General features: G+C 45.4%; 3 protein-coding genes across 4 annotated transcripts; 2 read left to right on the top strand and 1 right to left on the bottom strand.

The window, feature by feature from the left end:
- The first annotated feature begins 7059 nt into the window (after nucleotides 1-7059).
- LOC118775315 (serine/threonine-protein phosphatase 2A 55 kDa regulatory subunit B beta isoform-like) lies at nucleotides 7060-71178 on the top strand. Of its 2 annotated transcripts, none has more exons than XM_036525178.1 (9): nucleotides 7060-7265; nucleotides 57110-57207; nucleotides 58070-58235; nucleotides 58648-58760; nucleotides 64946-65123; nucleotides 66601-66765; nucleotides 69036-69205; nucleotides 69956-70047; nucleotides 70458-71178. In XM_036525178.1, exons 1-9 carry the CDS (start codon nucleotides 7187-7189, stop codon nucleotides 70735-70737), a joined length of 1341 nt encoding a protein of 446 aa, XP_036381071.1. In that variant the 5' UTR covers nucleotides 7060-7186; the 3' UTR covers nucleotides 70738-71178. The 2 variants fall into 2 exon arrangements, with proteins under 2 accessions (XP_036381071.1, XP_036381072.1); XM_036525179.1 differs by lacking the exon at nucleotides 7060-7265 and adding an exon at nucleotides 31237-31941.
- Nucleotides 71179-76301: 5123 nt separating this feature from the next.
- On the top strand, nucleotides 76302-77675 carry LOC118773994 (G-protein coupled receptor 151-like). Its single transcript, XM_036523078.1, has one exon. It carries the CDS (start codon nucleotides 76370-76372, stop codon nucleotides 77582-77584), a length of 1215 nt encoding a protein of 404 aa, XP_036378971.1. The 5' UTR covers nucleotides 76302-76369; the 3' UTR covers nucleotides 77585-77675.
- Nucleotides 77676-78964: 1289 nt separating this feature from the next.
- tcerg1b (transcription elongation regulator 1b (CA150)) lies at nucleotides 78965-100888 on the bottom strand. The gene is made up of 20 exons (XM_036525436.1): nucleotides 100842-100888; nucleotides 98834-99059; nucleotides 97945-98097; nucleotides 97066-97333; nucleotides 95798-96034; nucleotides 93142-93342; nucleotides 92213-92316; nucleotides 91622-91710; nucleotides 90907-91067; nucleotides 90743-90818; nucleotides 89627-89762; nucleotides 87841-87930; nucleotides 86918-87036; nucleotides 86447-86597; nucleotides 84403-84567; nucleotides 83523-83705; nucleotides 82205-82384; nucleotides 81133-81216; nucleotides 80336-80436; nucleotides 78965-79499 (listed from the first exon to the last, which is right to left on the bottom strand). Exons 1-20 carry the CDS (start codon nucleotides 100886-100888, stop codon nucleotides 79298-79300), a joined length of 2973 nt encoding a protein of 990 aa, XP_036381329.1. The 3' UTR covers nucleotides 78965-79297.
- Nucleotides 100889-109388: the final 8500 nt, after the last annotated feature.

The following is a 109388-nucleotide window of genomic DNA, read 5'->3' as shown; positions in this document are numbered from 1 at the left end:
GCTAATATAATTTTACGAATATATAGTTATACAACTGTTAACGCTACTGAAAAGAAGTTAACAATGATGACATGGAGTATGTTTACATGTAGTTTGAGGTTTTTGTAATGGAATTGTCCGGTAGCTCTTAAGTTTGATCTCATAACACAACGTAATATATCAGTCTTAAGTTTACTTTTCACCTTGAGTTGTGGTTGGGTGTGTAATTACAGTAACTGGTCATTGAAAGATGTGACATGTTTTCATTCTGTTTATTTTTGTCAAAAGGTAATCAACTTGAATTCGAGCTGACATTCTTGGTTAAATATATTTACGGATAATTAAAAATGCTTCCACCATCTCATAACAAATGATAAATAGAGACTGACTTTTTCAAGTGTTTTAACTGTCAGTTTTGATATAAGCAACACCAATAATAGTAGTCATGGTGACAATAAAAAATAAATAAATAAATAAAAATAATAATAGTTGTCTTTTCATATGTAAAAGTAAAATATAAACTGCGACAATTACTATGACTTATGCTACTAATTATAATAATATCATCATCCTTATTGTTATTAGACTAGTGGCCGAATGTGTGAAGAATCTAAAATAAGGGCACAAGTAAAGTTTGAGTCTTAAATTTGTTTCTGTTTAACAAATGATACATTTTCATGTATTTGTATGACCATGTTAATAGTATACTGCATGAGTGCACAGTTCATGCCATCATTGTTACATAGATACAAGTAATATTATTATTTATTTAGATTTTTTTTCATTTTGTAAATATTTTTCCAATGTCCATTAAAGAGTAAGGTTGATATTTTGGTATTTGCTTTTTAGAAGCAAAAATGAAAATGAAAAAAAAAAAAGAAAACTTAAATACTTAAATGCAGTTTCCATTTTTCATTGCAGAAATAGGTTTTGTTGGCAGGAGCCGTGGAAGAAGCTGGTGAAAGATCTGTGAGCTCTCGGCTTAGAGAACTGAATTCCAAGGGTTGTGGGTTTTGAGCTCAACCCGTGGATCTCAGTTCTCCAGCCTGGTGGCTGCCCTCTCAGAACCTTTCGCCGCCGGTCCGATCTCGGGTTGGACCCACAGTGGTGTGACATGGTCAATGAGGGCCTTGGTCCTCAAATCCTGCCTATAAAGCTGATGTTACACCCAACTGGGAGATGTTCATTGGGAATCGTGTGAAGTGCGGCTCTGCAAATGGGTCAACTGTGACATGTTTTGAAGGAGGGACATCTGTTTTGCTAATGAAAATTGAAATTGTTCCTAAAATAATGACATCTGTGATGTTGTTAGTAGAATCTTAATGGGGAAATACATCATTCTCATATTTTTACTTAAGATACATTGTGATCACCCCTGTCTTCCATTCACTATGGGAGATCAGATTGGTAATTTCTAATATCACAGCAAACGTGTTTGTGTGGTTAAGGTGCCAGTTGAAAAGCTCCATAGAGTTTTCTTGATGTAAAGAAACAATATGCACACACACATGCACGCATGATAAGGATGAGAGAAAGGCTCCTGACATTTGCCTTGAGTCAATAATATTCCAAATGTATTCCAAATGTACGTGAGTCCAAAGACCATCTTAAGGAAGCTATTTTCCTCTCTTTTGTTGTCAGAGTCCACAAGCCAAGGTACAATAATGGAATTCATCCACTTAATACTTTTAATTTGATGGTCTTTGTTGTTAAAAAAAATAACAGTACATACCCGTGCACACACAGGTATATTCACACAAATGCTCACACATGCACATACACACGCGCACATATGTACTGAAAGGAAGAGCGGTCAAACTCGTTAAGTAGTCTTAGCGACGAAGGTTTACAAAAATGAAATTGGCCATTGTGCATTTCGTTTTTAGTTTATATGACCAGCATTAGTGAAAAGTTGTTGACTTCATGTTCTGAATTGTTTACTTGTTTGCTCTGTTTCAAGTCTCACACACTAAATGTTTCTCCTACAACATAATTATTTGTAAAGCAGTTGTCAATAAAAGCAATATTGTCAATAAATATTGCTGCGTGTTTATTCTGTTATGATCATTTCTAGGTTACCATGGAGAAACCAAACCTAACTAAGCTGTATTTATGTAGAACGGTGGTGAGGAATAAAAATTCTGAAATCAATGTATGTTCATTTACTTCATAAAAGGGAAGGGATCAGATTTACTTACATGTTCGCATGCTATCACTTTACAGGTATTTTACCAGGCCTACATATGAAAGAATGACCAATTTATTGACACTTGATCCTAAACCGGTCAATACATCAAAAAGGCATAAATGAAACAACCTTAACATTGTAAATTAAGGTAGCTGAATGGTTTTGTGGAGTCACTATGCTAAAGTCATTGAAATGCTAGATTCCAGTTGACAAATAAATGGCTTCCAGAGAACTCCCGGGGTAAAGTGGCTTTCTTTTTCTTTTAATTTTTCCACACAATGCTAAGTATCAAAAGTCAAACGGTTTCCATGGGGACCTGAATTGCAAAAATCACTGAAAGGAAAGATATCAGAAGGATTTTGGTTCACCTGAACAAGAATTAAAAGGCTATGGTCGGATAACTGACAGCACAGCTAACCACCCAAGGTAAACAGCATTCTGTCGATTCTGCTCAGGATGAAAGCAGTTTTTCCCTCATTCACATGTCCTTGAGATCTGGCATGCTGCTGGTACAGTCTGCTCCGGAGGGGGAAAAAAGCAGAACCGCTTAGGCCATTGCTCACAAAGGCAGCCCTGTGTGCCGCTGTTTCTTCACCATTCCTGTCTTTTTTACTCCACAGACCTGACCATACATTGACTCACTGCTCCTGTGTTTTCTGTCACAACAAACTCTTGCGCTTTATGAGGGCTCTGCAGGGCTGCAGCTCTTGCATAAGAGCAAAGTGAAGTCACTCCATCTCAGGGTGTGATTGCATGTGCGCATGTGTGTGCATGTGTATGTGTGTGCGTGTGTGTGTGTGTGTGTGAGAGAGAGAGAGAGAGAGAGAGAGTCCGTGCGTGTGTGTGAATAGCGGCAGGAAGTCAGGGCTTTGATATGCAGATACGCTGGGGGAAAAAAAAAAACAGACACCACCTGTTCCCAACATCAGGGGTGACTGCCACTGATTCCTCTTGCGTTGAATAGCTCAAATATCCGAGGATAAAGAACAAGGTCTGCTTCAAAATCCCATGCTGCATGACTGCAGGGCCAGAGTGTACAGGAATCATTAGTTTCACCAGTCTTCAGATGAGAACAGTCAATAAAGGGAATAGACAATATCACAGTGATGATTATCATAGAGAGATATCAAGCATTCTTTACTTCGTAGGCCACCGTGGTCACCACACCTGCTCTGTGCTTTGTGTCACAGAGAGCCAAAATTAAATGAGTCAGACAGAGGGTTTGTGTTTCAATTACGTTTCCACTGCCTAATGTCACTAAAGTTGGCCTACACTGATAAAAAAAAAACCTTGAAGTCAGAGCACACGTTATATCTGTTTCTATTCAAAACGAATTTTATTTCATGCTAGATTTCGTGGTCGGTGGTAAGGGATCTCTGCCCAGTTTACTTTATTGAATGCAATGCCAAGTATAACCACAGGGTAGAGCTGTAACCACATGTTTAAAGACAGCATACAAATAAAACGTCTTTTCACTTAGTGATCAGACGTACTTTATCGTGAGGGGAACTTTTACCGAACGTCATGATATCCTAATGATGAATATTGAAACGTCGCATTACATTTGCTCCTAACAGAGTTGCTTGCTTATTTTATACACTTTTTTTTCTAGATTTTGTTGTAAGAGTCTCCACTCACAAATGAAAACTGAGATTGAACTCCCTCCACATAATAAATTCACTGTTTCATATTCATTTTTTATTGATTTACATTTGAACATTTTTCTTGTAATGGATCTGAAGACTAAGATAACTATTGTGGACATTGCAGAATCCTGCACCGGTCTTGGGCTGGAGAGCGTTACCTTTATTTTCTACAACCCTTAATTAATAAGTCGGGCCAGTGCACAGCCCAGCCTGAGTATTTTTAAAGGTTGTAGAGTCTACATCTATAACGTCATCATTAGTTGACCATTTCCCTTTCTTTTTCAGATGTGTCTCAGTAAACTGCAGGCTCATCTCTGTGGCCGGGGGCCTTAGTGTCCATGGTGCTCTAATATTGGATTGTGCAAGTCTTTGTGCTTTAGTATCACTTAGATAACACAAAGCCAGACCTTCTACCTGTAAACTACATACCTGTTGACCTGAAAAGAGTCTTTCTTCTGGTTAGAATCAGTAAGCATTCTGCAGTTTGCTTTAAAGAGGCCTACTCATTACAGAAAGTGAGAAAAATGTACATAGTACTATTGTATGGTTGCACAAGTGTACTTGCTAAACAACTGAATATTTGATATACTTGATATACTTGATTCATGTTGTCCTTCCTTAATATGTGGTTAAGACAATTTTATCCATATATATTTAAATATATCCATCATTGTTGACTTTCTTCTATATGATCATTTTGACATTTTGACTTTTTTCTTGTACAGTGAAACTGCAGTATGAACAGCAGACATTAGGTCCTGGTGGGCAGTCACTCATGTGCTGATCCGCCATTACTTTCCTTTAGATATGCAACAAGAAAAAACGTGTTTGAAAAACAAAGAGCTTCATTCTTCTGTGGAAATGAAAGGCATAAAAATACTTCAGAATGTCATAGCCACATTTTCCCCAAAGGCAAGAGCTTTTTTAGATTGATGACAGAGAAACCGGGTTTTCTGTTCTTCAAGAGAAGTAGGAAATTCATTTAAGCATTTGCATTTTATGAATCCACAGTTGTGGCCTTTTTACTTAAATAAAAAAGAAATGTTATGCTGTGGGTAGGAGTTTGGCACAAAGTGGGTTGGGGGGGGGGGGGGGGGGGGGGCTGATGTGGTTTTTAATACTTCAATCAAATGTCGTATGGACTGCAATTTTGTTATGATCTGTCCCGCCAACCTTGTGGCCCAGTTTAAGTGACCCCCCTGGAAATTTAATTTGAATTATTCTGGGATTATGGCAGGTCCCTATGCCATCCTTAATCTTGATCATTCAATATACACTTATTCCATTCCCTCATGACCCAGATTTTTGTTTTCTTTCATACAAATACATGAAAATCCTTCCAATGTCTTTAGCCAACAATCTGTTCAAATAATTTTCCAAGAATTCAATTCACAATTGATCTTCCAATACTCCAAGAGACAGTCACGAGTGCACCATATGTCCTGTGTCCTGTGAAAAGAAAAAAAAAATACTCACTGTTTCTTACAGATGATGTATATTCCAAGCTGGAAGGAAGAGGGGCAAGAAGCTGGCCTCTTTAGCAATCCAAACCAGATAGCTATCTATGAGTATCAAATACCTCAAGATTACATTACAAGGCACCTTGGATGGTTCGATGAGGAAATGATATGCAAGGAAAATTTGGTCAGATGAAGCAAGTGCTTATGAAACCACCTTGTAAGGAGCATTAGCTGAGTGTGTGTAGGAACATCCAGCTAAAGGGTTACATAAGGTTCATTTTCAAATGCATAATTTTTCCCTTTTGACTTTAAAACAATTCAAAGCTAACATGATAATAGTTAGGTTGTTAACAATGATTGATGTTTTTATTGTTTTTCAAAGAAGATCTTTCAAAGAAGAACTTTGGATAAACTTTAATAGCAAATAAATTATTCATGGTTTGATTTCTCAAAGAATTGGTCTCGTATAAATACCACAGTTGCTTTGGGGGCAATTTATAGAATACATACCCCCATGGCACCTTTACCAGCAGTCAAATCAGCCTTCAAATCGGTTCATGGAACCTATATATCGAAATACAATTTCTGTCATGACAGATACAAATTACACAATCTGTGTGTAACATCGTCAGCTATTCTGGCCTCAGACAGACACAATCTGGCTCAAGATGTTGCACACATAGTCACTGATAACAGAGGAGTCATTTCAAGGGGTTGTGTCAAAACACACTGGTGGCATGAATAACAATTAAAATTAGGATTAAGTTTAAATTAGAGTTAAATTTAGTCTCGCTGAAGTAAGGGTTTAAAGACTTTGTGCAGCACACAAAGAGAAAATAGAAATTTGTTGGTTTGCCACTCTAATCGGAGGACTGACAAGCAAGAATGTACAGTATCAATCAAACTTGCATTCATGTCTTGAATGACCGGATACAGATTCAGGTGTCTGCCTTGCACATGCGACACTGCCAGGTTTTGGCTCTGACTGTGCTGATGTCTGTCTTAAGAAAACAATCAGCTCTGCTGAAGTAAGGCTTGTGTGTCAAAGGTTTTGATGCTACTCCTCTACTACTGAAGGTGGTGTCCTGCGTTACAGTTGTGTAATGGCTTATTTCTCTGCACCATACTAACTATAAATAAAACTAAAGTACAGCTGCAATAATAATGGAGTTTTTAATATCACTGGTATTAAAAAAATACATAATGATAATTATCATAATTATTTTTGTCATTAGTAGTAGTAGCAGTTACAGCGGCAACGGAAGTAAATAGCGGTAGAAGTAATAGTTACAACAGCACTAGTACGTATAGCCTGTATTACATTGTATAGTCGGGATGGTCACACAGACCAGTGACATACCGCTGTGAGCTGTAAGAACAGAAAATCGTGAAGGGAGAACTAGAGTGAGAGGGGGAGAGAGAGAGAGAGAGAGAGAGAGAGAGAGAGAGAGAGGAGGAGGAGGAGGGGAGAGAGAGAGAAGGTCCATTGACACTGGGACTTAAAACTTCACGGCTGTAACAGTGACAGCGATCGATGCTTGCCACGACAGTGCCACTGCAAGCAATATCAAAAGCCACCCCTCCCCTCTCCTCCTTCCGCCAGCCCTCCAACCCTATCTGTCTCCTGGAAAAAGCCCGTCCTCGCACCCTGCCGGCGACACGGAGAGGGGGGAGAGGAAGCGTGGTGAACGGGAGAGCAGCCGCGCGCAGATACCGCTCCTCTCCCCGATCTGCGATTGCCGTTAAAAAAAGACTTTGTATTCGGATCCGCTGAATTGAAGTGATGCCACCGTCAGCTCTTTGACAGCCGGGGACTCCACTCTTCGTTAGCTCTGGTGTGCAGTCGGAAGGCAGCACGGATGTGGACCACACAGTAATGCGCCGGGGCTAACAAAAAATTGAAGCAGAAAAAGATGAAATGCTTTTCCCGGTACCTGCCTTACCTCTTCCGACCGCCGAGCACCATCCTCTCCTCCAGCTGCCACACAGAAGGTAGGAAAGCGAGATGATTCTGTTAAATGTGTGTGTGTGTGTGTGTGTGTGTGCGTGTGCGTGTGTGTGTGTGGCTACACGCACTGGTTAATGACTGGTGTCCAAACGCAGACTCGTCGAGTACATCTTCCACGTCCCGGCGCTCTTCTGGTTACTGGAATCATTAGGTTGATATATGAGCCAGTATTTTGTCAGCGGTGTGTTGTGAATTGTATGGAATTGCCTAACCGTAGTTGTTGCATTATTGATGTTTAATTATCCGACGGTGCTAATTGTAACAATTCTTAATCCACGAAGTAAACAGTCGCAGGTCTCCACAACAAAACGAAAAAAAAAACCATTCTAAGTCTTGGTAGCTTGAACCCTGTTGGTGAATGACAGCGAATTTGTTCTGTCTCAAACGACATCCTCATAACACACATATCCCGACATTTCTCCCCGTGATTGCAAGGGTGTTATAATGTTTGTTCAAATTAAGGTTTTTCCTCTTACAACCCTGTACAATTACAACTGAAAATAGGAGTCATTTAGTAAATTAACTCCACTTCAGGTAATTGTATCAGCGCATTACAATGACTGAAGGTTAGGAAAAGTGTCGTCTGTTTGTACTGATACTCCAACACTGCTTAAAAGTTCATTAACACACTCGGAGAGTATTTTACCACTTTAGTAGGTAAACAAACAAAACATAAATGTCTCAATATGTAAATGTGAGAGGCAAAATGGAAGATCTGTGCTAAATTTCATCTTACTGAGATTTTGTTTCAGATATTCAGTCCATCTTTGCCATAGCCTAAGGACAGGCCCGGTCATTCCTGTCGGAGAGTGAGACTAAGGCAATTGATTAAACCCGTAACCTGCTGTTGCCTTAGCGTGGCTCGGAGGAGCAGGCTGACCTGAGAACAGTGGCTCACACACAACCTCTATCTTCAGGCCCGACCATTCAATGCCAAGCCTTCTCAGGAGTGGGATGTTGCTGGTATGAAGTGGAGGCTAGTGGCTCATTACATTACATTATCGTCATTTAGCAGACAATCGTATCCAGAGCGACTTACATAGGTGACTGTTTTTACATGTTATCCATTTATACAGCTGTATATGTACTGAGTTAAGCATTTTGCCCAATTTACAATGGCAGTGCCCCTTCAGGAAATTGAACCAGCAACCCTTCGGTAATGAGCCCTGCTCCTTACCACTGTGCTACACTGCCACCCAGCTTCACAATCAGAAGACTCATAAATGGAAGGGCAGTGAGCACTGCTGCTGCATCCTTGAAACGCCAGCGTGTTGGAACAACAGTTTCACGTAACCAGACTGTACTTTGCCTTACGAGTTGAACAGTATATTGTTACCAAAGCTCTGCCTGGCTGTCTGACTCCACCATGAGTGAGCAACCGAACGGTTGCTGGTTCAATTCCCTGCTGGGGCCACTGCTGTTGTACCCTTGGGCAAGGTACTTAACTCAGAATTGCCTCTGTAAATATCCATCTGTATAAACGCATAACATGTTAAAAACGGTCACCTATGTAAGTCGCTCCGGATAAGACTGCCTGCTAAATAACAATAATGTAATGTAAAAAGTTATCACACGCCGGAGCTTGTGAAGACCAGGTGGTGAAAATAATACAAAATAAAGACTGCCGCTGTGCACGTGTTAAAGCTGCATTTCAGTGGGGCAGAGATGCACGACGCTCACCGTGCAGTTAATTTTAGAGTGATTACGTGATCCATCATCATTTCCGTTGCAAGCAGGCTCCACGTTTACTAGTGTGCATTCCACGCTTCTTCGTAGAGAAGACTCAAAGAACAGGTAATGCCGCATGACTGAAATCCACCAACCTTAACATTTACCCAGAGCTTCATCACTGCGTTACTCCTCCACAGTGGAGCTGCGTTGGGAGAGCTCTTTCCAGGGGACACAGTGTTCCTCTGCTTTGACAGGCAGATGGAGAGAGGAGAGCATTCCTGACACACAGAATTCACCAGCTCTCTACATTCTGTGGTTATTACTCTCTGGGAAGCCTTTTTTTTAATGGCCTATCCCCATCAAGATCCTTTACCTTTCTGGCTTTTTTTATGAGAGGGCCACTGTAATAAATTCAATAACTTTTCACCAGGGACCCAAAAGGGCAATATTTTTTTTTAAAATCATATGAAATGCATGCCTTTCTGCCTGGATAAATGGTAATCGATGGAAACACATAAAGCAGCCACACTTTTGGAGATCACTGTTGAACCACTGGCCCCTGAAGCTTTTAGACCAGCAGGCATGATAAAGGCTGGAGAAACCAACAGCAAAAATGAACGCATGACTGCATCTCACTATTCAGGCTGAAGAGGGAGCATGGCTGGACAGCAAGAATCAGCTGTGGCTTGCTTGTTAGAGGAATACCCAACAGGGCAGGTGCTGGGCCACTGGTTGCCTGTGCGACACGAACTCACTGGGGTGGTAACATAGTTAAAGTGTCGGTGGGTGGTTGAGGGGGAGGGGGTGCGTCATTGGAATCAAATGAACTGTGATGCGGATGCAGCTGACCTGAATTCATATTTGACTGTGAGCTCAGGCTTGCCAACTCAATGGCCTGAACAGCTTCGAGAAGGTTGGGGGAGGGGGGAGGGGGGTCGGTGTGGAAATTGCATTACATTACATTGTTGTCATTTAGCAGACACTCTTATCCAGAGTGATTTTCAACTTTATCCATTTACGCAGCTGGATATTTGCTGAGGCAGTTGTGGGTTAAATACCTTTCCCAAGGGTACAACGGCAGTGCCCCAGCAGGTAATCGAACCAGCAACATTTCGGAAACAAGCCTTTCATTATAAGCCAGCAGCCTTTCAGTTAAAAGTCCTGTTCCTTACCGCCATGCTACCGGAAACATGGAGGATGTGTGGCGGATCACAGCTAAGGTAGAGCAGTGGTGGCCTTGTTTGGCGGCTCAGGATCGGCCATCGGTGACGCATGCCTGGCATGCACTGCCGGCACCACAGGCCCAGCTTGCCGGCCCCTCCCGAGGGGGAACACCATGCCCACATCTCCAGCAGCGGGCTGGAAAATCGATTTTGCGCCCTGGCCCCGGAGAGCGGGACAGCTGAGTCTCTTGGCTGGTTTCGGCACTGTCGGGAAGCTCCCTGATCCGCTTGACGCGCTCTGTTCCTCTGACTTCTTTCTGTCAACTCTCTGAAAAAAAGAGAAAAATGCCCCCCCCCCTCCTTCCAACTCCCACAATGCCCTTCTCCGTGGCACACCCAGTTACAAATCAAGGACAGTTCCTGAGAGAGAAGGTCCTTCAGGATCACTCCATGACACCCACGAGGTAATGGACTCAGATATCTCAGAAGGGCCTTGAATCAATACATACTGAATTTCCACAGAGACAGGGTATCACGGGCGAGACGGGGGGGTAGAGTTTCCTTCTCCTGTGTCAAATGGTGGCTAAAATTGCCCTCGCCAAGCTTGGTGATCAATGTGAGAGACAGAGAGAGAGAGCTATTTCAAGCCGTGACTGTGACTGATTCCTGAGCCTTTTGAAGGCCTCTAATTCGATGTGACGCTTGAGCGACCCCATCTGCATGCCTATCGTCTCTGTTTCCCCGGCGATGAATTTGATGTGTCACCTGAACTCTGATCCATTACGGCTTAAGAGGTGGTGATTGCTTCTTCGCTATTGTGTGTTTTTGTCAGTTTGGAGCTGGGTGGGGGGTGCTGGGGGTGCTGGGGGTGCTGGGAGCGGGTGGGAGGGTGGGGGTAGTAGGTGGAGTGGGTGACTATCGTAAACTCAAATAGGAGGAATCCATTTCCAGGCTTTGGCTTGGTGGCTGGATTTCAGGACGTCCCTGAAACCCTGTGTGGATGAGTAGACTCATAACCTCGCCAATATTGTGGGAGAGCGTGTCACACAGCCCCTCCGTTAGGATTCCACTGTTGCTATAGGAGCGAGCAGGATGATGGGAACTGCGGACATGCCTGGGATTCCGCCGGGTCAGAGCAGCTGTGACTGGAGTAGCAATGAGCGTGGTGTAGCGGTGAAGGATCTGGGCAGGCTGCCGATGCTTAACGGGCTGCTGCTGCTATTTTACCCTTGGGCAAAGCACTTGACCAGACTGCGTTCGGGAAAGTGTCAGGATTAGGGCCACACACACTTCTCACGCACCTGTACACTTTGTGATGGCAGTGCAGGCCCAAGAGAAGATCCCTAAAGTCGGGAAGTTCACCTTTGCTGCCTTGGATTGGGAGATCTGCCTCATCCCACTTTTTGGGTTAGTGGGTTCGGTTTTTCAGAAGGCTAGTCACACTAGCTGTATAAATGGAAATGTTAAAATGTATACTGTGCAAGGTGCCTGGGATTAGGACGTCGGTAGATAAGCATGAAGCTTATGATGTCTTCTGTGGCTGCAGGGGGGGGGTGGAGACATGTTTATAGGCTGGGGTTAATCACAGTCAGGGTTGGGGTTATTAAAGTTCAGGACAAGCGGATAGGCCCGCCCATCATGTAACACCTGCCCCAAGGTCAGTCACGCTTAGAGGAGTGGCAGGCAGAGAACAGAAGAAGGTGAATCTAAGCAGTGGGTTCATGAGGAGACAGAAGTGAGAAAATAGACTGGAAAGAAAACGAGAAAGAATCAGACACTTGGAATTTTAAGCCAACTTTATTTTATCAGTTAATATAAAACAACAGAAGACAGAAGCTACATGCAAACTGACATATGTAAACAGCAAAAATGTAATAACAAAATAAAAACACAAAATAATTCAATGAAAAATAAATGGGGGAAAACCCCAAAATGAAATAATTAACTTTTCCATCCCTAAGGATTCAGTTTCATAAATTCAGTCTTAAATTTTTAATCTTAAAGCTCCTTCTCCATCCATCTTGCAGACACAGTTTCCAAAGCCCTAAACAGTTATGAAAGTGCAAGAGAGTGGGGGGGGGGGGGGGGGGGGGGTGAGAGAAATAGAGAGCAAGGGGAGGAGAGAGAGAGTGAGAGAGAGATAAAGTAGAAAGCAGAAGAAGAAAAAGAGAGGCAGGGAAGGGAAAGGAAGGGTAAACAAGCAGGAGAATCAGAATAAGAGAGATGAAGGTGCTGGTAGCAGAGACAGACCAGCAGGGATATGAGAGATGAGAGGGAGTCAGAGCTGGGGGAAATAACCATGAATGAGACTTTGATCGAATGCCTTACACAGTCTGGGCTGTGCCTGTGCTTCCACGTCGGCTCGCCGGGCCTTCCCTTTTTCCGCGGGATCTCGGCTCGCGTCTCAGCGTGTGGCTGTGTTTGCCTGATACGCGCTCTCTGCCTCGGCATCCTTCGCCATCTTCGCGTTTGACACCTCATCCCCTCCTAATGCGTCTTGCCGCGGGCTTCGCACTTGTTTTTTGCCCGTCAACAACGGAAGTCATAATGGAGTGTAACAGTGAACGCATTCCCTCCCTCCCCCCTGCGATTCTGTGAGAGGCTGATCCTGCCGCATTAATAAACAGCAACGAGCGTGTTATTTGTTTCCTTCCACTCTTCGAAAGCACGTGTCTCTCTTAGGACTTTTTCGTCAGCGTAATGCAGTTACTTCTGATATATCATCCCCACATGAGCTGAAAGAGAGGGCTGTTCCAAAGGCATCACGCTCCATTAAGAACTGCGTGTCTTACGTGTTTATCCATATGAGTGTCTGTCTCCTCGTCATAGTAGACGGCAGAAGGGTATCTCTCATTTCAGAAAGGCCATTACTCTAGCCTTCTCATGAATGTGTGGAAAGTATCTGCAGCAAGACAGGGTCAGAATTGTACTTTTTTTTTGTCCAGCAGAGTTTTGGGAGAGCAACGCTAATCTGAAGAAGTTGTGTGGAGTGGCCGTAGGAAACCCCATTGCATAAGAATGCAGAGATATGAAAATACGTCTGTGAAATAGCCACTTCCTCTCGCTGCCAGCGAGGAGATCTGGTCCTCAGGGATGACCCAGTGTCGACTGCTCCCTTGTGGCAAGACGGCCCCCCCCTCTCTCCTGCTTGTTCACATGGGACAGCTGCAGGAGCTGTTTTGCCATCACCCAGATGGGATTCTCCCGGCTGTGGGAGAATAACCTCCCTGGACAGAGAATGCTGAGCTAATTCTCCCTGACCTGAGACGTGACTCCCTGTGGGACGGGAGGAGAGGGGAAGGCCAGTCGCCTGGAGGTCACAGCACCCCCCCCCCCCCCCCCATACTTGCCCACCTAATTATCTCAAAGCCTCATCTCTATTACCATCCCTCAGCTGGGATCCTGCTGTCCAATACTGCAGCTTTCCATGCAGCATGGACCCGCCCACAAGCTTGTGCCCACCCCCCGTTTCTAAGTGTCCTTCTTGAGGTCTGTATATGTGGCTGAGCCACTGGCAGCACACTGTGGGGGTTTTAGAAAACATGACACCCCCTCCATATCCCCCACCCACCTTCCCACATCCCCGAGTCCCAGGCCAATCACTTTGCAGCAAGCCTTGTTACAGGTTTCTATTTCCCACTCGGTGTTTTGCATTACGTTACATTACATTACATTGTTGTCATTTAGTAGATGCTCTTATCCAGAGCGACTTACATAAGTTAAAATTTTATCCAGTTTTATCCATTTATACAGCAGGATATTAAATGAGGCAATTCTGGGTGAAGTGCCTTGACCAATCGTACAGCAGCAGTGCCCCAGTGGGGAATCACCCCAACAACCTTGGACAACCGAGGAAAGACTTTACTTTCCTCTATTATCACAGTGATATCCTCTTTTTTCATGGCTAACAGGCTGTGCTTTGAGCCTGTGTCTTTGTGCCTGCTTTTGCAATAAAAGCACACAGGGACACACGCATGCCTTGCTCTGTATTCTGCCCCTCCATGCACTAGCGGACATTATCAGATGCTGCGACTGCTATCATCAACTGGATGTAATCCCCGTGAGCGAAGGACCACCGTCTGTTATCTGCAAAACAGGCACGGTCCAAGTGTCCATGCTGTCAGAGATACAGATGGATTTCCCTGCAACCTGCAAGGACAGGAACACTGGCTTTACTCCAATCCCACCCCCAAGCCTTACTATGGGAGGTGGTGTTAAGATGATGTGTTTGTGTTTTTGTGGGCAGCAGTGTGGTGTAGTGGTAAGGAGTAGAGCTTGTAGCGCAAAGGTTGCTGGTTTGATTCCCCCCTAGGGCACTGCTGTTGTACCCTTGAGAAAGCTACTTAACCCACAGTTAAACCCACAGCCTCATTAAACATCCAGCTGTGTAAATGGATGAAATTGTAAGGTGCTCTGTTTAAGAGCATCTGCTAAATGACAATAATGTAATATAATGTGTGTGTGTGTGTGGGAGGGGCGGGGCGGTTATTGTGGTACACAATCATCTACAGATTTGGTTGTGTGCAGGACAAGGGGAAGGGGGAGGGGGATAGGTGGTGGCATTTGCATCTGAAGTGGCAGCCAGAAGAGGACACAAGTGTGGCAAGTGGGTGAGCCTCTCACCCGTTTGGACAAAGAGAGAGACTTTTCAAGGGGAGTGAGTCAGAGGAAATCGAACTCTCTCCTCCAACCGAACTGCTGCCTCCAACAGGTATTTTTAGCCCAAACAGCCTTTGACAGAATCGGGGGGCAAAGATGCTGCACTGTCGACAGCCTTTGCCTGAATGAATGGCTTCTTTTTTTTTTCTTCTACTTCGCTGCTTGTTAACAGACGCTGAGCGCTTGCTAAATGCGTGATTAGCGCTGAATATTTTAACACTCTAAAAGAGCCTTTGGTTTTTTGTTCATCTGAACCGGCGTTTGGAAAGAGGCCTGGGAAGCGGGAAGCTTCCTCCTCCCTCGCTGAGGCCCTGAGCTTCCGTAGTGCTTTGCCTCACAGCTCTGCTGCCACCTCATTACCTTGTGTCTGCGTAATTGCTACTTTACTCTCGATTTCTGGGGGAGGTTTCCATCGATTGCGATTTAACAATGCAAAGTTAGCACATTTTCCCCCTTTATCTTAAACTGTAAGATGAAATGCAAGAGAGATTAATGGAGTCTTCTTATTAACACTGTAACAACAGATGCCAGATGTGTGTGTGTGTGTGTGTATGTATTTGTGGTGGTATGTATAATATATATATCTATCTGTACCTAAACCTATAGCTGTAACTATATCTACAGTCCATCCATAAATATAAATATATAGGCTCCAGGGCATAGAAGGAAAAGGCAGAGGGACCCGGATGATTGGCTGCACACAGTCTGAATGTGAATACTGCTGTCAATTTTGCCCATTCTGCAACCCCGGTGATGTGGGATGGGTCATACATGCGGAGTAGCCCTGTGTTCTCAGAGCTATTTTAGCCTGCACTGCTCGGAAACAATGTCTGCAGCTGCAGGAGTCCGGAGGAGGCTCGAGAGTCCTCCTCCCCCGAGAGTATAGAGCGATGAATGAGAGAGAGAGAGAGAGAGAGAGAGAGAGAGAGAGAGAGGGAGTATGTGTGTAAATTGCTGTATTCTGCTACATTCTGTACTGATACAATTGTAATATGTAATACGGCCCATGTGCCATATACATTTTGGTGAATAGGCACGTATGCTTTCCTGTTACATTCTACATCCACGCATTTGCAATCTAAGCAATTCCGTGCGCATGTTTATATGTGTGTATGTGATGCGTGCATGTGTTGTATGGAGAGGGATACATTAACCACGGGGACAAAGAGATTGAAATTGAGCGTCACTTGAAAGTCACCGTCAGACAGAGACCTGTTTTTGCCCCACACTGAAAGAGCTCCCCGCAGAAGCAAAGATTAACTACTTCAGCACCACGGACAGAGACCGAAGCGGGCCTGAAGCAGCACCAGAGGCAGCACAGAGCAATAAGGCTGTGTCACTGTCTCATTGGTCCAAATTCTGGCCCAGCTGATCCAAAAGGTGATGTAAGTGTCTACCCAAAGCATTAGCTCCATGATGTTAAACATAGGTATGCACATCAGTGTGCAGTTGTTAAATATAACAAGCAAAATGCCTGCTTTGTGTAGGACAGTCTGGCAGAGGAACATCTTCCCGGGCAGTTCCTGTGCCCACACTGTGCAGCTTCTCTGGTTCTGCATTTCTGGGAATTTCATGACAGGCTGACTGGCTGTCTCCTGTGGTTCAGACCCTGCATGAATCTGCCTGAAAGCTATGTCTGAGTGTGACGTCGTCCGCTTTGTACTGCGAGAGCTCTGGGCTCCGACAATTGGGCTGCACTCTGAGCATGCAACATCTGGACAGGCAGTACTGGCACCCGAGGGCTCTGATACGATCCCCACCTGTGCTCGGTCCATTATATTGTTTTTTTGCTCAGAGGACTGGTTTCAATGGCTTTCACACATCATCTGTTTATGCAGCAGAATATTTTAACAGAAGCCATGCAGGGAAAGTACACAGCTGGAGGGTGCAACATTCAGGGTTTGAACCTGCCGTCTGCTGGTCATGAGGGACCCACCACTGCCTCCACCACTACTTGCAACTTTAATCCTTGCCTGGAGCATCTGCCTGTTACCTCCTCCCTGCATCACAGGGAAAGAGGAGTGTCCGGCCAGAGACACAGCCCAAGGTGTCACGTTGTGTGTAAATTCACCCTCGTTCTGGGGATGCTGTGTTCGGCTTGCTGTTGTGTCCGTTTGTCGGTCTGTACATCTGTGTCCCCTGTCTGTTTGCATCAAAGCGGTTCAGCAACAAGGTAACACCACCTAAGTTTGAGGGTGCATCACAGGGTCTGCCACTTGTCATCGCGCTTGTTATGTCTGGGGAAAAAAAGACCCAGGACTCAGCCGTGGCTGCGGCTCTGAGTGTGGCTGATTGGGCTCTCTCTGAAGCATGACTCACCAGGACACCGGCTTGTGTAACACACTGTAACAGAGGTGCGAGAGGAGGGGGGAGGGGAGGAGGAGGGGAGGGGGGGGGTAACGTTCTGACTCAGCCAGGTGCCGGGGGGGGGGGGGGGGTTCTCGGATAAAGAAACAGTCGCACAGGGGCAGTGAGAAAGAGGTTAAGTCGGGCCAAATAGGTTTGAAGGCATAAAACAGGAGCGCTTCAATGGCTCACGAAGGATGAATTATGCATCACACCCAGTACTCTGCTTCTACGCTTTACGCTACATTAGTTTTTTTTTCCACCCCTCTGTCAGAGTGCTGTGAGTGTAGGATGGACCGGCTTCAGTCCTGGCATTGTGGCTCTGGAAGTGGGGGATTTCCACCGGTTTCACATGTGCGGTTTCCAGCACACTGGATTGCTGGCTGTTTGTGTCACTGTGGCTGTAAAAATCGTGGTTAAAAGCAGATTTCACGGTGGTCCTTGTAATTGAACCCCCCATTCTCATAATCCCCTGTGTGGCTTTCTCCAGTGCTAAAAAGAGCGGGATCTTTTTTTTTTTTTCAATTGTCAGATGGGTTTTTCTTTTTTTTTTTGATCTTGTGGGATTAGGGATAAGGGGTTTTCAAAGCATGGTTGAATGGGAATCTGTAGAATGAGTGTGATTTGTGCATCGGGGACACAGATAGGACAGATAGAGTGCGCTCTAGAGAGGAATATAGGTTCCGCCCCAGGCACTTTGAAAATATTTTTAAAAAAAAACAGCAGAATGTAATTCTCTTCGTGCCATTCATTGTTGACTTGAGGATTTGTTTATTGCTCAATGGGAGCTGAGGCTGCTTGAAGAGGTGAATACAGAAATAGGAATTGATTCCCTCTTAAAGAGTCTGGACTAGGACATGCTGGTAAAATAGATTGGAAATAAATGGAAACCGGACTCATTACAATTACAGGATTTCAGCTGTCCTATCCATTGTATTTTGCTATTATTGCTAATTAATTAAAGCCAAGGAAAAACTCCCATGTGAGTTTAACTGGGATGTCAGTTGAAACGGTGCATCTAGAATAAGGATGAAGCTTGTGAAATGCAGTATGAGTCAGGGTGGATAAAAAAAGGATGTTTATGTTTGTCAGAAGCATATCTCCTGCCACAGTTGCCAGCAGAATATTCTGGAACATGGATGGGCCCACTCTCTTTGGACTGGCCTTGTGCAGCAAACACCGCCCCCAGAAACCAAACACACACACACACACACACACCTCTGTATGCTCCCGAACATTGCACAGAGGGTCACGCTTTTGTCACGGCGCTGTTTTATCTGGACTCTATTAACTCGCCTAAGGTGAAAACCGGAACATCAACCAGGTTTTCGTGGCGCAGCCTCTTTCAAAAACATATTAGACGCCGACCCTGTCGCTGTTCAGACCTTTTCCTGGGAGATTAAAGCTGCGATAACTGTAATCAGAGTCCATTGTTCATAACCTTATAGTCTCCCTTGGACAGAGGCAGAGAAGACGCAGCTGCGCTAACTTGGGAAATACGCCGCCCTTTGACCGTCTCTCTCCGACATTCTTAATAAGCTTCATTGTGCTCCACCAAGTGCCTGCCCGGTAGCTGCTGACTGCCATCACAGCAATAATTAGGAAACATGTTTCGGTACTGGCTGCTCAAACGACGCAGCTGTGGGAGAGATGAGCTTGAAAGCTCACTGCATTTTGTTTCGTTACGCGCCTCAGAATATGCCTTGCTGGAATATGTGGTCAATAGAATGCTGAGGACCAATGGAGCATCTTGAGTAATAAGCGCACAAAACCTCTTTCTGCTTGGAGCTAAAGAATCATGTGCATTTTTCGGGGGGAGAGAAATGCATTTAATCCTTAGACGTATCCCCAGTACATTATAATTGGTTATCGATTCCTTCGGCCAAAATGATATCATCTGGTAATGTCTAATGCTGGTTTTCTGCACACCAGAGAATGCATATGGGTTGTTTTATTTCTACATGTGTTCATATGTATACATTTTGTGCGAATTGATTTGATTCTATTCATTTGTGTCTGGTAACGTTTGATTGATCGCTGTACTTTTTGGTCATTTTAATCTGTTTTTGTTATAGCTTGCCTGACTGCTACTATAGGCCAGGAAGACAGATTTTAAGAGATTTCTTTCCTGGTTAAATAAAGGTTGAATAAATTAGACCGCTGTCTCCTAAACAATTGTGGATTGAAACGTCCTTGTGCTGACAGATTAGATTTAGATCCTTTTCGAGGAGCCGATAAAATGAGGGCCCAGCACAACTGACGCGACCGGTACAACCAAAACCTACCCGGGGCTGCCTTCATTCCACTCCGCCTGAGGTGCGCGATTTTTGCTTTTTCCACCGCGCACGGACGTAAGCTCGCTCTTGCTGTCTGCGCCAACCGCACCGCCCCGGCCCCTGGCCCGGGAGACAGCGAGGGAGCGGCACCACCCTGCAGTGCCTAATCGATCCCCAGCGCCCGATCGATACCCGCCTGGCCGCGGGACGTGTTCGCGCTTAAGTGGGATTTACACAAGGCATCGCACTACACACCGGAACCGGCTGGGATAGATGGTTATCTGAACACTGAAGATCACGTGAAGACTGAATATTAGTACCAAAACAAGGTAATAAAACGACACAGAACTATACTATGATAAAAAGAGACTTAACATGCAAAAGTCTAACAGTCCCAACGCTGATTGAACTGGACCGCTGTGTCCCCTGGGGGTATCTCAGAGACAGCTGGCCGGGAACGTGAAATGTGAAATGAACCGGTCTGTGTACCGATTAGAAACTAGTTCAAGCACAAGGCGCAGGCAGAACCAGAGCACTGTGCTTGCAGCTTTCAAAATCGAGCCATTTCCCAAGACGCCTCAAAGGCTGCCCCGCTACAGCTACGAAACTAATTATAGTAATTGTGTGTACACTGCACACAAATGTCATTCTTTTGCTCTGCATATGCTGCGAGTCAGAGCAAGCCTTGTGGCGGCGCGAGACAAAACCATCAGCTGGGGTTTGTTTCCCCGCTGTTGTCCAAGAAACCGCTTCTGATATTTTGCCAAGTGACTGGAGTGCTCTAATTTGATCTCCTGTTATGGCAGTGCCGGCGCGAAGACAACACAAACTGCCCCGCTGTAACATGTCTAACAATCTGTTAATAGTCTAGCCGGCTCCCCCGGAACCAAACAGCTACCGTAAAACAATTTAGTCTTCCAGGCTTCATTTAATTTGGTCCGCCTTAAACATGAAAGATAATGTCTTGCAATTTACTGTTGTCTCGTGGTAGGATTTCATTTAAAGGGCTAAACATTAAATGTGCGTTCAATTTGCATATGAACAGAAAATAAATTTTCATAGCAATTTCCATTTAGAGTGTATCTGGAAGCCCTGACGAGAATGCTAATCCATAGGGGAATCAAAAAAAAAGTGCTTAGCAAAAGCCTGGGGCAATTTGATACAACAATGGGCAGATTTTTTTGAAAATGTGTTTAAATACAGTGTTATGGCATTCAAAGAATGCCAGTAACACTGTATCCATTTTGCTCCTGCAGTCCTATGACACAGTAGGCCTTTCAGCAGAGAGGACAGCTAAGACAGATTTACACTCATAATAAATAGATGTGTGTGTGTTTGTGTGTGTGTGTGTGTGTGTGTGATGTTCTCATGTTTGCATTTGTGCGTGGCTGAGTGTGAGAGAGTATATGTGCTTTGCATGTAAAGTTCTGCCTGCCTTGATCTGAAAGCCAAACTGCTGTGTCAGCTTAGTTTTATATTGACTGCAGCACATGTGCATGCACACACACACACACACACACACGCACACACACACACGCACACACACACACACACACACACACACGCACACACACACACGCACACACACACACACACACACACACACACACACACACACACACACACACACACACACTCATATATTTCTATCTTTCTATCTTGTAATAAGGATTTACAAGTCTCAATATTAAGTATTTATATTCTAAATGTAATTGTTATTCTAAATGTATTGTTTGAATTACATAACAAAATAACAAAATATTACATTAAATATAAACTGCTATGTCATAATCATACTGGCATAATAAATAAAGAACCTTGAGTTGTTGAACATCTATTAACAGGTTTTTTACGGGTCAGTTTGTACCTTGAGAATTGGAGAATAAACAGTTGTAATTCCAAGGTTTGTCCAGGTGATGGTGCTGAAAGATTGGAAATAATAATTTCGTTTAAGGGATATTATACACCACAGACTTCATTGGAAGGGTAATGCGGAACAATCTGCACGAAAAAAAAGCTGGAAGACGTGAATTGTGCTCCGAGTTGGGACAGATACCTTCAAGGCAAACCCATGATTTGATTTACAGCAATTCAATTAAAATGCTTCAGCATGATTCACCTTGGCAAACACTTGAGTGATCACTTATCGATCGTTGGCTGGTGTATTTCAAGGTGTGAGAGGGGTATATTTTGTACTGGTGCGATAGTCCAGCTGCCATGTCACACAGGTAGCTCACTCCCGTCATCAATATATCATCTGCTAGGGGTTATAGGTTAAGCACGGGACCACCGCGTCCGTTCTGCTTGTGTCCTCCAAGGAAACAAAACAAACAAGATGTTCCTCACCAGACATCTCCTGCCATGAACCGTCCTGCTTTTTCCTCCTCTCGGAGTTATATGAAAAACAACAGGTTGTCGCCGGGCGGTCGTCTCACGCGAACGCGTGCTCACCGAGCGGCGGACCGGCCATATGGTGCCGCCGGTCTCATTACAGAGCCAGGCCTGCCGCCGGCGCTGCCTGGCTCATTCAGTGGTGCTGCGCTCCGCCCGGGTGTGCAAATCTCTCATGACATCCTACCCGACGAAGTTTCTTTATTCTTTTTTCCAAAATCCTTATTCTGAAATTTACTGAAGTACCCATAAGCTTGCAGTTTTCATTAAACCTTTAAGATGTATACACTTTGTTCAATCTCAGCAGATATCTTGGACTGAATAAAAGAGAATTGTACTTGAAAAGGTCCTTCCATTCATGCCCATTCACTGAATCAGGATATATCTGAGTTGATGTGTTCACAGATAGCATAACCTGGTTCTGCAGCTAAGCATCTGTAGATTTAATTATATGGAGGAGACAATCGATATACGAGATGGGATGTTAGGGACAGCATGCTGGCGGACAATCACAGAATTTTGAAAGCTGAAGTAATTAGTCATGTACTATATCTATAGCTATTTTTATTTTATAGGATTTCTTTCATTTAAAAATGTTTATGTCACATGAAATAAACAATTGATAGGAACCAATCATGTTGCTTTATTTATTCAGTTAAAATAAGATCGCATTGTTTCATTGAATCTAAGTTGTACTGAGAGGTCAGGACCGGACCGAACAAAAGCGCTGATCTCAGGAAGCGCTTAGCCCGCATATCCATTCAGAGAGATGACCGCGCACCATTGTGCGCGAGCTGACACCTCAGCTTTGGCAGGGAGGCCAGCTTGTGAACAAACTCACTTATCTACAAAAGCGCTGGAAAGTTATCAAATGGTCTTTACTGAGGTCTGACACAGTACAATTTTATTTTTTACGCTAACGAGGCAAGATATTTTTTTCACAAAGTCAAATTGTACCTTAATGATGCTACCGTTTTCAGGATGTGTGCGCATTTGTTACACAAGACCTATAGAGGGCAGACTTTAGTAAGAAGACGGATCATCAAAAATACTCCTCCAGACAAACGGGCGGGTCAGGCACTTGTAACATATTGGTGAAAATACATGAAGCAGAATGACAGGGGGCTGTCTACGCTTAAAGCAGTCATTTAGTTTCGTTTATAACACCATAGAATAATTAAAACTGTGTATAAGCACATTCTCTCACCTGGAACATGCGTCAAGAAGCAGCATTTGTAGGTCCGGTAGGCCTATATATTTCACAGACAAAACTTTCCCAGAATTTAGGTACCGGTAATGGTCCGCAATTAACCCACACAGCAGTATTTATTTTTGAATTCGATGCTTTCAAATTGTGTAGGCAGCCTCACAGACTATGTAAGATGGTGAAATTCATGCAAAGCCATGCAATCCATGCAGGCTGCCGACAAGCGAGACACCCTGTACGGCTCTGCCGCTAGGAACATTAATTCCACGTTACACTGAGCAATTTTTACGCGCGACCATATCATTTGCAAGCATATATGCCCTGGCTTGCTCGCCGTAACACCCTGTGCGATGTATCTGTAATGCACTTTAAGCGTTGGTGCAACTCATCGCACAGAGAAGACATCAATCATTTTCCATGCGACTTATTTATATGTAAATCACTTCCGTCTGAACGATATTGAGCAGCCAGCTCCTCACCCATTCTGTTTTACCCTACCGTTTGCTCTCACCGTTTCTGTGAAATACAACCAACAAAATCAAAGCAAATGATAGTACTCTATGTTTACGTCTTATATTTGATACGATGTTGTCGATACGCAGTTTTGGAACATCCTCACTAACATGTTCAGAAATGCACATGAGACACATGGGATTTAGTTACATGCGATTTCATGCGATTGGACATTGCTTGTACTCTTCATGATCTGAACTGTATTTGCACGCGATCCTATCACTGGCAATCAGTTCTGGCAATTTTTATTCGAGCCCGTCTATCTTCCTGCACTGTAGCGTGGATGGAAGCCAGAGAACTCTCCAAGGTGCTGAAACCAAAAGTGCTGATACCAACGAACTCCCGCCCTTACGCCCCAGAGCCCAGTAAGTCCTTAAAATATACGGCCTTTCGAGCACAAAGTGGGCACTTAAAGTTCTGCCTGCTCATTGTTCGAGAGGCGTTGCAAAATTGTCACCAAAGGCTTTGCGTTTATTCATAGCCAATGGACCGAAACCAAGTCAAATTTTCCCACACTTGTTTATATAGTGCAGAAACACAGGTCCATGGAAACTTACAATAAAAATGCAGGCAATTTGACAATCATCAGGTAACCACGAATAAATTTCTGAGTCAGTATGAAAAAAAAAATGCAGTTTGAAGTATCTATTCTAGTGTGTGGATTCAGTGTCTCTTCTCAAATTCTGAATTGCTAAAAGTAGCTGTTTCTGCACACCTCTGAGATGAAGTGCCCTCCTGGAAGGGCATGGATACCACTGGCAGCACCTCTGCCGGGCCAGGAGAGTCTGAGGGCGCTGAATCATTTGAACTGGGCTTGCTCGGTGTCATCTCACATCCCCTCTCCTTCACCAGCTGGGGTAGCATCATGGCCTCAGTGTGAACCGCCGTCACATCCTGTCACCATGGGAACAAAGAGAGGAAAGCCAGAAGGGGTACATAGCCCCCCCCCCCCCCCCCCCCCCAAAAAAAAAACCCTGATCACAAACAGCTAAAGTACTTTTAGGCAAGGTGAATTCTGGCTTGACTGTTCTGCAAATCATGTACAGTTAAATTTCTTCCCCATTGCAAAAAGAGCAGTCATGTTTGACATGAACATGCATGGAGTCAAAAAAGAAGTGGTCAAAGTATGGGTTAAAGGAAATGGCCTTGTGACTTTGACTATGATGCAAGCAAGAACCAGAACATTTGTTGCACATCGTATTTTATGTGTTAATGAGCCTCACTTTAGACTGTATCTCACCTCCTTATTTGTGATGCAGTAGGCTGCAACTATTCACAGTAAAAGGTACCAATCTGAATGGAGCCACTGCAGTTATAAACCTGAGAGGAAATGGCAGATCCTGTTTGGGCTGAGTGTGACACACATGCATTGTGCCTTTAAACGAATGAGCTGTACCTCCTTAATGTAACATTTGTCAATGAGCCAAAGTTATTGATGAAAACTGTCTCCAAAGTCACATGGAAAATTCAGTGATGGCACAGATTAAAAAAGAGGTGTATGAGATCATCTCTCCTTTTCTTTGTCTCTCTCTCTCTCTCTTTCTCTCTCTCTCAAGCCTCTTCCCGTGTGTTGTCACATGCTAAAGTTGTTTTAACATATAATGCAAAATTTTGTTTTTTTTTACAATGCAAAGTGATTAATTAGAAATCATAATTTGATTATTTTTTTGATATTAATTTTGTGCTTGATCAAGTCAAAGTTACCATGTGGACAATCATAAAGAACAAAAGGAATAGTGTGAGTCTGACAGTGACAGTAATGTGAAGGTGGAATTAGAATCGTTTTCTGATCAATTCTAGAATTGTACAATTCAGAGTTTGCATTTGAATGTAGAAGCTACAAGGTCATACATACAAAACAACCTATGCTCCATGGTTGAAGGAGAGCTGGTGAGAAATGTTAGCTTTTTCTATGTGATCTTGTATTTGTTATTCTAGGTTGCATCTGTGTATACCTTTTGTGAGGTACCTGTGAAACAGTTATAGATGATAGGCTCCACATTTGATGGAAACTGTTACATGGTAAAATGAAAACAATTTCACCCTGGATTGAGGTCTGGGATGAATTACTGACACAAGGACAAAATGGATGGTAACTATTCACTGAAGACCAACCATTGAAAAAGAGGTATTTCATGTAGGTGGCCATGTGCTTAAAGAATAAAAAATGAAACGCATGCTTCAAATGTTCTGACTCAGATAAGTCTTCATCAGTGCTATGTGCTATGTCTATGCCAGCAATGCAATACCTTACACAGAAAAGGTTACATGATGATATTCATTCATTTGAAAAGCAACACATATTGTGGTATTCAAAGTGTAGATTAATTAGACCAATAAACAATCAGCCTGTTAATATTCAGTATAAAGATTCAATATTCTCAGATCCTAATGTTAGTGACATGTTAACTGGTGATATTACTTGATTTGTCATTCTCTAGTTAATGTGCACACTGAAAAAAAAAAAACGTAGCCCTAAACATGAAAAGATTCTTCACAATGATTCTGAGATACTACAAAACAGTAATATGTACTGTTTGAAACTGTATATTGGATTATACTGACATCCAAAGTGATAAATGTTTGTCATGTAAAATAATCACATCACAAGTGCTATCTATCTGGAATGTGATACATAACAGTGAATCCAAAGACCTGTGGCCATGATTGATAAGGTGACCCTCAGCCTCTGAGCAGTCCTTTGTCATCAGTGGTGCTTTAGTTTATTTGAAAGATTATGTGTGACCCCCTTCACTGCCATGCTTTGTACAGCGTCAGCATCACTCATTCTCCATTGGCTGTGAATTGTTCATTCTGAGAGGCGCAAACCAGAATCTGTTTACAGGCTGTCTATACACCGCACTTGGGGGGTCATTTTTGATGTTATTCTGTGTGTCTTTTTGAGTTACACTGCTTCGAGAGAGAGATCGAGAGAGAGACAGAGAGGGGGGGGGGGAGAAATTTGCTGTGGTCATCATGATTTAAGAAGCACTATGAGATTAGCTTCCTCCAGGCTGGCTTTAATCCGTCTAGCTTTAGCCACACATTTATCTTGTTAGCTGTCTCTCTCCCTCTCGCTCTGTCTCTCTCCGTCCTTCTCTCCCTGTCTCCCAGTCTGTCTCTCTCTCTATCTCTTTCTCATTCTCACAATAAACTATTTGTCTTTCTCTGCCCCACCACTAGCCTCTGTCTGTCTGTCTGTCTATCTATTTATCTATCTACCCTCTCTGTATGGCCTTCTCTCTTTCACATCCATTCTCTTAACCTCCCCTGCACTTGCGGTTGTTGCAGAAGTTCTTTATCTAATTTCATCTCACCTCCCCTCTCTATATTACATGACTGTATTTCTCTCATCCCTCTAAAATGCGACTGTTCTGTCGCAGCAGTGGCAGCTGCTGCGTCCTTGCTTGCCGCGCTAGTGTGGCAGTCCGAGAGCCTGCTCGTTTACATGCGGGTCAGGTCCGAGGACGTGGGTCTCTGTGACAAGCCTGCTGGTGCCGGCGCCGCGGGGGCACACATCAGGGGCTGTTAACTCACGTCAGAGAGGCCCATGCCTTCTCACCTGCAGCTCCTGGAAGCCTGGGTAATTGAAACAGCCCGATAATGTTTTTTTTTTTTTTTCCTGTCCCTGAGGTGAACGTTCCTCCTTATTTCCTACATGCGGCAGGCTGCCTGATTGACTGCCCCCGTAAATCCTATTTGCCATCAATGTATTTAGGCCACTTATTGCTACTGTTTGTTTGGCACGACATCGGAGGACTCTCTGCGCCTTCTTTAAACAGCCTTTCCTGGAAGCCCCCCGCCCCCCCCCCCCCCCCCCCCCCCCCCCCCGGAAAGGCCGCACGAGCCTCTTACTGTGGGTACTCGGAGCTCATTCGAGCTTGAAATTCTCTGTTAACAAACTAAAATGGTTCAAATATATCACTTTCTGCTGTCCCTCTTGGTGATTTGCTACTTCCTGCTATTGGCCTTTTCTCCTCATCCATTTGATGTTATGTCTGCTAGGACATCATCTCCCTCTATCCCAGAGATGCGCTGTGTGACAGTTTCTTTGTTAAGAGAGCTGGATTAGGTAAAAACTGCTTGACTCATTGTCCCTATGAACACTGAAAAATTGATGAGTCACTGCCCCTCTATAAATATGAACCAGCAGAAGAGGATTTCTTTTCTTATGTCAGTGTTGTATAAACACATCCATTTCCTTGCTGACAGGAAACTAAGGCACAGACCTCCTGGACCTCCTGTTCCTAGGGGCTTGCTGACTTGCTGTGTGTTTCTATGCGCTATGACTCAGAGGAGAAAAATCAATGCTGAGAATTAATGGGAAGGTGGGGGGTCTGGGCGGAGGGGTGAGGGGTGATGCGGGGCAGTCTGAAATAATCTGTATCTTCGGTGTTTCGAAAGCATGTGGTGGAACAGAAGAAATTTGGAGAGGTTCTGTTTGCTGCACATGAGGGAACATCATCCCATCCCATCCCATTTGGTTCTGGTTCTTGTACATAAGGGAACAGCCTCCCATTCCTCTTTGTGACACATACTCATAATGAACCTGCTGTGTTTTACATTCCCTTTGTTGAAATAGATAGGCGGAGCTACACCATGAACATGTAACTCATCCCTGACCCAGAACAATGCCAAACTCTACCGATTAGGACATGTTTTTAATATCAGATACCTACACTGCATTATGTGTGTTTATAGTATGCGTGTCTTAGGTAACTAAGGAACGACACTTACCAGAAGGTTGTGGGTTTGATTCCCAGGTTAGTCACTGCTGTTGCACCCTTGAGAAAGGTACTTAAGTTGAATTGCAATAGTAAATCTCCAGTTGCTTAAATGGGCAGTACTTAAAAAATCACTCTGGATAAGGGTGTCCACCAACTAAATACTGTCCATGATTTTAATTGTAATCATACTAAAATATTATCAACACTGCCTTCACATGTGCCAAAATTCTGGAGAATGTTTGGTCTCTGCTGTATTTTCCTATTTGAAGTGCTGCAGCCCTGACGATTTGTGGCAAGACTTCCTCAGGTCATGCAATGTATAGCAGTTCGATGTTCCTGAATCATCACTGTGGTGCGGTTGTGCGCATGTTTTGGGGTGGAGCCTTATCTCCAGCCACTAGTCAGCAGCTGTCCAGTAAGTGTGGGGACAAGAACACACGCCGAAGCACTCTCCATGTCAAGCCCATGAAAACCACTCTGATCCTCAGCCACTGTTAACCATCCGCCCTCGGCATAGTGGACCCGAGTGCCTGCAAACATCTCTCTCCGAATGGGAGTTTGGGCAGAGCCTGTAGACTGGCTGCTGTTCTGCTATGGCTTTGGGAGGATGGGTTTTAGTTACAGCCACCCCATTGTTCTCCTTGTAGTCTTGTTTCAACCTGCTGTAATTATTGTGTAAAACTGTCAAAACCTGGACTCTCTCTCTCTCTGTCTCCCTTATTCTCCCTTTGCCTTTCTGGATCTCTGCCGCTCAGGTGCAAATATGTGTGATACACTTTATAAGGGCATCCACAGACAGGAACCTTTAACACTAACATCACTACAGTAGGCGCTGCTGAAGAGTGCATAGACTCAAAGCCGTCCATTACTAGCGAGAATCTGGCTTCCCTCTCCTCCTTTTGTTTGATGTCTTAAATTGCACTGCAGCACGATATTTCCTTCCCCTCTGCAGAGCTTTCAGAGAAGTGGCTGTTACCCTGCCAGCACTGGAGATGGTTTTACACAGGGGCGGAGGGAAGAAAGCCATGACGTGCCACAGAGCACCTTTATCCAGGGCTGGTGTGAAAGATGAGAACTGATATGGGGGGGGTTGTGTGAAAGACGGCAGCGATGTCAGCTCCCTGGAAGGCTTCTTTCCCTGCACAATCTATTCTGTGATCAGAGCATGATGTGGTTAATTATTCAACTGACACTGTGGATGAATGCTAAAAACGCTAACTCACCACCAAACATTTGTTCTATGTACTAACAGCACTGTACATCAGACTAACTACTTATACCAGTTTATATTCGGGGCTCATTCAGTAGGTCAGCTGGAAAACAATATGTATGCCATATCATTGATGGAAGGGAATGCACAGTGTACTTATTGCTTTGCATTATAAACAAGGTATTATATTTTATTATTTTGGCCTTGTACTAATCATGTATATGTATACATAATACTGTCAGTGTTTGGGGTGGTAGGGGGAGGGCCATGCAAGTGAAAGTTGTGGTTGGCAGGACCGGGCCAGTATATACAAATACAGCTTTATATTCATTCTAGGGGCTGTAAAATTAGCCTATTAAAGCAATCCTTCTGAACAAATACCCATGTACTAGCAGTGCGCTCTGCTAATAGGGCATTTCCTCAGTTCAGTGGTTGTGTTTAAAATCAATGCCTTTTTAATCCCCCATTTCTGTGGTTCGCACTAATGGGAATTATCACAGGACTTCAACGCTACTGACAGCCCCTTTGTTGTAGACTTTAAATAATAATCACCGCTCAAGAACGGGAGAAAAGCCCTTGAAAATCAGCCAATGAAATCATCTCATGTGCATTGACTTCCGTTGCACTTTGTTTGGTGGGAAAAAAAAAGGATTGCAAATTTGTCTCAACACCAGGTAAAGGCACGCGGGGATTTTGTCCATGCAGCCACATCGTAAACCAGATTACCGGAGATACAGATAATGTCTCCCAATTTATTCTAACTGCAGAGAAAGAGCAGCCGACTGTTTAATAGCGTGTTGAAAAGGAGCGATGTTTCAACATGTACCGCGCTTAAGGACTGATAGCGCAACAACATTGGAGTGATACGCCTCGTGACATTTTACAGTGGAATTCTTAATTTGCGCTGAAATGGGCTCGCAGATAAGGCTGTCGATGCAGGCCTGCTTAAGAAACACACACGGCGCCTCTCCTTTCGCTTTTATTTGCACTTTGAATCGGAAAGTAGGCCTCCGCAGACAATAGAACTAGGTAGATTAAAAGAGTAAATATGCAGAAAGCTTGGAATAGTAACGAGGGTACGAGCGAGTCCCTGCGGAGACATACATTAAAACACGGCATGTAAATCAATGCTTACCAGCATAATTGGGCAACGGCGAGACTCCAAATCAGATTTATCCGGCCGTATGCCGTCGCTCTGTGGCGCTGAATGACAAACATATAAAGGATCACGGGAATTATGTATAAGAAGCGATTGGACTGCGCCTCTCTATTGATTATGGAATGTGTAATATGTTTTCGTGGCTTAACTGCTAAGCACATTAGGCACACTATAGCAGGCAACGACGGGAAGAGAGAGAATGAAGAAAAACACCGGCATTATTCGAGCTAGAATCAATCCATCAGAATTCGAGCTGAGTCAGAATTCCGAGTGACTCTTTCTTCCTTGTGCATTGCGGCAGTGTGCAGCGAACGTTTGCTTAAGTGTGATGTGCGACTATGCTTCTACCTTTGGCAACACAATGGGTCCAACACCAAACCTACACACAGCAACAAGAATGCATGTAGTAGTGTTATCATGACACGTATGTTGTGTGTGGTCCGAGTCCATTAGTGTATGAAGTGTATGCATAATATTGCTCCGGGGCCGGTGTCATTTTTTTTTTTTTACAGCGCGAAGCGTCAATGTGGCACCGGCTTCAGGGCAGCACTGCCCCTGCCCCCGGCATGTGCTACAGCAGTGATGCTGACGCAGTCCGACACCGGCAATCTGCGTAGGAGGAGTCTGCCCTAATGCACCGCGCGATAGCTGCACGAGCGCTTTCATGCAGCACTCGACAGACCCGTACAGCGACACCGGGGGCGAGCCGGGCAAGCGAAACGACAGGAGGAAACCGAACCCGAGATGCCATCTGACTGACGCATAATCTCGAGCGCCTCATAGCCCTGCACACTGAAAATCATTTACAAACTCAAATCGCCGGAAAGGGACACTTATCTTGCTCTACCTGCAAATACGCGTCAATTTCGTTTAATTTTTTTATTTTATCCTCTTTACACGTGTGCTGCCGGTTTCAAAAACAGCTTTGTCGGAATCGTCGCTAACAGTTTTCTAACGTTGTAGAGCGTGGTGTCATTTCCCTTTAAATACACAGTTTATCTTTATAATCTTTAATTTAACTGATGTATTAGAGCGACCGATCGGCCGAGCTCTAGTCCTGTTCCACTCGTAGCTGCTGTCTGTGCTTACGTGGGTGCCCCCCGGAGCGGACGGCCAGGAATTGCCTCATTTCTGTATTTATAATATTTGTTGTCTCCTTGGAGACGGCCCGATCATGACGAGCAACCGGCTGTGCGCTCGAGCCCTATGCTGAGACGGTGGTTCAGGACCATGGGCACGTGTTTATCTGCAAAGTAACGAAATCATAAATGGATGAAGACATTGACACCCGCAAAATCAACAACAGCTTCCTTCGCGACCACAACTATGCAACCGAAGGTAAGTAGCTCTTGACTATTTGTTTGATTTATAGTAAAGGTGGTGATGACGTTTTGAACCGATAGCTGAATTGGCATGGTTGATCTGGCTGCCAAAAATAACATGGATTGCGAGAGCGAGAAAACGGAATCATTAGCCTTGGGGTTGAAATCTAAGTATGTGGCACTTCGATGACAATCAACCACACAAACCCCCTATCCCCTAACCCCCTAAATGCCTAACATGAAGGACGGCCGAAACGAGCAGAATGACTAGACATAATTTCCAAACTTTCACTGAGTGAGTAGCCTTCTCCCAGCAACGGAAAAAGGAGCGTCTTATTAATGAAACAGCTCATTCATTGATACTGGATGGGTACATCGTGGATGGTGCGGTCGGATGTAATGTTTTATACATGCGCTTGTTAATCACGATTTACAAACGGTCCTCCTAATAGTCCGCGTCATTTATTTGCAATAAACGTTTATTATCACTAATTCAGTACATTAATGTCGAGAGAAAGGCTGTGATTCTGCTGAGAATATTGCATCCATTTGTATTTGTCGATGCCTCTGCAGCGAGTTTCAAACTGATGCGCAGTATGCTATTTGCTACGCACCGCCGTCCCTTGCCAGATTCTGATAGATTTTTCCAAGCTGTCAGCCCTGCCTAAGGTGAGCGACAAGCCGGTGCACCAGCGGGGACGACGGGACAGCGCTAAAGTGTAGTCAGATGTAACAGCAGGGGCGTCTTATCTCCGTTCTGGTCTTGACACCTTTGTCCAGGTCCCCCACTGTTCGATGAAAAGTAGCTTTGGTTTGTAACGGAATACAGAGTTGTAGCTTTGGGTAAATCTTCTCCTGCAACGCAGTTGCACACTTTAACAAATTGCAAGACCGAAATCTAAATCTTTCAGACTCAGTTTTGAAATTATCTGAAATACAAAACATTTAAATTAAAAAAATGTAAAATTACGTTTAGTAGTAGGTAGTTGGTAAGGTGCCACTGTATGAGCAGGTACACACCTCTCATCTGCATCACTGTGGTGTTGATGTGACGCGAGGTGCGATTACCGGGAGCTGAAACCTTGGGGAGTCGCATTAGCTTTAGTAAAGCTAATTCATCAGTAAGATTAAGGATTATCAAGATAAGGGAAGGTGCGCCATCCATCTAGCTGGGTAAGGTGAGGGAATTTCAGATGCAGCTGAAGCGGCCTCTTAGGGAGGTGAGGAAGGGAATACGAGCTCACGCCAGAGAACCTGGCAGCAGAGCAGACAGAGTTAGTGCAGGTAAAACCATACAGTAACGTTCAGCAATGTGAGGTGGCTGTGTAGCATTGTGGTAAGGAGCAGGGTTGCTGGTTTGATTCCCCGCTAAAGCACTGCTGCTGTACCCTTGGGCAAGGTGCTTAACCCAAAATTGCCTCTGTAAATATCCATTGGTATAAAAGGAGAACATGTTAAAATTGTAGCCTATGTAAGCCACTCTGGGTAAGAGTGTCTGTTAAATGGCAAAAATGTAATGTAATGTGTTCCTAGACGGTGTAGAGATGGCATTGGTCCTCTGTAATGCCACCCCTCCCTTTCTTTGTTGTTTAAGTTACAGCTGTGCCTGTTCCTCCAAAATGATTCCTCTCTCTCTGCGCTCCCCTGTGGCCGCGCTGTTGAAACAGTGCCTTAGCATGGCTCATGTCCCCAGAGTAGCTGCTGGCCAGGTTATGCATTTGGGTCTGGGCCAGGGGCTCAAGCTGTTTGATAGAGAGCTGGGTGGGGAGACAGGCTCTCGTTCTCTCTCAGCACAGCTCTGGAACATGGATTCAATCGCCATCGTCCTTAACTTTGACTTACATAAAAATGCATTTGTGTTTTTTTTTTTTTACCCACAGTCACAGATTGGCAAATACAGCGATCACCAAAATTGAGGAAGAAAATTGTGTTTGTAGTAAGAAATTCACACCTGTGTTTATTTTCTGGTGAAAGTTAAGGACAGATTATGGAATCTGGCTGTCTGTTGCAGTACAGCACTCATCATAGCATTACAGTAGCACAACGCTCAGTACAACACGGCCATAGCACAGCACAATATCAGTTCTAAACTGTCATAGTGCAGCACTCTATCAATATAGCACCATAATAGCACAACAATGTCTAAGCACAGCACTGCCAAAGCACAGCAGTTTCCTCACAGTACTGCTATAGCACAGCACACTATCAGAACTGCACTGTCATAGCACAGCACTGTCTCAATACAGAGCTATCATAATACAGCACTGTGTCAGTGCAGCACTACTGTAACACAGCACTGTCTCAATACAGAGCCATCATAACACAGCTGTGTCTCAGTACAGCACTGCCGTAACACTCCACTGTCTCAATACAGAGCTATCATAACACAGCTGTGTCTCAGTACAGCACTACTGTAACACAACACTGTCTCAATACAGAGCTATCATAATACAGCACTGTGTCAGCACAGCACTACCGTAACACAGCACTGTCTCAATACAGAGCTGTCATAGTACAGCACTGTGTCAGTACAGCACTACCGTAACACAGCACTGTCTCAATACAGAGCTATCATAATACAGCACTGTGTCAGTGCAGCACTACCGTAACACAGCACTGTCTCAATACAGAGCTATCATAATACAGCACTGTGTCAGTACAGCACTACCGTAACACAGCACTGTTTCAATACAGAGCTATCATAATACAGCACTGTGTCAGTACAGCACTACCGTAACACAGCACTGTCATAATACAGCACTTTCATAGCACAGCGTTGTGTCAGCACAGCTCTGCCTGGAACAGAGGGGAACTCTGCGGCACACGGGGGGTTACAGAAGGCAGAACTGTCTCTCACTTCCTCCTCTATCCCAGAGGTCTCTGCACAGATAAACAAAAAGCCTCTTGTGAAGGTTTGTCGGATCCCAGATTATGCCTGCTTCAGCCCGGGTGTTCTATGAAGAGAAGCTTCAGTGAATGCTTTGAATACTGCCCCTCAGACTCCAAGCTTCCCCACTCTGGGCTTGAAATCTTTATGTAACTTGGGCTCTGTGAATTTGGTCACCGAAATGATGCCTTCATCTTCATGATACTTGCTCCCCATGGTAGTTGTTAGCTCATAGACTTGAGCTCCGGTGCAAACAGACACGAGAGTCATGGAGGACTGTTGTGTGGCAAGGCAGAGATGAAGAGGGATGACGCTTTTGCTCAGAATTGGACCGAATACTCTGAATTCATTTCCTCATTAAACTTCTTCATAGTTACACATCTGCCTGGTTTTAGCCCTCATTTTAGCCCCATTCTACCTGATCTTCAATTAAACTGAGCAAACCTTATTGAAGCAATAGTTTTCTCAGATGCCTTGAAACCGTGTTTATTCAGTGCAATGTTTTGTCCCTTTCTCAGACACACAGAGGACATAATAGGCACAAATGACAAGATGCGCTTATTACAGCGAGGACCCTTTGAGTAGGGTAAACACAGTCGCTAATGGCCAGCACCATTAAATGTGTGTTTGTGTGTGTCTTTCTGTGGGACGCACACAATCATTACTTCAGATGAAAGATTTAATAGCATCTTATTGTTCAGTTTGGAGCAAAGAAACTGATGAATGCAAGAGCCAAAGCAGCAATTTTCCCCTTAAGATTTGATTTTTTTTAAGTGTGCAATTGACAGATGCACATCCAGATGATCTCATTCGCAGGGTGCATGCAACGAAAGAATAAGGTGTTAAATAAACTGTTTCTCCCTTGTTAGGAACGTCTAGTCTGTAACAGCTTCTATTTTCATTGGACAGACATTGAAGATTGAAATGAGAGGTGTGATCCCACAAAGACAGACTGCAGTACACTGGCATATACCCCCTCTCTCCGTCTCAAGCCCCAGCCCCAACACACACACACACACACACACACACACACACACACGCACACACACACACACGCACACACACACAATGTCATAACCACTCCCCCCTCCCTCCCCTCCACACTCCCACAGCTGTGAATTTATTAACCACACCAATAATACCATTTCACCACAGAACCAGTGCAGTGTCTGTTTAAACAGTCTTGTTTCACCCACTGACCCAGTAACAGACTTCCCCCCTCCCCTATAGTGCTGTTAACTCCCAGCCCCCCCCTCCATTCCTGCCCACCTTTTCCCTGCAGACGACGTGGGCTGAATAATTCAGACGGCCTTTTTACGCTCATCAGTGCCAAATGCAGCACCCCTTTACTCTGTGAGTTGTCAGATCTCTGTCCAGGTATGCATGAGTGGAGCACAGAAGCAGACATACACGCAGGACCTGGCTTCCTGCTTTTAAGCGTGCATTAGCGAGAGCTTCAGAACAAAGCCTCTCCACTGGCCTCAGAGCAGAGGTGGCTCATGGGTAACGACACAGCAGGGGAGCCCTTGCACCTGTTTTCACTGATTCTTTTCTCTCCTGTGAAGTCTGCCATCTTCCATGTAAATTTGGAGAAATTCTGAATGTGGAACGCCCCGGAACATTTTCACAGGAGTAATGCTGCAGATCTTTACAATGATTTCCACCCTGAAATATCTATCAGCTGACAAGGCATAACTTAGAGGGAAGGCAAGTAAAGGGTTTTAGAATTAGATGATGCTACAAAAGCAGTTATTAATATATGATAATTAAAACTGCTCTTCGCAACGTCCCTCTGCAGAACAATGGGTTAATCACTGGTAATGGCATTTTAGGCACGTTGAAACGTATATAGACATGATACAACTCAAATTTAGGACGTGATTTCAAAACTTCAAAGCTCACTGTCACAAACTGGTTGTTTCTGTTTCTCCACACAGAGGCCCTTGGGTCTGTAGGACAGAAATAGATAGGATGAACTTGTCCTCTGTGAGGCTGTGTTGCAGGTCTTTGGCGATCCAGGGGACCCAAGCCTCTCCGCTGCAATGCAGTGCAAGGAAAGCAGAAATGAAGTAATGATTGTCTCTATTCCCATAATGGGCAGATGCCCCCAAACAATCACATTAATATGTTATGAGCCTCATACATTTATTAAAAGGTATTAATGCACTTTTCTTTTAGCTGGTTGATGTTGAACTTTCCATGAAAGACATATAAGATTTTATCTTTGAAGGGTGTACTGGAAGGCAAACACCCGGTACTAGCAGTAAACCATGAACCTGGTATAGCAGCAGAAGCATAATGCAGTATAGTGTTATTATTACTGGGAAAATCAAAGTAATTAAAGCTATTGAAATTGTAATATACTGATAAAAAAGGAAAATGAAAGAGGAAAATGAAATGGGAAGCACTAAGACCACGTTAATCATAATCCATTGCAGTGCACAAGTGTAATTACATGAGAATGAGAGAGGTGAAGGCAGGGTGAGTTCAAGCACAACATGATGGAATGAAGATCAGCTCTAGGTTCGTTGCATTGCATTATTGTCATTTAGCAGACGCTCTCATCCAGAGTGACTTACATACAGTAGGTTACAGTTTTATCCATGTATACAGCTGGATATTTACTGAGGCAAGTGTAGGTTAAGTACCTTACCCAAGGGTACAACAGCAGTGTCCAAGCGGGGAATCGAAGCAGCAACCTTTTGGTTACCAGCCCTGCTCCTTACCACTACACCACCCTGCTGATCTCATTTCCACCTTTTCCTTTCCAGTGCTCTGAGAGGGCCACACCCCATTGATGTGAACAGGCATTAGTTCCAGCAGATGCACCATAGACACAATAGGCTTTCTCAGGGGCATTGTCCCACCCCCTGTGCATCTGTGGGCTCTTCATGGCCACCATGCACAAGGCACAATGCATGATGGGAACTGTCATGGCTTCGGGCTGAGATAGGGGTGTGCCACTGCTCTAATGTTAAAGACATGGAGACTTACTGTAAATGACTCAGTTTATTAACAAATGTCAGCTTCTGATGAGTGTTTATGGACAGCTGTGAAATACAGTTATAGACTCAGGAGGAAGTTACAGATAACTTAGAGATAACTTTAAAGATAACTTCTCACTTGTAAGTCACTTTGGATAAAAGCGTCTGCCAAATGACCTAAATGTAACTTTGAGTCATCATGTTGGGAAACAGCTCTGCATGGTTCTACTTGTGATTGGTTGACCATGATGAGAGAGGCAAATTTGGAAATCCTGACTGAGAATTTGGCTAAGATATGGGTGTTAAGCACCACTTACCCTTTACCGACTTCCACTAGATTTTAATGACATTCGATCAGTCAGGACCTCATTGGAGCGCTAGGCTTGGATTCAGAGTCTGCATGATGATAAACCATGACACTGTTCTTTCCCTCAGGTTCACACACAGGCTTTTGGAGGGAAAGTGCTCAAATTTTGAAAACCGCGTAGCAATGGTCAGTCTTGCGGGAAAGAGCATTTCTGACATTAGAACCAAAAGGGCATGGGCACAAGCCCTCCTAGACCCTCCCAGTGCTCTCAATGGGACGGCATATTGACTCGTGCGTGCCCTATGAAAAGTTGAAAAAGGAGGACATGAGTGTAGGTACTCAGTTGCTTGCATGCTGTGATAGACCAGGCTCATTACCTCTCCAACACCTCAAGGTTCTGCTGCTAAAGTCTCTGTTAAAGTGTGAAGGCATCTCAACTATGCCTCTCAGATTACTCTTTCACCTTCCCCTGATTAAATCCCCTGGATTGGCTTACCTGCTTAATGCATAACTATCTGATTGTATCCTACTGTTTCCTACACATGGACTGAACTGTATGTATTTCTCTATACTCCAAGTTAATTGGAGTGGCAGTGCATCATAGTGGTAAATAGCAGTGCTTGTAACCAAAAGGTTGCTGGTCCAATTCCTCACTGGGGCATTGCTGCTGGGCCAGGTACTTAACCCAGAATTGCCTCAGTGAATAAGCTGTATAAACGGTTAACATGTAAAAGTTGTAACCTATCTAAGTCACTTTGGATAAGACCGACTGCTAAATAACATTTACATTCATACATTTGGCAGACTCTTTTGTCCAAAGCGACTTACAAGTGAGGCAGAGTACAATATAAGCAAAAAACCATAAGGAGTCAAATGCTGATAATGTAATGTTAATATCCCAATTGCCATGGAAACTGTTCAGTTTGATAGCGTTTGTCTCTGAAAATTGTTTGAGAAGAGTCACGTTTGGAAAAGCATGACTGAAAAGTTCTTGACTCTGAAAATTGTTTGGTTAGATGGCAAGCAGGTTAGAATGAGAAGTCCACTTGGCCTTGTAGATGGTCATGTAAATTGTTGTTTGTGCTGACTGTGAGTGCTGGCCAAAGTGCAGGTGGAGGAGAAAAAGTCAGAGAGAAAGAGAAGCACTAACCCAAATTACCCTGGAGGAACTGACAGAGCAGCGTTATTTATGGGTTTCTGAGAGACCCGGGCAAACACTCTGCTGAAAAATGATATGAGAGTATTGGGGCTCTTTAGTGGTTACTCACAAAACAACACCTGATGGAACAGCTACCAAGGTCACCCTGGAAGGAATAAATTAATGCAATACAATCACTGACCCACACTGAACTCATTTTAAGTTCACCTCATTGAAAGTTTAATATACTTTGACCTGAAGTGGATTGACCTTTGACTTTCCTTAAGACCAGCGCAGATCAGAGGATGGAATACTATTCGTGGGGCATATTTCATCAGCACATTTATGATCTTATTCAATGTTTGCTACATAGATAAATAGTTTCTTTTTGTAATTGTCAAAAGAAGAGCATTGTCAGTAATTGGAAATTATGTAAAGAGCAAAGAGCAGATAGTAGCAAAGAGCTTGTGCTGGATAATGTAATGTAACTATATTGAGCACAAGCTCTTTGCTTAGGGCTTGTCCTCTACACTTGCGCATCCAGATGATCTTTGAGCTGCCCTGGACATGGGGATCTGGCACAAGTAAAAATAGTAGCGAATGAGAATGACCTGGGGCCTCTGGCGTCACTGGGACAGACAGAGCTCAGGCCAGAGATAATAATCAAAATGTACCTGAACCTTTACAGGGGATCGAGAGTGAAAGTCCATCTGCGTGTAACTGCCGAGTTTGATGCCATAAGTGGGTCTTTCCCATTTAGTCGAAGTGCCTTGTCCTGGATGCAAGGGATTATTAATTTATGGGCTTCGACAACAACATCCGGGGAACATAAGTCCATATCTCTCAGAAGAAAACAAAGCAACTACAAAAAAGATTCTGAACAATTCAGGCTGTTTTCCTAAACTGAAACTAACCTTCATTCCACAAGTCTAATTAAAAAAGGCCCATTTCTCACAATGATGATAAAAACATGGTCAGATCGCTCTTATGGCCTATGGTTACATCCCCTCAAACTGGTCAAAAAAATCAATATTTCATAATGCCATTTCCTGTGTGTCCATTCATATTTCAAACACCTCATCCAAAACAATTAGTATTTTGATCATTAGTGTTTTGTCCTCGGAGTGTCTGCAATTCTAAATAAAGCACATTAATATGCTGTGCTGTGTCAGTGCTGGACCAGTGACAATCTAGCAGACGACCCAATGAATAACCTCTCCCATAAGCATGCTGACAGGGCCCATGCAGTCCCTCTACCTCTCTGTGCCTGGATCAATGGTCAGTGAGATGTGTTTCAGGGCAGCTCCACCTCCAATTGGGGGGGTGGGGGGGGGGGGGTGTTGATCCTAAAACATTGAGCGATGGGCCCCCCTCCCCCCCTTCCTGGGACGCGTTCGGATGGCTCCTTCAGGAGAGGAAATGAGGTCGACTCCTCTGGGACGTGTCAGAAATTCAAAGGAGAGACAGATACAGAAATTGTTTTGTTGGGGGGGGGGGGGGGGGGGGGGGCAGTGAATGAGTGGATAAATAAAGCTCTTGCATAGTTGGCATCGACCAGGGAATTGGCCAACCTGAAATAGTGGGTTGTTTTCTCAAAGCTTCTGCTGAGGCTGTCATAAATCAAAGAAGTCTAAGAAGTCTTTTTTTTTTGTTTCTCGGAGAACCTTTTCAGTTGAGTGTTCCCTGATAGAAATAGCACATCTCCTCTTTTAAAAATAGCTTAGAATTCACGCCTACACTGCATATCACAAGAATAAAACAATACGCCCAGAGTTTTTCATGCTGGCCTGAAGTGAAGGAAGAGTTGGAGTGTGAAAATTCACAGCTGGGATGGGGGTTTCTGTGTGTTCACTCGTACCTTCACCGCATACACTTATGTGTCAACGTTTTCTGAGCGTCTCTGTTACCTTCCTGTCCCAGTGGAGATTCTTAGTGTTTGAGAGTCTCTGCTTTTGTGTAAATGTGGAAATAATTGGTGTGTGTGTGTGGAATGGGGTCAGTTTGTCAGTATTCATGACAATGCTTGTGAGCATCTGTTTGTGTGTGCTTGTGGGTATGTGTGTTTGTGTGTGCAGGTCTGTGAAGATGGTGGGTTTTCACGTCAATCCGTGTGCCTGTATATGTCTGTTCATAACACAGTGCTACTGTAATCTGATTTGCTCTCACATGGCACCCATCAGCTATCTGTTTTACTCTGTTGATTGGCCCTCTGATTTTCATCTTGCCTGTTTTCAAAACCCAACCTGTTTTCAATAGAGGTGAGCATGGCATGTATCACAGTCACCATCTAGTCAGTGGCATACCTTAAATCATGACATGTTATGACAGTGGCTGTCTCAGTGAGATGACCAACAGGAAGAGCTTGCAAAACCATAATGACACAAAGAATCTACATGGAGTCACAGAGCCCCAGTGGGGTGTTGTGTTGCATATTCGAGTCAAACACTGGCCACAGCCAGATACACAGCAGAGAGGCCAGCAGTTCCCTGTTCTTCCTAGACCCTCTTCCTGCTTCTTTTGGTCCCCCTTCTCCACTGCATTCAGACTAGCTTAACACATTATGACACCATGCCCTGGTAGTATCCCATGAGCACTTGCTTCCTTCATCGTGTGCCAGGGGTGTGTCTGTGAGGCAATTGTCCGGGGTGGAACTTCCACAGAAAGAGATGCACATCTGCTTTCCCTGGACCTGCATGTAATTGATGAATATTATTTTGGCAGCTGCTCCGTGTCATTAAAAATCAACAATTGCCTCCTTTTGTGTGAACAACGGCCAGGGCAAAGACGGCGGAGCTTTTGCGATGGTGTCTCTTGTGCCTTGCAGCAAACGGTTTCCTTGCTTTCTGGGCGGGAGGGTGGGAGAGTTGCTGGCAGGCAGGAAGTTGTGAAGGGGGAGGTGATACCGCCTTTTGTTCTATGTACCTGTAATGGGCACGGCTGGATAAGGGATGGGTGTGGCCTGTTTGCTGATGCTCTGATGATGCTGAGAACTGAACAATGGCCAGGATGTGCCTGGTCCCCATACAGTCCCCTCCACAGGAAGGAAACCACTTTGGGCCTGTAGCTCCTTGTCCTTATGATAGGGTCACGGTTGAAGTGTGACAGAAGTTGCAGTTCAAATGTAGGTTAAGACACCCAAGTTTTACCCATGGCAATATGTTGCCTGAATTGTCTTTCCTAAAGCCCTGCTGTAACTTATAGAAACTGTGTTACACACGTTGGAAATTTGGAGATGAAAATCATACATATGAGGTTTAAAACAGGAAGTTCAGATGAAGTGCAGGGATTGCCTAGCCTCTCACAAAGTTCACTGCATTAAGTGAAATCGGACAGTTGTGTTTATTCCTTAGGCTGGTATTAGCAGAGGAGGGGAAGGCAGGGTCTTCCATCTCTCCGTTTCTGCACAGTCCTCCTTATCTGTTTCAGGGCCATTTAGGAGCACCTGTCAGATGAACTGCTTAGAGAGGATTATTTCTAATCTCCATTGATGTCAAGCAAAGCTCTACAGAATCACTTAGATTTATTCTATTTGTAAGTGCGGATTGCATAAATTGTAAAAAAGAATTCAGCTTGGGGGTTAATCAGCATTAGGAAAGCCAAATATGTATGCAGAACAGAGAGGTGTGGACACATAGAAGAGCAGCACAATATGGCGGCAGTGTCATTCGTTGAGGTAATCTGTGTGGGGGATGCTGGTCTGACTCCAGAGGAGCCATATGGTCCTAAGACAGGACAAACCAGGCTGATCCATGCCTAAACAGGCCATGCCACAGACCTGTGCATATGCACAGAGGGCCACACAAGCGGACCCCAGAGCCCCGAATCCCAAACACGACCCCGCGAATGTTCTGTTCCTGCAGCTTTAATTCCCAGGTTGCTTAGAGCACGCACGTCCCAAAATCACAACTCAGCTTTCCACCAGAAGGGGGTACTCCCCCACCCCTCCACTGCCCTACACAGTGTTTTTACTGTGCTTGTGTAAGGTGGAAATTGGATTTGTGAGAAGATAGCCCTCAGTCCTGAATAAAACTGTGTCATTAGATTTCTACTGATAAGTGAACTGGCATTAAAAGTAAAAAAAAGCTGAGGCGTGCGTTCTCCTGTAAAAATAAATATCTGGGTCTTCATAAACATATATTTTATTTATGGTTACATAGAGGAAGAAAGTAACAAATACATTTTAGCTGTCACCCCATCCTCTAATATTCTCCTCTACCAGCAGGTGCATTTAAGTAACTAATCAATCAACCAATTACAACCAGGACATAACAATCAATATGTATGTTGATGCATTCATGGTACCATCAACTCTTATATAAGGCTTGACCTTTTCCCAGTCAATATTCAGTTTTTTTCATTTACAGTATAATAGCCAAGACTCATTAGCACCCTCTGTGAGTGTTATAAAACTGTCTGGGAGAGAAAATCATTACGGGCAGCTGTAACTGTGGCTCACAGATGTAACAAGCCCATTACAGAAAATGACATCACCTATTTTCAGGAAGCAATTTAATCTGCCATGCAGGAGACCTGGCTGAACAGGTTCTGTTAGATGTTGAACATAATGCGAATGATGTGATGAATGGGTTCATTCAGGTCATGTTCTGGGGGTGCCTGGCACATCCACCTGCTAAAGTAATCCTGTGATTCAGATTGCTGCAAAATTATCTCCCTATTAAAGATGGTTTTTTACCTACAGTTGTGGAGCACAGAGCCCATAGGGAGGCCTGTGTCATCGGCACAGGGGAAAAAAACGAACAAGAACCGCACTGGTTCTCATCACAGTGCGCTTCAGAGTGCTAGTGCCTGACCTGTCACCAAGTGGATATCTAATGTCAGAGCAGGGCCACCTCTGTCCTGCTCCGAGTGTCACTCAGTGTTGCGATGGCCACCTCCTTCCTGTCGAGTTGAGCGAGGGCGACCGTTTAGCATGGGGGCGGGCGTCTGAGTTGATTACCTCACACTCGTTTTGGCGGGAGCTGGCAGATAGGCCCCTCAGATGACTGGTGAACTCTGACCTGGAATTACACTAACAACAGCCCCGGGAGGCCAGTGGGGCTGCTGAGGAGGTGACGGCTATGCACACGGGTTCATTAAATGCATACTGCTGATGCTGCTGTTTCTGCACACATGCCCCTCTGTATAGTTTCACACACACAGCAAGCATACACACACACACACACACACACACACACACACACACACGCACACGCACACACACTCCTCTGTATGCTCTCTCTCTATCACACACACACACGCGCGCACACACACACACACACACACACACGCACACATCCTCTCTTTCGCCTCACATTTCCAGAGTCAGCACTGCAGGGCTGCCCAAATCACATGATGGCCGTTTCCCCTCTGGGCTCTGTTTACTATCAGACCAAATGCATGGAGACACTAATAGGTGGGATCTTCCCCTGAATACTGCACTGGGCTCCAGGGCTGTGTGTGCTCAGCTGGGAGAGCCTGAGTGTCATGGATTTCAATCCAGGGGATATGAGGGTATTATTGTCTATAAATAACAACACTAATCACCCCTCCATCCGATTCACTGCAAGTGAGTGCATACAGACACGTATTCCACATGCAAGGGGACTGAGAGAGAGAGAGAGAGAGAGAGAGAGAGAGAGAGAGAGAGAGAGAGAGAGAGAGAGAGAGAGAGAATCATTACAGGTAGCCTCACAGACGTAACCAGTCCATTACAGAAAGTGACATCACCCATTTTCAGGGAGCAATTTAATGTGCCAAGCAGGAGACCTGGCTGAACAGGTTCTGTTTCTGTTAGATGTTGAACACATTGCTGTGATGAATTTCATGTGATGAAGTTCATTTGGGTCACATGCTGGGGGTGCCTGGCACATGCACCTGCTGAAGTAATCCTGTGACCCAGATTGCTGCAAAATGATCATCCTATAAAAATGCCCCCCCCCCCAAAACAGACAGATGTGTGAGTATTTCTGGCTTTGTGCGTAAACCCCGCAAGCTGTCTCGGTGGGAGGAGGTGAGGGGGAGATTTCAGAACCATGGACAGCGCCGAACGGGGCCGATCAGACATGGCTTTGGGAGTAGGGAGCAAAAATCCTCGAAAAGGGATCACTCCAACAAAATGCCAGAAACAGATGACTTTAAAACCATAGGAATGTCATCTTTTTAAAAGTGCGGGCTGAAACGGTTTGCCTGCAGTTGCTTCATCTGTGGAATTTTCCATTCGGTAAAGCGAATTGTGGAACATTTCGAAATTGATGGATTGTATTGTTTTGCTACTCCTCACAGGTGCTTTGGTTGTTCTCCTCTTGAACATTTAAGGAATTTAAGGATGGCAACAGGAAATTCAGCTGAGCTATGCCCATTATTCTGTCCATAGTCTAGAGTGTACTTAACTGGGCAGCTGTGTAGCATAGTGGTTAAGAATCAGGACTCATAACCAAAAGGCTGATGGTTCGATTCCCTGCTGGGGTACTGCTGCTGTACCCTTGGACAAGGTACTTAACCCACAATTGCCTCAGTAAATATCCAGCTGTATAAACGAGTAACATTGTGATAAAGTGTAATCGATATAAGTCGCCCTGGATAAGAGTGTCTGCTAAAAAAAATGCCAATACTTAACTCTGTGTCAAGGCAGGTCTTGAACACTCTGAGGGTCTCTGCTTCCACTACGAATCCTGATTAGGCTTTTCTATGCCTTCTATACCTCATGTGCGTGTATAACATCTGTAGCAAAGTGCTTCCTAGTGTCACTGTGAAGTCATACCTTGGTCTTGTTTCTTAATGAAGGCAGGGAACCCTTGGCACTGGTCTCTCTGCGCTTGCAGTAGGCCTCTTCCAGAGAGACAGACCTAAACCCCATACGGAGGCTCTGAATCAGCAGTATTGATAAGCCTGCAGTGCTGCATTGCGTGGGTGAGGTCCTCTAGCAGACACTCATTTTGCTACATTTTTCTTGTCACGCTGAAACCTGACACTGGTACACTGTAATAGCATGGTGCTCACAAAAACCAACAAGGTCTACCTCGGTAGCTATCATGATAATAATAACGCTGGTAGCACTCTCTAAACCCCTATGTTCACAGAGCATCAGCCTGCAGAAAGTATTCATCAAACACCAGCACCTTTCCAGCACCTAAGAATATCAACCAAAAGAATGAATGACCCAGGCAATGGCTGGAAAATTCACCCTCAAAGTGCTGTAGCGCCACTGAAAGAAAAAACATTCCCCACAATGCTCTGTAATCATTTGTTTGAGTTGTTACAGAATGCAGTCACTGTCTTGAAGCGCTGTGCCCATTGCTCGGAGTGCAGACCACTGCGTGTTTATGGAATTGACATGTGATTAATAATGCATTGGAGCACCACCATTGGCCTGTAGCGTTTACACTTACTCAGCTATTCTGTCCAGCCAGGCCCTCTCAGCCCTAGTTGCACCCTCCTACTTATTTGCAGAAACTAATTTGCTGGTCCCAGCAGTAGTTTATTTAGTCCCAGAACTAATAACACAATGATAGGCGTAGCCATTTAAAATTGCTTCCCCCCTCCCAGGACTTGCAGGGGGTATGGGACAGTAGATTATAAAAACAGGCAGGAGTGTGTATGTGTGTGTGTGTGTGTGTGTGTGTGTGTGTGTGTGTGTGTAATGGTTTAAATGGCACTTATTAGTTTTTTGCCCCTAAGGAATCTCAATTCCCGTTCCATACAGTTTATGCTGGTGTATCACTGAAGTTAGAATAGTGTCACTGTTTTTTTCCAGTTCTGTCTGATGGTGAGGATATCACATGTTTAAAGCCCCCAGCTACATGGTATCATGCGATGAAGGTCAGTCCGTAATGAGTTGGCCAGAAAAAAGCAGTGACGGATCTGCCAACATCATCCTGTAAAATCTCACAATCTGTTTCTTCCCTCTCTCTCCCTCCTGCCCTCCCACTCTACCCCCCTCTCTCTCTATCTCTTAATCTCTGTTTCTCTACTGATTGATTTTTTTTCTGAAGACCTCGCCCCTCCCTATAGTAATCAATCACTTAAGTTTTAATTTACCTCAGCCTTGACCCACGTCCTCCAACACACACCGTTTCCTGCGCAGAGCAGAACACCAAGCAGAGAGGATGCTGGGAGTTTAACGAGAGCTCCACGAGCACCCTGAAATCTAAATTCTATAGAGTCCTCACTGCTGAAGGTTACTGTGCAGACACCAGAGTCTGGCTGCCATCCGGATGTCACACCAATGGCAGATGCTCCCAGCTGACTCATAATTTATTTAGGGATGTTGTAAATGACAGGGAGGTTGTGACTCCACTGTTCTGCAGTGCAGTTGGTTATTTACATTATTCATTTGCTTGGCAGATACCTGTATCCAGGGCAACACACATATCTTACATTTTTTTTTACAGATTATGTATTCATACAGCAGCGTGTTCGCTGACACAGTTAAAATCAGGTGTCTTGCTCAAGTGCCCTGTGTAAGACTCAGATCTTCACCCATTGTCTCACAATCTGGAGTGTGAATTCCTACGGACACACCAAAGTTTGAAGTCTGTAGCTCCAGATCAGATGCAGTTAATGATATATGTTTTTTCTGGAATTTCTTTTACATGTTGAACCTCTTCAGCATAAGCAGTATCATTTTTTATTCATTCACATTGTGTCTTAGTGCTGTTTTCAAAGGTATGAATTTGCTTGGGTTATCCTCAGACCCAGAAATGAACAGACTTTTAGAGTGCCTCTGTGCTATCAAAGCAACAGATAACAAAGTTGAATTGTACATGCACTGACTATTGTGCGTTGTCTGATTAAGTCTGAGTCGATAATTCAGCATCTTAATTAGATACTAGAGGAAATGTCAACATCCATTCGATTCCCTCAGGATGCAGCTTCCCCTAGAAGCCAGGCTACAACCCAAAACCTCGCTGTGTTCAACAGCAGATTACATCAGTGCAAGGTTATGACAGTAAATTACATAAAAACATCAATATCAGCCATGACCTTCCAGAGACAGCCACGTGTAGACACACAGGCAGAACAGACTGTTTCCTATGTGCTGTATCCTCTATTTGAACTGAGCTGTTCTGTTCTGTAACAGTTAGGTCACCTGAATACGAGGTCGCAAGTTCAGATCATACACATGTACAGTATGAGATTTTTTTTTGGCTGTATGGAGTAAGTGCTGTTAAGCGCTATGTTAACAAGTTAGAATGTCAGCCAGCCAGAGCCAGGGGCACCCTTCCTGCACTGAATGCTAATGCCATTGCAGCCTCGGAGGCCGAAGTGCCCTGATGCATTGGCACACTGGGCAGCTGGTGCCTGCTGGCATGCGATCATCCACACTGCTGAAGGGGTGTGGTGAGGCTGGTGCGGTTGGGATCCTCCGTGGCAAATTCAGGGAGACGCCCGTGTCTGGGCCGCTCTGCCTGTGGCAGACAGCTCTGTCTCTCTGCCTCTGTGTTTTAATGTGTGTGCGGCAGCAGTGAGACCTGGAAGAATGCGGATATTCTCAGCATTACAATACTTTATGGTCATTTAGCAGATGCGCTTATCCAGAGTGACTTACATAGGTTACAACTTTTCAATCCAGTTATACAGCTGGATATTTTCTGGATATTTGCTGAGGAAATTGTGGGGTTAAGTGCCTTGCCCAAGGGTACAACAGCAGTACCCCAGCAGGGAATCGAGCTGGCAACCCTTTTTGGTTATGTGCCCTTCTCCTTACTACTATGCCACACTGTTTCCCCTAGCAATAGAAACCAGCAGTGCTGTTTTGGGTGTGAGGTGCTCAGCTGGTGCTTGAATGATGATGAGGCAGCAGTGGAGAAATGCTCTTTGTGCTTGTCTGCACTGAGCAGGCATCTGGCTCCTCATACTGCTGACCTGATGGAGCTGCAAGGAGCCAGGCACTGTAACCACAGCATAGCCAACCTCTTTTCACCTGCATTACCTGCGAGGGTTTCACCTTTGTGCTTTCCCCAAGAAGCTCCTGCTTGTATATATGCACAGCACTTATCAAGAGGGTGGTGAAGTGCTTAAACAATAATATGCTAACAACTAGTAGATTATAAGTTTGAATGCTGAGATGGGCTTTGCTGTTTTTAAGCAATGTACTTAGTCTGAATTGTTACCAGGAAATGTATTTTAGTTTCCAGCTGCATACACTCAAAAAAAAAATTAAGCTTTGTAAGTCACCCTGGATTTGCCTAGTTGCTCGCTGAGCAGATGGCATTGTGTAAGTGAACTTTTTTACCCTCTCGAACTCATTGATTGGTCTGAGGGACGCCGTCGCATTGCAGTGCAGTCTGGATGTGCGTGGTGTGTCTATATATAGCCCCGTGAGAGAATTATGGGATGCTGTTGATGCTGGTGGCAGAATGCAGGATCAGCCGTGCTGTTTAAGCCTATTACTGCAGCAGGTCAGCACAGCACGGAAGGGAAATATCTCTGCCATTTCACTGAACTAAATTGAAATGTCACTGGGACCACACGTCTGACACCACAGGGTCACACGGTTCAAATCCCATATTTGTTACCCTCTCAGACTTTACACAGAGAGCAGGTTTGAGTGTAAAACAAAAGAACTGAACAGACACTTCATTTCACTGAACTAAACTGAAGGGTCATCCAGGCCATGCTCCGGACACCATAGGATCAATGGTTCCAATCCCAGATTTGTTACCTCCCAGATTTTCCTCAGAAAGCGGGTTTGTGTGTAACTAAAGAACAGAACAGGCACTTCATTTCACTGAACTAAACTGAAGTGTCACCCAAGCCACGTGCCTAACACCATAGGGTCACTGGGTCCAATCCCAGATTTGGCACCTCACAGATTTTCTTCAGAAAGCGGTTTTGTGTATACCCAAATAACTGAACAGTCACTTCATTTCACTGAACTAAACCAATGTGTCAACCAGGCCATGCTTCTAACACCACAGTGTAAAGGGGTCCAATCACAGATTTGGCACTTTCCAGATTTTCTTTAGAAAGCAGGTTTGTGTATAAATAAAGAACTGAGCATTCACTTTGTAGTGGCTGAAACTACTTTCCTGGCCTTTTTGCCATCCATTGGGGTAAAGGTTGATGATGCAATTCACTGCCAAGGGAGACCCTCATTCAGTGAAAATATGATTAGTGGACCCCTGATGCAGCTCTGTACCACTAATAATTTACATTACATTATATGCGTTTAGTGGATGCTCTGATCCAGAGCAACTTTCAGCACAAGAGAAGCGACTTCCAGCACAAGAAATTAAAAGACTGTTCATACATGTGGTATATCCACATGCTTCTTTAAAGGGAGGTAGAGTTAAATTTCCTGTAAATATACACAATAGAATCAAACCATGAATATACAATTTAATCATTCTTCTACTTGAGCTGATCCTTCATAGTGTAAAAGTATACTAATACAATTCCATCCACAGCTAAACAAGCTTTGCCTTAGAGTACGATTAAATCACAATCATAATCCTGGAATTCACTGCAAGCTATTTTTCAAAGGCTTGTTCTTATCTTGTTTAAAAAGATTGACAGGAATTGTTCAGCAGTTCCAACAGTGGCGTTTATTTAGTTGCATGTATCTAGCATGGCGTGGTGGGTCATGACCTGGTAACACCTGATTATCCAGGAGGCAACGTATTGACCAACATCGTTAACCAAAAGTACAGTACAGCAATCTCTGCACCATTCACACTGAGCAATGCAGTAAACCATTACTTACTGCCAGTTACCCAGAATTAAACTTATGCAACAGAACAACTGTTTTTTTTTCTATTTTGTATTCTTTCACACGTTACACAACCAGTCTGTTTACAACACTGTGACAGCAGGACTGAGAGAGGGAGGGAGATGTTTCAGCTTTAGCTTGAGCTGCGGGGAGCCTGGCTGCTTATTGACCTACATGTGTTCGCATCACGCTGCTCTTAACCCTTTCCTCTCTGCTCCAGCCTGCCACCTGCTCACCTGCATCTTACAGGCTGGTGTGCTTTTAATCAATCTTTTCCACCATTGTCGGGGGGTGGGGGAAAAAAAACAGTTCTCCATTGTGTGGTACTGTTGCTCACAATTCCAAATGGAGGAATTAGACAGCGGGGAAAAGTCTCAGTCTCTGTATTGTGTGGAAATAAAAGCGCAGCAGTTTGTCCTGCAAGGACCATCTGGACAAAAATCAAACCGAAGCAGCGCCTTTCTCACTGTAAGCATGTGTGTGTCAGGCTCACCTCATTAGCCGCAAAGCTTCGGTCCTGGTTTGCTCAGCGCTGAAGCCCCCTGTATCCCACAATCCCTTTATTCTAATTTCCTCTTTCTCATCTGATGCTGACATTGCGCGTTGGGGATGCAATCTCCTGTGCAATCATCTGACGGAGGGACGCTGGATGGGCCTGGTGTTCCCATCTAGGCTGCTCAATATGAGGGTGTGCACGGGGATGGGGGGGCAGGGGGCTGGGAGGGGGGGTGTGATTACCCAGCATGCTATCCCTGAGAGATCAGCCGTCTCCACATTACAGCACCAGATGGATTTCTGCTATCGGGGGCCCTACGCTTTATAATGCCAACGGCTGACCTTTGACGCCATCATCGTCTCATGCCTGGCTGGCTCTGAGATTTATAGACTCCTGCAGGTATTGGTTGAGGGGGTGTCAGGTAATGCAGACATGTAGGCTAAGCCAAACCTGCCTGCAATAAGGTGACAATGAACCTCCAGGGTGCTGTTCTCAACCCTTCTGTAAGCAACAGTATCATTCTGCCATCAGAAATGCTGGGATTTCCTAGGGATCGAGGAGCATTCAGTATCTCCCACGGAAACCATCCAAGCCACATGCTTTGCTTCGTTTTATTTTCGTATTTCATAACAGTTCTAGTCATCGGCCAGGCCAAATGATTCTGTCATCCACTGTGGACACTGTGCTCAGCTTTAGCCTGTTTCAGCCTTGAACGCTTTCATCATTTACTTACCCACAGCACATCACGATCCATTGTGCAGTGCTATCCACTGATGCTGCTGAATATTTTCTGAGGTATTTCAGGCTGAAAATGCCTCACTCAATGACACAAGCATGGTGGTCCACCCAGGATTTGAACTAGAAATGCTTTTGGCAGTTTCCTCATCACTGTACCATCACATGCTGTGGTGCCGTGAATCAATTTAACCAGGCTAGAGGTTGGTTTGAGCATACGGGACATGGATGCATTCTAGCACAATGTCACTACGCTGGAAAGTGCTCTAGAGCTCAGAAGGCCGACATTACTGAGAAGACTGTACCCAATTGTCTTTGCTCTCTGGAATATCTTCACTCAAAATATTTAGCTGTTATCCTTATTCTCTTTGTTGGTGACGTGTTCCCTGCTGGTAATAAGGAGGGAGGCCGTAAAGCAGGAATTGCAAATGGATACTCCCGGGGCCTAATTAGGTCAGCCTGTTTCTCGCGTCAGGAAGAAAAAAATCATTTAAAATTCAGTTTCAATGAAGAATTTGAATGCGAATTTAGATGTATATATTCCCTCATCGTCCCGTACGTGGTGGTGGCCTCCTCTCTGTAATTGTTCGACATCGACGCTGTCTGATCAGTGCGTTCTGCGTGGCTTCGCGCCTCTCAGAGAGGTCAGAGAGTTCAGACGAGGAGCCTACGTCAAGAACACAACACAGCCGTAACCAGGGGAAACAAACGCAATTACAGCATTACCCTCCTGCCTGACCAAATGAGCCGCAAAGGGTCCCTTTATGCAGATACTTGAGGGTTGACAGTGTAGCATAGTGGTAAGGAGCAGGGTGTGTGAAAGTGAAAGGTTGCTGGTTTGATTCCCCTCTGGGGCACTGCTGCTGTACCCTTGGGCAAGGTACTTAACCCACAGCTGCCGCAGTCAATATGCAGCTGTAAAAGTAAAAATCGTAAACTGTGTTAGCAGTTTGGAGCATCTGCTAAATGACAATAATGTAACGTGATGTAATGTAACGTAATATAGAAATTGTTAACATGCCTAAGGGAAAAGCGGACAAAGCCACCGGAGCACAGCATATGATGTGATTCCCTTTGTGCCGGTGCTCCTCGGAACACGCAGTTCTCTTCTGACGCAGATTACCCGCCAGAATCAAACGCATGGACGCCTCGCGTCCACTCGGAGGGCCCAGGCTTGTCAAGGCCTCCGCTGGGCTCCGGGAGAGAGGAAACGCTGGAAACGGACTGCCCCGGTGGGACAGCTGCACGCAGCCACCTTGCGATAGGATGAAAGAGTGGCCAACAGAACGGGGGTGTGGGGGACACACAATAGACTCCATTCACCGCGGGGAAGAGAGCGTTCACCCCCAGCCGTACCATTGTCAGTGTAGCACCGTGCCGAACTGTTTGTTCCCGTAGCAGGACAAACAAATCGCCATTCTTGTTTTCCTTTTTTTTTTCCCCCCTGCACAAAGAAGGAAAACGCTTAGCGTGCCACGTGCTCCGTTGCGGGCGGTCTGGCGCTCTGGTCGCAAATTTGTATTTGTGCAGACCCAGTCAGTGGTAAGGAGACCCGTAGAGAGCCCCAGTGTAGAGTGCGGTGCCAGACTTCCTGCTTATGTGGGGGCTAAGTGCGCTGGATCGGGCTTGTCTGCCTCATTAAGCCAGTGGCATTAACAGCAATGGAAAACAGAAAATCTGTTACATAACACAGAGGAAGGAGGAAAACAGGCAAAGGCTGTTTGTGCATTGAGGTGTTTACAATGAGTGTTTGTGTGAGTTCATGGCTACGCGGTGTCGCATTGTAAGGCGCAGAGCTGTTGAATAAGTGCTCATGCAGACAGCTGTCCATGCGACAGGAGTGAAATGCACCCTGAATGCGGGCAGAGCCGTACACTTCCTGTACAGACCGCGAGAACACATTCTTCTCCGCGCTCGGCTCCTCTCGTGGAAGGAGGGGTCGTCATGGAAACCCTTCTCTTAAACGCTCCCTAACAGCCAGCGCTAAGCCCACGGAGGTGTGTGTGGGTAAGGAAAAAAAAAAAACACAGCAACAACACCACAGCCTTCATTGCCCTCCCTCCTCTTTTTCTCTCCCTTTCTCTCTCTCTCTCTCAATCCTTCGCTCCTATTCTCTGACGTACTCTGCAGCGAACAAAAAAAAAGGGATTACTTAAGAACCCCTTCTCGTTTTATTTGTTTGTTTGTGTGCCTGTTTCCCTGCGTTTGGTGCTGAGCCGTGTGTCTCGTTCGGTCATGGGCAGCCTTTGGAGTTAGTGTGTTCGATGTGCCTGCGTTTACGTCAAGGGGAACATCTTATCCTATCTGAGGTTCTGACAACACGCACCTGCCAGCGAGAGGCAGACATGCAGCCAATGCAAGATAGTTTTCCCTGAATCTCGGAAAGATTGCACAGCTGCTGCCGATTTCCTGAAATCACCGAGACAGATGCATCTCATTGAGGAAGACAAAGAAAAAGGTGTGAAAGGTAGGTATCGATCAGCGGCGGCTTTCGAGAGTCCTGCTTTGCAGTAGACAGCCAATTTGGGAGTGGGAGTCCTGCAGGTTTGCTGATGAACCGGAATCACGGAATCACACAGCTCCAACAGAACTGTCCTGTTGAGCTAAACACACACGATTGTCCTTAATAGCATCAATTTAGTTTCTTCTCGAGCTTCATGTGTGTTATATGGTGCTGTTGTTTGGCTTGGTGTATTATAAAGATTACGTGTGATAGCTTAAGTGTGCCGGGTTATTTTCACAGTGGTGTGTGTGTGTATGTTTGTGTGTGTGAGAGAGAGAGAGAAAGAGAGAGATGGACACATAAAGATTTTGTTGAGACTTTGCATTCAGTGTTGGTGAGAATATCTTAAAGATTGCTTGGATTTAGGTCATACAAATTGGGGACAATCCCTTTTTTATTTCAAAGGACAAAACAGCTTAACACAGCGTGGGAATATGCAATGCATGCCATCAATTGCATACAAGTTAATTTGCGGTTGGCTTTTCAGAGCAAATTGTAGCATGAGAATGAACCCGAAGCTTTAAGAGGATAAAGGAGCGCGCTTCGCTCTGAAGCCTTATCACTCCAAAAAGAAAAGAAAAGAGCAAATCCCTAGAAAAGCCCCTCGAAGACAGCAGTCATGACACTGATACCTCAGCCTGCGTGCCCGCGAATTCCGCCGAATGGCAGATGCCTGCGTTCGTCCATGCAGTATCGCATTAATTAAATGTCTGGGATTGCCCTACTTTCTGCTGTATGGATGGGGTGGGATTACAGACTTCTCGAGAAAGAACACTTCCGGCAGTTTTGGTAATTAAGACTGCTTTAACCCCATTCTACAGATGTGGGTCAGTAGTGCTATGTGGAGGGTGGCATTAGTAATGTTGCCTACACCAGCAGCACCCCGTGAAGATGTAAATTTATAGCGACCTGCGAATCTACCATCAAGATCTGAAACACAAGTGTTATCCTTGATGAATCTGTGACTCGCAATTTGTACCTTTCTTGTTGCAAAGCGGAAAAAGGTGATGGTTTGGCAGAAAAAAAGTGATGTGACCAAGGCCTTCAGATTTTTGTCAGTGGAAAACAGAAGTGTGATTCGGGGGGAATTAAATCTTCATGCGAAAAACGACAGGATATGATTGAGACGTGAAACGTCTGGGGGACCTTTGTTCCAGAGCTGAGGGGCCAGCACGTTCGTCCTGCCTCTCTCTCTCTCTCTCTCTCTCTCTCTCTGTCTGCTGTTTTCTCCCAAGGTTTATCATGCCATGCAATTATGCTGTCAAAAAAAGTCTCTCAGGCAGAAATTAGAGTCAGGAGGGATTTGCATATCAATCACACGGTGACAAAGCCAGGGGGTCGGCGTGGAGGCGCCCCACCATTGAGGCAGCCGCGGGTCATTGTGAGGGACGGCGGTGCGGTCCCCGTCTCCGGGCTCGGCCTTCCGGCAGACAGAGGACGATGTCAGTAATTGCCCAAACGCGCAGACGTGGTCTCGCTGACAGGCTGGCTCCTGTATTGTGAGAAGGCCGCTCTCGAAGGCTCACAGACCCACTTCAATTTCAATTAAATTGCTTGAAACCGTCCTTTTTTCCTTGTCTCGCGCCATCTCTTTAAAAGCTCTGGGGCATTCAGTTTGATCCGGCTTTCAGAGTCACTGCCGTCGTCCTTTGTTCACTGCCTTTTTTCTCCTTTTACTCCACTTTCACCTGGTTATCAAAGTGCCAGAAAGCCTGCCCTCAAACATAATCAGAGTGATTATCATCATTTCAAGAATCATGATGGTAGAAAGTTTCTACTGTAGCTCCCTTTGTTGGGCACACCGTCAAGATTTTCATTGAATCACTTGCCCACGTTTTAAATTGGATTGCATTTACATAGCAGCTTTTGAAGGACCTCAAACGCCCTTCTACAGTAAAGGGAAGCGGCTCACCTTAACTACTACCAATGTGAGAGGTCCACCTGGGTAAAGCACAGCAGCCATGTTAGCGCCAGACTGCTAATCAGAGATCAGCTGAGGCAGAAAGGGGAGGGTTTTTTTGAGCCAGTTAAACTGGGGGATTATTAGATTGTCTGATTCATACAGCCTGATTGGGATTCAGGCCAGGACATCCACTGCTCTTTGCAGCAAGTGCCAGAGAGTCTTAGCATCCAGAGAGTAATAATGACAGTGAGTCAGGCCCTTGGTTTTAAGGCCTCTCCTACGGTACAGTGTCCCTAGTGTTTGTCCTGAGGGAAGACTGTCCCCTGCTGGCCCACTGACATCATTTCCAGGAGGAATGTACTTTTCCCAGGGGGTGTTCAATCAAAGTATAACCAAACCCAGCTTTTCTTAGCTTCAGCCATCAGACAGGTGGGTGGTAAAGGTGGTAAGGGTGCTGGCAAAACTGTGTTCTCATTGGTTAAGAAACCTAAGAAACCATCGGTATGTGTTTTCTTTTCCAGCTGACATCATATCCACTGTTGAGTTCAACCACACAGGGGAGCTGTTGGCCACAGGGGACAAGGGCGGGCGAGTGGTGGTGTTCCAGAGAGAGCAGGAGGTAAGGCAAACAGTGGCCATTTACCCATCACTCTATGCCAAAGGGGCGATGCTGTGACAGGCATGCTGTGATATGTGTACCACCTTTCATTTTCAACAGCCGCATGCCTTTGCACATGCCACAGGCACACTTACGTAGAAGAACAGTATCAAAGGAGTCACAAATGAGTCATCCACAAAGAGGCAGAGAAGAGGCAGGGATTCACACTCACACTGTCATGCAGACACAGAGAAAGGAATCCTTTGAATTTTCCTCCAGGAAAACAGCATGAGAGAACAGGGCAGGATCTGAGCGGCTTGTTTGGTTGAGGCCGCAGCCAGACAGTCAGATCCCTCGTTCTTAACCGTGCCCCCTTCCGCCCGCTTTGAACAGGATCTGCGGGGCCTGTTAATTCAGAAGCAGGCTCTCCGGGACATGCTGCCTCCCTCCCCCTCACAGCTTACTGCCGCCTCCTTGCAGAGAGAAAAGGGGGAAAACCGCAGCCATTAGCGCCTGTTCCTCCTGTTTTGCCATGTTATTTTTCCCGCCTATTAATTGAGATGGTTCCAGGGGTGTTGCTGTCATTCTCGTTTTCACGGTCTGGTGTATCTCATGTAAGGCGTAGTGAGCCCTGTGCATGATCACCAACACTTGGTAGAGTAAGAACCAATAACGTTAAGCTGCTGTGATGTCAAATTTGAAGTGTTTCAACCAATTGTACGTAATTGAAAACCTCCCCCATTCTTTGGAAGGTACATACTGAAGAGGACATACAGTATGTACATGGTAGAACGTGTCGATGCCAGACTGCTGCAGTTATAAAATAATGAAAAAAGGAGACATTTATAATGGGAATGAGTCCTTGCTTTTTTAACTTGTACAGAGCAAGAACCAGCCACACCGGAGGGGAGAGTACAACGTTTACAGCACCTTTCAAAGCCATGAGCCAGAGTTCGACTACCTGAAAAGCCTGGAGATCGAGGAGAAGATCAACAAGATCCGCTGGCTGCCGCAACAGAATGCCGCCTACTACCTGCTCTCCACCAACGGTGATTCATATTATATTTCATTGTCAAGGCACTCCCCAGATACCCAAATCTACAGAGCCCATAACTGCTGACTATCTATCCATACAGCTATTTCTTTTTATCACTTGACCAATTAGCAAGAAAAAATTATATATTTGTGGAGTGTTCACATGTGTAGGAATTAATGTAAGGTTTTAACATACATATTTACAGTTGAGTAAGGTGTAGTCATTTTCTGGTCAAAGTGATATACCAAGAACTAATTTGGAAACATTATTAACTCTTGTTGCTTACTAATTTTTTATTAAAAGTTATAGAAAAGATGTCATGTAGGTCTACTAAATCAATAAGTAGTATAGTGTTTATAAAGGTCGAACTCTGTAATTAAATGAAGTTACAGGCTTTGACGCTCAGCATGTATGTCTCTCTGCAGATAAAACTGTCAAGCTATGGAAGATCAGTGAGAGGGACAAGAGACCTGAGGGCTACAACCTCAAGGATGATGATGGCAGAATCCGAGACCCAACCACCATTACTGCACTGCGGGTGAGTGCACAGCAGTGTCCCTGTAGCTTCGCTTGGGCCTGTTCTGTTAGTTGTTAAGGAGTAGAACTTGTAACCTAAAGGTTGCTGGTTCAGTTCCCCACTGGAGCACTGCTGCTGTACCCTTGGGCAAGGTACTTAACCCACAGTTGCCTCAGTAAATAGCCAGCTGTATAAATGGATAACATTGTAAAAAAAACTGTAACTGATGTAAGTCATTCTAGATAAGAGCGTCTGCTAAATGCCAATAATGTAATAATGTGATGTTCTGTGTGGAGTCAGATCTGTGGTGGGTGGAGTCAGATCTGTAGTGGGCTGAGTCAGATCAGTCCTGGGTGGAGTGTCCAATATGTACTGGGGGGAGTCAGATCTGTACTGGATGGAATCGAGTCTGTCCCAAGAAGAGTTGGATCTGTTCTGGGTGGAGTCAGACCTTCGGTGGTGTCTTCGGCAGGTGACTCAGTGTGACAGCAGTGAGCCGTTACGTTGGCAGATGCTGTTATTCAGGGTAACTGATGTAGATTACACTTGACATATTTTCACAGTTGGATATAATTTACGATAATGATAATTTGATCATAATTTAGTATAATAACTGTTTATGCCTGAAGTGGTTTACATTGACTGCCTTGCTCAAGGGTATAATGGCAGTGCCCCACCTGGGAATGAAAGTGGAAACCTTTTGGTTACGAGCACTGCTGCTTAACCACAGTGCTGCACTAAATCACTAAAACTCCGCACAGTCCGTTGCAGGTCCACACAGTGGATCTAACATTCCATCCACACAGCCACCTCTAGGCTTCCACCTTAGAGGTGGCTATGTGGATGGAATGTTAGTCTCTGGATTAGTGTATGGATGTGGTCTCTGAAGGGTGGTGGAGGGTGATGGGGGGGTGGAGGTTAGACTGATAAAGACAGGCATCTCTGTGGGAGGCCCATCTGTTCCAGATAAGAGGGAGGATCAGGGCCGGCGTGGGGTCACATCAACATCCAGCCACCAGTGACAGCCCCCCCCACCCCCGCCCTTGCTGGGGTCACTGTCCCAGTAACCTTCCTTCCATTTGAGATGCTGGAGCTGTCCGCGTCCTGCAATTCATCAGGGGTTAGCAGACGCAGCCTGTGCTGAAACTCCTGTAACCCCCTGCCTGACAGCCGCATGGTGCTCACCATCACTGACGCAGGCCTGACCTTGAGCTCACAGGTAGCCAACAGAAGGACAGACTCCAACCTAAACGGACATTGGATATGTGGGAAGACACAGGTCATCTACAGAGGGTCTACAGAGGTAGTTCCTGAAGCAGAGTATTCCCTTCAAACACAGAGATTTGCTTAGTGGACCCCCTTATGGAGTGCTGTGTGGCCATTATTTATAGATAATATCTGTTTACATGGCTGGATGTTTATTGTCACAATTTATATTAAATACCTCATTCAAGGATTCAAACCTCCCAGAAACCTCCTACCTGGGATTAAAACCAGGAACATCCTGGTCATAAACTAAGATCCCAAACCACTTAGCCTCACTGGTACATATAGTGATACTCCTAAATCTTCTGCATCAGTAGGTCACTTTTTGAAATACAGATTTACAGTGGAGGGAGGGAAAGTTCAGATGCTCCTTGTAAAAGGTCAAGTTTGTATGTGTTTGTATGAGGAAAAGGTTTTTGTAGAGTTTTTTTGCCTGACAAACATCAGAAGCGGTGAGACTAGCTATTCCCTTTCACATCAATAATATATGAATTAACCGGGAATCATGTGAACGGGCTTCTCAACAGATCTCATTCACTTCCTTAGGCTAAAAGCCCCTATCCCTCATTAAAACCCATTGTATTAACTAATTCATTATTTAAGAGAATGACAAAAGGCACTGGATTTCTGTATTACAACCCCAGGAGCAGCAAGCTTCCATTCAGACTTTTCCCACTTTATTTGTGTTCGTGTACGTAATCTTCCCCTTGTAAACTGCAGTTTAACACAATGCTCGGTTTATATATCAGTGGGCATAATACCATAAGGAGAGGCGGAGAAGTGACACAGCCCTGATGCAGGCATTTTCGGATAGACTAGACAGTGTTTGTTGTTGTGATGTACCTGGATCCTGTGCTGAAATGAGACGTGCCGTAATCTCGTTCGTGTTGAGATGTCAGTCTCCTGCAAGCACGCGGGGCCAGACTTCACCTCGTGTCTGTTGCCAACAGAGCGGCAGCCACAGTGACAAGCGTGTCCTTTCCAGGCCTAAGTCATTCACAAGCCTGCTATTGCATATTGTAATACTGTTACGCCTGTCGACATGTACAAGGTATTTGATTACCTGCCTGAAAAGGGCTGCCATCACTCCCGAGTCACCTTTCATTGTGGCGAACAGGCAACTCCTGTCTCCTGTCCCGCCGGGACCGTGCCAGAGGCTGACCTGGCAACCCCAGATCTCTGATTTGGGGGCTCGGAGCAGTGTCTCAGGAGAGGCAGCGGACAGTGACAGATGAGTTTGGGCTTCAGTGGGCGGGGCCTCGGGCGGCCGGAGTTTGCCTAGATCAGCCAATCGGCTGCCTCCTCTGCCTGGTGCAGTGTGATCTCGTTAACGTGATGACGGAGGACTCGGCGTTCTATTAGATACTAAATTCATATATAATAATTGCATTTGCCGCATTAAGCGGCGTGGGTGACAGATGGTTCGTTTTCTCTGCCAGACAGATAACCGATGACTGTCAGCCGGGCGGGGAATGTGAGTGATAGAGCTGTATGCTGAGGAGATGGCCATCCCTCCGTCTCTGTCTTTCTCTCTCTATCTCTCAGCATGTCTGTCCATGTCTTACCTCTCTCTGTCTTTCTGTCTCACACACACACACACACACACACACACACACACACGCACACACAGAGGCTGTTAATGTGACGTGTGTTTGTTGACATACCTGTCTATCCCTGCATGTCTGTCCATCTCTAGCTCTCTCACTCTGTGACACACACACACACACAGGCTGTTAAAGTGGTGCATGTTCATCACAGTGCAGGCCGGCCCACTCCTTCTCCTCCTCCTTATTTTTCCCTTTCAAAGCTTTTCCTCCTCTACCTTCAGTTCCCCAGCTCCCAGAGAACGAGGCACAGGATCATTAAAGATTAAAGCTGTAAGAGCATCACGGCTGGAGGGGAACAGAGGTCCTATGCAGGGTGTGAAATCTGTGTGAGGAGGGAACTGTGAGAGACAGGGCTCTCCCAGGGCAGGCTGATTGGGTCTCTATGACCCCCGACTGGGTCTCTTTGTTCACCAGGGATTTTTATACAGCTGAGTTATCAGAATGCATTATTTTGGAAGGGAAAGAAGGATGAGGGTGGTGGTAAAGTAGAGTTTACACCTCGATACAAAGAATAGGAGCTTGGACAGGGTACAGTTGTAAAGCAGTGTGATGAGAAATGAGGATTATTGCGAAGTTAGTGCTGTAAAGAAAAACATGTCACATGGTCTAATTAGCTTGCCTCTCAGACACTGCCCTCATAGTCTTTTTGTGTTGTCTTGTGCTGATGTGTGTTGTCCCAGCCAATGACTGCGTTAACACACCCATAATGGAGGGATGGTCCTTCGCTCAGGAACTAATGGGAGCTGATTTTTGTCTGCTGCAGTATGGAATATGTTTGAGTCAGCAGACTACCCTGTATCCATGACAACTTGCATTAACACAGGTAGATATGTAATGAATCAATTCAGGTACCATGCTGGATGGTTCGGCCCCATTTATACACCTGGGACCTGAGTCTGCAGACTACTGGTTGCTTCCCTTTTGCAGCAAACCCTGCTGCCACTGACAGCCGTAGAAAGACTGACACAAGGCCCATGCAGAGAACAGCAAGCACTTGTGTTAACAGCCTTTTCCCCACATTGGCCAGACAGGCTTCTTCATGACTCCAGTATAAAGTGTTAGCACATGGGGCCGGTGAGCAGGTGTCTTATTTCACGCTGTCGTTTGAACTTGACAACAGCCCTCCCTTTTGCACCAAGCAGACATTTCACACCAGACCTTCGCCCGCGAGACAATTTCACACTCCCCACTTCACCTGAGTGCCGGAGAAGAGAGCCGTCAGCAATCCCAGCACATTTACCCCCTCTTCCCTAGCCCTGATTAACATCACAATATCACAGCAATCAGATCTTAATCAGTGCCATTTAAGTGATTACGCCGCTTAATTAAAGCGATTTGCTCTGATGAGATGAATGAGCAGGCATTGTGCGGGCCTCAGTCTGATGGAATCAAGGGGCGTAAACACGTTTATGTGAAAACGGGGCTTTGTGTGTAAGAACCCAAAAAATGTCAAGGTGTTGATTGAATCCAGTGGATCATATTGGTGAATGGGATGAAAAACGGTTGTCAGAATGAAATGGAAAAGAGGTTTTCAGAAGGTTCAGTGTCAGGTTGTCAGTTTGTGTAAGGCCTCTTCATCAAAATAAAAAAGAAAGGAGGTGTGATAAGAATGTGCCCTGATGATCAATGCATTTTGATCTTTTGGGTGTCTTGTAATTTAGATAATTACCCAGCAGTTTTTTTTTTCAAAGCATGGTATTCCTCTTAACCTGTAGTGACCTCAGGAGCAGTGATGTGTTTTCAGTGCAGGGGCACTGGCTACTCCAAGTGTAGGATCATAGGGCGGGAGCTAAGCCTGTAACCCAAAAGTTGCAGGTTAAATTTCGGGAAGGGGCAGTTGCTCTTCGCTGCCTTCAAGCAGGAAATTTACCTGAACTGCTTCAGATAAATAAATAAATAAATATCATCAAGTAAACGAATAATGCTTCATACAGGCAGCAAAGCCACTCTGTCTGTCAGGCCCAAGTTCAAAGGAATCAGGATTCCCTTTATTCTGTATGGCTTGGCGTTACCAGTTATCGTTTCACTGTAGAGCACTGAGGCTGTCACATGCATCAGAGGGCTTCTGTTCCCTTTAGTGTCTCTATTACCCCATTAAACTGGAGCACTCATTGCATTACAGTAGAAGAGAGGAACAGAGGGGGAAGAATACACTCTTTAGTTAATGGAAAAATGACACGGTAGGCAAAGGTGTATCCGGAAAAAAAAAATCCAATCAATCCCCATGAAAGGAAAGATCTTTTCTTTCATTTTTCCTCCATCTAACACCTAATTTGAAAGGTCCCCAGTGCACCGGCATCCCCATGTGTGGAGTGATAATGGCCTAATCATGTGAGCTGGGCCATCCTGCCGGCCTTAAAGGCGTGTCGTTTCATTAGCCCTAATCAGGAGGCACGGTCGGGGAGAGCCCTGCTGTTACACCGAGGATGCAAACAGGCGAGGCTGTACCCGGCAGGATGTTGGGAGGTCCTGGGGGTACGTGTGCACTGCAAGGCCTGAGAATTTGTCCCCGTCACAACCTACTGCTCACTGCGGGCTTCTGTTCCCATTGTTGGAATGCATTTTACTTTTGTGCGATGTGTACAAGGTCTGCAATGTCACGAGAGCTCTCTGTCTCTCTTTCTGCCTCTTTCTCCGTCCTTCCTCCACCCCTCTCTGTCTTTTTCCTTTTTTCTCTGTCCCTCTCCCCCTTCATCGCTCTCTCTGCCCCCAAACACACCCTCCCTCCGTGTCTCTTTCTGTCTCTCTCTCTCACTTACCTCCCATCTCTCACCTTCCCTTCAATTCTTTCCATTTCTCTCTTCTGTGTCTCCCTCCTTCCTTTCTTCTCTCCCCCCTTCTCTCTTTCCCTCTCTCTTTCTCTCCTGTTCTATCACTGTATCTCTCCTTCCTGTCCTCTGTCTCTCTTTCCCTCTCTTGTTCTCTCTCCATTCCCCCTCTCTTTCCCTTTTCCCTCTCTCTCCCTCCTTGTCTCCTCTTCTGTCACTCTCTTTCTCCTTTCTCTCCTCTCTCTGTCCCTGTCCTTCTCTTTATATCCCTCTGTTCCCCTCTCTGTCCATCTTTCCCTGTCTTCTTCTCCTCCCATTCACCCTCTTTCCCTCTCTGTCTCCCTCCTTGCCTCCTGTTCTGTCACCCTCTCTCCTTTCTTTCCTCTCTCTCTGTCCCCTTTCCCCTCTCTTGTTCTCTCTCCATGCCCTCTCTTTGCCTTTCCCCTCTCTCTCCCTCCTTGCCTCCTGTTCTGTCACTCTTTCTCCTGTCTTTCCTCTCTCTCTGTCCCCTTTCCCCTCTCTTTCTCTCTTCCTCTTCCTCTCCCTTCCCCAACCTCTCTCTCAGGTCCCAGTGCTGCGGCCGATGGACCTCATGGTGGAAGCCGCTCCCCGCCGGATCTTCTCCAACGGCCACACCTACCACATAAACTCCATCTCCGTCAACAGTGACTACGAGACCTACATGTCCACCGATGACCTGAGAATAAACCTCTGGAACCTGGAGATCACCAACCGAAGCTTCAGTATCTTTCATGGGCTCATGAGATAATGCGATAGCATTTAACGCAATCTGTCATTCTACTAATGATATCACCAATAGCAATATAACAACAGCAACACCAAATACTAACAACGACATTAACAATAACAGCAATGATAGTATTAAATTGCAATTATGCGTCATCTTTCAAAAATCTCGTACCAGTTTACAATGAGGTGAAAAACTCACCTCTGCCAGCAAATATGCTCCGTGTATGCAAATCAGATAACAGATGTTAGTGTATCAGCAGCTGAAGGCATCATTTTATTTGCCGTTTAAAAAGAACAGTCCTGAGGCAGCCACGCAGTAAAATGCCTAACATCCGCGGCTAGTGCTGTTTCAGTGTAATTGTGAATATTTAAAAGTGAGGGGAGCTCATTTACAGCGTCATTGCATTGGGGGCTAGACGGCAGGATGGGCTGTCGTCTAGACATAAAGACATTTGTGAGATTTAGATTAGAAATTTTACGTTTTTTTCTTTACAAAATACGGCAATAAACTCTTTTGGACCGTAATCATTGTTTGACGTAGAAATGCAGTGAGGCAGAATATTTTTAGGCATAAGATTTAATGACTCTGCGTCTGTCAGGCCCAATGCTCCTGCTGTTAGACAGGGCTATAAACACTCCTTCTCGGCCCCTCTTCGCGTTCAGAAACGGCTTTGCGATTATTGAGGGGGGGGGGGGGGGGGGGGGGGTTAAAGAAACGCAGGTTCCCCTCTCCATAGACCGCGATTGATTTCCACTTTGAAGATTTCTGCGCATCATGGAGGATCTGTTGATCGATGGCGGGATGGATCGCTGAGGTTTTTTAGTGCCACGGGAGTACAGTGTTTGGAACATCTTATTCACTTAGCCTTCCCTACGCATCAGTCAGCAGGTGACAGGCACGGCTTTGGTTTGTGTAATCTTTACCTCGCATGACACGGCCATACATTTCTCGCCGTTTCCCGCCTCTGGCGTGGCGAGCTGTTAATTATGGCTGTTACGTGATGGATTTCTTGGAAGGAGTCCTCAGAAGACGTTTTCTCCATTTTTTTGCACGACTCCACTGCCGGCGGTGCGTGTTTTGAATATGTTGCACCTGCTTTGCTTCAGTCTAGATAACACAAGTGTACCTGACCTCTGCAACCTGGACCACACCAGTTTAACCATATATATTTGTACATTATCTCTCTCAACAGCTTTTGTATCACAACACCATAAACGGATACTTACATTAATGCATACCTTTTTATTCCTTTTCCTGTTATATCTGTTGTGATTTTACATTGCTTTTCTGAAGCACTGTAAGAAAATTTGGGTCTTGAACGCTGAATATATAGTAGGCTACATTACTGTAGGTACACCGTCTGTTCGATCATGTGTCTCAGAGGGCCAGAACTGAATAGCCGTGCATTCATTTCTACAAATACATTTTACACAGTGCATTTTGTTCCTGAGCTCCGACCCCACCTCCAGACATTGTGGACATTAAGCCTGCAAACATGGAGGAGCTGACGGAGGTGATCACGGCCGCCGAGTTCCACCCGAACCACTGCAATACCTTTGTCTACAGCAGCAGCAAGGGCTCCATCCGCCTGTGTGACATGAGAGCCTCGGCGCTCTGTGACAACCACTCCAAATGTGAGTACCGCGCCGCGCGGCTCTGCCTTCCCTCTCCTGCGTGACGGAATTCTCCCCTCTCTCAACAGGGTGACATCATTTCTCCATTTAACAGAGGCGTTTCTCTTTCTTTTGTGCCATCATGCAAGATTTGTTTTCTGTGATGAAGTGTGTTTTACTGAAAACTGGCAACGGGAGAGCATTAATCGTCATTAATATCATCGTGATGCAAAATGCAAAGGAAAAATGTCAAACGGCTGTATTAGGCAGTGAGCTAAACGAACAAATAAATAATTCGTTAGGCCTAATTAACAAGAATATTGACCATTTTAATACAGCATTCAGGTGCGGTCAGCTGCCTCGTTTTCTTTGCTGTGCGACCTGATATTTCTGCAGTCAGGGCTGCGGGTTTAGGTGCCACTGGCATAAAAAAGATAAAAAAATTTTTTAAAAAATCCTCCTGAATCGCGAGACAGTTAAAAAAATGAATAAATAAAGCAGCATATTTTAACGCGTTGCTCCAGGTGCGCGGAGAGGGGAGAAAATGAGAAGCGGATGAACCTGCGGCTGCTTTTATGGCTCGCGCATAAAACCGCTGGCATATTTACGTTTCTTTAATTAAGAGAGAGCAACAGAAATAGACCGGCGCGCACACAATCCCCCATGTGGGCAGACTGATAAGCATACATTAATATTGCAATATTTCCGAGCCATCAAAGGGTTTTTATCTCTGGTTCTCTCTTTCATCGTAAATATCACCAGACTGAATACATTGACTGAAGAACGGGGGAACATGGACGTGATGAAAGAAGGGGGCCAAGCCTGATAACAAATATATTCCTTTGTTTGACTGTACTGTTCACTGGGGCTCCTCGACAGTTTGCTTAAACAGAGGTGTTTGCTCACCACCTTATTTACAGAATTATTCCATGGAAACTGCATTTGCGTATCAGATGAATAATACACGTATTTAAGAGCGAGAGGCACCTGCGCTTGCTAAACGATTAAAGCATGGCTGAGCAGTGAAGGCGTTTGAGCGATGATTTTAATAACCGCCGTATGTCCGCAGCAGCGCAATGTGCCGTGTTGTGTGCAAAGAGTATTTTATTACAATTAGCAGGCTTAAGCCGCTGTTCTTAAGGGAAGCGTGCACACAGCTGGCACTCCTGTTTGTTTGCCTGTGAGAAACATATGGCTCATTGTGTTTGTTTGTTTTTTTTCTGAGTATTGAGGAATGTAAATCTGTCAGCTAGCACTGGCAAACATTTTCAGCTGCTTTAGGCACTTTTTTTAAAATGAAAGAAAGAATACCGTGCAATGGATTTTAAGAAACAAAATGTTTTATTTAAATGGTTATTACACATTTTGGCGTATAAAGAAGCATCACTTCACTGATGAAGGTAGCATGCTAAAATGTTTGTACCTTAAGCCTCATCGTCACGAATAAGAAGGTGCTGCGTGTATATCTGTCGTGAATGCATTTGGTGAAATTCATTAGATGTGATAAGTTTGAAATTTCATCATCGAGGGAGACAGGGTCATAGGTCCTGTGTGGCGGGGGAACTTCCCTGCCCATCCTTTACTCTTTCCCTCTCTCTTTCTCTCTCCCTCATTTTCGGTTTCTCCCTCTCTTCCATCCAATGCTCTGAGTGGTGGAATTCCACACTCTCCGTGGAACACCCAACCCCCACCCCTTTCCACTCATCACCAATAAGCCCACTTTGTCATTGTATTCAATTGCCATTCTTTTTTTTTTCCAGCTGATTTCCCATTGCACCTTACATATTACAACCTTACGAGCCGGGCCTCCCCATCGGACTGTTAGACGGATGGGCTCCGGCAGCAGAAGATATTGTTTCTGGTGTTCGGTGCCCTTTCTGTAAGCCTCCCCTTATTTCCCTGGTGGGCCGTCCCGCTTCATGTGGGGTTCGGAGTGTGGCCACTTCAGCGCTTTCTCAGAGGACACGATGTATTTACTTGGATATAGAAACAATATTTACAGCTGAAGCTGACCCAGTGCTGCTGTTTGCTCTGCGAGTATCCACGTCATTATTTCCGCAAAAGGCTCCCTGATGGAGTTGCAGCTGGTGCTCTCTGGGTTACTGAGTCTGGGCACCAGCGCGGCCAAGGTGACAGGTTGTGGTTGGCTCTGTTTGGCTCACCCCATGCGAGGATGAACAGAGTGTGTCAGTCTGACGGTGAATAGGCTCTGCGGTGTCAGCAGGCCCCTCACCGCGTCACACAGCTTTTTAAACAGGCCCTTGCTCCCCCCTCCCTCCCCTCTGTTGCAGTCTTCGAGGAGCCCGAGGACCCCAACAACCGCTCCTTCTTCTCGGAGATCATCTCCTCCATCTCGGACGTGAAGTTCAGCCACAGCGGGCGCTACCTGATGACACGGGACTACCTCACGGTGAAGGTGTGGGACCTCAACATGGAGAGCAAGCCCCTGGAGACCTACCTGGTACTGACCTCCCCGGACGCCTGACTGTGGCCCACACGTTGACGCCCCATTCTGCTGCAAATGCACAGTTGTGGCTCTGGTGTCACTATTACAAACACACCACCGCAAACCCCAGAGTGAAAGCCAAGTTTTTTTTTATATATATGAACCAGATAGGCAGCTCAATGTGCATCACACTAGTCTGTTTCTGCCATTGTTGAAACTCTAAGTGGTCTGATTTGCTGGCTCATTATGAACATTTTTGAAGGAATATGGTCAAAATCAAAATATCCATAGTCAGTGTAGGAACGCAAAGAATGCTTCAAACTTACGTTACCAACAAGAAACTCTGAAAGAGGATGGAAGGAATGGGTGAGCTGAATAAATATCTGGCTATAGAGTATCTGTCATAGAATAGAGTATCTGTGGTGAATGTAAACAACAGCTCTCTTGTAGTGGAGTAAGTGAAAACTCACTCATGTGAATCTCAGAAATGCTTGGTTTACAGGCAAAGTACTGTTAGTTATAAGCTAGTTGGAACACTTGCAAAATAGGTCTGTTTTGAAAATACAATAATATCAAAATAAGGTCAAGTTACACTAAACACTTTCTTTGACATTATCCCACACAAACTGAACAAGCACTATTCCAAAGCAAACCGTCCCAAACAGTGAATGGCTTACCTTCACTGGTCTCCCAAGCTTACCGTGTGTATTCATGTTTCCTTCATACAGCACTCATTTGTACCATATCTACACCTCTGTTCTGCAGGTACATGACTACTTGAGAAGCAAGCTGTGCTCTCTCTATGAAAACGACTGCATCTTTGACAAGTTTGAATGTGTGTGGAACGGATCTGACAGGTAAAGGAGCACCTTAACGGCTGCAGACACCTAATAACAACATGTTCTGTGTGTCTCACAAGAAGAAGTTTGCATTGATTTGAAAAGGTTATCATCATTTGTCATCATTAGCAGTTATTGTCAATGTCATTGCTCTGTTTTCTGCCTGGATTAAATTACATTACAGTTGCTTAGCAGATGCTGTTATCTACAGCAACTCATGCATCTTACAACTTTTACATGTTATCTATTTATAGAGCTGGATGTTTACTGAGGCAATTAATGCCCCAGGGTACAACAGCAGTGCAACACAGGGAATTCAAACCAGCAAAGCTTTAAGATACATGCTCTGTTATTTACCTCTGAATCATACTATTGCCCGTGTTAATTTTTTTTTTGCTTTTGTTGTTGTCCTTCACCATCGGCGCCAGCGTGATCATGACGGGCTCCTACAACAACTTCTTCCGGATGTTCGACCGCAACACCAAGCGGGACGTGACCCTGGAGGCGTCGCGGGAGAACAGCAAGCCGCGGGCGGTGCTGAAGCCACGCAAGGTGTGCGTTGGTGGCAAGCGGCGCAAGGACGAGATCAGCGTGGACAGCCTGGACTTCAGCAAGAAGATCCTGCACACCGCCTGGCACCCCAACGAGAACATCATCGCCGTGGCGGCCACCAACAACCTCTACATATTCCAGGACAAGGTCAACTAGGCAGTGCGCCTCCAGCTCAGAGGCCCGGGAGGGAGGTGGGCGTGGTCCGGGGTGGCCGTGGCCCATCAGGGAGGTGGACAACCAACTCCCCCCCCCCACCTAAGGTTGTGACTGTGGATCTGCTGGATACATAGGGAAGTGCAGGGAGAGATTGTCTTTATTTTTTTACGTTCCTGAAGGCGGGACAGTTCTGGCAGCAGGGCGGAGTGCGAAGAGGCTGACAAAAGGGGACTCTGGGTGACAAAGGTGACAGCGACAGAAGATGCTGGCTCCGCCCAGGATGATGTCATGGGCCAGATGCATTCCATGCAAAGCCCCGTCCCCTTCATTTCCGTGACTCATGTTATTTATTTAGGTATTAATTTTAATACATGATAGCCCATTCTTCATTTATGCACCTGTTGAGGGTTGGGATATGTTACAGGATAAATTATGACTCAAATGTAGCAGTTTTTTTGTTTGTTTTTCCTTTGCTTTTTTTTTTTAAGAAACATGAAAAAATAAAACAATAAAAACCAACCAAAATATTAATAGCAGTATTTTTTATGCTTGGTGAATTTTTTTAAATGCTGTTAAAACCTAAGAACTCACCCTTCACTCAGTTTTCCTTTTCTCCACATCAAAGCAGGTGTGTCCTCACTTCCTGTCAAACTTCCTGTCGAACAATGATTCGGTTTCCTGTACCTAAATCTCTTGTTTAATTTAGAGTCCTACGCAAAAGAACTGGACACTCATGCATCAGTTCTTACAGCACTGGGTGAGGAAGATCTCAGGATGGGCAGAGACTTGATCTGCAAGCCAAGTGACTTTTGGCCCCTTTCCCAAATGGAGATGCATTAACTGGCTGCACACAGGACAGAGGAAAGGCTGAATGACACTGAATGGCTAAAGGTCTTGTATTTCACTATTTTTTTTCTTTCACAATATAAAAATAAGATGCAGTGGTGCCTTGTTTTGGTATTCAGATCACATGACAGTTGCGAAAAGCTCCAATAATGTTTGGCCCTGCTGTGGATGTTACCAGGCAAAGATGTCAACTGTGTGTGGGACATTCTAACAGCTGGGACATTTGGTAGGGGAGGGGGGGGGGTGTTTTCTGGGGATTGCTCTGTATATTTCTGGAGAGGGTGGTGTTGGGGTCATGGCTGCAGTTCACAGATTAGGAATGTCTTTGTGAATATATTGTGGGAGAGTAAATCTCTTTTAAAGGACAATTGAAATGTATGTGTATTGGGGGGCTGCTTTTTCATGAAGAAAAGCAAAAAAAAAAAAAAAAAAAAAATATGGTTCAAGTGATTACCCGATTAAAAATACTTGAATACTTGTGTCCCATGTATATTCATTCTGTAGCTTTAAATTGTTCTTCCAGGTAATTGTAGCAGTTTAATTACAGCATGCAAATACCTGTTTAATAAAAGACTCATTTTTTGTTTATTTCAGAACAGACTTGAGAAGTATGCATGCATCATATGCACTGCGTACAGTGGTTATTCTCTCCCAGTTACTTACATTACCCATAATCACACATTGCTATCCTGTTATGTCTTTCGTATTATATTTGTGTTGCTTTTTGTTTTGATCCAATGTCTGACCTCAACTACTGCTGGCTCCATCCACCTGTTCTATCACACTCTAGTGACAGTAATAGCTTAACAGCACAGTGACAGACACTAATTCAGAAAAGTCAACCAATAAGATAGAGAACAGCCATAGGACTTGAATCCTGAGCTGGCATAGCCCCTGAGACGGTGTGGTCTCAGTCTTGCGGAGCACACTTTTTCCTTCTATTCATGTTTCTTTGGGGGGGGGTTTCCTTTCAAGAGTAGTAAAGAAATGTATCAAATAACATCTCTAGCGGAAGTGTGGTTTATACCTCACCATCCTCAGTACTATCACTCTGTTTTTGTTTTATTTTACTGTTTTTTTTTCTTCTGTGTGGTCGCTGTATCATCACATTCCTATTCCATGTCTTCTCTCCATGTTGTATCTGTTAAAATTTGTGCCTCTGTGTAGAGTGCTATAGAAATAAATTTGTTTTGATTTGTATGCCCCCTGCCAATGGTGGGAAAAGACAAGTGTGCTGTATATCTGTGAGCCCCTGAAGAAAAGTCCTTTTCTGTATCCTGGAGTAACTGTCAACACCTTTCCTCAATAGCCATCAGTTCAGTCATAATTTCATACACTGAGGACTTTTGGAGGTAGACCAATATTGAAATAGATTGAACTTGGTTCGTAACATGTGACTGGTGACAATGATTGGAACACGTGGAACAAATGGGGGCATGTGATTGGTGGATGCCCTGGTGACAAGATCAAGAGACTGAAGGTGATGCATTGTGATGTAATCTAAACAGACATAAAGGTTCTGTGACATCAGGGAATGTCTGAAACAATTAAAGGTAGGTAACTTCCTTTGCTAAACCTAAGTTGCAAATGTATTTGTTTAGTATTCATTTGATCAGTTTGTCACTCCAAGTTTGTTGCTAACACTGTTTGACTGTCTGTAAAAACTGTAAAATATATCAGTGAATATTATTGTTGGTTTCAATGCCTTTCAAAAACTGGCTGCAGGCACAAGGTCAAGCCCCCGTTATTTTCATCACACAAAACTGGCAGCTGGCAGAGGAACCATGGATCCATTCTACATTTTATCCAAAACATTTAATGTGGTGCTGTTCTTGGTTGGTCTGTGTTGTCACAAGCAATGAAACATTGAGACCTATGCTGTAAAACCCTGTTTGGTGCCACTTGGATTGGCCCAGATCCACACCCTTGCCATGTCAACACATTATAATCATGAGGCTGGCTTTTCTGGGGCCCTATGTTATATTACATTACATTGTTGTCATTTAGTAGATGCTCTCATTCAGAGCAACTTATATAGGTTACAGTTTTATCCTTTTGTACAGGTGGATATTTACTGAGGCAATTCTGGGTTACGTACCTTGCCCAAGGGTATAGCAGTAGTGCCCCAGCAGGGAATTGAACCAGCAACATTCCGGTTACAAGCCCTAGCTCCTTATCACAATGCTACATTGCCATTAGAGTGCATTCAAAAGGACCCCACCCCCTGCAGTACCGCCCAAATACATTTGCACACATTTACTGAATAAATATACAGTTAAGAACTTTCTTATAGTTTAGATCTTAATGAATAGAATGTGAAACAGAACAGAAATGAAACGATTGCACTACAACTACAAATGACGCTACTCTGTTGGCCTACATGATTTTAGGCACTGGACCGATAAGGTTCATCTGCTCACTCTCTCTCTTTCTTTGAAGTAGTTTGCACACTGGCTTTCATGTTTCAGTTTCCAATAATTTAATATAACTCACCGAAATAGTTGCCAAATAGTTCATCATAGTTAAGGACGGGTTACTAATTTGTGCTTGGAGAGCTGATCCTGGGTTGTGATTGACAGAAAGTAAGAGCGCACGAGTAATTCAGGAGGGAGATTTTTTTTTCATTTGCTGTTGTAGGATGTTCGTGCCGCGAAAGGTCAATAAAAATATTTTTAAAAATTGATTTTAAAAATGCAGGCCCCCTGGCGGCCACGGGGGGGTCCATGTAACCGGAGAATCGACATGTAGAAGGAGCAGGTGTTGTGGAAATCTGAATGCACGCCGTGCAGGTAGCCTATCCTGAGGGATGGATCAGATTACCAGATCTCCCGGCCTTCTCATAACGTTAACACGCTTTCACCGAAAATAGGCAGGGAGCATGCCAAATGACTGGCTGAGATGGTTTTTTAACAAGATGTGCTGCAGCATTCGCTTAGGACTTTCTCGCCGTAAACAAGCTGAGTTGGACATGGCAGCACAACGTCATGAAAATATATGCGTTGAAATAAGTCTAAATAAGATAGCCAGAGGCAGTGGTCTTCACCTGCTCTATATCGCACCAAATAACAACAGGGCTGCTTTTTAAAGAAAAAGATCAAATTAACAATAGCTGGTGAGGGAAGATAGATAATATCATGTGAAAATACTTAATGCTGTAACCAAGAGAACAGAACCGTTGTCATAAAAAATCTAAGTATTCTTTAATTGCGAGATAGTCGTTTGAATGTCATTTTACCCAAACAAAAGACATTGGCAGGATACTTAAAATACTCAACAATATTAAATACTAATTCTATCCTAAGCTATTTTTGGTTTACGATGACACGTAGAATCTTGTAAACATACGATTCTCCACAAGATCGGCTCGAGCTAAGTTACGTCACTGCATCTCCATTACATTCAGTGAAGTTCACGGTCGTCCTTAAAGCGTGAAGTCACAGCGCAACTCTCTGGCACAGGTCTGCTATTGCCCTTGTTGATTGTTGAAGTTGCACTCGATCCAGTGGCAGTCGGTGCTGGCTCATTCTAAAGCAGCCCTGTGTGCAGATGCAACGCCCTTTCAGAGAATACACGCTTTTTAGATCAATTAGAAAGATACGTTATCTATCAGTTAACCGGCTGCTCCTATTGCAACGATTATCAGGAATATCGGCGGATCCGAGAGAAGACGAGCAGGACCTCGCTTTTGAAGGTGCCTGTTTTGAACCTTTTTGCAAGGTGACGACCATTTCAATAAAGGTTATTTGCATAATTATAAATCGTATCCGAAGCAAAAGTACACAATAGTACTGGTAAGGGTAATGGTACCACTCGCTGCTGTCCGTGCTATGGGGGCAAACCCTCTGACAAATTACAGGGAATTCCGAACAGTTATTCGAGTCAAGTATTCATCCTCCCATGCACGTTTACTCAATTGGTAGGCCTAATTCGCTCATGCAGGGCTACTTACTGACCACGACGCACAACGATAGAATTATTAAACGCAGTTTAGGATGTTATTAAAACACATTTTCAGGAATAAAACATTAAAACAAGACATTACAACTGCAAACGACTCAAACCACTTCGGGCCAAAACTACAACACTGACCACATCGGGGATACCGCTTATTGAAGGAAAAGCCATATTTATTAGAGTGACGCAAAAGCAAACTGAAGGCTAAATCTGCAATGCGATATATATAAAAAATGAATTCGATTATTTATGAGTTTGAGGAAATAGGCTAGGATGCATCACATTTCAGTACAGGTTATTGCGATATTTTCATGTAGACTGCGTGGTTTATGACAATCTAATTAATTCGTGCCTATCGGAAAAATGCGTATCAGGGTCTGCTTTCCTAAAACACATATCCTTTCAACCGGAGAACCAGTTGTTTTTCTTCGACGACATGATTTATTCAAATAAGCATTAACTTTTAATGTTTTTAATTGGCCCCATGAGGGTACCGCGACGGGTAAATTCCCTATTAGCGGGAGCAGGAGCCTGTCAATCAAAATGCCAATATATATGCCTTCACAGAGCTCGCGCTGTCGTCTCAGTTGCTCAGTTACTGCGAGAGGAGAAAAACCCGTAATCTCATCGATCACATCTATCCTGGTTCAATGTGCTACAACTGAATTCTGTAGATATAACGCAAGTACATCGAATAACGTTCTTTTAAGGGATCTCTGCAAGACGCGCGTTTTTACCTTTTCTTCACGAGATGGATCCGTTACTACAGCAAAGTGTGACTAACAGCACGGGGAACAAGTCTGTGGACAGACAGCTGTTCTCCGAAGTGGGCATGGACAATTTCTTGGATTCCCAGGAACTGAAAGTGCTAATACCAGCAATTCTGGGGATAATCTGTGTGCTGGGCTTTGCTGGGAATATCACAGCGATGGGCGTTCTGCTCAACAACGCCCTCAAGGGCAAGCTGACCCTCATCAACGCCCTGATCCTGAACCTGACACTGGCGGACAGCCTGGTGCTGGTGTTCGTGGTGCCGTTCAAGACCGCCGCCCTGACCCGGGCCGGCTGGACGCTGGGCTGGTTCGTGTGCAAGACCTGCGACTGGTTCCTACAGTCCTGCATGGCGGCCAAGAGCTTCACGGTGGCCATCATGGCCAAGTCCTGCTACAGGTACGTCAGGAACCCCAGCAAGCAGGTGAGCATCGACCAGAAGGCCATCCTCACCGTCCTGCTTTTCGTCTGGCTGCTGGCGTGCCTGGTCTCCGCCCCCCACGGGCTCTTTGCCGGCCTGCAGGGGCAAGGGGACGGGCTGGCGTGCGTCCAGGCCGTCCCCCCCTCCGCACGCGACGCCATGGCGGTGTACGTCAAGGCGTCCCCGCTGGTGGCCTTCTGTGCACCGCTGGGCTTCGCCCTGCTGTACTTCTGGCGGGCGTACGGGCGGTGCCGGCGGCGGGGCAGCAAGACACAGAACCTGCGCACCCAGATCCGCTCCCGGCGGCTCACCATCATGCTCTTCGGCCTGACCGTCGCCGCGGCGACCATGTGGCTGCCGCAGTGGGTGGCGTGGGTATGGTCGCAGCACGCGGCGGAGAGCGGGGGCCGGCTGCCGCCGCGGCTCTTCACCCTCTCCGCCCAGCTCCTCATGTTCTCCATCTCACTGGCGGACCCCGTCATCGTCCTTGCCCTGTCCGAGGAGTTCCGCGACGGCTGTGCTGACCTGTGGCGGCACCTCACCTTCCGCAAGCGCCCGCCGCCCAAGAGCAAGCCCGGCCCGCACGCACCCACCGCCCCCAAGTCCCCCTGCCCCCGGCCCGAGACCTCCGCGCACCCGCCCCCGCGCGGGCCGGACGGGGGCCCTGCAGAGCAGCCCAAACCCGAGGAGGCCCCCGGACCCGGCCCCGCGGAGCCTGGCAGCCCAGCCAACAAGGACGGCATGGTGCTGCCCGATCTGGAGCAGTTCTGGCACGAACGCGAGACGGGCCCGCTGGCCGATGAGAACGACCCCATCCCATGGGAGCACCAGGACCAGGCAGAGGTAAAGCCCTAACACGGCTCAGCTCGCGCCTAAACTCACGTCTTTATCAGCCACCACGGAACAGGCAAGCACTTCCCTCTCTCTCTGTACCGACCCTGTCAGCAGAGAACAGCACTAACAGAAAGACCTCACAGAGCTGGGAGGAGGAGCTCACACCATCTAAAACCAATCAACTGGTCTCATGTTAAGTACAGAATTATAATTAGTACTATATGACAAATGTATGAAATACAACCTGATTAAGGTCAATTTCTGCAGTTCACAGTATTTGATAAAGCAGTTCACTGAAGCTCTTTAACTGTCTGGTGATCAAAAATATTGTTGCAGCCAAAATTAGGTTTGGGTATTGCTTGCTTTTCAACATAACATGTAAGAAAAATGTCCATATTAATGAAATACTAATTTAAAAATCAATCGCAATTACTGGCTCACTCTAACACAGCACCGTAAATTGCTGAATTTTTCAGAATTTTGTAAATAATGTAATTTGTAACGAAAATGTATTTGTAAAGTGTAATTAGTGAAAGGTATTTGCAGAAATTTTGTCCGTTTGTCAGTTGCTCCTTGTACAGTCGCCAATGTGGACTCGCCCTGCTTCAGGAAGGGCACGATGTGCAGTGATATCCAGAAAATGTTGCGTGTTTTGTAACTTGATTTTTTTTGTAATAAAGTGAATGTTAAAACCCCATGTGTGATTACATTCTTTTCTGATCTCATTATTAACACTACGGCAGCAGTACAGTAAAGCGAGGAATGTGCAGAATATCCATCATAGGACTCTTCACTCACCTAATCACCTAACTCACTACCACCTAAAGCAAAGTAGGTGGTATGTCCTTAACTCAAGTTTTCCTTTTTTAATGGTTTAATGCACTTGTGTCTCCACCAGCTAGCTCGTACCTTGTCTGGCCAACTATTGAAACTTGGTCATGCAGCACTTCTAATATTGTGACTCCATGTATGGCTTTCGCTTGTCTTGTACTCTGTCTCACTTGTAGGTTGCTTTGGATAAAGGAGTCTGCCAAATGAATAAATGTAATGTAATGTTCATCTATACTGGCAGTTCATTTCAGCCTTAAAATCCAGCCAAATGATGACACAACAGAAAAAAACTGTTGCTGTACTGTAATGTAATGTTGCTCAGCACATAAATAATGTAACGTATGTAGCTGAGACAGTATTCTAGACAGGGTCCCCTCCATTCTTTTAGACTTGTGACAGGTGTCATTTTGAAGTGACATTGTTGTGCAGTGTTATAAAACCATGCTGGCCCAAAATTCTTAAAAAAAGTGGGAGGTTGCATTTATTCCATTAAACTTGTACAGAAACATAGCAACGAGTCAAAATTAAACCACTTTAGAAACGTTTCAACATTCAAACTGCATACCGCTATCATTACAATGACGACGACGAACTCCTTAGCAAAAAAGAAAAAGTCGCCGTCGCCAGCTTTCACCCGCAGGGTTCACCTCTGCCACACGAACAACTGAATATACATACATGTATATATCTGTTACCTAAGGTTGGATCTGACAGCTTTGCGGGGCCAGAGAGTGAATGAAGCCACGGATGCGTTTTTTTAATGTAATCCCCTTTAGCCTTTAGCTGTCACCTGTGGTTCATGAACCCATGAGTCCTGTGGGGTGCACCACGCCCTGGGAGGCACAAGCAGTAATACTGTACAGCTGGCTTTTTTTGGGGGTGGGACTGGGGGGGCGGGGTGTCTCATTTGGTGGAGCGCCGCGTGGGTTCGGAGGCGGTGGGCGGGGGAGGGGGGCCCCTGCGGTCCAGGTCCTCGATGTACGACATGATGAGCTTGCGGCGCTCGTCCGGGACGCAGTCCAGCACCAGGTAGCGCTTGTCGTTCTGCAGGACCTTCTCCACGTCCCTGAGGTGCTGGTCCGACTCCTGGATCAGCTTCCGGGACCTGGGGGGTGGGGGACCCAGACAGAGACGCACTGGTCATTTCAGGCCTTGAGCACTACGTCATTACATTGCATTACCTCGCTTAGCAGACACTCTTACCCGGAGCGACCTCCAAATAAGTGCATCACAATGCTGAGAGAGGTTATCACACCTATCTTGAGCCTCTTTAGATCCTTCTAATGTTTTAAGTCTAAAATGTACAAGAAGGCTTTGAAAATTCATGTGAACATGGTTACCAGCTGTCACCTGTCTCAGCTTTGTCCACTTCCCTGGCTTAAAAGGTGTATCATTTGACCTTTGACATCAGTTACAGAACAGGATGCGGTTCACAAATCCTGTTCTGTAACTGTCCTGCAGACATTCAGCCTTCAATGTATCGACTGCGTGTAAACTGCCTGTCGATGCTCACGAGGGCCACTGGCTCATAATCTATTACAAGGCTGCTGAATGAAATAATTGCACATCTGAAGAACACACCCTTGAAGACGGAACTAGTCATACGGCGATTACTTAATACTGTCACCATTAGCAAGTCCACAACATAACTAATGGCTGTAAATGATTTTAGACACTTCAGAAATCATTTAGTTGTTGTTCTTTTCCGCAGGGCATAATGCATTTTTACAATATACTTTTATTTACAGTCTGTGTCCATTAAAATGTTAGGTGCTGCACTTAAATTCACCTCTGACAACTGACCAAGTCATATCAAACAGTTCTCCACACCTGATATCATTTCCATGTCTGCCCTCACGAATGTAAGTGAGCTCAGCTACTGGATGGAAATTCACAGAACTGACACTGGCAGCTGAGCCCACAGGGAGGGAACAGACTCACCTGTACGTGATGAACTTGGTCTCCTTCAGGAGCGTCCTGAAGTCTGCTTTGGCCGTGATGTACTTGTCTTTGATGTAATCTTCAAATTCCCTCTGCTTCTTCTACAACATGGAAACAGGAAGTAAACACATAATTCAACCACCTAACCATCTGAGACAGGTTGTCTAACATTGTAACAGTGAGCCAATAAAAAGATAAAAAGATCACTTTATCGATTCGCATAGCAGACACCCTGTTTCTGAGCGTAGAAGACATATCCTTCATTTACACAGTTGGGTATTACAGGAAGCCAAGAAAAGTACTGGCCCAAGCTGTCAGCTCTACCGTGGTGCATGACACAAGGAAATGAGTACAGGTAATGTTCAACAACACCTCAGGGATTACGTGAAGTAGTCAAAAACATAATTTGGCTAAAAATTTTACTCAAATTTGTCTTCACCAGTACAAGCTCTAGGACTGTGGGATTCTACTGTTGCTTTAACCTGACAGACAGCCCTGATGAAGACTTTCAGTCAAAACACACCGATTTTTCAAATTATGAAAATATACTTTTACGCTTTCATTTTCGTTATCATTCCAAGAGGTGCCGAAATTTATTATCTTTCTATTTATGGAAGCAATTCAAGTTAACAGCCTTGCTGAAGTGTACAATAGCAGTGCTTCCCTTGGATGTCAACCCTGCAAATTCTGAGTTACCAGACCTGCTTCTGATTACTATGCCACACTGCTGTGTAGCATGTTAAGCAAGCGGAGTTTACTGGGATGATTAATGAGGCAAACGTATGAGAATAGGTCACCCGATCACTACTGGAGAACTTGATACAGCGAGGATCCTCTTTGATGATCTTCTTTACTTCCTTCCACGTTGTTGTCAGTGTTATCTGGGAAAGAGAAAATTATTGCATTACTGAGAAATTATTACTGAATATGTGTATCAGAACATCCTACATGTGTCTGGCCTGCTAAGCACACAAAAATGCCATGTAATTGAGGTGAAGGACGCATCCAATTTTATGAACTTGAATTTTATTTATTTTTAATTTTATGGACTTGAATTTTATGAACAGGTGGCTACTTAACAAGGTGAGGACACTAACAATGAAATACAATACACAATAACCTACATTAAAGTCCAAAGTATTTTCGATCATAATCGCAGTACCACTCCAGAACATGAACCCTGTCTGCAGATGTCACATTACACTGGCTGTGTTTTACAGTGCATTAGCTTGTGTAGGTTGATCAGTAAGTGTTAAACAGGAAAGAGATTCAGAGATGCCCTCCAACAGCAGGTTCTGAGAGGAGAGTCAAACCCATGCCAATCCTAAAGCTGTTTCAGGTATGCTTCTCACTACATTTCTCTCTGTTCAGTTGTAAATTTCAGGAATCTCACCCAAGCCATCATCATCTAGGTGTGCGTTTTGGGTACAGCCCTCACCAGAGTGGTACCATTTCAGCTAAGTGTTTCAGGCACAACTCTTACCAGAGAGGTACTGTTTCAGGCATGCATTTCAGGTGTTCGTTTGAGGTGTGCGTTTTAGGTACAGCTCTCACCGGAGTGGTACCATTTCAGCTGTGCATTTCAGATACAGCTCTCACCAGAGTGGTATCGTTTCAGCTGTGCGTTTCAGGTATAACTCTCACCAGAGTGGTACCATTTCAGCTGTGCGTTTCAGGTATAACTCTCACCAGAGTGGTACCATTTCAGCTGTGCGTTTCAGTTATAACTCTCACCAGAGTGGTACCGTTTCAGCTGTGCGTTTCAGGTATAACTCTCACCAGAGTGGTATCGTTTCAGCTGTGCGTTTCAGGTATAACTCTCACCAGAGTGGTATCGTTTCAGCTGTGCGTTTCAGGTATAACTCTCACCAGAGTGGTCTCGTCCAGCAGCTGGCGGAAGTGCTCCTTCTTCTTCTTGGTGAGCGCCTCCACATGCTCGTTGAAGAGCTTCTCCTTCTCGTCCCGCTCCAGCAGAGAGGCCGACTCCCAGCGGTGGTCCTTCCTCAAGTTCCGCCGCGTGTCCGACCACGAGGCGTCCGACGACCGCACCTGTCGCACAGACACACACACACACACAGAGTCAGTATCAGCATTCTACCACAGGCATGGGATACAAATGGAAACTGCTACAGGAAACCCATGGCTCTGTCCAAAAATTACCGCTAACCACAAGGGTTTTGGAAAGAACTCAGAAAGAAAGAGGGCTAATGTGGACCCAGTTGAGGTCATCAATTCCAGCTGTACCGACTGTCCACGGATAAACTCCACACAGAGCTGGACTCACATAGAGGAAGTGACCTTAACTGTGCTGTAAATAATGTAGGAAGCCAGTCCCCTATAGCTTTGCAGCCCCCGCAGAACCTGGGCATTGTTAATGACCACAGCCGTGCCCCCTACCAACAGGTAACAACAGGGATCGCAAGGTCAAATGCGAGATAACTACCCCAACAGGTGATCGCAGAGGTCAAACGCAAGACAACTGTGTCTCTAACAGTCTTAACTGTAGGTGTCATGAGTGGCAGACTTCATGGGAATCTGTATAAATTGATAACATTTGATGCAAGACGCCAATTACTCACTTGGAAGTCTAATTGCGAAGTATAATATGTCGCCATTTATAACCCTGAATCAGCATGGTGAGAAACTTCCTCATAGTCTATATTTCCTTTATGATAACAGAACTCATGACCTCACTCAGTGGAAATCATGGGTCCAAGATCCAGCATCTTCTGAATGCAGGACAGCTGGCCCTGCACCTAAAACCCCACCCAAACTAATGGTGCTCACCCTAGAAAGCAATGAACTATGCCCAGGAGTGTAGGAGCGCTCTCCATGTCGGACACCTAAAACCCCACCCTAAACTGGGGGTGCTTACTGCACAGAGCAGCAGACAGAGCCTGAGCCCAGCGGGGGAGCGCTCACCATGTCGGACACCTAAAACCCCACCCTAAACTGGGGGTGCTTACTGCACAGAGCAGCAGACAGAGCCTGAGCCCAGCGGGGGAGCGCTCACCATGTCGGACACCTAAAGCCCCACCCTAAACTGGGGGTGCTTACTGCACAGAGCAGCAGACAGAGCCTGAGCCCAGCGCTCACCATGTCGGACACCTAAAACCCCACCCTAAACTGGGGGTGCTTACTGCACAGAGCAGCAGACAGAGCCTGAGCCCAGCGGGGGAGCGCTCACCATGTCGGACATCAGGGCCTTGAAGTGCTGGATGGCCTCCTCTCGCTTGTGCTGCTCGCGCTCACGCACGATCTCCTTGGTCTGCTCGGAGCGGGCCTTCTGCACCTCCCTCTCCCGCTCCCGCAGGCTGGCCTCCATCCGGGCCTGCCGCTCCAGCTCCTTCTCTTTCTCCGAGTCCAGGTTCTGCGGCCAGACACGTGGCGTTAGGCACGCACACACTCACTCGCTGAGGCGAACCATTACACACATACACTCAATGAGGTGTACCGTTCCTCTCCCTCTCTCTCACACAGACACACACACACACACAGACACACGCACACACTCACTCGCTGAGACGAACCATTACACACGTACACACACACACATACACTCAATGAGGTGTACCGTTCCTCTCCCTCTCTCTCACACACACACACACACACACACACACAGACACACACACACACACACACTCTGAGGTGCAACATCATACATTCACACTTATGAACACTGACGTGTACTGTTACACCTGCACATGCACACACACTAAATTTCTGTATCAAACATAACTATGCTGTCAAGCCAATAGTGTCATATTCCACGCACACTGACTACAGCACTAAGCATTACGTGTAAGCTCAGCAGAGGTCTTGTCCAGGGTCACTTAAAATGCCTATACATCCCACACCCATTTACACAGCTGGGTATTTACTGAAGCTGGGAATTTACACACAGCCTAAATAGGCTAAAGGATACCACTGTAGTGCCTGAGCCAGTGTTTGAACCCACAACCTTCTGACTCCCAGTCTGGCTTATTGACCAACAGCTCACACTAGTATCCCTGTCCAGCGTGTGGCCTAAGCAGAGACATGCTGTTGTGTCAGCTCCTTCCTCCCACCTTGATCTGTTTCTCCACGTACTGCTTGTAGAGCTCCTCCCTCATGGCCGAGCTCTCCACGGCCTTGTAGCGGTGGTCGCTCTCCAGCTTGTCCTTCACCTTGCTCCAGCGTTGCTGCCCGTCGATGTGGTAGGAGGCCAGCAGCTCGTAGAAGTCGTGCTTCACCTGTGTTGAAGAAGGAAAGATGGCGATGAAACAGGAGAGAGGACACACTTGGAAATAGACTTTTAGATTCCAAATAGTTTACAAACAGACTTCAAATGCTTGTATTTGATCTTTTACATTTGAAGTGGGACACGTTAAGTGTGTAAAGTAGTGAAGCGAGTGAGGATTCATGAACCCCAGAATCAGTGAATCAACCATGTGCTGTCAATCACCGACTGTTTTCAAACAATCAAAAGCTTTTCGCATCAACATGACTCAAACAGTATTACATTACTTTCACTAAGCAAACACTCTTATCTAGAGTGATTGCTAGCATAAGAGAACAGAAATGTATCCATTCAAGTTCAATGAACAAGTGTCAGACCAGGCTAACAACACTTCCAAGACCAGTGAGTGTGGGCACAACACTATTAATGCCCTACCACAAGTTTACATTTACATTTATTCATTTGGCAACTTACATAGGTTACAGTTGTTTTACAATGTTATCCATTTATACAGCTGGCTATTTACTGAGGCAACTGTGGGTTAAGTACCTTGCCCAAGGGTACAGCAGCAGTGTCCCAGCGGGGATTGAACCGGCAACCTTTCGGTTACGAGTCCTGCTCCTTAACCACTAAGTTAACTTATACTAACTTGACTAGACAGCTTACAAGTACATATGCACAATACAGGTACAAAATTTAACAGAGGACTCTAGTAGCAGAATCGGTTAGGCCTGCTTTAAAGGTTACCACAGCACTCCTGCTGACGGCAGGTCTTATATTCTGTGGACTGGTAATTGACAGAACGTGAGAGATGATTAAGAGCACCCCATTGGGGGGGGGGAGTCTGCGCCCCCCTCGCCCAGGGAAGAGGGCGGGCAGGGAGCAGACAGGCTGAGGGGCCTCCTGCAGGGGGGCACCCCCTGCTCTCCACCCTCACCCTCTCTCTAGCAGCTGACATTTCCAGAGTCATTAATCTTTGATGGACGACCTTTCATTGTGAGAGGCAACCTTCACAGCTGCTAGCCCTCCGCATAAATACCAATGGCAGTCGCTCCGGTCTCCAGTCACAACTGAAATCTCGAGCTGCAAGCGCCCAGAGAGGGGAAACACTGGCCTGGCCGCGCATTCCTGGAATGTTTAACAGCATGCACTCCTCTCTCTGGAACCCAGCGAGTCACAGAATCACAGCGATACCACTGAGGATGCGGCAGAGGCCAGACCCCAGAGCTATGTGTTTATAGTGTTTTTCTGAGGCATCTGTATCACCCTCATGCACCTGTACCATTTGTTTCAACAAAATCCGAGCTGCCTGGAAGCGCCTGTGCAGCAGATTGTGTGTGTTATCGGTTAGTTACTGCACACAAACTGCAAACTGCTCAAATACACCATAAACGCTCCACTGTCTGAGCCGGACGCTGTGGGATGACTCAAAGGACTTACCATATGGGGAAGGGGGGGTTTACATTACTTGACTGACCAATCAATGCAAATTCTGCTTACGTTCAAAGAAATGTACCACAGAAAGCAGAAAAAGGTGTCTGGCGCCAGGTTCCCATTACATCTAAAGACAAGCTTTTTATGCTTTCTGTGGTACATTTCTTTGAACGTAAGCAGAATTTGCATTGATTGCATGTTGTTTTTGTATAAACTTCAACTTGATCGGCCATTCATTTTCCACATGAATGGGGTTCTGATTTTTCAGTTTTCTCAACAGCAAAGGCAGTAAAGGTTGCTCTTCATGACTAGGCCTCCTGGAACACTGGGATGAACCCTTTCAGTGGTATACTGTGTTTGATGTTACCCTCACCTGGCTGTCACCCTCACCCTCATCCTTGCCCGCTTCCCCTGACCCTCCCACCGACCGCCGGGCTTCGACGCTCCCTCCGCCCCACCTTCTCGCCCCGGTTCTTGGACTCCTCCTTCTCTTTCTTCCTGAGCGCAGCCATGAACTCCGTGAATATGGCCTCGCGGTCCTTCATCTTCTCGATGGCCTTGAAGCGCGCGTCCTTGGCATGCTTCGCCGCAAACTCGCTGAACGTCGTCCTTCAAAGTGGATACAGGGAAACGAGTCAAGCTCATCAAACCACTCCATGACCAATTACAACAAACGATAACAACGACCTGCATTTCTTTTCATGGATACTCAAAGTAATGTACAGCGAGGAAGAGAGTGCCAACTCACTTCAACCACCACCAATGTGGTGCATCCAAATGGCTAATACATGGCAGCCATTTTGCACCAATAACCAATGTGAGACAAGCACCACATATATGGTGGTTCAGAATAACTCTGATGCACTCAGAACCACTTTGATTCACTCAGAATCAAAAATTCTGAAGAAGCAGTCGGGGGAAGAACTCACCTCACGTTCAGCTTGGCCTCCTCCATCATCTTCCTGAACTCCTCTTTGGCCTGCAACAGCTTATTCTTTTTCTCCTTCCTCTCCTCCTCCGCTCGGGTCTTCACATACTGGTCAAACACCTGCAGGGGGCGACGCGGAGTGGTGAGGAGTGAGAGCCACTCTACGGAGGCCTACACCTCCATCACTGGCTCTACAAAAGCATTCCCCTATCCAAGGAACTGCACATCATACACGGTGGTGTTGTCTTGGAGCGGTTCTAACTCACATAGGGCACCATGCTAAAGGGACACAACAGCACTCCCCACCAGACACTGAGACCCACCACCCTTTCACACTGGTGACCTAGACACCGCTCCACACTGCTGCTGTTTAAATGCAGGTCAGAGGGGTTTCCCGTGGGGCTCTAGTTACCTAGGTGTAACATCTGTGCCACCCTCTCCTTCCGGGCCTCATTTCTCTCCACCACCACTGGAGGGAGATTTTTTGGGGGGTGTACATTGCTCGGGAGGAGAGCGACGAATAATTCAATTTCAACTCCTATTATGAAGTTAAGACATGAGAAAATAAGCAAATGAACAGGAAAGCTGCTGGTCTCCAGCCCACCCCCACCCCCAACCCCTACAACCCAGGCATGCAACAAGCAAAAGGCTTGCTCTCGGGTTTTACATGAGAGGAAGATAACTGGCTCATTCAAATATTCAGAAGAGGTGAGTGTGAGCTACAACATGGCGAAACCGCATTGAAGGAAATAACTGCTTTGCAATAGGAGGAGGACTCATTTCAAACACCTTACAGTTTCTTCAGAGAAAAGCAACAGAAGCAATAACATTTATATTTATATTTGCAGAGGCATTAACCCCTGTTCTGTTCCAGCATGCACTGACCACTGGACCTCTCAGCTGCAGGTTCTTAGCATTCTGTACCTGCTTCCTCTCCTTCGGGTTAAGCAGCAGATATCGAGGATCAAACACAATCTTATGCAGCTCCTTGTCCCAGGTAGAGAAGGCCGAAACCTGGAGGGGGCGTGGGGAGGGGAGGGGAGGGGAAGGGAGAGGAGAGAGGTGAATAAAGTGAGGTCTAATGAGGCAATTATAACAAGCAATCATTTCAGCAGGTGAGGTCCCCTCTCCCGTCCCGCCCGCGGAGCTCAGAGCCTGGGATGGCCGTTTCATCATCTAAACCGTCATCTCTAATGAATGACTCTCCACCGGGGGGCCTGGGCAAAAGGGGGGGGAGGGGCCGAGGCAGTCTCCAGCGCTAATTGGCACAGACAGGAGTGCAGGTAATTAAGCAAAGAGCCTTTCTCCCTAATTAGCCATGTAAAGCGCCAGCCGCCGCACGCCATCTCCACGGCGAGGGCGGCCGCACACGCATGCGCGGGGGGGGGGGGGGCATCGGCGGGAAAGCGCCGGCCTTGATGTTCCTGCCTTTGGAGTTTGATTTAAATGCCTTTTATCTCGTCTCTGTGTTACGGGTACAAAGAGCTGCAACCTTTCAAACACTAGAGGGAGGGTGGGGGGAGGGGGCTGTAAATATTTTACTTGTTTTTTTTTTTCTTGGTGTGTGTTAACAACCTGAAATAAAAATTCCACTTTACCGCCACGCCGCAAAAGCCACAGGCGAACTGACACGAAACTGGGACGAAATGGTGGGAAAAGGTAGGGAAATCTGAAATGCTCACACTGCTTGTGCTTAGCATCAGCGGAGAGGGTGAGCCTCTACGGCGAGCAGGACAGGCACACAGAGATGTTATTCGCATCTCAGGTGATTTCAGGCTGCTACACCTCCCCACACGGCCCCAGTATTCAGGACACCATGAGAGCATCCGTGGCACAAATCCACCCCTCCCACCAACCAAACACAACCATGACAAATCGTAGGCAAATTATTTCTGCATCAGAAAGTGAAAAACAAAACCACTAACACGCAAACAACAGAAGCAGCTTGGAGTCATTAAAATTGAAATGAAAATAATGGAAAAGTGTTTTGTAACTATAACATTACCACAAATTAAATATTTCATTATTATTATGAATCTTTTTTTTTTTATTTCAGAGAATGCAAGCACAGACACATTGAAAATTTTGGGTCAAAAGGCACCTGTGGTGGTTTCAATAGGAGAAATAAAATGAGAAGGTGTTGGTTTGGGGGGGGGGGGGGTACATTATCCCTACAGCTGCTCAGTAAGGAATTGAAAGTATCATGATAAATGCTTTCCCCTAACTGAGCTACTTTACAACTTTAGTTAAAATGAAAACTGTATTGAATACAAATTGGCTAGTAGTAATTTTCAGACCCCTTGGTGCCCTTTAACCCTCATATACAATAAATCCTATAATAAACTACAAGTCCTAAAGTAGACCTACTGTGTAAAAATGAAACAGATATATCTTTAATGTTTAGCTGAGAAGTAATTCCTGCACATTAGGAACTACTGAAACATGTAATGTACTTGACAGACTAATACGCCTAATTTTAAAATGAGACTCCAAGACCCATTTTCCCATTCAATGTGACAAACACAAAAAGACAGGAAATCACAGGAAGAGAGGTGAGAGAAGAGAGAGAGAAAAAGAACATATCAGGAGGGAAAGAAAAGGGTAAAAGGATATTAACTGAAGAATGTACCTTCTTTGGGTTCCATTCAGATTTATGTGTCTAACATTACAGTGCTGGTTACAGAATGGCAGTCGGATTGAAGTGTTTTACCCCTCTCTCCAGCAGCATGTCTCTGAACTGTTTCATGCGCGCCTCCAGGGGCACGACTGCCCTCTCTCGGGCAGCCTTGATCTCCGCCTCCATGGCCGCCTCTTTCTCCGTGTCCACCTCTTTGACTTCCTCCTTCCTGTGAAAAACACGGCCGTGTGTCAGAGCTCCAGTCGGAAGGGGGGGGCGATACGTAGTCTGGAGTGGGGTTATGTGGGATACATTCTAGGGTCAGGGAAAAGGGAAGTGGGCTTACTCCTTTTCAGTCTCTAAGCAGTTGGCTTTGGTTGGAGGAAATGTGGGCTGGATCAAAATAGAGACAAAAAAAAAAAAAAAACAGCAGCGCAGTCCACCAAAGTGGTTGGTAAACCCCAAGCCAGACTGTGCTACCCATGCCAACAAGATGAAGCACCCAAGAGGTTCCTCTCATTACAGGAATACGCTCGCGGTTTGGTGGGGGTTGCCTACAGCTAGTCATTAGAAGCCCCAATGACAATGCTCCCCTGAAGCTATAACAGTCACATGTGACTACAACAGCCAGTGATCCTCCGATTCAGTCATGTGGTTCCAAGTGCTGTCTAGTGGAAGGTCAGGCAAGGTGGTTACCTTGGAGGCCCATGGTGGTCTCACCAGTTCTACAGGCGTTCACCTGAAAAATATTCTCCAGTGCAACAACAACACCGTTTTGGGGGGGGGAAGCAGGTTTGGCACGCACCGACAGGAAGCACTGACTGACTGGGTACCTGAACAGTGAGGACTCATGACTCCCGCAGTGGGAAAGTTAAGGCACTCACATCCGGAGCAACTCGACATTAGAAATGTATTAACTTCACACAGGTCCAGTCAAGGACGTCTGACTGATTTTTGGCATCATTTCTGAAGGAATCAATTTTGTATGCAACACACTAACACTCTCAATTGACACTTTTTGATTTCAGAATTAAACACTATTAGGATTAATTTTCATCGAGATTTTGCGGTTATTTTCAAACTATCCGGCACAAACTGATTCTGAACATGCTTTGCCTTCATTTACACAAATGGGGGGGAAAAGCCAGGCCTTCTGTGAATGCTAGGCTTTGCTAACACCCCTGGGTAAGGGGGATTGTGGGTACTCACTTCCTCTTCTTGGCCTTAACAGGCTCCTCGTCCAAAACTTCTCCAGCAGCAGCTTCCAGCTCTTCCTTACTGATCCCTGCATTGAGGTTTAGGGGACAGAGGTTACCAGGGGCCCGGGGGGGAGGGGGGGTTCACACATGCCTGGACGTGGAGGATCGTCTCACCTAGCTTTCGGCTGTCCTCCAGGCCTTTTTTGTGTGGGGGTTCCTGGATGCTCTTGTCCACATCGGCCCGGCCCACCAGCTCCTCGGGCCGGTCCCACATGGACAACCGTGTAGTCGGGTTGTAGAAGAAGACGCGGTCATCGCCGGTCCAGACCACACACCTGCAAGAGCGCACACGCGCGTACAAACGTGCAAAAACACATACACACACAGAAATGACTTATTACATTTAATTAAGGCATTCCACATCATACAGGGATCAGACTCCAAGTCATTTTTGTGTATGTATTACACGTATTATGTGATGCTAAATGTCTGAATGTATGTAATGGAATTTTCAATGTTTTTCGGAGACACTGGGCTACTTTGGAAATTAAATGGCAGCTGGAAAAGCCTACAGTATCAGCAATGACCGCTACATTTCATATCCAGTGACATCAAGCTAGTGAGATAGCAAGGAAGATTGATGTCTTCCGTTCTCTGCTAAATAAAAACTAAACAAAATGGTACATTTCTTAAACACTGGAGAACCTGCCCACGAATGTTCAAGGACAACAGACCACTTGACCACCTTTCTTGTCTTTGCTTTGTTTAAAATCCAAAAATGTGCAGCACAGAAAACATTAGACTTAAGAGAATGTACGCCGTGACAGCTAAGGTGTGAGGTATTATGAGACTGCATGTGTCATTTAATGAGTTTCTCGTCAGGCCCTACCAGGGTGTTCCTGGGATGGGGAAGGTGGCCACAGGTTTGGCTTTCTGTGCGGCTCTCTCCTCCTCTGTCATCTCCTCCTCCTTGGGCTCCTGACATGAAGGGCAAAACAAAAGCCAAGTCGAGCACTCACACTGACATACAGGATGTTGACATACTGGTTTTAAATATTGGTGTTGGCCATGGTTTATGGAAAATTAAACCTGGTAGGTTTGCTACAACAATAAAGAGCTAACAGTAATTATATTAATAATACCCACCACACACACACACACACACACACACACACACACACACACACAGGCAGAGAGGTGAGAAATGGCATCCTGGAGGAACTGAAACAGTATCCATTTATAGTGTATTTAAGGCTCTTAACCTGTTAAAAAATGTAACTAAAAGATGTACCATGATGCATTTTAAGCTGATTTATGCTTTATTCCCCATTTATGCTTTATTGCCCATTCAAGTCAGGATGCTGTGATTGTGCATGCATTCCGGTAACGCAGATCTCACGGCATCTTCCATACACCCAGAGATAGAGGTGCTGGAGTGAGACTGACTCCTCTGTGCTGGTGGGAGCATCCGGTCACCCACCTCTTTAACCTCTTTTGGTGGCTCCACTTTGGGCTCCTCCTCCATGTCCATGGGGTCCAAGTCCTCCACTGAGGGCCTGTCTTTGGCCTTCTCTGCATCCTTATCTAAATGAGGGAACACAAGCACAGTTTGCAATGTCTGGATTCTGTCCTCTCATTGGCCTCCTCTCACAAGCAGTGGATTTCAGCTTGGCATTTTTACCCTAGTATAAAACACCTACACATATTCCAAATATAAAATAACTGCCTCAAAGTCAAAGGCTGGAATATTCCTCCTTTTTAGTGTCAAACTAGAACCAAAATCGCCCTCTATTCCTGGATAGATTTTCTGTCTTCCTAGGCAGATTACACTCTGTGTGTGCTAGCAATACAGATCAGGACATAATTGATGAGGGTCATAAAGGTTGCAGTCTACAGCTACAGTTTGGAATTGTGGGAGCTGTGGCGTTTCACAGCACCTCTGAGAGCTTTCAGAAGTAACTAAAGAGAAGGATGGGGTGCCATCCTTCTCTTTAGAGTTTAAGGCACTATATACATCACAGCAGGTTGCAGGTTTGAATTCTTGATGTGAAACCGCTACTGCACTCTAAAGCAAAGCAGACAGCCTCATTTGGTTCTGTAAATATCCAGCTGTGCAAATGGCTAAATCTAACATTTACATGTAGCTGTTATCACGACGCTGAAACTTCAGCTAGAGAAATGATGACTGGCAATTCAATACAGTATGACTGCAGCTAAAAAGCACTCAAGTGCCAGAAACTATTATGCATTCCCCGGCATGTCAAACCAAGAATGAAAACTCCTTAAGTGAGTTTTCCCTGACATTTGCAAAAAAAAAAAAAAAAAAAGTTAAAAAGGAAAAAATTAAGTGCATCACTAAGGTTTTAAAGTTAAGGTTTAAAAAAAAAACCTTCCTTAAACCAAACATACCCTTCTCCTTGAGCTCGAGGGGCCTGTCCCAGGTGGACTCCAGTGTGCGGTTGTTGTAGTAGTAGGTCTTTCCGTCTGCAGTCTTGTATTCGGTCCACTCTGGCAGAGGCAGAGCGCCGGCGAGCGCAGCGGGCGCCGTGGCGATGGCCAGCTGCGGGTGCATCATGGGAACAAGGGGAGGGGCCATGGCTGGCAGCATTCCTGAGACGGAGAAAACAAACAGGCAGGAACCCAGGTTAGACCTGTCTAATATTTTAATACTTAGGACCATATTAATAATGTCTTTAAAACTCTTAAGTATTATCACTGAGGTATAAACGACATGAGATGGTGATAATTAAAGTGGTTTGGCAAACACTTGTGATTCTGAAAAGAAAAAAAAAACAAACCTGCCCATGAGCAATCAGGTCTGAATTTACTGAAAGGGATCCTAACAGAAACTGACTCCAGCCCCCCCATAACTCATAACCCAGCCCTGTTCATTCTATGGTAAGACTTTGTGCAACGTTCAAGTATGTATCAAAGTGTAGCATCAGGTATGCAAATGGTACAGTCTGTTTGAGCTGGCTTGCAGGTGGCAAGTAAATGGCTCTGCCTCGAGGCCAGCTACAGATACAAACACATCACTGACTTAATGTAAAAAACAGAGGTCCCAACACAGTTAAACAATATACCTGAATGCAGCTCCACTGGGCTGAAATTGGTTATACACGCATTACACAGGATTCATTCATTCATCTGGAACTCACAAAGAGAAGCGACTGGCACAGATTTCCCACTTATCGGTAATGACTGCCCTCATACAGGGACTGCTGGCTATCTGTATCCCTGCTATTCCTGCTGAGATGGCCAGGCAAACAGATGCTTGACAGAGGGTGATTTGTCACCCTCCAGAAGAGGTCACACCCACCTGCTGGGCAGTTCTGTTCACCTGGCAGCCCTACCAGTACCCTTCAATGCCAGTCCCCATGCCAGTCAGTCTAATCAGACACAGGCAAGTTCCCACTGATTTCCCCCCTTCAGCTGTGATTCGATGGGGATAAAACTGAACTTTCTGTTTTCAATAGGACTGCATAAAAGCATAATTATAAAGAGGTTATAGCTAACAAAAAGATATCCATCAAGACCAGGTGTATGATGGTAGCATAGCGAGCCCATCTTATGTTCTCCCTAATGTTTAAATGTTTAAATCATGAGCATTCAGAGTATGAGGTGAGCTTGAATCCTTTCAGTACTGAAGAGACAGATTGGACAACGCTGCCATCTACTGGCCACTTCACTCCCTTCATTCCGAGACATGCATTAATTCAGTCACAGGAAAGTGTTAACAGGAACTGAGACATAAGTGCAAACCTCACATGCATATTAATACATACAGGGGACTCTTGATAAATGTTTTTCACTCCTATAAAGATGCCTATAACGAAAACACTTCCAGCATACAGACATGGCAAGTTACTCACAGCTTTGACCAGTAAACTCGTTCTGTCCACACATACACATTTGCCAAAAAACAAAAAAGCTCTGCCAACTTGTAAAAAAATTACCCACAGTGGCTCACACAAAGAGCCACTGTTCCAAATGAATACATACATCAGCTCTTTGTGTAATGTACTTATGCACCATGGATGCATCTATTAATCCCCCATACACATCATAGAGACTCTAAAAACACAACGGAGAGGACACTGTCATCTCTCAGGATAAAGCACATAGGCAAACATATGACCAATTTCAGGTCTCGTTGCACAGCTACAATAGTGCTTATTTTAAGCCATTAAAGATCTCTTTTCTCAAAGCTTAAATGACCCCTGACTGTCTCTCCTCAGGTCGGCTCAGGATAAACCTCAGCTTGCAAGGACTGACAGCAGAAAAGCAGCCATCTGCACAAAATAAGGCTCATTGCTCTCACAGAACACCAGAGGACTGAAAGAAACAGGACTGGACATATAAAGGAGTTAATGAATGAAGAGCTGAGGGAGGAGATGGCTGAGGGGTAGAGCCTCATTAACTGCAAGCACATCGGGGCTGCCTTCCTTCAGCCAATCTCACGGGTGCAAGGAGACAACTGTGGGCTTACATTACATTACATTATTGTCATTTAGCAGATGCTCTTATGCGGAATAACTTGCATAAGTTACAATCTTATTCATTTATACAGCTGGGTTTTTACAGAGGCAACTGTGGCTTAGGTACCTTGCCCAAGGGTACGGCCCTAATGGGGTATCGAACCAGCAACCTTTCAGTTGCTAGCCCTGTACCGCACCGCTACACCACACAGCCGCCCCACCGGCTTAAGTGAGGTAACTATGCACAGGGCAGCCTCTAAATGGCGGCAGTGTAGCATAGTGGTTAAGGCTGCTGTATCCTTGGGCAAGGTACTTAGCCCACAATTGCCTCAGTAACTACCCAGCTAAATAAATGTATAGCACTGGAAAAAACTACTAATGTATGTAAGTTGCTCTGGACAAGAGCATCAGCTAAATGCCCATAATGTAATGTAATGTAAATGGTTGTTACTGATTGGTCCTTCTCTGTAATAAGAAATACATGCCACACCGGGGTCACTCACTGGGGCATGCCACTGGGCCTTATTCTGAGCAGGGGAGAGAGGGGTGTAAGGGAAAAGGAGGGAGGCGAGCGGACTGGTACCCACCAGGCAGTGGTATGTGCATGCCGGGCAGAGGCACTCGGAACGGGGGCACCATGACGGGCGGGAAGGCGGGGATGGCGGCCGTCGCCTGGGGAACGGCGTGGGGCAGCAGCTGCGGCATGGTCTGCACCGGCGTCACTGTGGCCGTCACCGTGGAGACGCTCATCGCCGTCACCGGGGCGACCGCCGCCATGCTGGACGGTGTGCTGACGAGAGGGGGCATCTCTAGGGAAGCAGAGGCTGCAAAGAGGGGGGAAGTTTGAAGGATGAATAAAAAGGCTTTACACATTTCTTATACTTTCACAGAACCGCAGAAAGTAACGGGGGCCATCTTGCAAGAGAACAGTCCACACAATGTGAAAACACTTCACACAAGTTTCACAAACGTGTCCAGACAGAATGAAGGATCAGGTCAAATGCTGTGGACAGAGACTGACACTAAGCCTTCAGTAATGGGCTGACCAGACTACTGAATCTGTTCGGCAACCTGCCAATCAGCACTGAGCAGTAATGCAAAGGGGAAAAGAGGAATTTGACAGGGAGAAAACACTGACATCATCGACATTAGCCCGTCAGTCCTCGTCGGAAGGAACCTTAAGCCTCTCAACAATACTGTCAATAACACGGTGAAACACACTCTCAGCTCCAACAATGAACTATTACTGACAGCTTAATTTGCCACCTCCTCTGTCCTCAGACTCAACACCTTAGCCAGTGGGCGACGGTACTGCTTGTTGATCCGTGTGAGGAGTATCAGCTTTGTCAGGTGTCACTGAAATGTGTTTGGGAGCTCTACAGGCTCTGTGGCTGTGAGACTGAGTGATGCAGCAGGTGAACTGAGGTTGGCAAGCTGTGCCTACACCAAGTTTATTGCTAACGAAAGGTGCTTTGTTATGGAGCCTCAAGTGGATGGTCTTTAAGTGATTGCTACGCCCCCCTCCTAAACTAGTTTTTATCTGGGGATAATTTTCGTGATTATCCTGTGTGTCTTTCTGGTTGCCCTGGGGCACAGAAGGGAGGCTAAAAATTGGCACATTTTCAATGGGCAAAGCGAAACAGGGGTTGACCTCAAAACTGCAAACACTCTAAGTCTCAATGAAGGGCTCTCACTGAAAAACAAGACTTCTGGTACAACTGATGTTTCTGGAAGCCAAGTGTAGATTTTACATGTGATAAGGTGGCACACTGTGCACTCTCTCGGCCTGCTGCTGCGTGTGTGGTCCCGCCTCACAGCAGTGCCATTCAAGAGGAAAAAGTATGTGGAGACTTACTGGAGATTGGCTGAGAGACAGCAGGAGTGGAGGCGGGGCTGGGGGAAGGGCTGGGGGCGGGGCTTGTTGCCATGGTTGGGGAGGGGGCCTGGGTGGAGGCTGGGGAGATGGCCACGGTGCTTGCCACGGGCAGGCTGGTGGTGGTGGAGGAGGCTGCCGCCGAGGCCTGGGTCACCATCATGGGGCTCAGCTCTGACTGCTGGATCACCTTCACCCCCTCGGGCTTGCTCCAGGCGGACTCCCGCGTCCTGGCATTGTAGTAGTATACCTGGGGGTGGTTGGGTGGGAGAGTGATAGAAAGTGGGGGGGGGGGGGGGGGGGGTCACCTTTATGAATCACTGATGAAAGCTGCCTTCATCTGAAACATCCATCTCTGAGCTTTCCTGTGTCACATCATTTGCACAAACTGTAAATAAATCTGCCTGCCCGAGGACTCTTCCCATGTTAGCCCGGACAGCATCCCTCAGGACTCATTACTGAAGTTCCCTGCACTCCATGCATCTGCAGTTAACAGACAAATCCTCTTTGTTAGACAGAGTGCTACAGCTATCCTTTGAACTCTTGCTGCAATTCAGATCTGTGGCCCAGAGACACACAGCCACAGTCTAGAGAAAGCATTTGGTTAACAGCTGTACACATCCAGGACATCTGCAGATAAAAAGATCTTGCTGAAGACTTACAAACAGCTGTGTCCTGGAAATTAAGAATCCATTCCACGGTCCAGCGAGCTAAGCAACACTAGTCCCTGTGGCATTGATTGCAGTGCTGTATTCCTGGACAGAAGGCAATACTAGCCTTTCTTCTCCAATCAACAGGCCAAGTAACTGAGGTGTGCAGTGCCCTCTTTTGAAGCTGTACAGAAACAGTTGAGCACAGTACCTTTCCTTCTGGTGTCTTGTTCTCCACCCAGATCTCCTCTGCGGGGGGGAGTGCTGGGGTCCCGGGTGACGGCACGGGGGGCATGCCCGGAGGGAACATCATCCCGGGGGGTGGCGGCATGTTGCTCATCGGTGGAGGCATGAATGGCGGTCTCTGAAAGACAAATGCAAATCAATCCCAGCAAGCAAGTGGGTCTCACTTTACACACCCGAACACTTTTACTGCTTACATTCAAAGCGTGGCTCTTTTAAAAAAAAAAAAAAAAAAAAAAAAGAACAATGAAATGTGGGATTCAAACTGCTTAATGTGGAAAAACATCAGTGCGAAAGCTTCGGCTTTCACCGAGTCCATTAAATTTACAAGCCCCACGCCAAATCACCAAACCCCTATATTCTCCACTGACACAATGGATTCAGGCCTTGTAGCCACTCATCCTCTGACTCATCGGGAACTGGCAAAAGTCCCAGATGGAGTGACTACAGCCTGTGCTGTGCAGTGAGTGTCATCACCCGGCCTTTCTGCTGAAAATGTGCGCAGCGGCAGCTGCGTTCCACACCTTCCATTCTCTGTGCATAATTAATGAGGCAACAGTTGCCTGGCTCAGCGTTATACAAACATTGGAAAAACATTCAGAACATTTCAGCATGCAGCCACCCGGCACATTTGCAATGCAAGTCAGTTACTTCACTGCTTGAAACAAAGGAGTCCTTCTCTGCTTACGAGCTCTGGGAAATAACTGAGAACCTCAATGCCTACTGTTAGCTCAGTAGGCCTCAAGCTCAGACCCTCCTCCCAAACCGACTGTCATCACACTCTCAGTGCAATTTAAAGCAACACACACACACCACAGACAGCCGAAAGGTGAGATCAGTGAACGCCTCTCCTGTACCTGCAGGTGTGGGGGCCCCAGCGGAGGGGGCATGCCTCCGGGCGGGGGTATGGGCGGCATGCTGGGGTCAAAGGGCGGCCTTCCAAAGGGCGGGCGCGGCGGAGGCGGGGGGCCCCTCATCATTCCGAAAGGGGGAGGCGGGGGTCTCATTAGCGGGGGCGGGCCCCGCATCACGGGGCTCGGAGGCGGGGCAGGGCCTCTGAAACGCAGGGTCTGCTGCGCCATCCTGGTGAAGACAGCAAGAGGGTGTTTATTACCAGAGATGGGTGGAGCTACAGTGTGCTGTCATTCATCTTGTCTGAGCTAATCAAAAGACCTTCAGAGTGAAACTGTATGATTGGATGAAATCGAAATGGCACTTGTAACCTACGCAAGTCAGTCTGGGTAAGAGTGTCTGCTGAGCAACAGTAATGTAATATGACACCTGACAGCTCCGCAAACTTAGTGTCACTCGTAACAAAAAGCAAACAAAAAGTTTTCCTAAACACAGGCGGACATGAATATCAGGAAAACACCATGTAGAGAAACAGTCTTGTTTCTAATCTGTGCAAACTGAACCAATGTTGTCTAGTGGGGAAATCATAATGTTGCTGTTACTCGGAGTGATGACTTGAACAGCAGCTAACCATGTAAACTAAAATCATACACATTGAATCTGGATAGTGGGTATCTGGGTAGCAAAGGAACACTGTTTCTCCACCTTTGCTTGTTAAACACTTGGCTTTTTTCCAACTGCTTTTAAACAATTTGGTTTTGATCGACCTGTTACTTGCATGGTGACCTTTATTTAACATCACTTGACAGTTAATCAAACACACAGCTGTGTGAAAAAAACTGTTGTGGAAAGCACATTTGGACTTTTTCAGTTCTGAAGAGCTACCTTACTGTTCTACCAAGCCTGGTTCTAATCTTCATTTTACTGATTCCACAAACACAAATAAACATTAAAATAATTAACTTGTCTATTGGCATAAACACCCTTCCAACTACTTACAACTCAAGAACAGCAAATGCCCGTCAAGTGATGTATAACCCTGATCAGAACTAGCAAAATTTAAACATCCACAAACCTTATGCCGTTTGATAAAAGCACCGAATACCTACAGTACCATGGTTTAGAGGCAACATGGATGGCCTTATAACTGCCCAGTCCACACTAAATAGGATGCTAGCTACCAAACTGCATCACATCCATGAAGTTGCAAGACAGCCCACCAGCACATAAACCTAGCTAACAAGTTAGCCAACTGTCTAGAGCCATTAATTTAGATCTGTGAAATCTTTTCCCTCAACTAATGATTGCAGCTTATCTATGTTGCACCAAGACCACACTGGCTAAATAAGTTATTAGAACATCGACTCATTGAGATGTAATTGCTTGTAAAAATTAGCAAGTAACTAGCTACTTACACACATAGCTACACGCTAGCGTACAGCTGTCCAACAAGCTAAGTTACTTTGCGCATTTTGAAAAAATGTGCTCAACATAGCTAGTTGACTAACTAGATGAAGAGTAATTCGTAGTATAGAATATCAGTGACAGCGTTTGTGGCTAGCATAATCAAAACAAAACGCAGCTACCCGACCAGACTGAAACACAACTGTTGGGGAAAGTCGGGTCGTTCATTCATTCCATTCGGCGCAGGCCAGTGCTACGCTCATCATATGCTACCATTCCAGTAATATTTCTAAATAAAGAGTACAGTAAACTACGTCTAGCGCACCTAGTAGAGAACCCAGGTTGAATATACGAGATAGACATCAAGAACATCGCTAAAGCAGACTGATTTTGGAAGCTGAGAGAGCGAGCTAGGCAGATAGTTAGCAAGGTAACGTTAGCTACCTATATAGCGTAGCTTCTCCATCACCAATACACTGGAACTCCTCCGGCTTGCAAGTAACTATATGAAAAGGCACCGCACTTTCACGTGGTACTGTCTTTTTCCTGCCAGGAACCAAAATTTCCTTTTCTGTCTTTGCTGAACTGGTGTACTACCCGTCACCTCACCTGTTGTCGTCGAACCCGATACCGTCTGCCTCTCCGTGCTCCGCCATTACAGGAAAATATGTATGAGACCTGTCCTAACTGCAAACCCTCTTCCACACTCGCTGACACGTCCTATTGGATGTATTTCAAGTCGGTCAAAATGTCACGCCCACTATCGGTAATTTTTAAAAGATGATTGGAGGAAGACAATGTCGGTCGTATAACTTTGTGTCGCCCCGCCATACGGTTTTTGTGTGTGACTGAAACAGGAAACAAGTGAAAGTATCACGATCACGTGTTAACCAGCCTACCGCTTCGGCGCTTTATTTATAAAGACATTTAGCCAAAATGCCGGTGGAGACTTTTGGGTGCATAACGGCAGTTAACAAGTGAAATTTCGAGATTTACACATTTCCCAGAGTTAATTTCAATTTAGGACTGTTGGAGAAATTCCCTTTCTAAAAGTTTAGCACTGTAACATTTTCGTACGTTTGCATAAAGCATCTTCTACAACGAGCTGAGATACAGTATATGGAATGTCACATTACAATAGGTGCCATTTCTTGTACTTGGTATGACAATATGTGGCTACATTACAATTATCCATGGCAATTTTTATATCTTTATATAGTACATATTTGTATTGTTGGATACAATAGGGTGGCACTGTCGTGTAGTGGTAATGAGCAGGGCTTGTAACTGAAGGTTGTTGTTTCGATTCTCTGCTGGGGCACTGCTGTTGCACCCTTGGGATAGGTACTAAGGTACCGCCTTGGTAAATATACAGCTACATAAATGGATCATATGTAAAATTGTAACCTATAGTTTGCTCTGAAAAGACCATCTGCTAAATGACAATAATGTAATGCAGTTGATATGTTACTGAAATTACTATTAGTACAACAGCAGTATTCCACACTGGATTTGAACCCTCAACCTTATGATTGCAGAAACTCCTTGTTACTCTATAGGTGCCCACAGGGTGGTGCTGTGCATAGATTCAAAGAAGAGAAGTCGAGGGATACAACCATGTCCACTTTCAGCTTCCTTCAAGACAATTGCAATGGAAATATATGTAATTGTATATCAAACTCATATACAGTTAATTAACAAATTAACGTCACTTATGATTCCATCACCTTTGACCACTGTTCGTCTGTCCCTCCCTTTCTTTAGGATCTGAATCTAAGTCTTGTGGTGCTTCCAGTGACTCAACCCTGTTCCACAAATTAAAATGAGAGCTTTGGACTGTTTTGTAATGCAAACTGAATAAGACTATCTGCTCAATAAATGCAAATATTATATACGTCCTTTCTCTCAAATAGCAAATATCTACTTTCTCTCATGCTGTCAATAAACAAATTTTACAAAAGAATTATTAGCCTGTTTGTCCAAAACATATTTATTAGTTTGTATCCCACAATCAACTGTTTTACAAGAGGCGAGTTTAAAAATTGTATAAAACACAACCGAACCAGATTGTTTTATTCAGTTGAAGGTGCTATCATTCACTTGTTTTTTTTTGTTTTTGCAGAAAATTCAAATGTTGCAATATTTGAAAAATACACAGTATAAGACTCTGGAGAACATTCATTAGACAGGGTTTAAGAAACTGAGTAATGATTTCTCTACCACAATATAGTCTTTAACTAAATACAGTAATAAAACAATAATAAACAATCTCATTTTAGCCAGTAAAAACAAAAGCCTGGATTCAATCAGTATTTTTCCATTAAACTTTGACTTACAAAAAAATGCAAGGATTACTTTTTTCAACAAAAAAACAGAGTTTAGTTCACTAATCTTAGTGATTGCTAAACTTGCTGAACTGTGTTTGTTCACAATGAAAGCAACATCTGCATTTAATTGTGAGTGAAAGTGTAGGAAAAATGTTGATTGACTCCCATCCAAAATGTTATGGCATTGTGCGCTTCTGTTTTTGCACACATTCTGACTGCAGAACCGGCACTACAGAACTCTCAGAACTCGCTCCTCCTCCTCGTTCTCCTCATTGACGATATTGACTGTCTGCAGACTGGAGGGGGTCTCCAGGGCAGGGGTGGTGAACGCCCCCTCCACGGCACGCCCATCTAGTGGGGGGGCTGAGCCCAGGAACTCCGAGGCGGGCCCCCCCTGACTGCTGCAGTACGCACCACCCTCCCCGCGTTCCCTCAGAGTGTGTTCTCGGTTGATGGAGGAGATCATAGCCTCATACTTCTGGTAACTGTCCTCGTAGCAGACCTGGTCGCCTGTGGGGTAGGAGAGCTCTGTGTAGCTGTAAGCGCTGGAGGGATAAGTGCATGGGCTGAAAGGTAAAAAGAATGCTGGTTGTTCATGATGAGTTTGATATGATCACCAAATATGTACCAGCTTGGTATACTTCAGATCCCCTATGTACAGGAACAGCCAAACAGCATAGAATCCGATGTACAAATCCAACACTATAAACTCACAGTCTAGGTTCCGAACCAGCCCAGCATGTTAAATGCTGACACTCACCATGTTGGGTAGAATTGGGGTCCTGGCATGTAAAAAGGTTGATGGAATGGGAAGAGTCTAGCGGGGTGTGGCAGGGGAGGCGGCGCATACATGCAGAGCTGGGAGATGTTGGGGAGGGGCAGCTGCAGACTGTTGGTGCAGGGGGGCATGCTGGGAGTTTGTGGATCTCTGGCCAGCTCTGGGGTGGGACCGTAGTACGGCTGGGCGGTGGCTATCCTCGGGAAGGGTTTGGATAACATCTCCCTGGATATAAGGGAGAGGGAGGGCTCAGTGTGGCTGGGCAGAGAGACAGGCAGGGACTCGCTTCGCTCCGGCAGCTTGGCCCACGACTGAAAGGAAGGCAGGGGGGTGGTCTGAAGGTAGACGACAGCTGGGCCAGGGTTCTGTGGGACGGTTGGAGTCACGTTCCTAGCCACATGGGGGACATCATGTCCATTGTGTCCTGAAAGACAGGAATAATCCACGTGTGTGCATGTAAGCACAAACATTGACTTTGAAATGTTTCAGGGCAGAACACTGCGTATCTGTTACGTAGGGGTTAAGTAAGGCTTTGCTTGAACTTGAGACACAATATTACCATTATATCACATTACATCTCAGCTGATAAACCTAGCATGTAATGTACCGTAACATTATTGTCATTTAGCAGACACTATTATTCAAAGAAACTTACATAGGTGACAATTTTATCAATTTATACAGCTGGATATATACTGAGGCTTAGATGTGGAGAGTTAGGTTAGAGAGTGGGTTAGGTACCTTGCCAACGGCATAACAGCAGTGCCCCAGTGGGGAATCAAAGACAGCAACCTTTATGTTATGAGCCTTGCTCATTACCACTACAGCACTCTGCTGCCCCAGCTTGGTGTATGCTCAGAAATTGTGTCTCTGGGATTGCATTAATCCATGCACATATCCTCAATGTTAAGAGAATTTTTTGTTCTCTGCAATCCGTGTGTGTGTGTGTGTGTGTATGGTCTAGTCACTTGGAATTTGAATATTCTGTGTGCATACTGAGGGTGTGTAAGCCCTGGAGGGTGACTGCATGATCGTGTGTCTTGTGTGTGACTCTGTGATAACAGTATGTGCTACGCCTGTCATGGTGATGACTGCAGTGTTTTCAGCTGATGTAGGTGTTATGCATACATCAATATGCATGAGTTCTAACTGTACTCACTAGCAGATTGTCATTATGACTGGCTTATCACTATAACTCAATTAGGAAGCAATATTCCGTGGCTGGGCTTTTTCTTCACTGGTTTATTTTGGGAACAACCGTAAACATGACATGACAGTACAGGGGATTAGCGCCCTCTAGATCCCCCTACATCAGGGGTGTCCAACCCTCTCCTGGAGAGCCTCTTGTCCTGCATGTTTTAGATCTCTCCCTGCTCCAACACAGCTGATTCAAATGATCAGTTTGTTATTCAGCAGCTTCAGGAGTTCGTAACGAGTTGATCATTTGAACCAGCTGTGTTGGAGCAGGGAGAGATCTAAAACATGCAGGACAAGTGGCCCTCCAGGAGAGGTTTGGACACCCCTGTCCTACATAATGACCATAAGAGCATGAATATAGCACAGTAGGAATGGGTGGGTTGCAGTGTTTACCTGCGCGGGCAGGGTGTGTCGTGGAGAAGCCGTTGCTGGTGGCAGAGGCGGGGCTGACCATGGGGTAGGGGGCAGCCCTGCTCTCGGTCGCTGCAGAGGAAGGGGCGGGGGTCTGGGGGGTGCTGGGCGCTGCAGTGCCCAACACACCGAGGCCGCTGCACTTTCTCTTGCCTGGTCTCGGCTGATAAACCCAGTCTTTACACATGTGCAGAGGGAAAGAAAAATACTCTATACATACCCTGGAAAGCCAGGACCAAAACTAACCAAACTGCACAGTCACATAATCAGTGATCAATGTAGAACATTCAATGCCAGTAAGATGTATTACTAAATGTTTACAACTGCAATTACCTTACATTCAAGGCTATCTGGAAGTGTTTCGCGTTTGTACAAAACAAGTTCCCCACATAATACAATATTTCAACTAGGCTGCTTGACTGAGTGTGTAAAAATGTTAAATTTAAATAAACATAGTCCAGATTGTGTTCTAGTAGCTCCGCAGGAGAACTCTGTGATAGGGATAAACAGAAGTGAGAAACAGAAGGGCGAGGGAGGCACGCGAACACCTCGAACTGTTAGCTCTCCACACCTACATGGAAATGTGGTCCAAATTAACCACACTGAACGAATTTCTTGGAGAGATTTCATCAGCTAGCCTCATCTCTTGTATAAATGAAGCATCCGTCTAGCTGATATCATCATATTCTACCCGTAGCGGAGAAGCTGAAACAGCACAGTTCCCAACGAGCAGGGCATGGGTAGAATGATTTATGTGCCGGCTGGACCATTACGTTTATTGCCGTTATCATGTGGAAATTTGCAAATAACTTGTTAGCCTTGCTTTACCGGGGAACTCCTGGCTGTGCTTGTGCTTGAGTCGGTATGCCTCCTCGTAGTAGGGCGTCTTTTGCTCCTCCGACAGCTTGCTCCACTCCAGCCCCAGCTGCACGCTGATGTCGGCGTTGGTGGCCTTCGGGTTGGCCTTGGACAGCGCTGATCTGTGGATCCTTGACCACACCATGAAAGCGTTCATCGGCCTCTTGATGTAGCCGTTGTTGTCTCTGCTGTGAAGTATTTCGGGATTGCCTTGTAGTAGACAGAAACGGTTAGACTTAATGAAGCTATTGACGGCCATCGAACATAACAAGCTAAGGCTATGCAAGCATTTTGCAAGGTGTTAGCAACAGTCAAGGTTGTAGCATAACTTCGTAACTCAAGTTGCAGTTAAGTAACGTTGCTACGTACTAAGTACACTCCATAGCTCGCTAGCAGCAGTGAAAATACGAAGGCAGCGCTCGTTAAGTATGAGTGAACATGTCTATTTTACCTGCTTCTGAGGGTGGGATGGTGAGATTCAAACCAGCCGTGTTGACCTTGGCAGGAGGCTCACATAGTCGTTTCAAAGGTAGTGGTTTCGTCGGTTCACTAACGTTAAACTGATACTTGTTATTTGGAGGCCAGATCGGTGGGTTTACGGTGCAGACTGCCAGTTGGGTGGCGCGGGGAATAAACACCGCATTGTCCTTGATCGGTACCACCTCAGCGCTGTTTAATTTGTCATCAGGAAAAGGGGTTCCTTCTTTGACTTTTACAGCAGGTTTTGGATCATGTGGTTCGGTGAATGTGTCAGTTTGTTTCGATCTCTTTGACCTGGCCAAATTCTGGACTGATTCACTCTCAGTTGTTATAGTTATTTCTCGATCCTGAATTCCCGTTTCATTTCCCACTGGGCACCCGTCCCCGGACGCCTCCGTTTTGATCGTGGCTTGAACGTCGTGCCGGAGTTTCCCGCTCCCCTCCCTCAGTTGCGCTTCGCCGCTGAGATGATCGCCTGCTAGGGACACACCTGCGGTCGGTTTCATCACATCCACCGTACCGTTTTTTGGTCTGGATTGAGCCCTCTCTTCTGTATTTTCCTCCTCTCTCCGGGACTTGACTGTAAGCACCCCGTACTTTGAATCCTTATCCATTGTTACGGCTATTCTCTCTGTCATAGATTGATTCAGGGTCTTTATGAGCTCAAAACAGCTGGCTTTGCCAACTTTCAAACGGCCAGCGAACTTCCAGAATTCAAACTTTACCGCGAGCTGCTTTTGTTATCAAATAAATAACTTGAACGGTCGCGCGGACACTGGGGCAATTGGCACAAGGTGTCTGATATCACCCAAAGTTAACTGGATAGTTATACATATTTGAATGTTTAATTCTTCAGTAGTTAAATACAGACGGAGACAGTATAACACGCATTACGTCAACACCAAATAAATATATGCATAAATAAGAGTTTAAATAGCTCCAAGTCAATCAATACGGCCACCTTCTGCTGATAAACGGTTATCAAACTCAAATCACAAGTCTGTGTCACAAAATCCATGCTGAAATATGCCACACATCTTTCTTCACCACCATCACCCTGGGTTTCAAATGGTTTAAAATATGGGTAAAAAAAATAATAATAATAACAAATGCGTTCCGGCCATAAATGAAGAATCGGAGGCGTTGCTGTGAGGGAAAATAGACTTCAAAACAATCAAGGGGTTGTAGGTTGAATTATTGGGTGGCTCTGATGTACTCTTGGGGAGGTATGTAAAATGAAATGATACAATAAATAGCATTAATAGAATGTATTGCCGTGCAAGTCTGTGAATAAGGGTATCTACTACGCAAATAAAATAAAACTTCATCGGACTGTTCTGTGCTTCACAGTTAACTTTCCATTTCTGAAAAATTACTAAGCAAAGCATGTCCAGGCTCGTTTTTACGGTTAAAATCAAATACTGTACTAAAGGAGCTGATTGTGCTTTATTTGGTGTGTTGCGCTTGCAGTTCCTCTGTGAACTTCTCCACAGTGATGTCACAATGAAATGGTCTTTATCGACCGTTTTATTCCCCTTGATGTCATTGGATGCCGTTTTAATCATTATGAAACAAATGTGCAGAAAATGAAAAAAGAAGAAAAAAAAAACTGCAGAGGGTGGTTCTGAGAAGTTGGATGCCAGATGTGTCTGGACTTTGGATTTTTCCTACCATCTGCGTTGTCTTTGCTCTAGAGATTGCTGTCACGGTTGAGAGTGTAACGGTTCACGTTTGCCCACTAGATGGCACCATTGATTTATCTTGTGTATAGCGACGTTTTTTTTTTTAGGATGAAAAAATAAATTCAATTAAAAAAAGAAATCTAAATGAAAAATACTAATATTTATCCACCTCACATGGTTTCTACCTTTAGTGGGATGTCTCACGGACTTACTACTCTCATATATTTCAGGCAAACAAATCTCTAAAAAAAGAAAAACATTTGACTGCTTGCCATTTTAACTGCAATTTCTCATCCGTTACAACAGAAATGACTACAGGGTCTCAAAGAATTTAACTAAAAAAAGCAACTGTTTTCAGTCTTTAAATTACAAGCGGCTATCAGATGTCATTACTGTTCCGACTTTCCTGATTGTGACTGCAGACATGCTCAGAAGTGATACAACAGCAGCCCAGCTTGTTTCCTTATTCTGCCTCTTATCAATCATGTTTCCAAGGGAAGAGTCGTTTCACACTAAGCCCTGTATGTCGTGCAGCGAGGTGAGCCGACAGCTCTGAGGAGCCCCAGAACACATCGCTTTGAAGCTCTTTGAAAAAGGGTACTTTCCACAGATCCACATGGTAAACAGTAGGCTCAGTGACCGAGTTGTGCCAACATAAAGGGGTGTAAGCCTTCTCCCCCTCGGGGGGACCATTGTTCCAGCTTCTGTGGAACAGGAAGGATGTTTCATCTGGATTCAGAGTGAGCACTCATACAAAGGTGCACTGCAGTGGCTGCCTAGGGACCACAGCCTAGAGAGTCACAAGTAACAAAGCTACTTGTTCTCATAGGTAAAGAGACAGATACTTGAGGTACTCCAGTGGACAAGGGGGCAATGACCATTTCCTGCTTCCTTTGCTGCCATCTTCTCAGTCAAGTCCCAATACAAGCACTAAAGGCCAGGGGGACACAAAGATTACGGTTTTCCCACTCACTTTCCAACCCTCCAAATTGACACTCTTAATATTCAAAATTCTCCTCTCCTGAACCCGTGTGGCTCACAGCTCTGGTATTAGGTATCCTCCAGTCTAGTCCCTCCCAGTTCTTTAGGAGAGACCACACCTTTATGGTTAAGCCCCAATTTGACGTTATTGCGCCCCCCCCCCCCCCCCCCCCCCCCGACTATAAAATCAGCTTTGAAACATTGGCTTCAGTGTATTTCCAGTACTCTGTCTGCACGTGAAAGCAAGAGAATGTGCACACTCTTAACATGGCACTCTCCAACTTGTCTCAGCAGGTGCAATATTTGAAAGCTAGACTCCTTCAATGTTCAGTGCAAACTATTTCCCTTTCTCTTAAGCTTCTTGCACTACTTTTGTACACTGAATCTCCAGAGTCAATTCCAGTATCTCTTATAGAAAGGTAGCCAATGACAAATGAGATGG

Source organism: Megalops cyprinoides, chromosome 3, assembly GCF_013368585.1.
Source record: "Megalops cyprinoides isolate fMegCyp1 chromosome 3, fMegCyp1.pri, whole genome shotgun sequence".
NCBI classification, from domain to species: domain Eukaryota; kingdom Metazoa; phylum Chordata; class Actinopteri; order Elopiformes; family Megalopidae; genus Megalops; species Megalops cyprinoides.
The sequence above is the reverse complement of the archived record's forward strand: the minus strand, read 5'-3'. Positions and strand labels throughout refer to the sequence as shown.

What these genes read in the sequence shown, in the direction of transcription:
- LOC118775315 (XM_036525178.1), top strand. Translation starts at nt 7,187, where the DNA reads ATGAAATGCTTTTCCCGGTACCTGCCTTACCTCTTCCGACCGCCGAGC. An exon ending in CTCCAGCTGCCACACAGAAG is followed by an intron (nt 7,266 to 57,109) that starts GTAGGAAAGCGA and finishes TTTCTTTTCCAG; the next exon opens with CTGACATCATATCCACTGTT. An exon ending in TGTTCCAGAGAGAGCAGGAG is followed by an intron (nt 57,208 to 58,069) that starts GTAAGGCAAACA and finishes TAACTTGTACAG; the next exon opens with AGCAAGAACCAGCCACACCG.
- tcerg1b (XM_036525436.1), bottom strand. Translation starts at nt 100,888, where the DNA reads ATGGCGGAGCACGGAGAGGCAGACGGTATCGGGTTCGACGACAACAG. An exon ending in CCTCGAGCTCAAGGAGAAGG is followed by an intron (nt 92,317 to 93,141) that starts GTATGTTTGGTT and finishes TCCCTCATTTAG; the next exon opens with ATAAGGATGCAGAGAAGGCC. An exon ending in GAGGCCAAGCTGAACGTGAG is followed by an intron (nt 86,598 to 86,917) that starts GTGAGTTCTTCC and finishes TCCACTTTGAAG; the next exon opens with GACGACGTTCAGCGAGTTTG.
- LOC118773994 (XM_036523078.1), top strand. Translation starts at nt 76,370, where the DNA reads ATGGACAATTTCTTGGATTCCCAGGAACTGAAAGTGCTAATACCAGCA.